At 40.5% G+C, this 144,179-nt stretch overlaps 6 protein-coding genes across 6 annotated transcripts in view; 4 read left to right on the top strand and 2 right to left on the bottom strand.

The window, feature by feature from the left end:
* Positions 1-6,889, bottom strand: part of txndc16 (thioredoxin domain containing 16) — a 12,901-nt gene extending 6,012 nt beyond the window's left edge. The window contains exons 1-14 of the mRNA XM_062414417.1: positions 6,755-6,889; positions 6,266-6,432; positions 5,073-5,155; positions 4,827-4,900; positions 4,651-4,725; positions 3,551-3,672; positions 3,236-3,326; positions 2,983-3,151; positions 1,976-2,145; positions 1,778-1,838; positions 1,546-1,684; positions 1,306-1,452; positions 1,051-1,110; positions 658-862 (exon numbers count right to left, since the gene is read on the bottom strand). Of these exons, the coding sequence (XP_062270401.1) occupies positions 658-862; positions 1,051-1,110; positions 1,306-1,452; positions 1,546-1,684; positions 1,778-1,838; positions 1,976-2,145; positions 2,983-3,151; positions 3,236-3,326; positions 3,551-3,672; positions 4,651-4,725; positions 4,827-4,900; positions 5,073-5,155; positions 6,266-6,419 (1,550 nt within the window). The 5' untranslated portion in view covers positions 6,420-6,432; positions 6,755-6,889. The remainder of the gene's footprint in view (positions 1-657; positions 863-1,050; positions 1,111-1,305; positions 1,453-1,545; positions 1,685-1,777; positions 1,839-1,975; positions 2,146-2,982; positions 3,152-3,235; positions 3,327-3,550; positions 3,673-4,650; positions 4,726-4,826; positions 4,901-5,072; positions 5,156-6,265; positions 6,433-6,754) is intronic.
* A 1,302-nt stretch (positions 6,890-8,191) lies between these two features.
* On the top strand, positions 8,192-20,504 carry gpr137c (G protein-coupled receptor 137c). Its single transcript, XM_062414416.1, has 8 exons — positions 8,192-8,844; positions 13,922-13,971; positions 14,116-14,223; positions 14,403-14,541; positions 15,469-15,618; positions 16,641-16,766; positions 16,871-16,995; positions 17,629-20,504. The coding sequence occupies exons 1-8, from the start codon at positions 8,467-8,469 to the stop codon at positions 17,909-17,911; spliced, it is 1,359 nt and encodes a 452-aa protein (XP_062270400.1). The 5' UTR covers positions 8,192-8,466; the 3' UTR covers positions 17,912-20,504.
* A 1,244-nt stretch (positions 20,505-21,748) lies between these two features.
* acp2 (acid phosphatase 2, lysosomal) lies at positions 21,749-30,637 on the bottom strand. The gene is made up of 13 exons (XM_062414725.1): positions 30,499-30,637; positions 27,762-27,857; positions 27,074-27,160; positions 26,744-26,804; positions 26,549-26,640; positions 26,363-26,461; positions 26,169-26,258; positions 25,160-25,243; positions 25,009-25,057; positions 23,995-24,083; positions 23,796-23,902; positions 23,408-23,583; positions 21,749-23,268 (listed from the first exon to the last, which is right to left on the bottom strand). The coding sequence occupies exons 1-13, from the start codon at positions 30,586-30,588 to the stop codon at positions 23,123-23,125; spliced, it is 1,266 nt and encodes a 421-aa protein (XP_062270709.1). The 5' UTR covers positions 30,589-30,637; the 3' UTR covers positions 21,749-23,122.
* Positions 30,638-36,404: 5,767 nt separating this feature from the next.
* Positions 36,405-49,070, top strand: LOC133976549 (insulin receptor substrate 2-like). The gene is made up of 3 exons (XM_062414767.1): positions 36,405-39,283; positions 39,762-40,261; positions 47,869-49,070. Exons 1-3 carry the CDS (start codon positions 36,615-36,617, stop codon positions 47,871-47,873), a joined length of 3,174 nt encoding a protein of 1,057 aa, XP_062270751.1. The 5' UTR covers positions 36,405-36,614; the 3' UTR covers positions 47,874-49,070.
* A 24,098-nt stretch (positions 49,071-73,168) lies between these two features.
* On the top strand, positions 73,169-78,184 carry lig4 (ligase IV, DNA, ATP-dependent). Its single transcript, XM_062414507.1, has 3 exons — positions 73,169-73,181; positions 74,154-76,225; positions 76,393-78,184. Exons 2-3 carry the CDS (start codon positions 74,163-74,165, stop codon positions 77,060-77,062), a joined length of 2,733 nt encoding a protein of 910 aa, XP_062270491.1. The 5' UTR covers positions 73,169-73,181; positions 74,154-74,162; the 3' UTR covers positions 77,063-78,184.
* A 4,768-nt stretch (positions 78,185-82,952) lies between these two features.
* On the top strand, positions 82,953-113,449 carry LOC133976534 (NALCN channel auxiliary factor 1-like). Its single transcript, XM_062414754.1, has 3 exons — positions 82,953-83,648; positions 110,952-111,123; positions 113,151-113,449. Exons 1-3 carry the CDS (start codon positions 82,953-82,955, stop codon positions 113,447-113,449), a joined length of 1,167 nt encoding a protein of 388 aa, XP_062270738.1.
* Positions 113,450-144,179: the final 30,730 nt, after the last annotated feature.

Genomic DNA, 144,179 nt, shown 5'->3' with positions numbered 1-144,179 from the left:
CTGTGTGTGTTTGTTTGTAGCAGTGTGTAAATACCAGATTATTTATGGCTATAATGAGGTCAAACGGACAAGAAGTGATAAGGCGGCCCTCGTTGGCACACTTCTCATTGAATACTTCCTTTAATCTCATTTTTAATCCTATTTACAAACATGTCTTTAGCCAGTTTTATGTCCTTGGTACAGATTGCAATGATGTCCAAGACAAACATCCGTGCATTTAAGTTAATTTTGGCTTTCCTTGACTTTCTTTATCGTATCTGGGGATTTCAGTAGCACCACAGTATTTCATACATTATTAGATGCAGTGCGCTTTGGTGGTAGTTTGCTTGCATGCTGATGACAATCAAGTATTTTGTTTGTTTTAGGGCTGCAGTCTTTGTAATCGCCTGGTTGAACATTTGAATGATTGTAATCCAGCAACAGAAGATGTAGAGATACTGACTTTTATATGCTGGTATGGATCAAAATCACTGGATACTACATTTCCCATCATGGTTTCCGCTATGTACTAATTTTGTCGGGGCGGGCCCCCAACATTTTTTTGATGGATATTGATAAGATATTGTAATTCCTGAATTGTCATATCTTCTAAATTAACTCACAATTGAGACACATTCAAATCTAGAGAAACATTCAAGTCTCAAGCAAACGTCTCACATCATGATGAAGCGATGCAACGCCTCACTACCCAGCATTCCTCTGTAATGCTGGGCTGACTCCTGGGGTCGGAGCAGCAGGACGCTGGGGAAGGCTGTGATTGGCTGGAAAGGGATCGGGAGGGAACCGCCCGTCTGAGCGGCGCAGAGGTCGGTCCACTCGCCACAGTCGACGGCGCACATCTGAACGTCGTCGACTTCAGACTCTGAAGAGATCAAGTGTTTCATTAATATCTAAATGACACATTCTTACAACTGTGTTACAATTACGAGGAATGAATAACAAGATAATTATAATGAATCATCTCCTACATCACAAAAGGCAAAATTCAAATTTTTCATGAACACATCATCATCATCATGGGTTCAGTTCATATTTTGTTCTCCTGTTTACCTGAAAGTCTCTCTGCAACGTCAACGAAGGAGCTGAGAAAAGCCATAGAAACAGCATCCCCTGGTGGTAGAAAATACAAACTACATTTAATACCATCCACATTTAATGTCACTTTAAATTTCATACCAGTTTGCTTACCCTTGCTCAACAGAACAGTGATTTTTTTTTACAGTGTGATTAATTGAAAAATAAAGGAAGAGCACATTTCAAGCAGTGATAACACATTAATGTCACCCAGTGTGGAGACTGTCTTACATTTGAGGTAGAAGAGCACCACTGTCAGGCTGCTTTCTGCTGCTGCAGTGTGGAAGTCCTCAGCGGTCAGTTGGGTGATTGAGTCCATGTCAGGCAGGTGTCCTCTGTTTTCATAGACGATATCTGCAATTTCATCGTCTAAACTGCCTGAAGTCAAACACAGAAACACATAAATATACACATCTCATCCTCCTTTTCTAGTTTGATTTCTATCATCTTTTTTAACGTGAAACACTTTACCCAAATGTGAATATTCCTCCTCATCTTCCTCCTCCTCTACCTCTTCCTCCTCCTCCCCGTCTGCCTCTTTCTCTTGATGAATAAAGAGCTCCATGACCTCATCGAGATCATGTAAGGTCAAATACTTCACCTCTGAACCCTGGAAGTTTAACATTGAACACACACGAAAAGGTAAAACATACATGGGTAAAAATAAAAAGTAGTTATGTTTGTATGAATGTCATCATCATACCATCTCAGGCAGCCTGTAAGCAGCATTATACTCGTCAGGGGTTTTCACAGCAGGACTCTCTCTGATAACACACACACACACACAGAGAGAGAGAGAGAGAGAGAGAGAGATAAAGGTAAATTTAGATTGTTGTGATGTGTTCAATACAAAACGTTCAACTGCACAGAAAAACTACTACTATACTGATGATGTATGCACCTGTGTACGAGCAACAGCAGGGCCAGGCCACGAAGCCTCCAGGCCAGAGTGGTGGCCGTGTCCAGGTCAAGGTGTTCGGTAGCAGGACGAGAGAATAGAAAGACCTGGGGGGTCTGCTGGTAGGGGAACTGGGGGGGCTGGACTACAGAAGGGTCATCGTATACTTCAGACTGGTAGTGGAGGATGCAGAAACATATTTAATTATTTTACATGATTTTCACCTTTAACTTAACATTTTAACTGAATTCTTCATACGACAAAATGAATTTTAGATTAATTCATTTATTTATTTTTTCTGAAGAGCCACAAACTGATTTTCATTGTGTTTTCACAGTAAAAATAAACTTCTTTCCATCTGAAATGATCAGCTGATTAATCAACTGAAGACTATTTTATTTATTATTCATCTCAATTATTTTTTAATCAAACATGACAAACATTTGCTTGTTCCAGCTTCTAAAATATGAGGATTTGCTGCTATTCTTTGACATTAGTGCCGGTAAACTGAATATCACTGAGTTTTGGACTGTTGGTTGAATTAAACAAGACATTTTAAGATGTCATTGTGGGCTCTGTTGAATTATTGTGGCTGTTTTTCACTTTTCATTTTATAGACCAAACAATCGTTGAAATTAACTAATGTAAAGGACAAACCCTCTGCAAATAAAAGTTATTCATCATCAAGTCCTCTGCAGATCTTTGTCTTGATTCATTGGTTAATCATTCAGCCTTCAAAACATGACAAACTAGTGAGAAAAATGTTGTATGTTGTAATGATGTAATCAAACCACTTGTTTTGAAATTCCTGAAAAATGAAGAAATTCAGTTTTTGCTCACATTCTAGAAGCTGGAACTGAACTAAGTCATGTTTGGCATCTTTGCTTGAAACATTACATTTAATTGGTTATATAAATAACTAAAACTAAGTGATTCACACACTAATTGTTTCAGCTGTAGAAAAATCTTCCAATACTAATAAATCTATGCTGAAAGATCATCCACTTTACCACAAGCGGAGCCTCCATGAGCTGCAGGAAGGAGTGCAGGCTGAGTGTGGAGAGGGGTTTCCTCATACGGGTCAAAGGGCAGCGCTCAGAAGTCATTGGAGTCATGAACCCTGTGTGAGCCCGGCAGTGGAGGAACCACACCAGAGACGACGGAGAGGATTCATTCACACTGGAAGAGAAGATGGAGAGGGAGACACACAATGAATAAAAGGAAATAAATAGAAAAGAAAGAGGATGAGAGAAAAAAACATACCCCAAGTGTTTTAAGACAGGACCTCCGGTTATGAGGATGAACTGGTATTTGGATCCGTACACGTAAGCTGTCTCCATCATCGATCTGTGCTCTGAAGTAATACGATCAACAGAAACAAAACCATTACTTTGATGAGTCAATGAAGTCAATTAATGAATCAGTTTCCTTCAGGAGTTGCCTGCCAGTTCTTATCCATTACTGTGCTGAGACCAAGACGAATATCATAAATCTGACTCGGATATTTATAATGATTCAGACACTTTATTTCCTCTCATCTTTTCCTCTCTACATCATCCCTCTCCCTGCTCCCCACACCTTGTGTCCCCAGACTGCTGACGTAACCCAGCACAATATCCTTCTTCCCTCTGGCTGTCTTCTCCATGGCCAGCAGGTCTGCATCTGAATGGACGTACTTGACCTCATCGCGTAGGATGGCACTGGAGGAGAGAGAGAGACGGACAGACAATAAGTGCGTTTTCATCCACCTGTCATGTTAAAGGATAAGTCTTGGGTTATCTTATATTATTCCTATTGTTAGTAAATGCCAAGAAAAGACTAGAATGTATAGTTTCTCCTTTTTAAAAATGCTGAGTAATGCCCTTAAGCAGCTGGGCATTGTAGTTTTTAGCTAAGCATACTCAAACAGGAGGAAACTGTCCATTTTTGGGGGACTATTTTCAGCTGTGGATTAACACACATCCACTGTGAGAGAGAGCATTTACACTCATATTTCCTGCTGTCTGAAGATGAAGAAAAGGCAGTACAACCACACCATAAACTACATGTCATCATGTGATTTATATGTCGAGGTTGTGGTGGATAATAGCCACTTATTTACTATCTACAATCATATTACAAGAGTAATCTGTTGACTGTGTGTCTGGTTACGTTATGGTTATTTATTCCACTAAAGTGCTTCTGTCACATTGTGTCGTCCAATCTTTGCCCTGAGACACACAGAGACAGAGAGGGATGGACAGGAGCAAAGAGTTGCTGTTAATATGAGTCATTTCCTCATTACACACTATGATGACAGCTTCATTTAGTTTTGATTAGTGTATGAAAAGCACAAAGTACTGCATGAGAATACATATAAAACTGACTGATGTTAAATAAATAAGAAATGCTAAAATATTACATTATATTTATTCTATGTATACATATGTATATGTGTGTATTTATATGTGTAGATATATATTTTTGTACATGAATACGTGTATATATGCATATATATATATAGAAACATATATTTAGTGTGTGTGTGTGTGTGTGTGTGTGTGTGTGTGTGTGTGTGTGTGTGTGTGTGTGTGTTATCTTGCCTATGTAAAGCATTTTGTGACTAATGCCTATGAAAAGCACAATATACTATACTTATTTAAAACTGTCTGATAAGTGAGGGAGTGTTGCTTACTCACAAAAGGACTTCGGAGACGATGGAGTTGACGTCAAACACGGTGTCCAAGTCAAAACTCAAGAACTCTTTCCCGCCCCTGACAGAGAAAATGACAGTAAAGAGTTCGAAAGAGATTCTAACACAATAGCACAATAATACTGTGTGTTTACTAGAAAGTGTAGTATAGCATAAACCTACCTGAAGAGAAAAGCTGTATGCAGTACTCTCTCATTCATACAGTATGAGGGAAGCAGCTCTTTATTGCAGTTGACCTAGACAGAAAGAACAAAGGATTTATTCTCAGCATGAAGGCTGAAAAATCACATAATCCTCCAACCATAAATCCAGTCCACACACAGCAAGAGACTTTCAATATTTGTCATGATTTACTACGCTCAAATGTTGAAATGAATAAAATATGAGTCGCTCAAGTCCTACAGTTACCTTGCCCACCAGTATCCCATAATCCCGCAGAACCTCAGCAGACTTCTCCAACTCCACCAAGAAGAGAGAGATGGTTGGAGAGACTGGGAACAAAGGAGAGCAGAGAGATATACGGTTAAAAGAGTCAGATATATTGCAGCTTTCACACGAGTCATAATCTGGATGTTGATTTTAAACTGACTCAGCAGAAAGTTCATATTTGGTGAATTAAAATCCAACCAATCAGAATACGACATGAAATGACACTAAACAGCTTGGCTACATTAAAGAGCTAATGTAAAGCTGCTTCTATAGAACATATTTACCATAAAATCTGCATTTCATGTTGCTTTTTCCCCTATATTTCAACTCTTGCCCTCTTGTGGCCATAACCAGGTCCACACTCAATTAAGTCTACTTTATTAATATATTAATGGGGCATTTTACACCTTTATTAGAAGAGAGGGGAGAGAAAGACGGGGAATCACATGCAGCAAAAACAGAGCGGTGCATATAGTCGTTAACATGTATCTGCTACTTTTTAAATGTATGTGGCAGCACTGTGATGTATGAGGCATTCACCGTATCATATGACATACCTCGTGACTGATATGCAGCATTCTGACACAGATTGCGATGAAGACTTAATTAGACACATTTCTCACAGAGTGAAGATTGTTGGTGAGCAGTCTATAGATGCACTCGGGCCCTCCTCGATTAATTAACACCCACACCTTTTGAACGTCAGACCTCTAGTTTGTAACAAGGACTTTATGTTCTAAATTTCAGCTCATTTACAGTCATGAAGACATTAAATAACTATTTTCACACACTTGGCAGTCCTCCCTATGAGAAACACTCCAACATTTGTGTGTAAATACGAGGAATACTCCTTTAAAAGGCTTTAAATTCTCATGATGTGGATCCAAATCTATGAATTCCATATCTGCTGTGCTGCACCTTGACAAGTGTCTGGATTAATGCTGACACAACAGCAATATTTTAACTTTGAGTGTGGCCAATTTAAATGCAAGTCCATCAAAATCGGCCGTTTTTTTCACCTCATCAAGCATTGTGCCTTAGTAGCTAAATGCTTCTGACATCCTCTGCTGGGAAGGACAATTTGTGAAGTGTGTGACAGCTCTGACAAATGTGTTGCACACCGAGGAGATTGAGTTGTTTACTTGCACTTGACAGTAATAGAGCAGTCCTACCTTGATGCTCAAAATAGATAAACATCATTTTGGCGGAGTGCAATTTGTCATAGAAGTCGGCCGCAGTGTATTCTACGAGGTCTGACGTGTTGGCCTTGTCCGTGCATCCTCCTGACCTCGTCCACAGCAGGAGAACAGCGACACACACCCACATGGTGGAGGACGGGCTGAGGGGGAGAAATGTGGAGAAACTGGGAATGTAAATGTCATATAGGTATAGGGGAAAAAACATAAGAAAACATGAAAAAGAACTAGCTTGGCATTGTTAGCACTGCCCCTTTACTTATATATATACAGCCTAGCAATGGAGTTCAGCTTTACTTATTTAATGTGGTAGTACAAAAGGTCATGGATACAAAACAAACCAAAGAAGAGTAATATGAACACTCACTGTTATTACACATAAGCTACACTGTTATATGTCATTTCATCTTTTATGACTAAGCTGTAATTAAAGGAGCAAGCAATGTCAACAAAGCTGAAACCTACCTGAGAAAGTTGAGGTAAAGTTAAGGTTTAACTTTGCTCTTTCCCAGTGGTAAAAAACGTTAGAAACCACAGTTAAAACCGTGGTGAAGAAAATATAACTACATTATATCTCTAATGTCTAACAGCAGCTTCTCCTCAAAGAGTTAAACCCCTTATAAAAGTCCAAACATGTCAGGAATGTAGGCAATGCTACTTCATTAGCTACCGTTAGCCGTGTTAGCTGCAGCCTACTGATGCTCATTCATGACTTTATAGAGAAAGCTAACAGTAACAGCATTACATGTTGAATATAGTAGTGTCATATGTCCGTGTGAGATGCAGGTCGCAGACATAGCTAGTTTGTAAGGTTATTGTTCGTGAAGCTTGAAAAACATCTCATCATAACAGAGTGATGATGGTGATGATTTTCCATCTTTTCGCGAAACAGTGTCAAGCCGACAGAGTTAAAACAATACTTCCGGTTATCGATTTAAAATAAAAGACTTATTTTTTGTGTCGTGTGTGGCGACGTTTTTCAGTCTCTCGAACTAAAATGTGTTGGAGGAGTCTGTACTTAATGCAAATACAGCTGTGTTAGCTGTTGTCCTGATTTCTAAAGGGTTGCTGCTCTGTGCATATGCATATGCTCTTATTTTTTAATTCCATTGATTACTTATATAGCTGTATTGAAATAAAAATAAATAATAGGGCAGGATAGCTTTGGTATTTAAGGTCCTTGGTATGTGTCTGAGAAGTAAAATAATCAAAAACAAATACATATTAATACAATAATTAAACTTGTATTATTGCTAACTTGAATGCAGTGCAGTTTAATTATACACTGCTGTTTACTCCTGATCAATATTCTATTTAAAATTTACACATGTAGCAGCTCTTCTCACTTACATGGATATGGATCATGGATCCTTCACTTGTTGTTTATCTTACTTTAAATTATGCTTTTATTTTGAATACAATCCCTCACTATCTCTCACTAACTTCATTGTTTTTATGCTTCTCCGTCTGTGAGAAACGCCCTCAACTTTAGAGCCAATCAGATCTGGCAACAGTTTTGACTTGAACACATGACCAACCAGCAGCGCGCAGAGGGCGGGCACCTCCACAGCTGACATCATCATAAACCAGTTAGTTGGGTCAATTGTGGAGGCTGGGCGGCTGGATTAACCAATGAGACGGCGTACTGGTGGAGAGGGCGTGGTCATGTCGTTTACTGGGGAGGTTTAGCACTGAAACTGGCTGCTATGTGTGGCTCTGGAGTCAGCTGTTTCGCACTGAAACGAGCCGGGAGTTGAGCCAAGATGGCGTCCTTCGAAGAGCCAGTTTCCGTTTCAATTGAGAGCAAGGGGGGCGGGTCTAAAACTGCATCACAGCTGATCTGGAGGTTTGTCCCCCCTCAAGTTGTTTTTTGCAGAGAGCTGCTTTGCAGAGATTCACAGGGGGACCTCTCTCTTGTTATTTTTAACCTTGCGCCTCTTTTAAAAACTACACCCCTATTTTTCCCTCAACGCACCATCAGATTTGAACCCCCGCGCAGTTTCATTATGCCACTTCTCTTCAGTATAAACTGCTTTTATCGCAATTTTTCCCTGGAATACCCTCGTCTTTTTGTCATCCATGGTGAATTGAACCCAGGTCTGACCCAGTTTTAGTGTGTGTGTGTTTTTTCCCCCCTCTCCAGCATCCCATGTGTTAGTGCGAGCCTTCCAGTGGAGATGTTTTCGGCAGGAGAGGAGGAGGTTAATTCCCATTTGTTTACCTCACTGAAGGAGTCCCCAGGAGCTGCAATTTCCCCAACACTGGAGCTCAGTCTGACAACCATCTACACCGTCCTCTACTCTTTCCTGTTTGTTTTCGTCTACCTGCAGCTCTGGCTCATTTTGCACTACGGACACAAGCGCTTCAGCTACCAGAGCGTGTTTTTGTTCCTGTGTTTGCTGTGGGCAGCGCTGAGGACGACCCTCTTCTCTTTTTACTTTAAAAATGTGGTGCAGGCCAACCAGCTGCAGCCTTTGGCCTACTGGCTGCTCTACTGCTGCCCCGTCTGCCTGCAGTTCTTCACCCTGTGTCTGCTCAACCTTTACTTCACACAGGTAAGGACCCCCTGTGTGTGTCTGTGTCTGTGTGTGTGTGTGTGTCAGAGAAAGATAGAAAGAAGGAGATTATGTGTGTGTGTGTGTGACCTGATTTCATAAAAGAGCTGACACTGCAATTTTCTGCCCATTGTAATGATTTGATTTTACATTAAAAACACACTTTAACTCTCTTACAAGCAAACTGAATTGTTAATCGACTCTATTCTGCTCTATATTGCTTGTAATTCAAGGCCCTCCTTTGTCACTGTGGGTCAAATCACTCAGTGGACCCAAAGTCCACTTAAAAAAGCATCAATTTTAACAATGAATCTTTATCATATGGCTGTAAACAAACATCAAGTGTCATTATGGCAAAGACTACAGCTCCCATGAGGCTTCAGCTGCGCCTCTGTGGCTTAGAGACGGATATGTTGGGATGAAATTAGAGCTGAAACAATCAGCTGGTAAATTGATTAGTTTATCAACTAAAAAAGAATCATTTTTAAGGCAAATATGGCAAATATACAGCATGATGGTTACAGCTTCTCCTAGGAAACTGAGTCTCTTTGTGTTTTTGACTGTTCATCAGCAAAAAAAAAAAAAAGAAAGGTGAAGACGTCATTCAGTGCTCTTGGAAACCGGGTTGGACATTTTTCACTCCTTCCTGCTGATGAAACCATTCACTGAGAATAATAATCAGCAAATGAATCGATGATACTCTCTTAAAAGATCCTTTTTATTCTCTCCTGTGACTTAAGCTGCTGCCAGAAATGCAGAAATGTAACAGATTTGAGCATCCTTTAGGAACAATGAAACAGAGCTGATATTAGTTAGTTGCAGCCCTATATTAAGTTTTAAAAATTGCATAGTCTGTAGCTTTAAGATGATTAATCACTTAAAAAATTAAAAGTACCAAAGTCAAATATTCCTCAGTTCCAACCTGTCAATCATAAGATGCTTTTATTTGTCTTATGTGATAATTAAACTGATCTGAAATCTGAAAATAAACCTTCCGTCTGTGTCAAATAAGACATGCAGTTAAGTGAAGAAACATTAAACCGGAGTTTTTGCTTGCTCAGCTTTTGTAATGCCCTGCAAAATGTATTCGTGGGCAACGTTTCTTCCTCCTCAAACGGGGAAATGTGGCAACTGTGGTCGCCGGCGGCCTACATGTTCCATGGCAGAGAAGGTTCGACTGACTGACTTCAAGCACGCTCTGCAAATGGACTCAGCTCATGTCCAGCGGTGAGATACGTCAAGATCTCCCACTAAAAAAGCTACCTCCACTTATATGTCCTCTTCAATAAATGGACGAGCAAATGTCCCCATCGGCAACATGTTATCAGAAAGTGTGTGTGTGTGTGTGACTGAAAGAGACAGTTGGTCAGTCACAGCTGCTAACTTCAAATGTCAATAGATCGCTTTGAAGTGCCTTAACACACTTTGAGTCAATAGTTTTAAATACTATTCTCAATCCCATACAGGAGTGTGAATAAAGAAAGCTCATCTAACCGGCTGTGTGGAGATTAGGTAACAAAGCCAATGGTGTCATATGACTGCTGAATCAACGTTGAACTCCGTCAGCTGATCTGAGGCCAATCAAAGCATATAAGCGAGCCTCTCTTTGCATTTTGTGTCACTCTTTGCATTTACGATTCAGCAACAAAAAACTGATCTTCTTCCCTATATCTGCTAAAGCTGTCATTACAGATTTAAAAATATGCACCTCCATCCATGTCGGGAATACTGCGTTGTCTCGCCAGCTCCGTGAACAAACTTTTCCTGCTTGTGGTTTGACGTCTGGCTCAGGTCAGACCTGGGGGAATATATCAGATTCGTATTTTCTCCCACAGTAGGAAACCAAGCAAGCCGAAAGCACTTTTTTCATCTTGACTGTGACCCTTCTGGTGAACGGTGCGTTACAATGTCAGCGCATGAGTGGTCCAACAGCCTTGCTTTTACAGACTCGGTGATACTATTAAAGTTAGCTATTAAAAGATCCCCCTTTTGTGCTTTCTGTGTAAGTAACGGGGGCCGCAAATGCATTTAAAAGTCGACGTGAAGCTTACATGAGGCTTCAGCAGTCTGAGTTAGTCATATCAAGTGATATCTGACACATTTACAGTCTTTTTAGCATCAAATTCCCTCTTTGTGTTGTATGTATAGTAATAAAAAGAGGGACTTTGGCACTAAAAAAGCTGTATTCGAAAGATATCTACTTGATTTGACTCCTTTGAAGCTTCATATTAGCTTCAGATCAACTTTTAAATACATTTTTGCACAGAAGGAGGACTGCGGATGTATTATTATGGCATAAAAACTCTATTTCATTGTTCATTTGGGAGCTCCTGACTGTTGTTTTTTTTAAAAGACAGACTTGTGAAATTGTGAAGCCTCCGTGACACGCTGGTGCTGCTGCTGCTGCCATCTCACACAGTCACACATGTGTGGAAATACTTTGGTTTGTGATGAGTCAGGCATGAGTGGTGACCTGTGATTTACTTCCCCTTATTACATTTCAGCTGTTGTGTCCCCTACAGAAAACAATTGTGACATTTGGACAGACAAAAACACTGTTGCACATGTATCACTGCTCTGTAGTCCAAAGAAAAGAAGATGATTTTATGAAGATTTTTTTAAAGATTTTTTTTTTTACGGTGCACACACGCACACATACACATAAAGTATATAATCCAGCAGTGCTCTGTTGGTAGGTTGCTTCATTTCTAGGTTACAAATTACCACTTTCTGACCTACATTCGCACACAAGAGGCTGAGTGTTCATGTATGCGTGTATGTGTGTGTGTGTGTGTCTAAACTCAATGTTGACAAGATTGAGCAATTTTCAAGACCATTGAGGTCATTGCATTGGGTCATTGGTCATATAATATTAAAGATTAATCATTGTCATCCTTAATCTGAACACTTGAAGAGTCTGAAAGACAGGAGTGATCAGATACTGTCTCTGTCTTCATATCTGTCTCATTGTCTGAAACATCCAACATTTTGGTCAATATTTTTCAAAAAAAAAAAAAAAAGAATTCCAGGAAATGAGTGATCTGGATCAGTGGAGGCCAGCGTCCCAGCTTGTGTACACTTAAACTGGGCTCGTGCGTTAGTTCGGTTGTTTTTTGAGGTCGCTGCTGATAACATTTTTGGCATGTATGTATTTTTTTGTTTGTCCAGTCATTGCCATTTGCTCAATCATTCATTTTTTCAAGAGGAATGGATACACAGCGTTTTTACTACTGCGTCTTTGGGGTTTTTTTAGATTGGGATTGAGATTAGATTTTCTTTCCTTGATCTGATTGGCTGAAGCTCCTCATTATAACTTCCACTTCTTCAATTCAGTGCTCAAAACTGAGTTGGTTGACAATGATGGTGAACATTTTTCACTATTTTCTGACATTTCTTAGACGAAACAATTAATTAAAAAATATAATCAATAGTAATGAGTTGCAGCCCTACATACATTTATGCTACACAAACCAAAAGTCAGTAAGTGCATCACTCTGAGGGTTTTTTCCTTAGAACAGCCAATGAACAGGATAGTTTGAATCATCATTGTGGTACACACGTTATTAATAGAAAGACGCAAACAAAGCCATTCATTTATAAAAGAAAATGTGAATGTCACATGTATGGAAGCTGTGACACATCAGTTAGTTGTTTTTTTATTGTTACTGGACTATAGCCTGTCACAATAATCATCGACTTATCGTACAATAACGTAATTATGGACATCATCATCTATATATATCGCTTTATTGTCTATATATTGACTTATCGTATGATACATGGACATGACCATGATCTTTTGTTTTTACCTCAATATTGCCACACATCACATTACTAGATCTGCTCTTTAAATGACATGGAGGGAATGGAGGGAGAGACAACAGCTGTCAGCGAGCCATTGGTTCTTTTTTGTTGACCATTTACATGTAGCCAAACATTTAGATTGAGACTGTATTTGCATAAAGCGGTTACGTGAGACACACAAAAAAACTACACAGATTAATCCAAACCTCATTGTTGTCATCTTGACATCACCAAAATAGAGTTAGAAAGGGTTTAGACTCTAATTGTAGAGTTATAAAAGCAATCCTATAGATAATAATTCAAAGTATTTATATCTTAGCTTTTGCAAATAGTTCAAACTGATTTTACATCTATGTACAGTTTATGAGTTATATACTATAATGCCTTTGAGCCTACTGCAGAAGTGTTTTAAAGGTTACATTCACTCTATCTGCAGCTATAACTAATTTATTCAGGCCAGTTAGTTTTAATATCATTATGAAGTCATTAAAAATTTAATCATCATAATTGCACACAGTAATAATATGCATTTTCTACAGGAAAGGCCTGTGCATGAAATAAAATTACATGACCATGATCGTATGTTTTATCCATATTTCATGAACACACACAGTATCTAGGCTAAAAGTGTGCTAGTAACACATATTTTCAGCCTAGATTGTGAATTAGCCGTAACACTGACCATTTTAAAGACTCACCTGCACATGTTGCAGTCAGTTGATGTTGAGCGGTTCGGTCCTTTTTCTTCAGTACCACTGCTGACAAAAGTTGACTGTTGCTGGTTTAACTGTCAGTCAAACACGCCGGCCCACCGCCTCACAGGCCCCCGAGGCTGAAAGAGCAGTTGTGGTGGAATCGTCCAGTCTTTCTTCAAATTAACAGCCCGTTTATTTCAAATATCCTCTTGACATAGAAAGGGACAACTTTAGTCTGGTCAGTTAGACTTCAACTGGCTAAACAGTTTTACATGCATAACGTGTGTACAGACACTTGTTTTTCCTGTATTGTGTGTGTGTGTGTGTGTGTTTGTGTGTGTCTATCAAATTCACACACAAAAAAACTCCACCCCTCTTTGCGCTCTCCTTCATTCTATCTGATCTCTTTTACTCATCGTACTCGATCTGTTTTTGAGGATTTACCAAATGTTCCCTACTAAATCTTGAAAATCGGTCTCTGGATGAACCACAATGAAAAAATAAAAAGAATACCCTGTTGAGATGATGTGATGATGAACTGTATTATTAAAACAGGCTGTTTTGTCTTTTTTTTTTAGGTGATGTTTAAGGCTAAAGCCAAGTATTCTCCAGAGCTCACCAAATACAAGTAAGTCTGATGTTTTGGTACCTTTTGCCAGATGTTTTTCAGCTTCTATAAAATGAATTTCAATTAGATTTTGGACAGTATATGAATACATTTATATATATAGATATATATATCTTATGCCATCCTCTATATCTCTCTCTCCAGGGTTCCTCTGCGTTTGTTCTTCTTCTGTCTCAGTATATTTTTCCTGGTGGTGAATTTAACTTGTGCGTTGGTGGTGCAAGCAGCTCTGGAGCGCTCTGAATCCCCGAGGTAAACCAAACACCATCATTACAACGTTCTGCTTGCATAACATATGTACACACACACACACACACACACACACACACACACACACACACACACACACACACACAGTCAAAACCAGCACCATTTTAATTGAGTGTGTACTTAATTATCTCACGTTAAGTTAATAACCTTTCTGTCTCCAGCGATGGGGATATCAGGCATGCGGTCCTGGCCCGGGTCCTGATCAACGACAGCCTGTTTGTCCTGTGTGCCATCTCTCTGGCCGTGTGCATCTTCAAGATCGCAAAGATGTCCTCGGCCAATGTTTACCTTGAATCAAAGGTAGTGAAAAAAAAACCCATAAACGCATCATTTTGCTGTTTCAGACTGTATTTTATAATCAGGCGACGTCCTCACACAGCTGTTTTGCATTGAGACAAATTGAAACACTGCGATTGTATTAAAACCATATTGATATTCTTCAAAGGTAGGTGTTGAAAAATATATAATTTTTATATATGGACATATATGATAACTTAGATATTGTATGGTGAGGTTTTTTCCATATGAGCCAGGTAGAAAATATGTAGCTACAATGTCTAACAGCTTATAAATGGACATTTTTCCCATTAAGATGTGAAGCAGCTTGGTGGAAACATGATAAATAAAATCACTTAGGGGTACATTTGTATGCAAGACTCATTTCGAAACACATTAGTACTATTAGTGGAACTTCCTCTGAAATATGCCAGACGCTAGATACATACCAGATGTGCAAAACCATCATATGAGTATCTGTCTAAAACTGTCTTATTAAAAATGCTGACATTCCACACATGATTTTTGTGAATCTTGCAGTTTTTTTTTTTAAAGCACAGAAGCACTTTTCATATATTTCCTCATAAGCTCGCAGTCATTCTCGTTGACCTCGACTCGCTCTGACCTTGCTCGTAAAGCGTGGATAATTAAAAAAAAACGATACTCATAAAGATAACCTTTCATCGCTGTCGTTTTCAAAGACGTAAGCACTAAATGGTGGCGCATGATTCGCACTATTATCTACACATGTACAGATGTCCTGTCCCTCAAAACTCAATTTCTGTGCCTACAGTGTGCGGTTTGGTGTCATGGAGAGGTCCTCTGTCATATTGCCGGGTCACATCTGTTGGCTCTTATCTGATTTTCAATTAAAGGCCTGTAGCCGACTGATATATGAGAGCAAGCCTGTAATAAGCACAATAACTCCCTCTCTCTCTCTCTCTTTTCTAGGGTACGTCAGTGTGCCAAGCTACAGCTATAGGAGCTGTGGTGATTCTCCTCTATACCTCCAGAGCCTGTTATAACATGGTGGTGGTGGCGCTGTCACCACAGGACAGATCCAGTCCCTTCAACTATGGCTGGTACAGTGTGTCTGATCAGGTAATATACCATGAGTTTTCATTTAAAGATGGAAAATAAGCTTTTTTTTATGTTTTGGTCCAAGTTAGTGTTTATGTGTGTTTGTGTGTGTGGACAATTCATCTGAGGAGCTTTAGGAAAGCAATGCTTAGTGGGGTAAAGGGCTTTGTTTGGCTATAAATAACCCTGTGTGTGCGTGTGTGTGTGTGTGTGTGTGCATGCGTGCGTGCGTGTGTGTGTGTGTGTGTCTGTTTGTCTGTGTGTCCTGACCTACATCAGTGCTCAAGCCTTGAGACGGGCAGCCCATTTTAAGGGGTTTCATTGTGTGTGTGTGTGTGTGTGTGTGTGTGTGTGTGTGTGTGTGTGTGTGTGTGTGTGTGTGTGTGTGTGTGTGTGTGTGTGTGTGTGTGTGTGTGTGTGTGTGTGTGTGTGTGTGTGTGTGTGTGTGTGTGGCCCACGCACATCTGCTGTGTGTGGGCATTATCTGACATTACAAATGATTCCTTTAATCTGTCTGTATACCAGCTGTCAGTCCGACATCTCAGCATTATTCTACCCCTTTCTTGTGTGTGTGTGTGTGTGTGTGTATGTATTGTGTGTACCAAGCTTTTTACACCTATTTATATTAGTTTTCCATCACAGTAAGAAGTATCAAACCTCTAATGTTGTATTGAATGTTTGCATCATTCAATGTTTGTCTGAAAATATTGATTTTATCTCTTTGTGGAGGCCAGAATATAACATTAAAGTATATTTGAAGGTGTTCAATAAAACTGCAGCTCTAGCTTGTGCACTGACTCCCTAGACTGACATTAGTGTAGTCACAGATGTTGGATAACTAATAACTCCGAGAAGAAAAAGCTGATTGTTAGAGAGTTAAAGGAACAGTTGCTTATTTGCTTTCTTGCCAAGAGATAGACAAAAAGATTGATACTTCTCTTACTCTCAGCAAAAAGATGAATAGCACCCTCCCAAACGGTATTGTTCCTGTAAGTATCTGTATATCATATTGTGTTTGTGTTGTTTTTGTGTGTGTTTCGCAGGCTGACGTGCAGGAGATCAGCGGTGAAACTTACATTGTGTTCGGGATCATTTTGTTCTTCTGGGAGCTGCTGCCAACCAGCTTAGTGGTGGTTTTCTTCAGAGTCCAGAAACCCAACCAAAACCTGGTAAAAAATAGCATGATAAAAAAAAGTGAAAATGCAAGCTGTGATGTGTCGGACAGAGCTGTGAACCTTCTAAAATGACTCTTGAATATCTGGATATGTCTCAGGCTCCAGGAGGGATGATCAACAGCCACAGTTTCAGCTCCAGAGCGTATTTCTTTGATAACCCTCGACGGTACGATAGTGATGACGACCTGTCTAGAAGCATTAACAATAGGGCTGATCGAGCCAGGTGGGCACACACACACACACACACACACACACACACACAAGCACTAATATTCTCTCAATATCTGTTTTTCAGTATCAGCAACAAATCTATGGGCAAAAATATTTGTCACTAGAAACTGAATTAAAAAAATTAACAGAAGCCCACTCAGGCCAAGTTGTTACCATGGAAACAGATCAGATGCAAAACTCAAATAAAGAAATGTTGTGTATCGGCGAACTGAAATTTAATTGTGAGGAATGAATGTGAAAGTGTACAGTGAGGATCACATACAATTTTATTTCAAATGAATTCAATTTCATAATATTACATTAATTTTCAAGTTTATTGGAATTCAGTTCCAAACTAACAAATTTAATCATGCTGGTCAGATTCAGTTTTTTAATGCAATTATTCAAGTTAAACAATACAAATTCAAATAATGTGACTGAAATTCAATTATTCAAGTTGAGAATTTCCAATTAAAATATAACTGATTCAAATTGAGTTTCTAGTGACATATTTCTGTCCATACAAATCAGTTGAAATGAATGTCAATTTGGGTGCAAAATCAATAGTAAATTACTTTTTGATTGATTTTCTCTATCTTTTGCTTGCCCTCTTCAACACCTCTTCTCAATCCTCTTCATCTCTCAGCCTCCTCTCCCCGACCCCCCAGTTGGGTACGTCGAGCTGGTACGGCTCCATCCAGCGCAACGGAACCCTGACGGCAGGCGTGGTGCCCGCCCAGCAGCCGCCGTCTTCCACAGCCCCCCTCCTGTTCGCCTACGGGAACGTCCAAAACCACAATCACCACCACCACAACTACTACTCCACCCCGCAGAACAACCACCACCATCATCATCACAGTAACTACTATTCCACGCCACAGAATTATTACTGCGGGTCACAAACGTACTTCTGCACACCGCAGAACTGAGCGCGTTTCCACCGTGCTGCAGATTGACTAATAACTTCCCGCGTTTTTCGTCACCATCTTGCTTCCCCAGCAACATCAGAGCAGATGCTTTTGAGTGATATTCGGAAGACCAAGTTGGGCGTAAAAATTGGGTTCAGCTAATTATTCTGGTAGGAAGTGGTGGCATCAGCTACTGTGCCATGACTTTTTGAGGACATCAAGGTTTAAATGGCCGGTACAGACCATGATGGACACTGCAGGACCAGAGTTTTAGAACTTATGTGGTTGATAAACCTATAAGACCAGATGTTTTGGTCAGATTGCCATTTGTGAGGCAGGAATCATCAGGGACCAGATAATCATTGTTCTCATCCGCCTTTCTCCCTTTCCTTGATAATTTGCCTTCTATGTAAAGAACCCTTCTGTTCTGTTATATTCAGTCAGCATTGGTCAAACTGTGAAAAAAATTGCTCGAAAATGGCGAGTGTTTTTATGAACTGGAAAAGAACAGTAGAGGGTGCTGCCTAGCTGGCTTGGTCCACCATAAAAAGGCTTTTATGACGATGAAAACCAAATGATATGCCTCCTTTGAGGGCATTTTCACGGTGTGTTTTCATGTTAGGTTCGGTTATGGATGACAGGAGTTAGCTGTTGCTAATTTGCCGTTAGCTTTCGGAGCAGTGGGAGCTAGCTTAGACCCAATCCTAACAGCAAGCTTCAACTAATCTTCAACTAATGTCTCAGAAGTGACTCAGCAAAGCCAAAATACTTAATAATATTGTTTGTCAGTGGGAAACCATTCTTTTTGTAACAGTTATTGTTCATTTTGGTGCCGCACAGATGCTGTTAGCAAGTTAGCAAGACTATTTTTGTAAAGCTAATACAGTCCTACTTTACTCACATTGATTTTTGTACAGTTTGACTTATTTTTGCAATGTTCATAACTGACTTAAAGGTTCATTTTATTTCAGTGTTCGCATATATCAGCCATGTAAACTGCTTAGCCCCCAAAGTATATGTGAAATGTGTATGTAGCTGCCGTAAAGGTGTAACTGTCAATCTCAGTAAGCTAACATAAGTTTAGTAAAATAAACGTGCATTCAAATTAAACTATTCATACAACACAATATCAACAGTAACATACTTCAATGACAAATCTGCACAGTTACTAGAGCATGGCACTGCTGTGGGGTATAAATATTTTCATAATTGAGTAAGTTTTGGAGGTTTTTCCAAGCAAACATGGCCAAAAAATGACTGGTTGTGGCTTCTCAAATTTGACTATGTTTTGGTTTTCAAACTGATTTATGACAGTCAAGTGAATAAATGTGTGTTTTGGACTGTAATAAGTAATAATATGTAACCAACATTCAACGTTGGAAGTCAGGAGTAGGCTTGTCTGTTAACTGGGTGAAAGGAAACATATTTGACCAAAAACTCTTCATGTAATCTGATCCTTTGTTAGCTGCGAGGCTACAGTTTTGCACTTAGAAGTTCACCTTCAGAGAAAAAGGCTATTTTTTTTTAGCCTGAATGTAGGATCTCCTACCTTGTTTTACATGTTTTCCTCTGTAATCCTCTGTATTATATATGTTACTATTTATCCTTTGAGAAAGGAAATATCGATGTGCCATCACATGACATCATATCTAATAGTTTCATTCCATATGGAAAATATTTTTGCACAAGAAGTGTGTGTCGACTGATGTGTGTGTGTGTTTATAATTGTCCAAGTTAATCGATTTCTAATCCAAGTGTGACGTTTTGACTCAGTATGTGTGTGTGTGTGATCTAGTATGATAGAACGCTTTTATACTTTTTGTTTTTTTCATTTTACATTGATTTCTACTGTCTAACAGATTTTATAGTTTATTTTTTTCACTTTCTTTATCTTTCAACATCATAAACAATCTTTTTTTTTCTGCATCTCATGACAGACTGCAGTCTGTAAGCAATATTTCACTTTGAGGGAACATTTTCATTGATGACCACGCTCTCAGACAACGATTAGTGTATCTGTTCAAACCCAGATTGTCTGGACTGATAGAAAGAAAGAAAAAAGCTGCCTGTGTGTTAGAAAAACTTCAGCTATCATTAAGCTCAATCTGTAAATGACCATGTAAACTTCTGACCTCATACAAGAAAACAAAAAAAAGCAACATTGCAGCGAAAAGTAACCGGTAACCATATACAAGCAGGGACTGGGAAGCCTGGTTCTGTTTCTTTGAAGACAGATAAAATCATGTACCGCTGCTTTTTCCCCTTATATCCCATCAAGAAGTCACACAGGACGCATTTAAACACAATGTAGGAAGTGAAGTTCTCATTGTTGGATCCAGCTGTTTCACCTATTTCAGAAAAATGAACATCTGCAGTGCATGCTTCTGCATCAGAGTGCAACAACTTCAGTGTCATATCTTTTTTTTTTTTTCTCCAAGGTGATATTTATGTAAAAGTGTTGATCTATCTGCTCTAAGACAATGATAATTGTTTTATGTTCTGATTGTTTTATCCGTGGCCATACTGAATGTAACCTATCGTGCGAAAGATCACTAAAGATGTATGCAAGAAAAGCACTACCGTGTTTAAATAAAGGCCTACTGCACTGTTTTTAAAACTATAAAGCAAACCAGAGTCTCTCAATAATTTAAGCTGGATATTTGTTACTATTATTTTAAGAAGTTCAGTAAATTGATGTCTATGGATTTGTTACATTTTGTTTAAGAAAAGCCACTTTACAGCTTATTAATTAAACACTGGTGTTGGATCAATACTTGATATTGGTTTTGGGACTGAAAAAGCTGGATAGTACATCTCTTCCCTAGTGTTCACAAATTGTTGCATCACAACAGATGTTATCATTTGGCTCAGGTGTTCCATTAAAAAAAAGGAAGACACACCATTTCATCATTAACAAAAGATATTTATTTAAACACATTTAACCAAATTAAAAGGATGTAACTGAATGATTTAAGCATGAGGTGTGGGATCAGTGGTGTATGTGTGCATGAAAGCAAAATAAGCTGTATAACTAAAACAAAAAAAAGAAAAACAAGGTGAAGGGAGATAAAGGAGAGAGCAACCAACAGTAAAGGGGAGAGAGAAGCTGCTATAGCTGCTTTATCAGCTGGGATCACTGGGCGCCAGGTGTTCCCAGTTAGACTAACAAGCCACCTGTTAGAGCAGAGCGGACAGGCAGGTGAGTAAACAGCAAAGACAACAGGGGTCTTTATACAGGTAAGCAGAATATTTGCTTATAGTTACTCAGCAACATGGCACTGTAAAGAAGCTATAAATATTCATCTATAAAACCTAACATTTAAAATAGTTCACTGCCCTGATGTACAGTATCAAAAAAAAAAAAAAAAAAATCAACCAGCAGATGTAGACCGAGCCCAGAGATGAACTCTGAATGTCCTTATTGTGTTTGCTGCCGTGAGTCTGACCGACTTTAACTTTCCCACCAATTTCTCGCTGCGGGTCATGTGGCCGTATTTACCAGTTAACAAGTTTATGAGGAACATTGGAGTTAAGTGAAGACGACAGCTGGCCCAAGCTCGCCAGCTTGCAAGACATGACCGAGTTTTGCTGCTGTTCTCTGAGATGTTCACATATCTTCGAGAGCTAATTAATGAAATCACTGCACGGAAACATGCAGAGTCACTTGTTTTGAGACACTAATTTGAAGCAAGGGGAAGTATTTGTAGTATTTAGAAGCATGATTTCTTTTTTTTGTTTTTTTTTACTGTAGATTGATGACAAATATACAAACTGAAAACTTGCATAAATTAAGCATGTTAAGCATAAACACACATACATAGAGATGCCATTCTTTTTCCATATTATCTACAAACAATATTCACAATAATAGATCATTTTATTCTTCCAAAACAACATATACAAACAATTTATCAAATCTGATCATTTCGTTCAGCATGAAAGAAAAAGACATGACAATTTTGAGTGGGGCCACACAACATCGACACATGTTGAATACTACAAGTCTGGCAGTTGTTGTTAATTTCGGTATTGTCTTATTGCGATATTAGAAATATGAGATTCATATTCGTCTGAATTAGGCAGCAGATGTTGTGGTTAAGACTGTGTAAGATGAAGTTTAGGTGTACAGTTTTTTGTTTTTTTTCCATTACACTCAAGTAAAACTATAAAGTAGCTGTTCTGCATTTAAAAAGATACTTAGTTCAAAGACAAACATTTTAAAAAATGCAAAGATTTTCAGTTTTCCAGCTATTTACAATGAAAACTTAATTACTAAAATTATATCTACCTGTAAGCACTTGATTTGTGCGTCTGGCTCGGCTAAGCCACAGTTAAGCTGGTGTTTTAGTGTCTTAAAGGAAAGTTGAAGGTGGATGTTTGCTACACCACCCTGCTGCTGCTGCTGCTGCTGCTGCTGTAGAACATGTAATCCTACAAGAAAAGCATTTTAAGCCTTACATTAAAGCAGAAAACTAACAAAATAAAAGCATCCTGTTATTACGAATATTTAAGGCATCATGGTCATTAGGCCTCTGAGTAAACACACACACACACCCTAACAAGCAGAATGCAAATTCATGAGTATAGCTGTGCACGTAAACATGAACACATGGACATACACATGAATTTGCAATTATACACACACATTCAAGATAAAAGTAATCTCGCTTGTTAAAAAATGATCTGAAGAAACAGATCAGTTGTGGACAAATGCTGGACTTTGAGTTGAAATAACTTAAATCTTAATTAGGTCGTCAATTTAGGTCTTTTGTCATAGGGTAACAGTTACTTTGATTTATCAAATATTTGCATTGAAAAGACTCAACACATTTTCTGAACGGACTTTTTAAACTTTTCTGCAGCTGTTTCAGTCCCAAAATATACAGTTTAAAAAAAAATACAGAGTGGACTATGAAGTTAAAATCATTAACTTCAGACCACGTCTGCAGGTGCTTTAACTGTCAAAAACTGTTAAAAAGACAAAACATGTCTTCCCTGCTGCGTTTTCTTGATGTAGAAATCAGTCTCACATCCGTAAGTGTTTCATTCTTCCCTCAAAAATAGTCATGGACCCACTATGGATGGAATCTCACGTAAAAAATATCATTTTGGGTCCCGAGCCAGAGCTGATGAAGTCATCAAGAAGTGTGTCAGAGTTCAGAGTTCATCATCGTCGCTGCTGTCCCATGACACGAGGTTTGTACCTCTGCGAGGGAGGAGCTTGTGCTTCTGTCAGGACTCCTCTCCCACCTCCCGGTTGGTCACGTGGTGGTAACCCCGGTTACTCACTGGCTCCTTCTGCCAGCAAATGACACCAAGGAGGAGGGTAATGAGGAAGAGGAGCAGACAGCCGGACACCGCTAAACTGATAATGACTTCTAAACGTGGGGGAAAAAAGCACAGGATGGATGTGGATAGAGGAGAGGAAGGAGGGATGAAGAAAAGGAAATTAACATGGGCAAAGTTTATCAGCTTATTTTCATGAGCTTGAGTTTTTTTTGTGTTAATATATCTCACCTTTATCTCTCCCTTCTGATGGCAGCTGACACTCTTTGTTCCTGTCATCTGAAATTGAGAGCTTTGTAATTTTCACAAAGTCCTCCAGGGGGCAGTCGAGGGCGCAGCCTGGTAACTGCAGCTGGTAGGCGTCTGCTTTGCTTTCGTTCCGGTAGAACATGGAAACAGAGGCAGAACTGGACGGACACAAAGACAGAAACACGTGTAAGGTGTCACTTTTATAGTCTGTGGGTCTCTATACAAATACAGTCTCATCCATTTAATTCCACTCAGCATATATTTGCCTTTCTTTCTGGTACATCAACATCAAATGAAGTATTGTGTGTAATAGTATTATAGTTAAGTGAGTGTCAACAGTTTATTCTTTGTGTGTGTGTGTGTATTTTACCCGTTGTCATCTTTGTACAGCTCAATTATCTGACAGGAGGCGTAAGGTGGCTGTCTTCCATTGAACACATTCAAGCTAGCCTGAAGAGCAGCTACAGTGGTGTCATGCTGTTGAACACACACAAACACACGTCAAATATAAAACATATAAATCAAAGTACAGTAGCACCTACAATTACTATTCTTATTAACTATCTCACCGCTGACAGCATCATGAATTTCAGTTGCTTTTTTGACTCTGGGTCGGCCATCGTGGAAAGATTCTTCACTATTTCACCCAGCAGAATACCTGAAAGACAGATACAGATGCTTACTTTCTTCGTTCATTTTAAATACTGGTTGGTGATATTATGTATTTTTCTTCCCGTCAACAAATCCCATCAAAAAGCCTTCATCAGCCTTTAAAGCCTGATATATCTTATCCAAAAACACATCATTAAGACACACTAGGTACTGGGTGACATGTTCCTACATCACCATGAACACACACACTGTAGTTGATTTTGACTCAATCCCACACACACACTGTCCTGCTGGGAGAAATACCCAATAGACCACAAAATGTGTATTAATCCGCCACTGAAAATAGTCCCCACCAAATGCACTATTTCCTCACGTTTGAGAAGCATTTACTAAAAAACTACAAGTCTCAGCTGGTTTAGGAAATTACAAATGTGTGACCCGTTTTAAAGCTAGTAGGAACCAGTGAGGTTGGGGCATGTGACACACAGTTTAGGGAAGTTAAAAAGTACTGAGATGAACTAACACATTCTCAGTTTTGCTGTTACGGCTACAGTGACCTGACAAAAGCACTAAGCAGCTGCTATACTGGTACTAATTAATGTATCACCTTTGTGTAGCATGTCGGTTAATAATTAACATTCTCAAACGTCCATATACCCGCACCAAAGTGTGTTTGTTTGTACACCATCAGGTCCATCCACAGTGTAGATGCTAATCCACACACACTTCATATCAATGTATAACTTGCATGCAAACAAACAAATAGCTCAGTGGTATGCTACACCTGCTCTGTGATTACTGCTTCATCTATCTCTACTTTCCCTATACTCCTGTACTGTCTATATACAAAATATATAGAATATTGCTACACTAAGATCCTAAAGTAGACTATTGTACAAATCTGATACCTCAAACATACCTAACACAGTTCAAATGAAACCAGGATCATTTTAGTCTATTTTAACACGTACCTCCCTGCAGCCGGCTCTTCTCCTGTTGTTTGTAGGCCCCAAATATGACCTGTGTGGAAATTAGACATTAAATAAATATCATTACATAACAGTAATTCTTCCGTCCAAAAATTCCCAAAATGACACAGCAATAAATGACGACTGCTTTTACCTGGAATCCAAAGTCTTTGAGTATTCTGAGTTTCTCCATAACTTCAGGGGTGACCCAGTCCGGAGCTGACATGTTGTGACGGGACTGAATACACACAAACACACACACACACATCATAAGACGTCAAATTCACAAGCTCCAAGAGTTTTAATTAAGCAGTAATTAAGCTGACTGCTGTCTTTTTGTTGTTGGTAAGACTTTGGCAGCAGTCCTGCAACCATCTCGCACATTGTTGCCAAGTCCTTCTGCGGCTGCTCTCAGTGACCCTGCTGACCCTCGTTTCATATTCAGCTCATACTTTATCTTGTGTATATTTCACTCGCGATAATGTCCCTTAAAACACAGTAACGCACACATAGACCTTTGTGAACAAGATAAAGCAAGAACAAAATACAGAGATGTGAAAGTGAATGAAACTATTTTCACTGAGCACTTCCTCAAACAGCTTTCTTGCCAAAGTGTCGTAGTGTTCCTGGAAACTGGTGAAACCGAGATTTGGTCAGTTACACCTTCCACATGTGTACACAAAAAAAGTGTTGATAATTATTTTATGATGTGTATTTTGCTGCCTCGTGATGAAAAGTGCTCTATAAAAAGGATTCAATGATTTTTATTGTCATTCCAACCATGTAGATACATGAAAGAACTAAATACTGTACTCAGGTCACATGATTGTAGTAAAATAAATAAATAAAATAAAATAAAGAACATCTACACAATTGGCTTAATGAACCAATTTATATAAAACTTTAAGTAAAATATGCTTTTTACTTATGATGCAAGTACATGTCATGCATTGTAATGTTCAAATGACTCATTCTTATTATGCTACTGTTGTCTGGCTGCTTTCCAACATTCATCTAAAGGTCTTCCTGCCTTTGTCACTTTTTCAAGGTTGGGCTTTCACACAGTACACGTGACACAAATGTTATTAAAAAACCACACAAACCGACACAATGTGTGTACTGTGTTATAGCTGGTTTCACTTCTTGCGTGCGTACATTCTCACCTCACAGAAGAGAGTGTCATACACGCTCCACACCGACTCCACGGTCGTCTTATTCAGTCCCGTTTTATCCCTCACCAGATCTATGATGTCCTGAGGAGAAGAACACCCTACTTAACTACTTCATAATGCTTTAATTATAATACATTTGTGGTTGATTTCTACTGTACGCTCTCAGAGAAAAGCAGAGGCTGTACCTTGTATGTCTTGGTGACATTCAGAAACTGTTCTGTGTGTTCAGTTTCGTTCATCAGCTGTTTGTAGCGAGGACAGTCGCCCAAAGGAAACGAGAGAAGCTAAAAAAAAAAAAAAAAAGACACAGGAAGTTCAGATGAAGTGCATTGAATCACTTAGAGCAAGGAGCACTATGAATGTTAACTTACCCTCTCTTCACTCTGAGGCACTGTGTGCACAGGTATCGGCTGCCACGGCATGTTTGGATTGAAGACCTGCCGACCACTGGGGGGGTAGAGACCTAGATGACGAGGCGAGAGATGGAATATACACACTGTTTAGGTGAGGAGGAACGCTAGAGAGAGAGAGATGATGTGGGGAGGATTTAGAGGAGTGTTTCAGACCTGCGAGGTTGGACTCAGCGCTCATCAGGGTGCGATCGTAGTCCGTACTGCGAACTGAGATCTGATGGCGAAAGAGTGAAGGATTGAATTCATTAAAAAACTATCATTAAATCCTTAAACAGGCAGTATTAAATGTGTTTAGTGGAGAGTTTTAGGAGAAGAGCAAAGAGCAGACTCAGGTCAGGTCATTTGTCAAACTTCCATCGTGTTCCAGGAATTCTAGCACCAGTGGGAACCTTGTATTAACACCAGTATGGCATATTAATATGAATCATCGTCTGTCTGCGAGGTGTCATGTGATCTGAAAGCGGAGAGGGAGAATCCATGTACCTCGTGTCGGTCATAGGATTCGTTGAGAAATCCTTTGTATCTGTTTCTCAGAAACTGTCCGAGTTCAAAGTGCTGCCTCATCCCCTCCTGAAAACACACACACACAGACATTAGTCTGCTGATGAGGTCATTGGGTACAGCTAACCTTTGAACAGAAGTATAACAGCACAATAACAACAAAATAGCATGTTACAATTAAGTTTCTTCCCTAATATCAAGAAAGCAATTATAACCATTAATCTGTAATTCTGCTACTTCCCTGATATAACTCTTATATTTGTTAACTTTATCCCCAGGTATAATCATTTCAAAACATGATTTTATATTGCATTAACTGCTAATTTTCATTCACAATAAATACATTAAAATCATCAACAGAATGTGAAAAAAGTCTATTTATAGAACAGATTTATATGTTATACAAATTACAATAAAAAAGGCATAAATAAAAGGACAAAAAATGATACAATGATAAATTGTTTTTTTTTAAATCTGTTGTAATTCTAATTAATTTTTATATTTCAGGAAATACTATAGAACATAGTGAGGTATCAATGGAGTTTTTTTCCCATCACTTGTATGAATTGAAGTGATAAGGGTAGAAGTTCAGTTACTTACTGTTATCACATAAAGTTTGTGTATGTGCTGTTGGTTGAATATTTAAAACAGTAAGAAATCTTCATTATACCTGTGATAGCTGCCCGAAGCCTTGTGGCCAGTCGTTCTCCTGATGTGGGTCGGTCGGATAAGCTTTGACAGGCGATCTGTCACCATGTCGAAACAGCTGCGGGGAAGAGAGAGGACAGATATCAGCTAACGCCTCAACCAACGCCTGACACACCCTTTCTGATACTGTGTGCAGCATGTTTTAGTTACACACAGGTAAAACAAGTACACACTGTAGACATTTACACAGCAGCTCATCCTTCAGCTTTTATTCAGTGACACAAAGGAGAGTGTTTCTGTGTAACATTTGTGTGAAAAGCCGAACCCTTTGCCCTAGTTTTATCTGTGTCACTAGCAGTTACAGAATCCAGTCAGCAGACACCCAGGATCTTTGCAAGTGTTTGTCAGACACTTCTATGTCAATTCACAAGCAGTCATGAAGATTCCAAACATGTCGGCCCTTTAAAATAATGAAGGGCAAGTATACTGTAAAAGCATGTTTTCAGGAACTGTGTTGATGAACTGGACCCTCATACTTGAAACTGCAGCGTTGGTACTAAATAAGGAAGTCTAAGCCCTAACATTGGTGTAGATTGAAAGTAGCATCTGATTCTGTGCCAAATCAACCAGGCACTGTTACTAGATGGCAACTCATCACCTGCCTATTCAAGCAGAATGGTTTCAACTTTCAGTCCTCTAACCACTACAGAGAAGTCTGGGTTTCGGGTTTCCTGGTGTTCAGAGCAACCATGCGTGCATGACTGAGCTATTCAAAATAGCTGAAAAAAAGTGTGCAAACTCTATATAAGGGAGGATTATCCTTTTAAAAAGGCCTAATCTTATCTGCCGCACGATCTATGAACGGCTGTCTTTCAGGAAACTGCTTTCTAAGAAAAGACGGAGTCCAATTAGAAAACAAAACATTGCTCTTGCTCAATATAGCTGCAACAACAGTCAAGAAAACAGCTTTCATATGAATAGAATACAGTGTTGAACATCTCAAGTTGATTGATGATCAGCTGCAACATTGTACCACCTGACCTGCCCCTAACGCCTCATATATTAACACGGCGACATGTGAGATACTTGCTGTCATGGCTTTAACATGGTAAAACATGACTGTGGCCGGCGCTATTTCAATTCTCACGTCCCCGATAGATCCATGTCTGTAAGGATTAGGAAGGAAAAGAAGAGTGCAGGGAAAAGAAGTGAAATATCCTTAAACCAGAGCAGATTTACATAAGTATGAGCTTATAATAAACATGAGAATATCCCCCATTAACATTTTGATTTTAAACATGTCATATTTAATGTTAATAATGTGTCTCAAAGCATTTTTAGTGACTTCTTAGACAGGGACATGACCTGGAGTGAACTCAGAGCTGCAGAAACAATATATCTGCTTTTAGGGATTCTTTACATTCAATACTTACAGACTACATAATTAAAGAGGGACCATGAGACAAACTCATTCCTGTAATTTCAGCAAAAAGTCAGAGAAGTAGAATATTATCACGACATAAGAAGGAAGGCAAACATACTGAATGCATAAATGCCATGTCAATAATTATGCGCTCTGAGCACTGACATTAAGCCTGAAGCCTGACATTTGCTTCCTCCTCCAGTCTGAACTCTGCTCGCTCGTGTCCCATTTGCATAACTGTATTTGCTTTAATTATCTGGCTCTGCTGTCGGTGGATATGGCTCATTTGTGCCCTGGTAAGACAATGACTTCTGTATCCTTGACTACACCGGCGCTGCGCTCTCCTGCCTGATGCCTGAGGCCAGCTGGGATTCCTGGTGAGCTGCGAGCAGGTCCACTGGGCAGGGCAGGTGCTGCATCTGCAAATACTTGAGCAAGAGTGCGTTTCGAAATATGTGGATTATATATTTTTTGCTTGTACGCAGCCAAAAACTCCAGAAGAGATAACAAGAAGACATCCGTCATGACCCAAATCATTATCAAGTAGAGCAGCACAGCCTCAGATATTAGATATGAGCCAGAGAGTATTAACTTTGGCGTAATATATAACATTAAGCTTGCTCATCCTTCTTCAAAGTGAGGTTTGGTGTTTTGTTATTACAGCTGACAAGTCACATGACAGGATGAGTTAATTACAGTGAGGTCAAATGAAGTGGTGGTTGTTGCTATAGCTGTATTCATCCATTTTACTGATAATCTGGTGAAACAGGCAGGTCAGACAGGTAGGGCTGGCACATATTTGTGAGGGATAACGTTGACCTGAGAGCTCAGTAGACTTCAGGTGATTTATTTCCTGTGTCAGCTTGAGTTCCTGTAATGTTCTTCATGGGAAAGCTGTCCTTTTGTCGTTTTGTAATGTCTTACACAGCTGCATTTATAACTTAAAAAATACGTTTTAAATTAAATTACATTCACTTAAAATAGAACTCTGCTATTTTTTCAAGAAACCTACTTTTGAAGCGGCTCGGAAAGGAAAGCATACATTACCAGCAAGCGGTGGAAACTAAACACAAAAATGCCTCTTAATATAAAGAATGTGTGTTAGTGGTTGATAAACATGCCGAATACACTAAAAGACCCCAAGTCATTCAACCAGACTAAATTCATTATTAGGTAGATATTAATATTTACAGATAAACAATGACAACATAAAACTTGCTGTATTTTGACTAGAGTTCCGTTCGCTTCTCTCCAAACCCAACTATAAGTGAATGGCTGCGAAGCTCAACGCATCTCCCACAGCGTTAAGTTATACCACAGGTTTAAAAATACTCACCACAGTCACATAGACTAGTTTTCTTTCTGCTGCAGCTTTTCCACAGACAGACAACACCGTCAAAAGAAGGAGCACCGTACCGGAGACCATGGTTCCTTCTGCCTAGGTCTTAATGATTTCCTCGGTCTTCTAACCTGCTTCTGTCTCTTCTTTGTCGTCTTGTTAAATGTATTTCCGGCACACTAGTTTGTTTTCGGCTCATTGCTGCCCCCCGCAGGTCGGGATTAGGTTGCAGCCCAATTCAATGCTTTGTTTTTGACGCTTTCAGGAACAATATTGCCAAAGTATTGAAGTAGGCTACAATTTGGACAGATATTTGGACAGTAAATATTAAAACTAAAATTATTACAGAGTTTAGATTGACACATATTAACTGTAATGTTACATACAGTATCCTATGGCTGGTGGAACTTTAGTCACTTTAATGGATACACACCAGATTTAAAACCAGTCTGATATGTTGCCGTCCCTGTGAAAAGAGAGGCTCCTTCAAAAAATCCTTCATCCCCACCACAATTGCACAGCTCAACAACACCTAAGACTGAGCCAGCATGATGAAGACACACTAATTCCTAATGGCCACAGACAATAGGCGAGGTTGTCTGTTCCCACTGTGCCATCTAATATCATTATCCATGATGACTGTTTCCACAGAGATCTGTAAATAAATGAGGATGACATTGCTAGAGCTGCCAGGGTTCCTTTTCCTCAAGTAAAATTAAGACTTTTAATAGTTTAAATGAATTAAATTGAAATATAACTCCTAAATGAACTTCAATAAACAGACTTAATGGATAACCTTGGCTTTTTCCTCCCACTGTGTTTTTGTAAGATTATGACTGTTGTGAAATTAATGTCATGGGTTGCTGACTCTCAGAACTGTTGTAGGCCACATTCATATCTGGAAATAAGTCTGTTATGAATCAAATATCCTCTTCAGACATGGGATAGGGAAAATTGACATCCATGTCTGGCAGGAAAGGAAAAGAATTATGATAGGTTATGCATGGTACTATTTCATAAGCTTGACCAACTATTCTGACTTTGCATCTCATAATTTTAACTTAGTGTGTCAAAAGGTTTGATTTGAATATTTTCATTCTTATCATGACTAACTTTTCATGCATTTTCCAACCTATTCTGGGGACAAAATACATGAAAATATCCGCCAAAACACGGAAATCAGTATATTGGGCATAGCTTGCAGTTTTTCTCCTTATCCACTAGATGTCAGTGTTGTGATGGCTAACGAGGTTCACCCAGATATCTGTGCAGTCTCTTGAATATGCTGCTGATTATCAGTCAGTGTAATCCTGTCATTGTAGTGTCAGTATAAATGTGTGGCAAACAAGTATTCAGTTACCATATACAAATAACATAAAATACAGCATTAGATCATATGAGACTCTTTTCACATTTTATAGACAAAACAATTGAAAAATATGAACAAAAGATGATAATTGCTCTGAAGTGAACTCCAATATTGCAGTAGTTTGTACATATTGAACTAAAGCGACCCTCAAGTCCTTATGTGAACCTAAGAAAACGTGTGTGTATGTGTGTGTGTTTGTGTGTGTGTGTGTGTGTTTGTGCATGTGGGTATTTACCATTTACCAGACCTTTCATCTATATCTGGCTTATGTATACCACAAAGCGCTGAGTCATAATCATGCTTGTTTTAAGTGAGCAACAATCATAGAGGTGTGAAAGGTTTGCAGTGTGAAAGGGCCTTTCTGTGCTTCAGAGCAGCTAACATTTGATTCTGAGCTGACCCTTCTCGCATGACCCTCTGGAATGCTGATCTGTATTTGTTGACAGAGTGAAAAGCAGCTTTGTTGTGTGTGGGAATCTGGCAACCTGGAAGCACTAAGCCTGGAAGACTTTATACTCCGACCGACTCTGATCCTAAGAAACATTGCGAACCCCACACCACCAGTTAAGGTCACCAGCAAAGATCCCAGTGGGAATCTGACCTCCCTCTTCCCCTTGATCACCACTATTCAATTGCTCTGTGATTACATTGTAAAAACTTAATTTCCTGTGCTCTTGTAATTGTTTTTTCCAAACAAACAGATTGAGTAAACCCTAAGGGAACATAGTTTCCACAAGTGTTTTGGTGCTCTTTCCTCTCTGCCAATGTCTCCTTACCAACACTTTTGTTTTTAACTCTGTATCTCGACATCATTGCAAAGGAGGGTATCCTCAGTGATTCTCAAAGCTTAAATAAAGGTTTGAATGAATGAATGAACATTCTTTAACTCCTTCCAGCTTGGATAGTGCCATAAATTCAAGATTAGGGGCTGAATATCTTTTATTTTATGCATTTTTATTTATGAAATGTAGCCTCTGATTGTCCGATGTATGTGGCTACATACTGTTTGTATATGAAGTAGAAGCAAAAAGTGACTCTTCACCTGCCAAATGCTGGATATTGTATTGTCAGTGCTGCTGCAGCCATTATTAGATAGATAGATAGATAGATAGATAGATAGATAGATAGATAGATAGATAGATAGATAGATAGATAGATAGATAGATAGATAGATAGATAGATAGATAGAACCACACCTAAGACAGCCACATGTAACATCACATAGAAACACATCTCTAACTATCCAATGGACAAAACAAAAAACGTATTACTAAAAATACCCAAAAGTCGTACTAATAAATCAAATATATGTATATATTTATTAAATAACAGGAAAATACTCTGTGTGCAAAAAGTGACAGTAAAAGTGTACTGCAGTATCTAACAATATATCTAAAAGACACCTAAATTGTATTTTTTTTTTTTTTTTTTTAAATACCACTATCATTACTACTTTTCCACTGCTGTCATACTTATTATTGGTACTATAGCTACCACTGTTAAATTTATTCAAGGGGGAGAAAAAAAATGCTATAATTAAAGGGTTAGTCTGTCAACTTTGTATTGTATTACCATAAAGTTGGGGGAGCTACAATAGAGATATTTGAAAAAAAATGACAATTGAAGCTAAATTACCTTAGCTTTTCAGTCTCTAGCTCATAAAATGCTTGCACATTACACATAATGGAACTCATTAGACTCTCTCAGTTTACTAAATGCCCACTTTCAAACACAACATCTCTTAAGCACAAGCTGAGATAACCATGATGACTCCATCAAGAAAGTTTCCTACAGAGCCATAGAAGACATTATCCAACAGTTTTTACAGGCTGAGTAGTACTAAACCTTTTTTTTCTCTAAGTTTGTGTTGTTTTTGGTTTGTTATCACCTGGTTCTTCACGTAATCCTATATGTGGTGACATGTGGGTGACAGAGTGTGTCTGCTGATTGTGTTTTTGTACCCATACAAAACATGATCTGTTGTCACTGGCATGTCGATGCTTGAACGCTGCTGCTGGATGGAGTTCTTATTTATGTGGACTGGGTAGGTTGTAGAACTGAATTGCCCATCTGTAAATAAAGTTGCCTGGATCTGAATCTAAACTGAACTCCATGTGTAAAATCAGTGGAATGTCCATATAATGTAACTACCTGCCATTCCATATTGCTCCTATTTCATCCACCTCTACTACTGGCACTTTACCAGATGTAGGAGAAGTCAATGTTTTGCAAGTCTCAAGTCACTAGTCAAGTACAAGTCATACATCTCAGGCTTAAAGTCCTAAATAAGTTCTAATGTTTCACAAAATGTAATGCCATTTCAGAGTACAACACATCAACAGCAGTCTGTTGCTTCTCTGCTTTTAAAGTATGCCAGTCAAAGGGGTGGGGGGGGGGGGGGGTTTCTTGGTTTTTTTCTTCTTGGTACTACGGCTCAAACTCAAGCCGCTCCAGAGAATCATCTGGAAAGACGACAAAGCGAGAGATTTTCTGGGAATACGAGTACAAGCGCCTATCCTCAGAACTATTCACAGTGGGGTAGTAGAATGTGGCAGCGGCGCGCAGTTGAAAATTAACCAGTGGTGGAAAGAATCCCAAAATATCCCGCTGAGCTGGAGGAGCTCCTAATTCACTGATGTTTTACTTTGACTACTATCAAAAATCTGCTTGCATAAAAGGAAAGAATGCTTTAAAGCTGTAGATGCTTTTTTGAAAATAAGTTGTAGCACACTTGGAAGTGAACACAGATAAAAGCATCCCTGGTGTTTTGCTCACAGAGGCACAAAAACACCTAGATTATAGTTGAAATAAACCCTGTGTGGGAACGTATCTGTATGCAACATCCCATGAACCGCCTGCAAAACAACAATATTCAGCATTCAGCAATATTCCCTCAGTATTGCCGCCAGTCTTTGTATGTCTTTCCCCGTTTATTGTCAACAATAATCTCTTTGTTCCTCTTGTTTTTGCCTCAAGCTGTTTATAACTGCCGTCAAATGCAATGTGTTACTAAACCCTGGTGGAGGTGTTTATGTTTTTGCTCATATCTCAGATTATATGTTGGGGGGCTCATGTTGAAAACACATGCTTGGGCCTTGAGCTTAACCCCGATAAATTACCACTTGGGCAGAAAAAACAGAAAAATAGGCGACAGCCAAATGTCACCGGGATCACACACACACACACACACACACACACACACACAGTCACACAGGGGGCATCAAACATAATAATGAGAACAATAGTGATTAGAGATGGGAGGGATTACCCTTAATCTGCAGTATGTGTTTGTTTAGAGGGGTAGATATGCTCATTATAAAGGGGTTTAAGAGGGGTACCCCTGCATCATCTACACAATCTAATTCATACTGACACCTCAGTCAAAGAGGTGTAATCTGCTTGCTGAGAGATTATGAAAAGCAATCCAAGTGTGTGTGTTTGTGGGTATGGGTGTGTGTGTGTGTGTGTGTGGGAGGTGGGGGTATCACAGGGGTCTGCTCTGCACGGACATGACTAATGATCATGAAGATCACAGGGAGAATTACTAACATAATTACCGAGATGATCTGATGAACAGATGTCTGAGAGCTTCCTCATGTCATCTGACAGTTTGGCTGCTCTTGTTATTAATGGCTGCCTTTGTTGAGGCCTGTTTGTCTCAGATTGTGATCTTCACTGAAGGGAAGAAACAATTTTTTCTTGTCAGAATCACATGTGGGAAGAGGACGCACCGATGAGCGAACACGTAGCAGCCAGGCGATGGCAGCATTCCCCGCAGCTTGTGGAAAGCACTGAAGCCTCTGACGCATTTGCTTTAGTCATTCCTCCTGTGAGATGGCTGTTTTTCATTCAACATGAACATTCTGTAAATACGCAGCAAAGTGCAGCATAAGCATAACGGAATATCATCTCACAGGCAAAAACAAGCTTGCCTCTCCTTGCTTGATTGGATTCTTTTACATCACACACTGTAAAGATAACATTTTAAATCAGAATTATTACCAAACACAGTTAGAGGGTTACATGTGAGGTGTTGAAATAGGAAACGCATGGTTCCTGTTAGAGAGGAATACCCACAGGTTTAAAAATAGGCCACAACACCTCTTATATAACAAATGGGACGTCAGGGTTGTTTACAGTGTTACTGCCTGATAAATGAATGGCTACAACCCAGCATTATGTTCAATCCTCATTAATCCCAGTCAATCACAGTTATGTTTTTTTAAAAACATATTTTATAATGGACGTATCATTTTGTTCAGATGCGTAATAAAGTGTGTAAATGTGTGTTTTTAGAGTCACTTTCATTACACAGTATAATTTACAGTCATTTCTATAATTCAATGGGCTTCTGATCATTTTCTGTTTCTATATGAGAGAGAGCTGCTGGAAACGAGGGGGCGGGGTCTGCGCGGCTTGAATTATTAAAGCAGCCAATCGTCAGCGCCGTAGCCTCGTGATGGACAGGCACGGCCCCTGCAAGGACGCACCGCCCAGCTATGACTCTGTGTTTTGGTCTGTTTTTAGAGCAGCAGCGTCACATGTTGTTTTTCTCCAGGATCAGATCAGTCCCCGGTCTGCTCCCTCTGCACTGTTGCTTCAACCGTTGCAGACAGCGGACACATCTCTCCGTGTCTGCTATGTATGTATAAGAAAACGGGTTTAAATTTTTATTTTTTTTCCCACCGCGATTAATCCGTAATAGGAATCGGCTTATCTGGGATTTGAAAAGAAGAAGAGAGAAATGGCAAGTCCTCCGATGACGGGAGGACACCTGTTATCAAACGGGACGAACGGTGTGAAGAAGTGCGGTTACCTGAGGAAACAGAAACACGGACACAGACGCTTTTTCGTGCTCAGAGAGCCGACCGATCGCTGCCCTGCCCGCCTGGAGTATTATGAAAGTGAGAAGAAATGGAGAAACAAGTCCGCGGCGAAACGGATCATAACTTTGGACACCTGTCTGTGCGTAAACAAACGAGCCGACGCCAAACACAAGCACCTCATCGCCCTCTACACCAAGGACGAGTATTTTGCCGTGGCTGCAGACAACGAACAGGAGCAAGAGAGCTGGTTCGAGGTTTTGACCGATCTCATAGCAGAAGGGAAAGTGTACGACAGCCCCGCTTCCACCTCCTCTCTAGTTGGCTTTGAGGAATCCAGCTACGGGCTTATTACTCCTGCAACAGCTGTCTATAAGGAGGTATGGCAGGTCAACCTGAAAGCCAAAGGTTTGGGTCAGATCAAGAACCTCACAGGTGTGTACAGGCTGTGTTTGTCCAGCAGAACCATCAGCTTTGTCAAACTGAACTCTGAAACAGCTGCTGTCAGTTTACAGCTCATGAACATCAGGAGATGCGGCCACTCAGACAGCTTTTTCTTCATTGAAGTGGGCAGGTCAGCGGTCACAGGGCCCGGGGAGTTTTGGATGCAGGCAGAGGACTCAGTGGTGGCGCAAAACATCCATGAGACCATCCTAGAGGCGATGAAGGCTATGAAGGAGCTTTCTGAGTTCAGGCCGAGGAGCAAAAGCCAGTCTGCCAGCACCAACCCCATCTCTGTGCCCACACGACGCAACCTCAACAACCTCCCCCCTAGTCAGACGGGTTTGGTGAGGCGATCCAGGACAGATAGCATAGCGGCTACATCACCGGGGAGAAAGTTCACCTCCTGTCGGATAAGGACGGCCAGCGAGGGAGATGGAAGCGTGACCCGGCCCGTGTCCATGTCCATATCTGTGAACGGGAGTCCCACCAGTCCGAACTCTGCGAATCACCTCAGCAGGTCCCATACACTCAGCAGTGGGCGCACCTGTAGAATGCTCGAGTCCTCCTCCAACCTGCATCACAGCCGGTCCATGCCAGTGTCCAACTCCCCTCCGGTTGCCTCCAGCCCCATCAGCATGTCTCCCAGAGGGGGGGCTTGTATCTCCACTCCTGACAAAGCCAGGCGGCCCTTCAGCTGCAGTGCCTCCATCTCTGGCTCCCTCAGCGACACCGGTTTCATGCTGTGTGACGATTACAGCTCAAGCCCAAGTGAACCCAAGTTCCTCCCCTTGACCCGCAGCGACACCCCCGACTCCCTTTCCAGCACACCTCCATCCCGTGACATCAGCGACCCTTGTGGCTACATGTTAATGGAGGGGGCCAATGGCAGCAGGTCTGGCGGCGAGGGTTTGGCGTACAGGAAGCGAACACATTCCCTCACCACACCGCGTCAACAGAGGGTGGTGGCACCGCTGTCCTCGGCCTCCCTGGACGACTACACCCTCATGAGGATGGCGCACGGACAGAACTCTCACTCCGCCTCACCTAAAGTGTGTTACCCCGAGGACTATGGAGACATAGAAATCGGTTCATCCAGGAGCTCCAGCAGTAACCTTGCCGATGAAGGTTACATGCCCATGACACCAGGTGTAGCGCAGCAATCCGGCAAGGCAGACAACTACGTGGCCATGAGCCCCATGTGCGTCTCGGCACCGAAACAGATCGTGAACCCAAGGGTGCATCCTCAGGCGGCTGCCGGCGGGGGCTACAAGACCAATTCCCCCTGCAGCAGCTCTCTGGAGGACAGCGGTTACATGAGGATGTGGTGCAGCTCCAAATCCTCCATGGAGAGCCCAGACAGGAATGGTGAATACATGAACATGTCACCTGGAAACCCACCTCCACTCCAGACCCCCCCTGACTACTACTTGGGCCTGCTGGCTGGGGAATCGTCGTCAGTGAGGTCAGCGTACCAGGCCGGCTCCCTCACCCTCCCTGCTAAACTTCAGGCCTCCAAGAATGAAGATAACAGCCAGTATGTGTTGATGAGCCCTCAGAGTTTGAGGCAAAGGGCAGCGGACTCTGACTACTATTCAGTGATGCAGCCCAGCGCGACTCAGACCTCACCACTGAGCCCCTCAGTACCCTCCCCAGTCAGGCATGGCCGGGCGGACACCATTCCATACAGAGGGAGGCTAGGCAGGCCTAACAGGCTATCCCTGGACACCCTGAGGACCCTGCCCAGCATGAATGAACACCCCCTGCCTGGAGAGCCCCGGAGTCCTGGTGAGTACATCAACATCGACTTCAGCGGCCCCAGATTCTCCCCGCCCTCCATCGAGTCCACAGACAGCCAGTCTTCATCTCTGGCTCCTAGCGGCGGGGGCCAGAGGAGATCCTGTCTGACAGACTACATCAACCTGGAGCTGGTCTCACACTCACCCAAGCAGGCTGACACTCCCGTTGAGCGTTTGGACACACTCCCAGAGCTATCCATGTGCCCCTGCTCGGGGGAGGACGGAGTGTACCATCTGGGTGGTGAGAAAGGGTCTCAGGGCCTGAATGACGATGGCAACGACGACTACACTGAGATGACGTTTGGGATGACCAGCTCGCCTCCACAGCTCGTTCCTCACAATACAACAAGGTATGTGTGTCTGTGCTGGGTTACCATCAGTCATTTCAACAGTCGGGGTGTGTGATTGATCACAGGGAAAGCCAAAAATAGTGATTCAGTCATTAACAGCAGCTGAGGGCAGTTTTTAATTTTAGATTTGTACCATGTGCTGAAACAGACATTTAATTACTTTGAAGGTACATTTTTACTCAATGAATACATGTTCAATCTGTTAGTTAGTGATAGTCAACATTATGTTATGCACACTGATAATATGAATGATCCTTGATTGATTTCCTTTATTAGATCAATACCGATCACAAATGTCTGTAACAAGAAGCAGATTTGTTCATTTTTAAGCTTCAGTGCAGTTAGAAAAGAGGTTTTGACTCAATATCAAACAAATGTCCTTAATATTTTAGTCATTTAGTTACATTTTTGATGTTTAGCTGTGTCTTTTTGAAGATAAAGCTTCTTGCTAACTAGTAATATCATGTTTTAAATGTAGCAGCCTGAGCAGCAGAGAGAGGACGCTCTCTCTGGAGGACCAGGGAGTACCAGAAAGCATCGGGGTCTTCCTGCTCGGGGCCGCCTCAGCCTCCACGGTCGACCCCGACTGCTCCGCCAAGGTGATCCGAGCCAACCCTCAAGGACGTCGGCGCCACAGCTCCGAGACCTTCTCCTCCACCGCCACCGTAACCCCCGTGTTCCCCTCCTTCGCCCGCGGAGACGGCATCAAGAGGCACAGCTCGGTGGAGAACATCTCATCCCGGAGCAGCGAGGGCTCAGACGAGGAGTACGGCAGCCCCGTGAACCGGCAGAGTTCGGCCGGCTACCCCAACGGACTGAACTACATTGCGTTGAACCTGCTGGACAACAGAGGGGTGGAGAAATGCGAGGACTTGGTTGGCTTCAAACCCACCAGCAGCTGCAAAGGGGGTATCAATGGATTACACAGCACACCATATGTCTGTTTGGGATTCAAGGAGGCTGCAACCACTGCCAAAGGTGAGTACGGCCGATGTCAGATGTGTCACTGCTAAATAATTCATCTCAACTTTCATCTTCAACTCCTGGAGGTCTTAAAATGTTTATAATGTGAAAGGTAACTGATGAGCAGATGGTGGCCAAATAGGGGAGAAGAACCAAGGTTGAGGTCACACTTGCATTTCCTTTTAATTCAAATTCAAACTTGCTCTGTTGATTTCATAGTACAAAAGTAGGTGGTGCTGATGCTGCCTTCAGGTGCTCCTCTTATAAGCTACTACTTACATATACTAAGTGATTCTGTAACAGGGTTTTTGTGGCTAGAGTGCCAAAACAAAAAAAAAGGAGAGATGAATGATTTGAATGGCAATAACTCTTCTAATCTAAACAGTTATTTTTGGAGTCATTCCTATGTGGCAATCCCCGGTGTTTCCCACAGTACTTTAAGGCAGCACGAGGCTTGCTATGAAACGTGACCGGGCTGAGAGCTCTGAAGTAAACAAGCAGCATGATAGAGCAGGACGCTGCCTCTGCTGCTGCTGTCGTGGGCCGCGGATACCAAAAATATACGACCGGACTTCAGGAATCCACTGACGCTGATTGTGAATGAAAAGTTTCATAAAATAAATGCATTTTAAATCTTCAGACACAATTGCACAGTTAATTTAGAAGTCAGAGGAATTAGGTAGTTCCTTATGAAGTTCATAAAACTGATTTACAGTGGGTTGTTATTAGCGGTTATGCCAAAAAAACGCCTCTAAGCTGTTAGTTAGGGAGGCCTGTCAGTTGTAATGTCACACTGAGCCCTGGGCATTTCCGGCTGTTGTTTTTCAGTTGGGTAGGCATTAGGATGTGTTGCACATCAATGTGACCTCCATAGACCCCTTATTCCCACCACCCCCGTGATCAATACCCTGTCCCAGAATATCCCAATGAACAAAATAGAACCCCGGCGTTGGAATAGGAGACGGTGTAAACAAAAGAGCAAAAAAAAAGAGCAAAAAAAAAGAAGAAGGGGGGGACAGCGGAGCGTTGACATTAAAGCCCCCGTTTGACCCTCTGTCCCCCGCGCTGCTTATTAGACGCGACGAGAGAGAGAGAAAGAGGGAGAGAGAGAGAGAGAGAGAGAGAGAGCTCACATGTGTTCGCGAGTACGTGGAGGTGGGTGGGGGTTTGAAACGCTGACATGTGAGGCCCAGCACAAGTGGGTGTGTGTGTGTGTGTGTGTGTGTGTGTGTGTGTGTGCGTGTGTGTGCGCGTCCTTGTAGGCAGAGGAGAGGAAAACAACAAAGTGGGCGAGTTGCTATGCGGCCATCAGGTAACTGGATGTCACGGTCCCGCATTCCTGGCTGAGCGGGTTTAAAAAGTTGCTGTGAGAGAGAGAGAGGGAGAGAGAAAGAGAGGGAGGTGGGTGGGTGGGGGGGGGGCTGTTTTTGTCTGGGCTTCAGGTCATTTGAATAGAAAGTGGCTTTTATTTTCACCACAAGGCCCCCCTATTTGTGGGAGAGAGAGAGGGGGCACGAAAGAGAAGCCGTAGTATGTTATATTTCTGAACATGCTGTGCTTTAAAAACTCCTATTGGTACAGTCGGTGACGCAGCAGTAAATAAAACGGAATGTACCAATAACAAGCAACCCCCCCCCACACCTCCACATAGTATGGAAAAATCAGTTCCCAAAGGAGCCTTGATTTACGCTCTCTTGTCACAACTGTGTGACATCCCTGACAGTCATATGGACATGATTGAAGTCAAATGGCTCGCCTGCGGTTAAATAAGCAGTAAAGTGAGTTAATGATGGTTATCTGCGCCCCCCCCCCCCTCCCTTCTTCCCCCCTCGTCCCCTTCTTGCACAAATTGGATTTACAGAAGAAGAAGAAGGAGGAAGAGAAGAAAACGTCGACTAACATGCTCTCGCTCGATTGTTTGTTTTTATCTGTTCTCTATTGGTTGGCACGTGTGTACTCATGTTTTTGATGGCGTACTATTATTTTTATGGTACTAATAAAGCTGGTTGAATGTAATTGACAAGAGGTGGGAGGAGAGGAGAAGAAGGGAGGAGAAGGGGGGGAAGGAGGGAGGGAGGAGAGTCAAGCACATACATGTGGACTCTTGCACGTACACACGTCAAGTAGTCAGGGGGGTATTTTTCTCTTCTTTTTTTCTTTTTTTCCCCCCTTTTTCTTTTTCCAGTGTCGTAGCCTGTATCTGTGAACACTTGGCAGGGATGTGCAGAGCAGAGCAAAAAGAGAGAGAAAGAGAGAGAGAGAAAAAAAAGAAAAGAGAGAGTCGTCTGCTTTGTTTTTCCAGCGCTGCTTGCCTGACTGTTTGTGGGAGAGAGCGGAATGAATGCGTGCATAATGGGGCAGGATGGCACGTGCAGTCCGCTGCCCTTCTGCCTCATTAGGCTGTTCACTTAGCAGAAGTAAGACAAGCAGAGGAGGGAGGAGGAGGAGGAGGAGGAGGAGGAGGAGGAGGAGGAGGAGGAGATGGAGCACAGCCTTGTATGCTCAGTAGAGAGCAGGAGAGGAGGAGTTTGAGCTTTTTAAAGCAACAAACAAACTCATTGGCGAGCCCTCGCTCCTTCACCCCCCCCCCCCCCCCTCCCGCCTTTTCGAGCAAGGTGCATTCTGGGAGCGCGCAGGAGCCCGATCGCTTGTTTACCGAACACTCCGTCCTACCGCTGCGTGGCCGAGGCGGGGTGAAGGAGGTCAAAGTGCGCTACAGGGTTTCTGGCGTCGGGCCCCGCAGGCCTGACTGCTTTGATTCCGTGTTTATCAGGGCGTCACGCTGCGTCCCCCCTCTTCCTCCCCCTTCCCTTTCCCCCCCCCACCATGTGCCACCCTGACCCAAAAGTCTGCAGGTTTTCATTCCAGCCAAACACCTTTTTTTTTTTTTTTCTTTTCCTGTGCTGATTAGTGAAAGAGCCGGAATGAAAACCTGCTGTCCTCTTCGCTTTAGTCAGGGGGGGGGTAACATCTGGAAAGAGAGAGAGAGAGTGTGCACCACCCCTCTCTCTCTTTTAGAGGAAGATGTGGCTATGTCGTTAAACCGAGTTCACCCAAGTTGTGCCAAACAAGTTATACAAACTAACCCCGTGGAATTTAACCCCCCCACCCCACCCCCCCCTCATACCCATGCGACACGGACCCCTCGGTGTGAAACGTGACCGCTTCCAGTCAACAAAACAGCGCAGCGACCCGCGGTCACAACGCTTTTGACAGCTGGATCCACCCTAAGAGTTGGATGTCTTATCGCCTGGCATGAGGGGAACGAGGTGAGGTGTTTGTTTACCTCAGCGGGGGGGGGCGGCCCATGTGACTGGGAGGCGGTGTGTTTACCTCTTGCCTTACCAAAGCTGCCCCCGTCTTCCTACCTCCTAGCCACCAGCTCAGCCAGGTGGATGTTCTGTACCAGACCCAGATTAGCCAAGTCAGCCGTCTCTGTTCCACCTCGTCTTCGTCCGGCTAATACCTTCATCTGACGGCGGCCCGAGATGCTTGATTAGCACAGCGAGGTGATTTTTACCACATTAGGCTGGCGTGGCGGGTTCGCCGGTGTATTGATTTGATTGCCTTTTTACTAGGAATGTGCACGCATTGGGAGGATTAGTAGCTTTGATGAATTATTTCAGCGTCAGACATCAGGGAGATAGTAGATGGAGGGATGAAGGGAGGGTGGAGAAAAAAGGTGGTGAGGGGGTTTCAAAACTGGACAGGACAGGACAGGACAGGAGGAGCCCCTACTGTGACCTGAGTGCTAGTAGCAGATGGCCACTCTCCAGAGGCCAAGTGTATGAGAGTGTGTGTGTGTGTGTGTTTGGAAGGTGGGGGGTCGGATGGGGGTAGGGGGTAGGGGGTAAACACCTGCCTCCTCTTCCCTACCTTCACACACACACACACACTCTCATTACACCCCATTGCCTCGCCCATGCACCAATCACACGTAAACATATACACTATACGTTCCCTCTTTTCATCGCTACCTACTCACTATCCCTCCGCTAATGACAGCCCCGCCATCTGCCGCACCCACGGGCTGCAGAGACCATCAGCTTTGTGTGTGTGTGTGTGTGTGTGTGTGTGTGTGTGTGTGTGTGTGTGTGTGTGTGTGTGTGTGTGTGTGTGTGTGTGTGTAATTCGTCCGCCAGATTAGAGGCATTCGTGTCCATCTACTCTCAAATCCCGCTTCCCCTTTAACGTCATTCAGTCAGTCACTAGTATTGCCGGTGATGTCATCCCAGAGATCCTGGGTTAAGGATGATGCAGTGAGTGTGCGTGTATGCGTGTGTGGATGGGGAGTGGGGGGGTGGGGGTAGACTTCGAACGCACTCGTCGACTGCGTGTTACATATATCTGTGCCGCACGCATTTCCGGTGATGTTCTCAATGGTGTAGAAAGAGGGAGGGAAAAAAAAAAGGGCAGTGAGCGGAAAAGAGGTCTAGTTGCACAGCCATGCATCTCTAACGTGCTCTGAGCGACTCTGAGCGTGCTCTCAAGATGCAGCCCACCCTCCCCCTTCCCCCCATATTCCCCCATTCAGACTTTTTTTCTTCCTCATCAGCATCCTTCTTTCTTCTGTTTTTGCTACGTTTACACACTGAGACCGAAGGCTGCACTGATTGGCCTGCACTGATCGCTACTTATCTTTTATTTTCATCACATTTTCTATTGGAATTTTGGGAATTATTCGGAAAGGCGACACCTGATTTTAACCATCGGCCTGATTATCCGATCCGTCACACGCACACATACACGGCGCACATGAACACAAGCTGTTTAATAGCTCATTTGCATCCTCGTCAGAACTGCATTAAAGGCGCCGTCTTGCAAACATTACGACGTAATGCAAACAGCCGAGCCAGGAAATTCAGAAATGCCATGTTACTTGATATATAGAGAACAAACATGAACACGTAACACCGCGGGCTCTTGTGTCAGAGTTTCCAGGCAGCGTGTATGTGTGTGTGTGTGTGTGTGTGTGGGTTCATGGCACAGGGAGGAGGGGGGCTAAAGTAGGCCGGGATGTTCCAGACAGAAGCGCTAGCTGCTAGATAACTGCGTGGCCAGCGTTCCCCACATTTAGCCAGCCACGGCTCTCCAGATGAGATTACAGCCTCTGCAGGCGAGATTAGACGACCAGGGGGGGTAGATCACAGCGAGAGAGGCGGCGGCGGGCCCCGGGCCACTAGGTGCACAGCAGTTCGGGTAATACTTAACGCAAGGTGTGGGCATTCGGTAGCTGCAGCTCGGTCACATTTGAGTTAGTTATTGAGCAAGAATCAACAGAAATGTGTGATTTAGGCAAATTCTTAAGAGTTTTTTCATCAGATGTTGCTCCAATTTGCCCTCAGAAATTAAGTCAGCGTGTACAAGTGGATGTTTTAACAGTAAATTACATAAGATACAGGGACTTATCTCAGGATGTAGTGGCTTGACCTCAACTACCCCTCCACCCTTCTTTATTTTATAGTGTTAAAACATCTAAACATTAGCTACTATAAAGGGGAATGTCATATAGAGAGAGAGAAGATGGCAACTTTTCAGGAACTAGAGAAAACAAGCCTCTCTCTCAACCCGACCGCGATGCATTACTGAGGTTATTCGACGTCTTTTCATCAGCCCCAGAGAGCGATAGAAGTTTTCCAAGCACCCCCCCCCCCCCCCCCCCCCCCCCCCCCCCCCGTGTAATCCGTGTGCGGTTTATGTGACACATGACCGCAGCGAGGATACCGTCAGGAGTGTCGCTTCCCTCCTTTTTTTCCCCACACACACATACATTGAGCTCCTCCTCAGCCTATAAGTAAATCACCGCTGGACTCTGAGTGGAAGCTTCCAGTTGACCCAGTGGCCGCCTCCTCCTCCGTCCTCCCCTCCCCCCACGACCACCGCCCTCACTTCAAAATGAATCTGTGCTTCTTTCTGCATGCAGCGCTCCCAACCCTTCACACACACACACGATAAAAGACCACACAGCAGTATATAATTATGCACATTTATCACAAAATAACCACATGTATGCATTACATGTGTGATCTACTGTATGTATAATATCAGACGTGCATCAGCTGCTGTAGTGCTCGCTGCCACTGTTGCTTCGATGGTCCTCCTCTGCTCAGCGTGTGTCCATGGCAACGCGAAAGAGCGACAGGAGACCCCCCCCCCCCCAACCCCCATCACTCTACATCCCAGATTATGTAATTACGACCGTTTGCAACCGCCTCTCTCGATCCCAGCCTTCACCCCCCCCTAACCCCCCCACCAACACACACACACACCATCTTTCAAGCGCTTCCCGGGCAAAACGGTTGGAGTGTGCAGAATCAAACACACGCACACACACTATTTAAACACACATGAAAGGCTGTCCTGCTACTGCTAATACGCCATGGTAGACAGCCATTAAAACAACTAACCTGCATCCAGACTTTAAAACAAATAAGGGTTTTATCGAGGTAAAATAATTAATTCAAAATATGCCAAATCCCTTCCTCGTCTACCTCGTGTGTGCAGCACTCACTGTTCTTGTTATTCAACCTGTTTTTTTCCCCCCCCAGTCTGCACTTGTTGTTGTGGCACAAAAACACTAATCTGAGACTGCGAATGAGTTCACACTGTACAGTATAAGACTCTCAAATGTCTGCTGTCTCAACAGTCTGCATTGTTGGCACCTGTGTTTTTTTGTGGGGAGAAAAAAAAAGAGACTACAAATTAGGGTTTACTTACTTTTTTTTTTTAAACAACCAAACAGAACCAACCATCTGCGAACCACCTGTTTCCTCTCATGTGCAAGGATTGTTTCCAAGCCAGCGCAAGTTTTATTAGATTATGTTGTATTTGTGATTTTATTCAAATAAAATTAACCTTAGTAGCACAAAAAACATTGGTAAAGAAAGCATGTGTTGAATATTTAAAGAAAATGTTTCGGTGTCATTGGACATTCGGAAACATTAAAGGTACCATATAAGTTTTGGACCACTAGCAGTGCTATGAAGTGATGTTTTAATAAGAGTGACAATGTTTTGTTTCAGTATACAAAGTCCTACTGCTGATTTGGTGTTATTTAGCTAATTAACAGTTGGTTAACATGCAGAGAAGTGTTGCAATATGCCCACAAAGGCAAGGAAGTAAGGAAAAAGGAAGACTGCTAGCTAGCAAACACGGATATAAACAATGCAGGATTTAAATATTCCAAAAAATTGGCTTTGTAGATGTTTTATGAGGAAGGAAATGTTCTCAATATAGTTTTTTGGATGTACTAAATGTGTTTTTGTCATAAATACTGACTATAAAAAGAACTTTTGTTGACATGAAAATTTCACAGTGTACCTTTAACCCTCCGTACATACTGTAATTCACCATTGTTGCCTTAAGCGGATTCATCTGTATTTATTCACTCCCACTCAGCTGATGCGAGTCCGCCGCATTTGTATTTCTTACATGTCCAAAATTTGAGTAAAATTTGCTTGACAGTTGAATGCAAATGGCTTCACAGGCTCTTCCTACAGAACTTAATAGTATGAGGTATTGTTGTGGATTAAGTGTTGTATTAAAAAATGCTGCCTACCTGAGAGTTAAAGTTATTAGATATTTCCACTAACCTCCCCTTTGTCTCTTTTTGTTTCTTTCAGACTGAAGGACTCCTCTTGTCCTCTGACTTGGCGTCTTCACTGACCTGCTGCTCGAAAAAAAGAAAAAAGATTTGCCCTTCCACTGGCCTCTGTGGCCCTAAAAGACTGTCTGGACTATCAACACAATACACACAAACACATATACACACACACACACACACACATACACACGCGAAAGAAACAAACAGGTCACCATCTATGCATGTCATGAATTAGCTGGAGGCAGGACAGGTGTTTGTGCGAGAGTGTGTTTGTGTGTGTGTGTGTGTGTTGCTGGATGTGTGTATCGGTGTGTCTCATGTTCCCCGCGCTTTCAGAGGCCATTTCTCCTGTGACCTAAATTACAGCGCAAGCACAGAAGCAAAGATAGTCAGACAATAACAAAACTCTAATGGTACCCAGATTCTATTTATTTACTTGAGGGCAGTTTTATGACTGCTGTGCGTGCGTGTGTGTGTTTTTGAGACAAAGTACGACCAACTGGTATGTCAGTTAACACTTTAACAATGAAACCTACTAACTATAGAAATGGCCCAGGGAGCGAGGATACCAAGCCTGAGAGGTACACTGAGTAAATAACTATATTTAGAATAGATATTTTATTTATTTTTGAAAGATGAATGTCTGACAAGACCGACCCAATGCCTTAATGTCTATACAGTCCTTATGTTTTCTATGAAATAAGAGATAAATATTATATTGCAGTATGTCTATTTGGACCTACATCTCTATATTGTTATTCTCTTGTGGAAAAAGTTAGTTTACCATTAAAATATATAATTTCAGAAATGTACAGTAAAGTGGGGCTGCTTCAAATCTGATTTATCGTATTGATATTAAAGTATTTTCTTAATTACTAATTTCTTATTTATTCTAACCTAGTTTATTTTTTGTCCAATCAAAGCGCTGGACTTAAAGAAATATATTTCTAATTGTCTTTTAAGAGTTATGCATGTCTTTATAACTCAGCTCAGACCCTACAACATCAGGCATCTGAATGCACTGTACCTCCCACAGTTCCTCAGTCACTTGAGCCTGAAAACCTCACACACTCCTACCTTCAAACCTACGGCCTGAGTGTTTAGCTCGACGCGGGCCGCCCTGCTGTGATATCATTTGACGGCACAACTGTCTAGTCGAGGTCAGGATGGAGAGGGGTGGGTGGAGCCGGTGAAATATGGCGGGGGTTTGGAGGCACAGTGGAGGGCAGTAAAGAGGGGGAAAAGTGGGACCGCCGGTCTCAGCAGTGCTGTACAAGCACTTGGATGGCGGGGGAGGGGGAGGGGGAGGGGGGGGGCTCTGTAACATAGAAAAAAGGAGACGAGGCCAACAGCCACATCTGGCGCCATCATGGAGGCTCACTGCAGAATCAGCTGTCTGGAAAATCTAACTAGCTGGCAGAAGAGAATTATGTAATATTACAAGTTAAAGCGACGCTATGTGACTTTATTATGTGACAATTATATAACAACTGAGGAATAATGTTAAATGCTGAAAGAGTGGAACAGTAACAGCAGCACAAGCAGAGATGAATCATACAGCTATTATACAGCAATATCTAAAGTTTGCTAACGTTAGCCACCATTAGCTACTGGTTAAATATTGAATTAAGTAAAGGTTGGTGTTTATTACTTATGAATTCATGTTTGCATTTGTTCTAAGAATGATTCATTTCCTCTTTTAAAAGTCTCTTAAAAGGCAAAACTGTAAGCCTTAAGTGGCATTTATAGGCTAATGCTAAATGCTAAACTGTACTATAAAAGTTGTACAAGTTGAGAAGCTAACAGTCACATAGCAGTATCTATGTAAAGTAGTACCATAAGTTATTGGTCACGCTAGACCAAGTATGACTTTGGCTGGAAAACCACAAAGTGTACTGAAGCAAAGGTGCATTTTATTGCTGATAAATACAATGTTTCCTTTGTTAGAAAGAAGAACGTTTTATTTGTTCTTTCAAACGACGCTGTGAACCTCCATAATGGCCGCCGGAGGTTTCGTTAGCTCTTTTACGATAGCCCTCTACGGACAATCCTCGACTGTGTGGTCTTTGTGTCCGACCGCTGTGCCCGACTCCCAACTGGCTCACAACCCTTTTAGTGTACAGTAGATTGTAAAACTTCTGAACCATGTCTGAATGTATCACTGAGCTGGTGGGAACACCGCACAAACAGAACGTGGGAAAAAAAAACGGTTTTGACAGAGTTGAATAATATTAGAGCTGTACCACGCTACGTTGTGGTATATATTTATCTTCAGAGTCTTGAATGTGTATATTGTGTACATAGAAAGAGTTTAACTAAAAAAAAAATCTATTGAAAATACAGAGTACTTAGATTTTACCTATGTTGCAACGATATTCCTGTGTAAAGACTTTGGCTACCGATTTTTAAGAAGGGGATGGGGTTTTTGCTTTGGGGTTGTACAGTGTATTGTATGCTTTTCTCCCTCACAGTCTCTGTGACTATATGAAAAAAACTGTCTATTTTATTATAGAGATCTCTTTGCCTTGTTGACACACTTTACCTAATGGCATATGCAATAGTGACATGAATACAATCTAGTTTACAACCGTGGAACCAAATGTAACATTGCATTGATGATTTCTTTTCTTTTTTTTTCTTTCTTTTTTTTTTTTGTGATGAGCAAAAGCTGTTTTTGCTCCTTGTACATTTCTCTTTCTGCCAAGTGTTTTGTCTTTTGTTGCTGGGAACTTCGTTCTTGACACGTCTCAAAGCGCTTTTCCCCCCCATACGTCTGCATCCATGGACAGATTCTCTTGTTTTACAGATTGATCTCAGATTGACTGGGTTTGAATGTGTCGTCGTCTTCCATTGTACATAATTCAATATACTGTTTATTGTGATGCTCACGAGAGATGATTATAATGATGATTTATAAATTCTGGTAGTCAAGTATTGCTTTTGTCTGTATTGATTATGGATAGCAACCTACAGAAATAAATGAATTTATTTAAAGAGATGCAACTTTGTCTTCATTATTCTGTCTATTTCCACAAAAACCTTAAAGACATGGCCCGGATCTATGGGCAATCTGAACAAGTGCCCAGGGGCCCTTGAGCAGAAAGGGGCCCTCAATAATGGGAGGAAAAAAAAGTGCTTTCTTTATTATTTTTCTTTATTTATTTTTATAATTATGGCCACTGTCAGAAACCTAGTATGTCAAAAGCAAAATATGTGACTTTAATGTGAGTTAAAATATGAGTCACAAGGTTATGATGTCACTCGACAGCAGTGTTATCCAATCAGGATAAAATAAATATTGTTGAGGGGACATGAGCTGTAGTGCCCAGGGGCCCCTTGGGGTACTCATGCAGCCTTGCTTAGTGACAATAATATTAACACCCTGTAATAATAATAATTTTCCATATGGAATTTCCTCTTTGTACCACTATGATATATAAAAATAGATACTTTTAAAATGTAAGTGTCATGTTTTTTTTGTCAGAAGCTTGATTTAGATTAATACCAAGCAACTATGATGTTAACTAACAATTCAAATAGCCAAAAAAATCTCACAAGACTCTAAATCCCATCATGCCCTTCTACTTCTCTCTCTTCCATTGGAATATCATGCTGTTGGCAGAGAGACAAATAGCTTCCTGAATGTGTCCTGAAAGAGGAGGATATCCCACGTCCATCCTGTTGAGACTGAAGAGCTGAACTCTCCGACCGACACTTTTTCTCTCTGTTGGTGTTTTTATTTCAGACGGAGGCCGAGGCAGGAAGCTCATACCGAGCCAATGACTTCCTGCCAAGCCACGCGTCTCCAGAAAAGACTGAGTAGTCACAGCAGGGAGGTCAGGAGGTTCAAAACATGAAGTAAACAACTCATTTCACCTGTCTCTATCTCACAAACGCACATGCACGCACACACACACAAACACACACACACACACACACACACACACATGCATCTGTCATGCAACAACCATGTGTTTTTTACCATGCAGTTATCTTTTTCCACATTATCACTCTAAGATACAGGAATGTTCTGCACCGATGGTTACATTTCTTATCATAAGCTGCTTATTATTGGTTAAAACAGCACATAGGGTTAAAGGGTCAGTTCACCTAAATCCCAAACAACATATTTCTTTCACTTTGGTATTTAGTCATGCAACTAATTTTAGATTTATTTGCCAAGGTTTTGAGATTTTTGGTGTCTTTGAAACTACTTATCACTGAAGAAATAGGACCAATTTAAGCTGTTGACCGCACACATTTTTCCTTTCTCATTAGGAATATTTCACTGTATTTCCCATTAATAATTTAAATGTAATTCCTCAATAATTCTCCTCACTTATAGCAGCATTTTTTCTTATCATGGTAATATACTTTTATCATTTTGGGTTTTCCCCCCTTTCTGACTGCCATCCTCATCACTAGCATGTTTATTGGTTGGTCCAGACTGAAATATCTAAAAAAACTATTAAATGGATTTCCGTGACATTTTTCACAGATATTTATGATCCCCAAAGGATGAATACTTATGACTTTAGTGTGTGCAAAGGAAGGAAAAAGTGAGTAGCGTTCAGGCTACTACTCCTATTCAACATATACATATTATTTGAATTAGTGGCCCAGGGTTTCACCCAATGTCACCCAATGTTTCCACACTCACAATGTGATAATAATGCAGCTGTGACACTTTAATATTCTTTATGGGCATCACTTCACCAACTTTCCATTCTCAAGTACAGGAACAGAATGTACACACACACACACACACACACACACACACACACACACACACACACACACACACATATATAGAAGCAGTTATTAAGGGCACACCTCTAGCTGGTGTGTATTAATTAGCAGTATGACACTGTCAGTGGGGCTTTGCTCTGCTGCCAGGCAGAAACCAGCCTTACATAAGAACCCACCACCAAGCCACCAGGAGGGACACAGTGTTCCCAGCCCCTCTCTGCACTCTGACTGTCTGGAAGAAAAAAGGAAAAAAAAACAACTCCTCCTCCTTTAACGAAATCTGTATAGGCACATTTCTGCCCTGAAGGCAAACCACAGGAGAAGGACACAATAAAAACCCAGAAGTCTTTGTTATAACGTTGCTTTTGTTATTGCTGTTTGTCTTCCTCAACGAAAGGACAGCTAGCTAAATAAAGTGTGTCAGGGATGTGAATCTCTCAGGCTGGTGCAACAACTGTTAAAGCCTCCTTAAAATACAGTTTTATGGGATGCTCCTTTGAAGTAATGGTGCATGTGTGTCTATCTGGTCTTTTCCTGGATGCCCTCAATTATTCCCAAATTTAGAATCACATTCAGGATCACATGCTTGTATACACACACACACACACACATGCACGTACACACACACACACATACACAGAAACAAGCAAGAAAATATTCATCATGACTGTGATTCCATGAAATCTGTGCTTCTTTTCTCTGCGTCATCTTCACACAAATTCCTCAAACTTGTGACATATTCTTATGCCTAGAAGTCTTTGAAGATCAGGAAACTTCTAATTTCGAGTGGCCTAAATGAATCTCTAAGCAGGCTCATGTCAAGGCAGTTACAAACATGTTAACTATGCTAACTAAATAAGCAGCAGAAAGTGGATTTGTTAATTTTATTACCCGCAAGAACTCTCCTAACTGCCCTAACATGAGCATGTGACATCTGATAATTATTGCACATTTATCTCATGTTTCCACTATATTAATAGGTGTTCCTGCACGATTTGATTGATGATTATGTGAGGAAGACTCGTAAGAGACCAGCTGTGAATATTTATAGGATAACAGCCATGAATTTTGAAATCTGTCATTCATGGGAAATTGGTTTATAAACAGGTCATCATGTACACCGCATGAGTAGCCCCCTGGAAATTAAATCCGTAACCCTGCCTTGTTAGTGCCTTGATCTGCAGAAGGCGGCCAAACTGGAAATAATCATGTGAAACTGAACTGAACTCCCCTTTATGTGTATGGACTCGATGCACCCGCCGTACCGTAGAACAGCATGTGTGGTATGCGCCGTAGATTACAAGCATGTGAGAGGGTCTTATAGAATGGAATAGCTGCTCCTTTGGCAACCTCACCCACGCTGTGCCTCACTGGGGCCTCCCCCTTGCCAGCTTGCCGCCGTGCTGCGCTTGCCGCTCTTGAGGGGATTGGGTAGACGCTGGCCCCATTATTTCTCCCTGAATCAGCCTAAGGAGGGTTTCAGCCGAGCTCATTGAACTCGGCCGCAGCAGTAGCAGTAGCAGCAGCAGCAGCAGCAACAGGGCAGAGCTGTGACCCACTTACAGCAGCCAGCTCTGGTTCTTTACGGAGGAGACGACAGAGGCACAGAGCACTCATGATCCCACATGAAAACATAACATACTGACATATATTTGTATAAATACCACACAAAATCTACTACTGATTTGATTAGATTGATCATACTGATCGACATACCGTGGATACATGTGGATTTACCGTCTATCCAAAAGACGAAGCACATGCCCCACAGCACATGCCACACAAGAATCTATGGAATCCTGTCTCATAACTCATAAATACAGCTGTTCACGATTTTGATCTGTATTTTCTCTCAACATTGTGGACAATACTACCCCAATTTTATGGGTTTGTGGCTATAGTCCAAGTTGGTGGACATCGCCAACATGTATCAGCTCCTGGTGCATCCTGGTTAGAAAGATCATGACTCCAAAACACGCTAAACATCTTCTTGTGATGATGAGTGTGCTCTTCCAGTTATTGGAACATAAATGCTTTATTCAGCTGGTCATGGATAGACTAACAAAAGACTGGATTGTTTTCTTAGAGAGGTACAGAAGCTGAAGACCAGCTTGGAATTCACCCAAGATACATTTGACATACATACAATGAGAAGGTGATACAAGGAGACTGAAACAAAGCTAAAGTTGAAAACAACATGGATTCTGAGCAGGCTAACGGAAGGAATATTTACCAAATTGAGCTACACTGAAAATCAGTGCAGAAGAACATTTGAATTGATGGGATTGCAGATGAGAAAGGAGAGGACTGGAGTGAATCAGAGAAGAAGGTTCAAACAACCTAGACTAGGGACTAGATGGCGGAGACTGAGCATGCCCAAAGAATCGGTCAGGAGTACCAAGAAGGGGGAAGGTTGTTCAGGAAAGTGGAAAAATGTCGTAAAACTTTGGTGGTTTAAAGACAGACAGAGTATCTGTTGTTCTGCCAAGAAATTAAAGGGTACATACGTCTATATAAATGAAGACTTCTCAGAAGCTGTTGAACTGAAGAGGAAAGAGCTGAAGATGAAAGCTGCTGAGAAGCTGCCCAGGGGTGGACGATCTCAATCATCGGATCAAAGCCCTTTAAGGTTTGCCCAGGGGTGGTCTTTTATGCTGTTTTTGTGTGTTTTATGCGTCCAAATAACCAAACAACATCTTTGTTATAAGTTCAACATGGAAGGGATTGGTATGAGCTTTCTTAAAAAATATGTAGCCTCAAGAACAAGGTTTATGAGATAACCAGGATCTGCTCCTCAAACAATATTCATGTTTAGCACTATCAGAAACACACAGGGACACTACTTTCGATGATTCTGAGCTTGCTCTTGAAGGATATAGGTTAAATAGAAGAGACAGGGACAAATATGGTGTTGGAACTGTATTTATTTTCGGAAACACATTTGTGCTACAGAAAGGTATTACAAGTTCTGACAATGAAGTAATATGGCTACAGATTCACCTCTAATACTGTATGCCTATTCTACTTGGTTGTTGTTATAGGCTGCCCAGTTCTAATGTGAAGTATCGTAATAGAATAAGAAAATCTAGATAAAGTAACAGATGAAAGAAAGGATATTATCCTTCTTGATGATCTGAATATTGATTGGTTTTCTAAAAATTGTCCAGTATGTAAGACGCTGGCAGATGATTGCAAGCTTACTCAGGTTGTGACTCAACCCTTCGGTAATATCTACACTCATTCATGGTGTTAATAATTTAACCTATAACAATAATAATGATAATTGCATTAATATACATGAGTTGTGTTATCAGGCAGTATCGGGGCAATGGGATACAGTGACCATGATTTGATTGCTTTAATAAGAAAGATTAGAATGCCCAAGTCTGGGGTTATCATTGTTTACCATCATATAAAATATTTAATGCACTTTGGTTGGTGGATGAGCATGCTCCACTTAGAAAGAGGTCTGTGAATGGAAGTAATGAACCATGGATTGAGGATAAATTGAGATGTTTAATGATTCAAATGGACAAAAGTCAAGGTAGCTTTTGATAAATTAGGGTGTTTAGTTTAGTTTTTGTGTTTTGTAAGCTGGGAAATAAGGTTACCATGGTAAATTACATAAAAAAGAAAGAATGTTTCAAATGAGAGTAACAAATTAAGGAAAACTTTGAATTAAATTATGTGTCAAGTCATTTCACTTGTTTTTTAAGCTTTATATTTGGCTTGTTTTGCCTTTTTTGTTTTATTGATACAATCTGATTTTTTCAGTTTGTTTTTAATGTTGTTTTTGTGTGGATCCTCGGATGACTTTGTGGAAGCTAATGGGGATCCAGATAAAGAATAAAGAATATTGAATTTGTTATGCAAAATACCAAAGTTCAAGCATCATGTGGTCCACCATGGAGTGAAAAAATGCTACCATGTCAGTCTTGTTAAACTTAAAATATGGAGTAAACAGTGTGATGCAGACTCTGACCCTGTGGGTGTGGCTAATTGTTCTCCCCCTTGCAGGTGAAAGATATGAGGCTGATTGCAGTAACTCAGGGCACCTGGGCTAGCTGCCCTGTAGCTTATTTGAGACTCCTCTGTCTCATTCATTGTGAGCTCTGACCTCCCTGCTGATGGTCTCCCCTGTACTTCCTCCATTGGGCACCATCCTTGGTTTGGTTTCAAACATGTTGCTTCAGTTACAGTGATTTTGCTCTCTGCATCTCACGTTCACCCACCAATCATCCTCCAAACTATTCCATAAAGGTCCATGTGCCTGCAGATTGTTGGTTCAATCAATCAAAAGCACACGATTCGATCAATCAACTGTCTAAAGACTGAGATCAGTTGATTAAATGAGTCAAGCCTGGTGTGCACCTGCTTGGTTGGAATGAAAACCTGCAGCTACATGAACATTTATGGAATAGTTTGGACACTTCTCACGTAAGCTAACCCAACATATTCACAAAGACAATGCTAACATGACATTTTTTAGCAGGTATACTCACTGCCGTAGCGTTAGCACTAAACCACTTAAGTCTGATGGGAATGTCATTAGTTTTTTGCAGGTTTTAAGTCATAAACACATTTAAATTTTGAACTGGTGATGGTGCTAGATGAAAAGTCAGAGGAACACCAAAGTCATTGTAATTAATCTTGAGGAAAACATGAATGTCTGTCCAGAACAAAGTGGTGGACTGACCAACCAAGAGTTAAACAATGGCATAGTAGTAAAAGAACAGAATAGAAATATCCCAATTGGTAAAATACATTAAAAAATACAAGGAAGACCCTCAGAATCGCAAGGTTCCTAACAGTTGTAGGAAGCAACAGGTTGTGCTTTGTTGAGTTCTTGCAGTGGATGAAGGCATCTTCCATTCCTGCTGTTCTTTTCTTTTCTTTTTTTTTTTCTTCTAGTTTGCCTAAAAGAGAACTGTAGGAACTCAGAAGTGAGTGCTCAGGAGGTTGTTGACAATATTTATGTCCTTCAAAAAAAGCCTACCCTCTCTTTAAGACTTTCACCTGGTGTAACAAAAGCACTTTTATTACATGAAGATCAACAGGTCAATAAGCCTTTTTGCATTCATGTCTTCTGTCTGACTTTTGTTGGCATTTTATCAGTCGTCACTTCTGCATGCTTGCTCAGACAGACGGCCGCCACAAGGCAAAAAAACAAAACAGAGCTGAATGCTTGGCTTAATACCTGAAGATCACACATTTTTCATTTGATCTGTCACTTTTGTTTACAGCATTCTTGTTGAAATTCCAGTCAAGGTTTTCTGGATTCATCTTTTGGCTTTTGGAAAATGTTTGTATAGCCTTACTGACATGTTGTCTTGGAGATGTGCTCGCAGTTGGACTCAAACCAAGGTGTTTTAAGTTAGTGGAGAAGGCATTTCATAACTGGTGCTCTCTTAGGATTGTTTGATTTGATTTACTTTCCAACCTGTAATTTTAAAAGTCTTAGCACTGTCCTTATCTACCTGAAAAGAAATCCTTCTTTTGGCAGAGAAAAAACACATTGCATATTGTTTGTCAGTGGGGGAGCCTGTACATGCATGTGAGTTTGTTTGAATGGAAAGCGTATCTCTCGGCTCGTGGCATTCAGAGTGTGAACTACTCCACGTGTTTGGACAGCATGTGGAGCCCAGGTCCCGCCCCCAATCGCTCACAAACACTCCTGCTGCTGTTTACCACGCTGGCAGTGGAGTGGAAGACTCCAAGCCTGCCGGTCCACATGCCATCTTATCAGCAGACACTCACTCTAAGGCTCGTCAACATGTTTTTGCAAAAGGAAATCTTTGGGGAAAACACTGTTGTAAAAGAGCCAAACATACGTCGGCTCGTATTTGTGTGTCTCTGATCAGCTGGTGTGATATCTAGCAGGCTGGAAGCAAGTAATGGAGGAAGAAATATACTCAGTTTACTATTTTGGAATCAGATAAAACAGATTTCCAGTCTGTGACTAGCCTGCAGGGTGGTTTCTTCCTTGCTCCCCTGCTTCTGTTCACTGCAAAACATCACCTATACAAAATAACATCATTCTGACACAAATGCAATATCCCATATGTATTAGATATAGTACACCCCTGCTACTATATGCACAATTGTCTTTAATTATCCTGTCTCATACTTTTTGGTGTTAAAAGTTCAAAACATTCCTCCAGTATCAGCTCATCTCAGAGTCTATTTTCTGTTTCTGTGTTTACGTTCTTAGGAGGAGAAACACTCATGCTGAGTAAAGCATGGGCCCTTTGAGTTTACATGAGTCACCGCAGGGCCTCAGGCTGAGCATGTGAACACACATCGGTCTCGGAGGCAAAGTGAACGCTCGCTAATAGCTAATATGCAAATACACGCTTTGACGTTGGCATTGTCAGCTCTGCTTTGCTTTGCTTTGCGTGCGTAAAAGTTTGCACAACCTTAAAATAGGGAATGAGGTGTTCTCCCTCAGGCTGTGAAGGAATCCTGATGGATATCCAGAAAATAAGAAAAATACGTAAAAGGTCTGAGTCTTGAGTCCAAATTTATTCCAAAACATAAATTTGCTGATTTCTTGATAGAAGTTTTTATGTCCCATGAAAATGAATTTCTTGTTATTGTGCCCAGCTGTGTTTTCATGGTGTTCTTGATCGATGTTTGGATGGAAATAGCAGATACAGATTACTGATATTTATGGATATATACAGTCACTGTCCACTTCATTAGACAGGTCTTACATACAAATCTACTTTAGTAACTTTGAAGTTTATACATTGTCAGTTTTTGTTAACATTGTCAAAAAAGTGATAATTCTACTTTATGTTTATTACTGAGGTCGTACTAAGTGGTAGTGGTGTACTGGGCTGCATTATATTGAGTGCTATTCCTAATATTTTGCCCCCCCCCCCCCCCCCTCATGTATGTTAATGGAGTGGACAAAATAAATCAATATTATACACCCTAATACACCACCATCACCCACTATGACCTCAATAATAAACAAAGCAGAATTATATTTATTTGTTTAAAAAATGCAGTTTTTCTTGCCCTGGATTCATTGGGTCACATTATATTTCATATTTCATGTAATTCATTATTTACCATGAAAAGCAGCTTTCTTGCTTCACATCCTGTATTTATGCGAAGCTTTTTCCAATTCATGGAAAAGCAGCATAAAAACGCAAAATCCATCACACACACACTTTTGCCCTCTAACACTTAATCCACATGTGTTCGGACACACAGCCGATGCATGACATCTGAGTTTTAAGCACGACATTCTCCGTCACAATCAGAAACCAAAACACGCAAATCGAGATTAGGAGTTATGGTGACTTCGATGCACGCATACAGTCATGAGCATAAACCCCAGTGGGTTTATCCATGATTCCATCTGTGCGTGTCTGACCTTTACCGTCTGATAGCAAACAAAATTAAAGACACACAGAGCTTTGTTCTTGAAGAGTATTTCCTCTGATAATCACTAAAGACACCTTTTTTTTAATCTGTGATCACAGTTTACTCAGTGTTCATTTGGCTTCACCCTCTCCACTTACAGGCCTTTTGAATAAAAGTCAGATTTATAAAGCCATGCATTTCTGGTTATTTTCTGCACGTCTGTGAGCTTGAGAGCCACTTGTATTACAGCTCATGTTCTCAAGTGGAGAAGAAACTCAGGACTTTAAACAAACCACACCAAACATGCTTGATGACACACCCTTAAGAGGCTGTAGTAATCTAGAAAATGTCAAAACAAACGCTCTGTAGTGGAGTAGCATTTGAGGCTCTAGTCTCGCATAGCCAGACCTGAGACACTGATGCTAATGAGGCATTAGTTTAAGCCTATAATGCGGAGCATGGCAGTTTAACATTGAGGACGGCCCTCAGCACACAACCAATCTGACTGACTGGATTTGGGATGATACTGCTGGTGACCTAAAAGCTACAAAACACACATTTACACACGCAAAGATTCCTCATGTAACATTTTGATTGGTTTTAGTATCACGCATAATTCAATTGTTAGTATCACTTACACATGGGTCATGATCATAATTGAATTCCATGATTTGACTTTTTTGGGCATGAAAATGGTCAAATTCAGACATTGTGAATAAAAGAAGATACACAAACAAAAATACATACAAATATCGTAAGGACAAGCAAGTATAAAGCCCACTTCTAAGATTTGATCATTTATACGCTTCCATGGTGAATGTACAATTTGTCCTGTGCTTTGTTACATCAGTGATCAGATTATTGGAATTAGCTTCACCCAAAGAAACTCGTGCAGCATGTAAAGACCATATAGTACTGTCCCCTTCAGTTTTGGCTTTGGTCCACATCTTGTTTTCCTCCCTATACATTCCTCTAATCTCATCTCTGTAAATCTATTAGTGAGGGGCGAACTGTGAAACCACTCTGAACCTATTCTCAGCCTGTACATTAAACGACCACAAAAAGGGATCTGTGACAGTGTCCATTAAGGCTTTAACAACCTGTGTAATGTTTAAATGTTGTTATCTGCATAATCACCATCTGTTAATTTAACATGTAATTAGCTTGTTCTGTTGTAATGTAACCTGTCGGTCTACTACCTCTTTTGATGGTTCTTTAACTGCAGCAGCATTGAGTCAGAGCCAAGTTTCCCCTCAGGGTACAATAAAGTTTATCTTACCTTATCTTTCCATTAGTCTAAGTGTATAGCCTATGACTGAATGAAGACAGGCAATTATTTCATGCTCTCTCCTGTTAGACTAGAGGCTTTTTGCACATTTTTCAAATTCATCTGAAAATCCATCCAAATTCATCTTTAAACCCAGCCTTTTATTAACTAGGGTTAATATACCTTTTGGTATTTATTGCATTGTCAAATGAGGGGGACCATCTAAATCAATCTACTTTACAGCTAATAACAACTCCTGGCATTTACTAGCTACTGTTTAGTAGCGTACTAGCTACTGCTACAGATATACAGGACATTAGAAGTATGTAGAACTTTCACAAGCTGCTTCAAAAGAATTACATGGATATTATGGTTTTATGTGTATTTATGGATTAGGCTTTCATTTGTTCAGTCATTGTGGTCAAAAAGAACATTCTGTTGTAAAATAAATAAATAAATAAAAATAATCCAGGTATGGAGGACAGAGCCTAAAGCTACAGCTAATTAGCTAATTCTGCACTTATTTTATGTATTATGTAGTGTGGCTTAGTATAGACAGAAAGCATGTTACATACTTTACCACGTTATATCTTGTTTGTTTATTTCATACAAAAATGGATGTGCAAAAACAAGCTTAGGTATAACAGGTATTACAGGTTGTTGTGAACTTTGAAGGTGTTGCTTTTCAAACTTTGGAATGAGCCAGGCTAGCTAATAACCCCCTGCTTCCAGTCTTTATGCTAAGCTAAGCTAATTGCACCCTGGCTTTAGCTCCATATTTAATGTACTGACATGATAGTATCCAGCCCAGTCTCACAGTAGTCATTTTCATGACACTCAGCAAGACTTTCAAACCAATGTATGTGAATTGGAAGTAACTTTTGTGTCCTCACCGTGTTTGACTGACACACACCATCTATGACGTCTGTGTAATGTACAAAGTCAGTGTTTGGAGGAGGTGGGCTTGGTTGGATGGTCAGATAGATAAAAAGTGGACTTTGCTGCACGAGACCGCTGTCGGCTCCACTTTCCAACCGCAAGTGCCATGTTTCAAACCAGAGGTTGGGGCATTTTTTTAACGTGGTGTATATGTTGCCGTGACGACAAGTGTCGCCTAACTTAGGAATGAACATAATCATTTAAGTGATAGTTTTAACCCAACCCATAATCTTTCCCTAACCCTAACCAGAACTTAACCACAACGTTTTCACACCATAAAACATTATTTACTTTAACAGTGATGTGTAACGCTTTCCAAATTCCGACTGACAGAAAAAAGGTAGTACAGCCGTGAAAGATGGTTACAATTGAAATACATTAATTTGAAAGCCATGCTTAATGTCACGAAAAGAATGGAAATGTTGTGTCCTTTCACGTGTTTTTATAGATTTTTGACTACTTCACAAACTGCCATGAGACTCTGTTGCAGTGCCATAGACCTTCTCAAACTCTTAGCAAGAGGATGCTAGCACTATAAAGAACAAATAAAAAATGACATGAAAATGTGATAAATGTATTGGTAAATTAAACTATTTATTTCCAGTCATTATGGTCAAAACAGAGCATCCTTTTGGAAAAACTATCATCACTGTCATTTGTTTTAATTAAGGGATGTTGGTGTTAAAACCTATCATAGGATCACAAAAATATATTTTGTTAATTAAGCTGCACAATAATAACTATTTTTCTTGAATGCTGTTTATATAATATTTAATGTTGCACATATATTTCCTGTATTTACTCGTTTTACAGCCTCAAAAATCATCACTAAACCAATGTGGGGAGTAAAAAAAAAAAAGTTTAATAAGATTTTTTTTTCTGTCAAGTTGTAGATACTGTACAGATGATCTGAAACGCCTCCTTTACTATTTCTACTATAACTATGCAGCAGTTCTTCTTCCTGGCTCCAGTATTTCCTTACATAAATCCATTTTTGCAGCATATTTCAGTCTTCAAAACATTCCTCGACCCACAGTGGAGACTATCACTGTGCTACAGTGGCAATTAACTGACTACCCAAATGGATGCTTACAGTTCTTGTTGATTACTGAGCTTTCTAAGCCATACAGATTTTAATGACCACTTGAGTTTGTAAGCATGTGGGTCACTGAGGCTCGACTGTGTTTCAGCCTCCAGCGTCTGGCTCCATAGTTGAGCCGGTGTCTCGCTGTTTTTGACCTTAGTCCCGGTGCTTGTTTACCTGCTGAGTGGAATGTGGAGTTATGTAAGGCTTAATCTATGAGAAAGTACATGTCCCTCTGTTACCTGGACCACAGTGCAGTGCAGACACACACACACGCAAATACACAGATGTCCACACTGACTCACACGCAGACAAACAGCTTAATGATATGGGCTTCCTGGTGTCGCACACTGTATATCCAAAGCTCAAACTGTGCTCAAATAGAGAAACATAACCTTGTGTACACACTGCTAAGCTTTAAAACACACACACACACGCACATGCATCCAGTTCTTACAGCCTGCCTGAGTTCACCGTGCCATGGTGCGTACACATTTATGACCAATAACCGGGCTTTTACGGTCACACAACAAAGATAAAGCCCCACTCAGCTTATACATGCTGAACACACACACACACCTCAGGCATTGTTAACCAGTCTGGGTGTGTTGCCATTATAGAGTCGGCTTCATCTCTCCTCTTGTCGTTCGGTGGAAATTTCCTCCTCGTGTTTGCTGAAAACACACCGCTGACGTATTTCTGTCATATGTTGTGTGTGTTATTGACGCGGAGACAAGGTCAATATTTCTTTCCGAAGGTTTCTATTCATGGCGCCCATCCGCTTCTAATTGTGTGCTGCCCCCATGCATCTCCTCTGTGTCCTCACCAGAGTGGGACTGGGTCAAATTGTTCATAAACACCCTCAGAGACTGTCATAGTCTGATATCGCATGGTGGTTTGAAGCTCGAGCTGTTTTCTACACTTCCAGGGAAGTTTACAGTAACAAATGTGACTTTTTTTGTGACCACAACAATAAAAACGTTCTGTTTATATAGTCGGGTTAGAACTTGAGTAACCTTCTTCATGCAAATTGGGATAAGTTAGATTCTTTGCACCATGAGAAAGCTGCAGCTTTATTCCACCAATGCTTCACATATGCCCCCCATGTGAACTTTCTAACAATAGCTATCTGCAGGAGTTTGAAACTTGGCCCAATCCTATTAGTGGGAGTGGGTTAGTGCCTATAGGAATCTTACTCAGCAGCGCACCAGCACCCACAAAAAAGCAAGGTCACATCGAGGGCATGTTTGCGTGCACTGCAGCCGAGTAAATCATCCGTCAAACATGCCAGCCAGGAGGCTAAAGCTTACAGAACAGGACAGAATCAAGGGAGATACACATTCAGAGGGGCTTAATGGAGGGAGGTGGCACGCAAAGATACCGAAAAACCTTGACTGAATCAAAACAGCAAAACAGCTTTTTTAACAGAAAGAGACCTTTATACACTCTGTTCTGTCTCCAAACAAACAAGTGAATCCAAGAACAAAGATTCAAACACACCTGAAATCAACAGCAGGTGCAGATAACTAGTACTGGTTGGTTGTAAAACAACTCTATATCTAGGTGTAACCCAGACGTCCAACAAACAAAAGAGGCAAGATTATCCTGGTATTAATGGCAAGTGAGCTGTAAACAGAGAGTGACCTTTCATTCATGCCTCATGCTTACACAACTAACCAAGACACGCCTGCCTGTGTTCTAAGTCTGTTGTTCAGATAACTTTGAAAGTTCTATTTTTCAAACAAAACCTGGGACTTGTTTGTGTCTATACTAAGGACAGTCAGAGCCAGTAGGCGAAAAAGGGTTTGGGACAGCTTATAATTAGCCAAACAGCTAACTGTAGCTTTGCTCCAATGAGCACCCTGCCTTCCAATACAGAGAAATTGCAGTATAAAATTGTTTTATAAATGTATTCACAACCAGAACAATCCTCACATGTGACATTTGATCCATTCAATTGTGGTTGATAAAGCAATATTTGATATAAAACAGGAAACTGACACCTTCAATAGCTGAAAACATGACTGATTGTAAAAAAAAAAAAAAGAAAAAAAAAAAAGAAAAGGATCAGGGGAAACCAAATTTACTTCAATAGTCAGTCATTTTAACACTTTCAATGTGTTTAACTGTTTTTTTTTTAAAGATTATGGCACTTAAATTAAACCTTAGATCAATTATATTTAGGATAGACGCCTGTTAATTCCTTGTGTTGAATAATGCTGTGTTCCATTTAACTCCGAAGTCGGAGCTGGGAATGATGTCACAACCGAGTTTGTTTTATTCCAGTTTAGAAGTCAGAAAACCAGTTCTCATTTTTATCTCCATTTTTGGTCTCCACCAACTCATTAAGATCTTTAGCTTCTAGATATGTCTAAATATGTTCACCAGTAGACACTACTAGTCACTAACTTCGTTTATGTCTGTTTTGATAATCTTCCTTCTATGGGCTAAAATGATGCACATGAAAGCTGTGAGGGAAAACAGTAAAGTCACAGGCCAATAAAACAAAAAAATGAGCTTAAAGACGTTAAAATGCTCCGTATAGAGCTGAGAGTGTTTTCTCTCACTCGGTCTGAGGTTTTTTTTGCTCCAGTTGCTAATTGGATTACAGAGAGTGCCAAGTGTCTCAGATTTGCACCACACACTGAGGGCTGCAGTCCCAGCCTGAAGTAAACAAAAACATGCCGATAACATTGAGCAATAAACAACGTAAAAAGGAGCATATACATGATTTATTGATGGCCCCAGTGTGCACGTTAAATGCTTTGTTTAAGAAATCAATCCGGGCCGATCGTTAAAATTTCAAAGGAGCATAAATTATCTGAATTGATGCCTTTGTGGTGAAACAGCAGTGGGGTTAGTATATTTGGCTCCTAGAACATCAGGTCCACTGTGAGAGGATTAAAGACAATAAATGGATTAATTAACGTAAAAGACCTGGCTGGAATGTTACTACAACCTCCAATGAACCACTCAGATCAAAGCTCATGTCCCATTTAACTGTATTTACTGTAAGGTCAAACTTCACAGCTTACCGTCTTGGCACCACTTCCTGTTTTGATTCAAAGCCTGACCCCTGTGTGTACAAGATGTCACAATCTATTAGAACATTGCTATGTCATTATTTTTCGATCTTATGTAATGAGTTGTTTTTGAAGCAGAGTTGTGTATCTTGAGATGGGACTGGTGATAGCATACGGTCGTATAAGACGCATCAGAGACTGTGTGTTCTCTATGGTTTTTCTGATAGGTGTTAAGCTTCTGATGTCACAATGTTACCGGTAAGTGAAGGTGATCCATTATGTTTAGGCTAAAGGTTAGGATGGCAGCGGTTGGCAGCAGTAATCTCTCACAAAAGGTTCTATCACTGACTGTATTCAAAGACAACTGGATAATGAGACTACAACGGATACAAATTACAGCAGTCACAGGGTTCAAAACACTGTATGATCAATAATACGACCTTACTGAAAGAGAAACCTGGCACTATAAATGCCAACATGGTATGTACACGTTTCAGAGAGCCTTTATATGAGAACACAGGGGACACTGAAAGGTGCAGTGTGTAGGATTGAGTGGCATCTAGTGAAACTGACTTGGCAAAAATGGAATATAATATACATAAGAACTTTTTAGTTAGTGTATAATCACCTGAAATTAAGACATGTTGTGTTTTCATTACCTTAGAATGAGCCCTTTATATCTACATAGGGAGCGGGTCCTCTTTCATGAAGGCCACCATGTTGCACTGCCATGTTTCTACGGTAGCCCAGAATGTACAAACCAAACACTGGATCTAGAGAGGGCCTTTCGTGCTTTTCATAAGTTTCACGGCGGGAGGTAAATTTAGTGTACTGTATAGTTGCAAATATTTCGAAAATTGTGATGGATGGATTGACTCCTAGAAAAGAAAATGCTTTAAACTGTACAACACATATAGAGCCTTGCACACATGATAATAATTCTAATCCCAGTAAGTCTGTCCAAGACATTACCTACAGCTGTGCCAAAAAAGAGGCCCAGCCCACCATACAGCAGACACATCATGTTATGACTATTACTATGTGCACATACTGTCCTGACAACATAATTTACTTACCCAATCAAACATATGTTGTTTCCCCAGAAAGATATTTATCTGTAACATATCTAAATCTGTATAATATTGAATTATGTCTTTATCCTATCAAAATTTATATCAGATTAAGCCTACTGAAGAGTGAGACCACTACTTGGGTTTGTATAAGAAGTCTGATTCACAGCATTTTATTGTTTATTTTCTTTCATTCCAATCTATTCTAAAAAGAAAGAAAAAAAGGCTGAAGTTTATTTAACAGAATTATTTATGACGTCCTTCCTGCTTCAGCCACTCTCACCACAAACATACAAGCTTATGAATGTAAAAGCCCATTCAGATAACAGTATGTACAGTAGTAGTTTGAATAGTAGCACTCTATGTTTATTTAGAAGACAGGTAAGTCTAGTTTGTACATGACGGATTTCACAAAGACTTTTTCGAAGTTTCAGGTGACTGTAGATGATGACAACTTTAAACAGAGTTGTGAATAGTTCGGACCATGAAGGCGAAGTGGAATGTGTTTTAGGTGGAGTAAAAATGTCAAATTTCAAAATATTTCTTGGATGGAGTAACGTTTGGTTTGGCCCCTTTGTGACCTCGCTCCTGAGTTTTAATCTAGCCGTAATCTGATGGATTAGTGATATTTCACAATCTTAAGTGACAGAACTGCATTCATTTTCTAACATAATCACCACATTTGAGTTGAAAGCTGCTTTATTGATGCCATAAAAAATATAAAATTAAAATTTTGTATTATCTACATACAAATACTAATAAATTATGTGAATTATGAGGCCCAAGGGGAGCGTTCAACCAAAATATGAGAGGATTGTGAACTGTGCCTTGAGGTGCACCATATATCAAAGCCTAAGAAGAAATATAGTCCCCAATGAAGACTACAAATTTCCTACGTGACAAGTAATTGGAGCACCAGTGAAGAGCCCAGGGTTTTAACTAATATATCATGATGATATTATCAGTGGTGTCAAAAGCAGCCCTTAAATGTAACACCATTAATATCGGCATCTGCCAATCTAGAAAGGCTTGGGTGTCAGTGGAAAGAAGCGTGGGCATGAATATGGCATAAAGCCAACACATCACTTCCTGCACAAATCCGCTAAAGGTATGCTGATAATGGACCCTACTGTGTTTACAGTTTTCCATGGTTTAAGTTATCACCACCCAAGCCTTTCTAGACCTGAACTTAATTAACTAGGTGTAGTGATATCAGAAGATGAGGAATATTTCAACTTTCCGGCATAATAAGATCCACAGGTAAAGGAGATTTCAGAGGATTTCTGGTTCATGACAAACAAATGGATGATTCTTTTCTAAAATGTCGCCATGGTCAGCAAATAATAATAATAACAGGCTATTTCCAGTTTTAAATAAATAGCAGTTATCAGCAACCTCATTGGTTCAACCTACCTACAGTGCTCTTTTGCTTTTTTTTATTTATTAGATGTTCATAATCTCATCCTGACCTTCTTTGTGAGTCCATCTGCTTCACTTTATAGCTGCAGAGGCTTTTGTCTCATGGTTTTATGCCAGACCAAGACAGAGCCGGGGTTACCGCAAGGCTGCCACGACGACCTCTTGACCCCGCTGCTGTTATGCCACATGATGTAACTAAAGCAGGACTACTGCACAGGTCAGCCGGCCGCTCTGAAACCCCCCCCCCCCCCCCACAGAGAATAGTCAGGGATTTTTATCTGAAATTCAATTTCATAACAACAGAGAGGGGTGATAGTGAGAGCTGTTATGACACAGCGAGTTATGACAGAGACTGGAGGGAAGAGAGAGAGAGAGACAGACAGACAGCTATTAAACAGGTAGAGAAAAAAAACAGCACAGATCGCAGCATGGGATGGCAGTGATGTGTGAAGCTGATCTAATTTTAGGAGAAGGTCAGTGGGTACTGTCTGGCTCGCCCCGCCAGCTGAAAGAAAGCCCAGCACAATATTTTGTGTTCTGCAATTTACGTGAACAGGATCTCCCTGTCCTCATCTCTCCTGACATTTGTGTAAGATTATGTGGTGAGAAGTTCAATCGTGCCTTGAGGCGGTGGTAAATCAAAAGCGGCTTTGGCAAGTGTGTGTTTTTTTTTTTAACTCTGTTTATAAAACAACTGCTTGGAACCCACATCAGGCACCATGTGAGTGGGTACATACTGTACTGAAAAACACACTCTCATACGCATGCTGTATTTGTGCGCGTCTGTAATGTATGTCAGGTTTAGCCTCCAAGCCACCTTTGGCAGCTGGTGCCTGATTCCAAAAATTCATGCTGTACTTCATTTAACAGTATTCTGTATGCTGAAATAATCAGGACATGATACAGAGCTACATTCCTCAGTCATGTGAACGCTTAAAGGAACATTCCAGCAATTTTAGCATTCCACTTATATAAAGTTGGAGGACTCGCAAAAAAAAAAAAAGGGTCAAAATTGAAGCAGCTGAGATTCTTTAACTTTCTTTAAGTCTCACGTAAGAGTCAGGCTCCAAAAACGCTAGCTCCTACAATTCCCCTAATGAAACTCCATAGTGTCTCTTAATTAGACCCTTTCTGCCCACATCTTTTAAAGTCCAAGGCCCACAAAAAATGTGAGGTTTCAAGCCCCATCTGAAGTTTTTCTCAGACTTTAAAAAAGCTGCTTTAAGAGCCGTAGAAGCACACGCAAAGGTTTTCACGGACTGAGACTGATCTATCGCGTGTATCATCTGCAGAGCGCTCCTGTAAAAGTCCCTCATGACTCACATCTACAAGGGAAGACCAAAATATTCCAGGTAGCCATTAGATTTGTTATCAGATTTGCTGTAATGTAGCGTAGGCCTATGTGTACAGATTGGTGATACTAAATTGGGACTGAAATGGAAGGAACACAGGAGGATCTGATCATGGTGACAACTGTGTATTTTCTCCCCTTATATTATATATTGATGACAGTCCGTATTGGCATTTACTTGGATTCACCCTATTGGTGTCCTACAGGATACACTTGTACAGTCTGTTTACAATCAATGAGAGGCTTTTTGGCAAATTTCACAATGTGTCAGCAGCAGCCAGCAGGGAACAGGAAGTGTTTACGACCATCTCAGAATGCACACACGCTCTGAATGAGGACGCTGACACACTGCTTAATCATCGGCCATGTCGATGGGGATTTTAGCTCTATTACTCTGCTCAATTCTCTCTCTATCCCCGCATGCCTCCATGCCAAAATCTCACTCAGTCCTACACCGACTGCACTATAAACACCCCCCCCCCTCTCCTCCTCCCCCCTCTCCCCCTCCCTCTCAGTCCCACTGCGAGCTGATGCATGCCACGGAAGCAGTGACGTCAGTTGTTTACTGTCTTGTAGGTTGCCGCTCGTTGCAGTGCAGCAGCACATCCTGCAGGGTTTATGTAACTCCCCTGCCTGCTGCATGACAGCATCAGGCCGTTTAATGCGTAAGTGGGGGGGATTGGGATTTGGGGTTGGGGGTCGTGCGTGTGCTGAGGCCTGCACAGCATCACCACAGTTGCACACATAAGCACAGGTGCATGCACGTACTGTACGCAGACATACAGTGTAAATAGCTAGTCAGCCAGCTTTCCTCTCCACTGCACTGCATTGCGTGAGTGTGTGTGTGTGAGTGTGTAAAGTGAAAACACAGCGGGTTCAATGCCGGAGCACATAGTAGCTCCACACATCCCAGGATCCTCCACTGCAGCAGCAGCAGCAGCAGCAGAGAAGTAAACAACCCTGGCTGGACTGTGACTCAGGGCTCAGTGCTGCTCAGTTCAGGCTGCACAGACAGGTGTCGCCCCCTGTTGGCAAAAGGAAGCAATGAACAACACCAAATTTGGGCTGCTGATAAAGCAAAAAAAAAAGAAAAAGAAGAGCAGTCTAGTTTGTTTTTTAGGACAAAATGTCAAAATGAAGTCTTCATATTTTCCAGAATCTTTAAGCTTCTTAAAAATGCTGCTTCTTTTTTCCGGAGGCTTTCAAATAAATAACACAAGTGACACACACACACACACACACACACAAACACACACAGGTCAGAGGTTAAGGTCATTGACTGAGCAGCACCTCTGGCCTACAAGGGCTCAAAGACACCGAAGCTGCCATCCAAATATATGATTTATACGACACAAAAAGCTTTTAAATAGTCTAACAAACATGCAGGCTGACTCCTGAGTCTATCCTATATATGAAAAACAAGTATCAGGAACTATGGCCCTGCGTGGGTGAGGTGGAATGTTTAATGGAATCTCCGTCGGTACGAGCCTCAGATACTTTCAATCTGGAATGAGGCGCCTGTGCAATGATTTCACATGGCTTTATGAGTAATGGAGTACTTGGAGTCACACCAGCTACCGGCTAATGGTGCGAGTGTCAAAACAAGTTTGTAATGGAAACAAAGCCACAAGGTTAAAATTCATGACTCTGTTATGCCAATATGAGCCAGGAACAAATTGCTCCTGTAGCCTTAAATGACAGAATCAGCCCGACATCAACATAGTGTAATACCTACTATGTTCAGGTGAAATATGTCAGTGTGTGAAAATCATGCAAATTCAGAATATATGTATAGAATTAATGCACTGAAACCAGTTTGAGTAAGTAAGTATGCATCAAGGAGTCTCCTGTAGTAAAATCTGGTTTTACTGGCAGTGAAGCGTGATGGTGTAAGAGGTCATTGACTTATGTATTAAATACTCTCTGCTGTGCCCAAATACATATTTTTCTACTTAAGTTTTGGTTGATTTTAATGATTTGTTTGATATGCAGAAGCCAGATTTTGCCACACAAATGACATTTTTTTGCTTTCTCAGGGTTACAGACCATATTTCATAGCACTATATAAGTCAAACTACACATGAAACTAAATAATTTGGCAGTTTAGAGTCTCCTACACACATGTGCTGCATATGTAAAGAAACTGGAGGAAACCCATGTGAAGAAAGAAAGACCATACAAGCTCCAGACAGAGAAATGAGACTAGAAACCAGGCCTGTTTACTCCCTAAAATAATAAGAGAGAATATACAGTATGATTTTTTTTTAATCCTACAGTATTTGCTTGTTAGAAATAGATAAAATCCTTTGAAATATCTTCAAAATCTTCCCACTCCCATCTTGCTTATCATCATAATCATCACTGTCATAATAACTGTCAGTAAGTGTTGCTACTAACTGAAACCACAGGACTCTGATCCAAATGCATAATCATTGTAGTGAAGAGAAACACATTTTTTTTGCGGTCAGCAAGTATGCATTCCTGTCTTTTACTACCAGTTTACTACTGACTCACTGGCTTCAGGCCCATGATGGTAAACAAACTCACATGTAGACTGCAGGTCCTCAGCTCTGCAGCGACTCAGCATCTCCCTCTGCTGGTCAATTCAAGAACAAACATATTATGTCTTTTGGATTGTAATCTGACATTAAATCATAATTATCTGCCTTTTTGATACATTATATTAGACATTTAAAGCACAAAGATATTTAAGAAATGCAACACAATGGGTATTAAACGCTGTGCACTTATAACATAGCAAAGTTCTTACGTTAAATTAGTTTAAATAAAACATTTCAAATGAAATATAAAGACAAATAATGTTTTTAGAGTGTTAAATTCGAGCTTTGTAAGATTTCAGTTAGGTAGTGCATGTTAAAGTTTTATAACATAACTCAACACTGTTGTGGAACAAAGGTTCCGCTCTTGTTTCCAGGGGAAGGTTTTCCATAGAGGCACCTATTTGGTATACAAGGAAGTATTGAACATGAAGCTTTTTGTGAGACCTCTTGACATTTTTAGCTGATCTTTGGAGGATAAAGACGTCAAAGTGAAAGGTAAATGTTTTGGATTTCATTATTCTGCTAACGTGTCGCTGCTGCTCCTCAAACAGCTAGTTGAAATCACTTCCGGCTTCAAAATAAACGCACAGACGTTAGACGATTTGTTTTTGCAGACTGTCAAAATATCTTATCAAACTGTTATTAAGATTTTAAAAAGAAATGTAAATATTATTCTGTCTGAAGGAAATATTCTACTTTCTACTCCACTACATTTGACAGCTTTAGTTACTTTTTAGATGAAGATTTTACTCAATGATTAATATAACAAGGCTTTAAAATAAAACACATTGATAAAGATGAAACCAGTAGTTTTCTTACAAAAAGCAGTGTGTAGTCAGGCTCACATTTTAGATGTCTATGAGTTGTTAACAGCTCCACCAAATACTGATTTTTCACTTATTGTTGTATTTGACCAAAAATCAAAGATTAGAGGAAAAAGTCCAAAAAGTGAAAACAGACTTCTATACCCTCCCTTCCTTCCACACATGAGACATGTCAAAACATGTTGAAGTTTGCTGTTGACCAGTAATCTAAACATTATAAACATTTTATAATGCTCGTTAATTCGTAAATGAGCTACTGTAGTGTAAAATATCAGGCTATCATGCACTAGTACAACATTTGAAATGAAAGCATTTTATTTTACTCCTTACTTCCATTGGGGTTTAAAATATGCATTTCCAAACATTTCAATAATTTATTAATAATTTAATCCAAAAAATATCGTAAAGTAAAAGAAAATGTCCATCACAATTTCCCAGACTCCCAAGTAATGTTTTCTAATATTGTTCTGTTAATGTTTGTTCTGTCCAGCCAACAGTTCAAAACCCAAATAAAATAAAGAAAGACCCAAAGAAGATAAAGAAATGGAAAGAAAGCAAAATGTCACATTGGGGAAGTTTTAATTAGGGAATATTTGTTGATTTGTTTCTTCAATGATAACATTTTGATGCATTGTGATTACAGATTTTTACCATGGAGGGAACTTCTAAAAGTGATCCTGGTGTTCAGCTGTCTGTTGCTACTCAGGTTCCTTTCCTTCACCTGTGTGTCACTTTAGAGAAAATCCAGAAGGCGAAAGTCCGTCCAGAGAAATCCAAGACCCTTCGTGATTTCATTGAATCATGGAGGAAGTTTCATTCTGCCCTTCACAAAGATAAGCCCAAAACAACGGACTCTTTCTATCCAGCTATGCGCCTCATAGTTCCCTCTTTTGAACGAGAGCGGATGGCATATGGCATCAAAGAGAGCATGTTGGCTAAACTCTACATTGATGTGTTAGGTCTCCCAAAGAATGGCCCAGAAGCCAATAAACTCTTGAACTATCGAGCTCCAACCACATCTCAGGGAGAAGCTGGCGACTTTGCCGGCATGGCGTACTTTGTGCTGAAGAAACGTTGCACCAGCCAGGGAAACCTCAGCATCAAAGAAGTCAATGACTTTCTGGATACAGTGGCCATCAACAACGCTGGCAAGCAGAAGGACCTTGTGAAAAAGAGTCTTCTGCATATCATCACACAGAGCACGGCTCTCGAGCAAAAGTGGCTCATCCGAATGATTCTGAAGGACATGAAGCTTGGGATCAGCAAAGAAATTGTTCTCCAAGTCTTCCATCCGGATGCTGCTGAGCTCTACAACGTAAACACAGACTTAAACAAGGTCTGCCAACAGCTCCACAACCCCTCGGTGTCATTGAGCGATGTCTCTATTGGACTCTTCTCTGCTTTTAAACCCATGTTGGCAGCTGTTGCTAACATCCGCAATGTAGAGAAACAGATGGGAAACAGCCCTTTTTACATTGAAACCAAGCTGGATGGGGAGCGAATACAACTACATAAAGATGGAGATGTGTACAAGTACTATAGCCGAAATGCTTTTGAATACACACAGCAATTTGGAGGATCCCCACTGGCGGGTTCTCTCACACCTTACATCCACAACGTTTTTAAAAGCCATGTCGTGAACTGTATCCTCGACGGAGAGATGATGGCGTACAACCCGACCGCTGAGACATTCATGCAGAAAGGGAGCAAATTTGACATCAAGAGGCTAATGGATGACTCTGAGTTACAAACATGCTTCTGCGTGTTTGACGTGCTGTTAGTCAATGGCCAAAAGCTTGGAAAGGATACATTGAAGAAACGCTACGAAACCCTGCAGACAGTTTTCACCCCAGTCAAGGGAAGGATGCACCTGGTGCCAAAGACGGACGGCAGAACCATGCAGGAGGTGGTGAATGCCCTCAATGACGCCATAGACAACAGAGAGGAGGGGATCATGGTGAAGGATCCTTTATCCATCTACAAACCTGACAAGCGTGGGGAGGGATGGCTGAAAATAAAGCCAGAATATATGGATGGCTTGATGGATGAGCTTGACCTGCTGATTGTCGGTGGCTACTGGGGGAAAGGGAGACGGGGTGGTATGATGTCCCATTTCTTATGTGCCATTGCCGAAGCTCCAAAGCATGGTGAGAAACCTTCGGTTTTCCACTCATTCTGCCGCATCGGCTCTGGCTACACCATGAAGGAGTTGTATGACCTTGGTTTAAAACTAGCCAAGCACTGGAAGGTCTACCGCAAAAATGACCCACCAGCTTCCATCCTGTGTGGAACAGAGAAACCAGAAGTCTACATCGAACCCTGCAACTCGGTCATCATCCAGGTCAAGGCGGCCGAGATAGTCGGAAGTGACATGTATAAAACCAACTGCACCCTCCGTTTCCCCAGAATTGAGAGGATCCGCGACGACAAGGAGTGGCACCAGTGCATGACTCTGGCAGAGCTGGATCAGTTTCGCAGCAAGGCGTCGGGAAAACTCGCCTCGCGGCATCTTCGCATCGACAACGACGAACCACAAAAGAAGAAGCGCAAGGTGGTAGCCAAACCCAAGAAGGTGGTCGGGCTCATCGACCACTTTAAGTCCCAAGACCTCTCCGGGATTAAAAAAGAGACAGATATGTTTGAGGATGTGGAGTTTTGCATCTTGAATGGGACTGAAGATCACCCAAAAGCTGAGCTGGAAAAGGGTGTGGCCAAGTAAGTCTGAGACTGTATCAAAGCAGTATTGTTATGAGCCGTAAAACCAAAACAGTAAAGTTGCTAAACTGCTCTGTGGAACTGAGTTGAACTGCAAAGTTTGTAGAGTTATTGTTAAGAACATATCCTATCACAAATAACTGATACTGATGTCATCTTTATTTCAGGTGTGGAGGTATCGTGGTACAAAATCCTGGACGGGACACCTACTGCGTGATCGCCGGCGTGGAGAACATGCGTGTGAAAAACCTGATTTCGTCCAACCAGCATGACGTGGTGTGGGCCGCCTGGCTGCTGGAGTGCCTGGACCAGAAGCAAGTGGTACCATGGCAACCCTGCCACATGATCCACATGTCGCCATCCACCAGGGAACACTTCGCCAAAGAGTACGACAGCTACGGCGACAGCTACTTTGTGGACACGGACGAGCAGCAGCTACAGGAAGTGTTCAACCGCATTGGAGGTGCGGACACACCGGCGGCCGTGAACGTTGGCCAGGTGGAGCAGCGATACGGTTGGGATGACCTTCTCACCAGCATGTTCAGACCCTTCAAGGCTTACATGGACAGTTACGCTGACATAGGAGACCCTAAAAGTGCTATACCCACCACCTATTTGAACATCAGGGCGCTGGAGTTTCGTTACCATGGAGGCACGGTGGTGAAGAAGTTGGAGGAAGGAGTGTCCCATGTTGTTATCGCAGAGGAAGCAAGACTTCTAGATTTGAGGACTCTGAGGCGCAGCTTTAGGAAGAAGTTTAAGATTGTAAGAGACTCATGGGTGACCGATTCAATCAGTGAAGGATATCTGATGAATGACAACGACTACTTAGTTTGAGTCTTCCGGTTATTTTCTCAGGATTTCGGTTTAAAACGGGAGAAAAATCTTCGTTTAACTTGGATTTTAATTGATTCGTAAAAGTTGAAGAATAAATAATAAATAAATAAATAGTGAAATCACCACTTAGGGTGAGAAAAGAGGTCTGATGGAAGCTATATTGCACTGTACAGAGGATGTTACTTCTCAGGGGCAAACTTTATTAATTTTATATTGTTGTGTTCTTATTAAATGATTAGGGCTGCTTGTTATTAGTTTTAAATGAATAGACCAATGTAAGGGACGAAAGTGAACACTCCATGATAATACTCTATTATAGTGATCTAAATTAGGCCCATTCTTAATTTTTCATTTTAAAGGGTATTCAATATTGCACTTAAAAATTTGGGAAACTTAAAAAAAACACTAAATTCTTCATTTCCCATAATTCAACTGGAACTGAACAGTCTTTCATTAGACCTTCATTTCCTCCTAAATAGCGACTGCTTTTAAACTCAATACATTTTTTAGAGATGATTAATCTTAATCCTTATCCAAAATAACCCTGATGACATCATTTTGAAGGGGTTTTTGTTTTTTCAAACTGCAGCATTCTTCCTAGAGACACTGAAGACAATATGACGACTCAGGCTGAGTACTTCTTCCAAAGAGTGAAATAATTATGTGTGAAATTGGTGGAGTGCCCCTTTTTAATTTAAGCAAATAATGTGAGCGGTTCGATGAATCATCAATCTCTTTTTGTGATCTGTGCCTTTGTGCTTTTAGGCTTTTTTTTAACTACTTATTAAAGGACTGCTGGGTAGGATTTAGTGGCATTTAGCGGCATTTTAAAGAACCTATCTAGAGCCAGTGTTTGGTTTGTCCATTCTAGGCTACTGTAGTCCCCATGTAGATATAAAGGTCTTGTTCTAAGGTAAGAAAAACACAATAATTCTTATTTTCATGGGATTATACACTAATTAAAACATGAATATTATATTCCATTTCTGCCAAGTCTGTTTGGCTAGATGCCACTAAATCTTACACGCTGGTCTATTAAGTACAACTCTACTAAGTATGTGGGATTGGTTTAAAATGCAAGAATGACTGTTGTCCAAATGTGTTTTTATGATTGTTAATTAAAGCTGGAGAAACAAATACACTGTTGAAATGTGCTTATGTCACCGTAACCGACTCTATCACTACTGTTGCAGCTGTAAAGCGGTGGATGAATTGTTTTGAGCTTCACACAACCGCCACTAAATGATCCATTCGGTAACATTTGGAAAGTCTAGAAGTGCCACTGTGTGAACTCATTTGGCAAGGGGCTTAAATTTAATAGACCTTCATTTATATGTACGACTTCTACACTGCGGGTTTAACTTAAAGTGAGTATGGGAATGAAGTGATGGCCTTTGCCTGAGCTTTTTAGCGTGTACTCAGAGAGAGATCGAGGGACACCACAGGCATACGTTTAATCCGGTTCAGCTCAAGGCCTTCCAACAAAGATGTCGACATGTTTTCCTGTCTTGAAAAATGTCACTGATGTGTCTTGGGACTCATTGATATGTTATAACCTTCATTACCATCGCCTCTAGGGTGCAGGTAGCTGCCTGTGGTGTCCTGGGCTTTGTTGAGCTTAAATGCCGCATGAATACATTTTCAAAGCAAAAGTGATGAGGCACCTGTTTCTAATCATATACAGTGAATAATAGCTCTCATTGACATGTTGCGGAGTTCCCTGTGGACTTTGTGGGTTTAGGTAAAATTCTACCTTTAATATATTCTTGGCATTGTTTCAGATGACAAGAGTTCTATCACTTTTGTCAAAAACAACACAAAAGTGTCACGTTGTTGAGAGAAAACTGGTCTTTGTTGCTGGTTAAAAAACTATATTGTGCATCAGTAAGCACTCTGCAGTCCCTCGCCCACTCTGGACTATTTCCAGGTGATGCAAAGTGAGTGTTTGACTGACAGGCTCTAATTAGAGGTACTCAACCAGTGCTTATTCCTGTGTGGCTTTGTGCGTTGTGTCACTGCAGCACAACAAACCGTAGGTCTTGAAATGTCCAAACGCCGGTCCTCGGAAATGAATCCACGGCCGAGAAATAGACAGGAGCAGATTATCAGCCCGTGCAGGCGGCCCGCTGAAAGTTACCATGTCCTAATGGGATAAATGCTCTAATTAGGCTGACCATAGCTGTTGGAGACGTGGTGAAACACGCTGGACATAAGCAGAGACAAATTGTTTGAAAATGGCTCCTTGACAGTATATCCCATCCTCGCCCCAACTCTAACGCTTATCTAGCTCTCAATTCACAGCGTCAGGTACATTTTCAAAAAGCCTCCACTTTCCTCACAGCAAAAAACACTTTAAAGAGGAAGTCAGATTGCCCTTTCGGAGACTTCTTTTCATGTCGGAGGACGGGGGGGCCACCGCTGACAGCTGAGACTATCCGAGTGAATGAAGTAGACGCAGTTAATGCAAACTCTGATACCTGGAATAAAAAACTAGAAGCACTACATAACAAGTGGTTTGAGTAGTAACACCAGCAGGCTATACATAAAAACAGGGATTAGAGGTTAAGACCATGTTGAATGCTTGTGACCCCTAAAAGAAATGATTGAAGTGATTTTCTTTCTTTATTCAGTTTCTAATGATGTGAAGTGGTTAAATAATCCAATGATTGACCAGAAAAATTGCAAAAATGTAGAGAAATGTGAAACAATAGACAGGACTTGAGCAAAATATGTTATGTTTGGTTGATCTCCTGTTAAACTTCTTGCGACCCCTTGTGGGGTTCTCAAGCCTTAGGTTGGGAACCCTTGGTTTAATGTGACCAAAGAACTAATTCTTGAAACTGTCTGCACACTAAACTTCTCTCCCGATTAAATACAAATGCTTTAGTTTCACTGTAAAGTCGCAGATAAACAACAGATTCATTACCCTCATTACAAAAGCCACAAATACAATTTTACTTAAAGGAGCTATACGTCTGTTTTTGCACATTTTATCCAATTAGAGATTAACTTGCAGGCTTGCTTGAATAAAGTAATCCATCATGATAAACTCCATGTCTGCTTTAATTGTTTTCGGAGTTCCATTTCAGTGGTAATGAAGTTGTAGGCACTGAACGTTTCTATGCAACAATACCAATACAACAATACTTATATAACACCACCAAAGCAGGAAAATCACCCTGAAAATGAAGGATTAACTATCTCAAGCAAGTGGAAATCTAAGCAGTTTGATTTTTCATCATGTATAAAGAAAGAAATGGGAACCACCTGGGATTAAAACATAACAGCTGCCTGCGCCTTTAAAAATCAGTGTGGTAGTTACATGAAGAATACTTGATTTGAAATAGGTTTAAAAATGCAGTAGCACTGGTATTGTCCTTTAAAGAGGACACAAGCTCATTTCTTTTGATGGGAGCATCATGCCTGAGGCTGAAACCAGGTGAGTACCTGAGTCCACCATCAAGGTAACAACAATGTAAAATAAGTCTACTGGTGGAACCTTCAAAATAAAATTCTTGTCACAAACTTTTCTTGAGACAGTGTGCATTTTTTCTTTGTCCAGTCGATATTATACAGCTACATGCTTTTACATTAAATGTTTTTTTTAATTTAATTCTTGATTTTGATGCACACATTCTTGAAATAGCATTTATTTTTAATATTGAGGTTGTTTATTATGAAATCCCCGGCATTAGGCTGACTGGGTTTGACTTGATGCATCTGAGTGAACTGAGGGATGCGGCATAACGTCAGAGATGGAGAAGTTTGGTCAAGTGAGCAACAAGAGAGCAGTACAATACCGGAAGTTGGTCAATTTGAGCTTCAAAATTAAATACATGTTTTTTTCCCCTTCATAACACGTTCATTTCAACAGATTTGACATGAAATTTCATCCTTTTCTATTTTATAATTTTGCTGCTGTTCTGTTTTATCAAGACAAAAAGCTCCGATTTAACAAATAGGAAGTGAAAAACAGCCGTGCTTGCACATATTATTTTTTAAATGCCGTTATCTCGTGATCAGAAGTTAATTATTTCCTTATCTCGAGAAAACAAGCATTGTTATCTCGAGATGACAAGATATTCAACCTATTATCATGAGAAAACAAGAGCTTGTTTCCTCCTATTACTTAAAATGTTAATCAGAGATCAGGAGTGCAAGCGTGCACAGATGGCATTTTGACAACTGATTTAAGCTGAAAACGTCAGATGAAGGAGTCACAGCGTCTTTATTAATGACATCTGTGTCACAGCTAAATGGCAGATTGATTAACTCCTTGTCATAATATGATGGGATGTTTCATGTAGGTGAAGTACTAAACCTAATACTGTTCAAGCATTTCCATTTCATTTGACTTAATGAGGGAAAGGAAGGTGTGGTGGAAAGAGTGAATCAGAACCAACATATGACAGATTTGAAGGCTTCTTGTGCTTCATCTAAATAGTTGAGTTATGCATGTGAGGGAGAAGACAGGAATGAACAAATGAGAATGAGCTCCACCTGTGATAAATGTTGTGATAAATCATCGTTATCTTAAGAAATCAGCCTTTGGTTTTCTCCAGATGAATTAAGTAGTGATCTCAAGATAACAGAATTACAATTTTTTTTGCTAGAACAGCTGTGCTCAGCTTCTAAGGGACCCTAACAGTATTGCCAAAATAACTTGCTCCTACCTGGGGGTCCGGATCCCCTGAGGGGTCACATGATGAATATGAAGGGTAATAATAGAGCTTACATACATGTTTATTTTTATTGACTTTTGCTGTAGTTTCCTGCTGTGAACTACTGCTTACTTTCACCACCTTAGAGTTATGTACTTCAAATGAAATGATCACACTGAATACATGTAAATCTGTGATGAGATGAAATAGTCACTTCTTCATTTGAATGCATCACACACCAAAAAGGAAGCACTGGCCTAGATTCAGGTTCCTAAACGTTTTCCACATCAAGAACCCCCAAATTGCCACAAATTAGACCACAGACTCACATTTATAAGATTTTTGCTTTTAGATGTTTTATTACAGAGAGTGTATGAAACACAATACCAAAAATATTCACATTTTCTATCAGTGTTATTATATTTACTGAATGTCTTTTATTTATTTATATTATTAATATTATTGTATTTTTCTGTAAATCGCTTGCTTGTATTAAAAGTGCTCTATAAATAAAGTTTATTATTATTATTGTGTTCATTATGGATGGAATTATAGTGAACCCCAAAATCTCCTCAAGGACCCCTGGAGGTCCCCGAACCACACTTTGAGAACCAGTGGCCTGAATAACAGAACACACGCACGAGAGAAAAACAAGCTTTTCAAATCACAGTGTGTGTTTCTTTTATTTTGTACTCTACAACCGGAAATACCGTATGTTATTGTTGTGAGCTTGACGCAGCTTCCTGCATACACACACCGTCTCTCGGTGAACATGGCGGCAACTTGACAACGGCAGCGACATGAAGACGGTGAGGGCTTGAAAAAGAGAAGAGGTCTGTTACAGGCTGTAGGCCCCCATCCCCCGACACAAAGACACACACAAGCTTCGCCATGTTGGAAGAAGATAGAGTCTTTGTCCCTGCACGACCCAGGCCGGGGGAAAACGTAAAACGCGTCGGTGAGTGTTTCTAAAAAAAAAAAAACGGGAGTCGAGGCTACGGGGCGGACGGGGAGGACAGCGGCTTCACCGGTCAGCCATGGAGGATGCGGCCCGTGGTCACCAGCGTCTAATTTCCCACCCGGCCCACGCTCATTTGAATGGGAATTACCGCTAATAGCAAAGGCACGCCGGTGACAACCCACCACCCGATACTTGAGGGGAGGAAAACGCGATCAATGACTGTTGCGGCAGAGGAGCCCCCACGGTGGAGTCGGCCGGTTCCCAAAATATGACCAGGGGTGCTGGGACGTGTTGGCAGCAAGAAGATGACGACGGCTTCCAAATCTGGCTAGAGCCCCCCCGCGACAACCAAAAGCCATTCACCGACTCAGAGAGGGCGCAGAGATGGCGACTGTCCTTGGCATCCCTCTTGTTCTTAACCATCCTCCTCTCTGATCACCTGTGGTTCTGCGCCGAGGCCACACTGGCCCGGACCCGGGATAAGTTCGCATCCTCCTCCCAACACCACCCCCTCTCACCCCAGACCCACTCAGCACACAGCAGCCTCAGTGGAAAACCAGATGCTATTTTTATAGGAAACTCTACCCAACATTTGTGGCAGCTTGAAACTTGCCACCAGGATAGTTTATCTAAGAACTGCTTTACTTACGCAAATGCCGAGCATTTGTGCAAGGGCCTTTCCAACAAAGAGGGGACGCGGGCTGTAAATATGAGCGATTTGTACCTTTCCTTTTGTAACTCCCACTCTCTGCTGGATTTGTTTAACGGGTCGACGAGTCCGGACAATTTGAACTGCAGCCTCGACGTGCTCGGCGATGGCGACGAGACCAGATGCGTCTACTGCGTCCAGGCGTACCAGCGCTACGACCTGCACGCCCAGGAGAAATACGAGGACTTTGAGCTCCTCACACAGAAATATGAGCCGGGGGCATATTCAGTGAGGACGTGCATGGAGCAGTGCAAGGTAGGGGCTGCATTTGAGTAGAAAAAAAGGGGGGGGTGGAGTGGGTTAAAAAGGGGGGTGGGATAGTGTTTTAGGGGGGTGATGGTGAAGTGGTGGCCATCTGTTGATTTGGGCTTGGATACATGCCAGTTTTTTGGTCCTCCTCCTCCTTCTTCTCATCCTCCTCCTCTTCCACCACCACCTCCTCCTCCTCCTCCTCCTCCTGTCGTCATGGAGACGGATGACAGATTCAAGGAGACTCCCGGCTCCAGGCCTCATGTTCATTCATCTCTCTCATTGTGTTTTTAGGCCCCATGCTAATGTGCAGATGGAGGCCCTGCTACTGTTTTTTATGCTTTCTTTCAGCATCCACATCTGCTTCTGGGCCCCCCCTCTTATCCCCTCACCCCCTCCCACACCTGTACAGTTCACACTCTTATTCTTTGACATTGAGGACATGCCTGGTTCCTCTTCAGGTCACAATCTACCTGATTAGAGCTGTTAGGATTGCGCTACAGCCTCAGTTTGTGCCTTTATAACATTATAACAGGCTTTAAGGAGGATGTCAGCATATGCAACCCCCCCCTGGGAGCCTATGTGTGTCCTATGTGTGCTGTCGCAGTCACGCCAGGTGTTCATCATGGCTGCACCACTCCATATCGAGAGCCTTTCAATAAAGTCAAGAGGTAGTTTCCTTGCCTAATGTGGCGGAAGGCGTGTTTGCCCTTGTTTGATTGCTACGCACTGTTTACCAGCTCATGATAGTCAAAGGTGGGGTCATAGCAGGGTTGTAATGGGTGTCTGGGAAACATGAAGGCCTTGGTTAGTGTGGTGTGTGTGTGTGTGTGAGAGAAAGGCACGCTGAGCCATCAAAAAAGCAGCGTTCAGCACCACGGAGAGCTCCACACGGCAGCTCGGAGCTGTCCATGGTGCTGAATGGCAGATCCAGCTCTCTCTCTCTCTCACTCTCTCTCCCCTTCTCCATCCCTGCTCCATTCACAGAAGCCCCGGCCAATCCCAGATGGCCTCCATTCACCCAGCCAGTGGCAGAGCGACGAGCACAGGCGTCAAAAGCGCGAATCTAATCAGGCCATCTGCTTGTTTTAGACAGAATCCAATGCATTTTAGATTTACATTGCTCATGAGCCGGGCCTAGTTTGCAAAGCTAGATTACATTTAGAGATGGGAAACACACATAAAAAACAAATCCCCTTTCTCTCTGTGTGTGTGTGTGTGTGTGTGTTCTTTTATATCCTCTTCCTTTTGTCTTTGCTGTTGGGTGTCTTAATCCCGGCAGAGACAACACTGACTTTTTTAGGCAGGATAATACTAGCACTCATATGGTTGTAGACCTTTACTCTCACTTATGTAAACACAAATACACACACATGCTCACACACACTGGAGACAGCTGTATTTTAATTTATATCACAGACAGTAACTAGTTACATGTAGTTTAATTACAAAATAATCTGTTACAGTGACAGTAAAAAATGCGTCATTTAATTACAGTGACTTATGAAAATGTTGATTAAATGCCTTTATTTTATATTCCAAAATCTACATGAACTAATGAATACATTTGGGTTGCTTATTTTAAAAAAACTTAAGACCATCTGCTCTCTGGATATTTGACATGAATCCTCTTTTTGTTGAACGTTTTATATCCCATCTAAATACACTCTGCATATCAGTATTGTGAGTTGGTAAAGCTTGCCCTAAGCTACTTTTAAGTACTTACTTCTAGGTTAGATCAGTTGGTGGGTTTAAAATATGCACAGATGCTACACAAGTTATTTTAGTTTTGTTTATAAGGATCCCCATTAGCTATTGTGCTGGGCAACAGCTACTCTTCCTGGGGTGCACAATTAACACAGAAAAAAACAATACAGTTATATAAACCCACAATATTATACAAAAATACAATCCAACAAAAAAGATGAAAGAAAAAAAGAAAGCATGCAAGAAAGTAGCAATATATGTTCAAATATAGGGGGGACAACACACTAGAAAGATGAAGAAGAAATATAAAACCACACAAATTTAGACAAGATTGTAAAAGAAAAGTAAAGAAAAGAAAATAATGTCATCCCCCCATTAGTTCAGTATGACATGCATGGTACTGTAGTCTCTTGGTACATTATACCACCCTATAATAATCCAAAGTATACAGCTAATCAACAATACTAACCATTAATCAGAAATTTACATCAACTCCTAAACCATACTAGAGAAAGAAAAGACAGGCCCATATCCGTACATACACACACATCTACATCAATACATGTGAGCTTCTATACAGTCACACACAAGTAAAGAAAAAGCGATGGCAGCTACACGAAACTCTCTATACGTGCACCATTCCTCCCGTCTTATCTCCCGTTGCTCTCAAGTTGAGCCTCGCCGCAGTTTCCACGTCCTCCAGGCTCGCCTCTTGGCATTTCTAGGGAAAACAGTCATTTAGTCAACCTGCTAATTTCTTTTAACAATGACCCCCTCTTCGTCACCTTCATGATTACAGGTTTGCTCGAGTCTTGTGTACGGGCGTTTACGCGGCGTTACGGAAAAGAGCAAGAGTGACTCAAACACTAATGTCAAGCTCTTGTTGAGTTAATGGCTACCTGCCTTAGGGCGATGCTCGTGAGTGGATGTGGTGCGCCGGCTCAGACAGATGCATATGTAATCTGTGTAAATATGTCTTGTTATACGCCGAGCTAAAAAAGAAATTTAACAAACACTGCCTCATTGTCTCTTTTAACAGTGTAGCAGGCGTATAGAGAGAGAGAGAGAGAGAGAGCGCGTTTGGTTCCTCACAGCCGGAGGAAGATCTCTGACATTTCAAGTGAGGGTGTTTGACACGGAGAGAGGAGCGTTTTTTGTTGTTGTTGTTGTGCAGGAGTGGCTTCTGTGGTCTGCAGGTGGTGCTTTGATTCCTGTAGCCTGAGGTGAAACATCACACGGCGGACACGGCCGGTGTGCTGTTCCTTCACAATGGGATCCTCCATCATCTGACTCCTCTGAAAAGCCCGCCATTCATCTTGACAGCGGGGCCCGCCGCTTTCCCAACATTTAAACCTGAGCCTGAAAAGCAGTGTTTTCCAAGTTTTTTTTGGTTTGTTTTTTTTTGAATCCAGAGTGTGAACCAAAATCTCTCTAGTGGTGTCACAGTAGCACTATAGTCGCCTTATGTAATGTTTCCTATCTGTGAGGCCAAAAGTCTGCAGTGCATTAACTTACTTATTCAGGTCTTTTCACATTGAAACATTTCTGAGCAAACAAAGGTAGAATTTCTAATGCAGGTGCACTACAGGTAAACTCCTTACTATGCTTCATTCATGATAATTATAAACTCTCAATGTCTTCAAATTTGACTCCTTCTCACTTCAGAGCGCTCAAGTAGGCGACATGGGATCTAAATTTAGGGGCTTTTAGTCATGAGTAACCAAGAAACAAATATGATGCCCATGCTAAAAGGCTACAGTGCAGTTTTTATGTTATATAGTTCATCTCTGAAAAACTACTCCAGGATGACCTTAACCCCTTTATCGGGCAAATAACTATATTTGGTAACTTCTGTAAACATCCTAAAATAGCCTCCTGATGCCTCTCTGTGAGGTTGTAGAGCCATGTGGAGGTTTTATATATAGACTTTATGGAAAATGTTTTACCCTAGACCGGCAAGGAACCATATAAAATTCCAATCACAACTTCCCCAGATTCCAGTGTGATGTCTTCACATTGTTTATTTTATCCAAACAACAAAAAAACAACACAAATATTCAGTTTATGATCATAAAAATTGAAACAAAACAGCAAATCTTCACATTTAAATCAGTTGGACCCATTTTAGATTAAAAGACGGATACCTTGAAAACAAACCTGCTAATGATAAAATAATTAGAGCTGCAACCAAATTTTCATTATCAACTCATCTGTTAATTAGAATCTAAAAAGATGTCGTGAAATAGTGTAAAAAAATGCTCATCAGAATTCAATAAAGCTCAGTTGACAATTATCCTCATTTACTATAATAGTCGGAGAAAAGACGCGAATCCATTATGAGAAGCTGGAACGAGTGAATTTTGAAAACACGACTATGAAGATGAATTATCACAGTTGTTGATTCATTTCCTGCCAATCAGCTGATAGATTAACTGACTAATTGTTTCCAAATGATGCCATGTTGCTTTTTTTTTTTTTTTTTTTTTTTACCAACTGGGCATCCCTCTTCTTGGCCTCTAAACTGAAATGTCATGTAGCAATTAGTTTGTGGTAATTTGATTATTTACTCATTAGTTTCTTACTTCTGTATGCACTATTGAACCACCAATATGAGCTGAAATGATAGGCAGCACATGCATTTTTACATAATCTTGAAGTTCCGTGTTGTTTAAAGGCTTGTACTTTACCACGGATAATTAGTTTTTTTCTTCCAATCAATCGAGAGCACGCACGATTTGACCAATCGGCTGTCTGGAAACTGAGATCGGTTGATTAAATGAGTCGAGCCTGGTGTTCTCTTGCTTGGTTGGAATGAATCTCCCACCTCATTTGTACATTCCTGGATTAGACGGATCATTCCCACTCAGAAGCTGAAACGTCCCCATCTGATATGACCGCGGCATGAGATAGAAAAACAGAACATATCATCTTTCTCACACTGAAAAGTACCGAATTGACTGCACAGCTGTCTCACCTCGGTTCCTCCCTGGTAATTTCACTCATTTGCGAATCCGAAAGACGGAACTCGCAGCACCTGGCCCGAGTAATTACTGAGTTTTCTGGAAGTGGACAGCTCTAATTGCGTCTACCACTACTTTAATTATTACTTCTCTTTCTTCTAACACTGTAAACTCCCTCTGCTGTTACCGATCCTGTTTCTGCTGCTCGTACGACTACTCTACATCACTGCTATGATGTCAAATAACTCGCGCCGAGAGCTCTGTGCACACAAGCGTCTCCTCCTCCTCGTCACCCTCCACTCCCCCACCGTTCAGGTCCAATTGAATGTCTAATCTTAGCCGGCGTTGTGCGCAAGTGGAAAGGAGGACAGCGTCCACAGCGTTCCTCCCTCTTTAGATCCTTGTCAACCGCACACATCTGCATTGATCTGAGCTCTTTCGGGGGCCTTGGGGGACGAGGTGGCAGAGATACCAAGAGGCTGATCCCTATTGATTCGCCACCCCGAGCCCTCCACGTTTACTCGTCCTTCATTTGATAGTGGGCAGATCCTTCAGCCGAAATAGGGCAGAGCTCGGTGAAGACATCATCATGTTATTTGAACCCCTTGTCTTGATTGCGCCTTGAGACCCCAGGAGTAAGAGTGTGATATTTAGAAGGAGGGGATGCTCTCTCTTCATCTGTTATCTCTCTACATACAGTACGGACGATTATGCAATTCTGCAGTAAATGGTGTGTAAATGACAAGGATATCAGTTCTCAGGGTGGGGGAGAGGAGAGGAGGGGGCCCGGAAACAAACTCTAAACACAGATGGAGTCTTGTGAAGAAATGTGTTTCCTCTGAGGGTTTGGAAGAGGCTTCGGCTCCACATTGGGGAAAAAATAAATCTGGCGTTTTAACAAAATCTTACTTTAAATAACTGCGTCCTAATGTTTGTCAGATAAATCTATACATCATGAAAATACTGTCTAAACCAGCATGATTAGTTTCATTATCCATAACTATCACTCTTTCAGTTATTTGTATGATTAATCTGATTAGTTGTGCCTTCAAGTAGTCAGACCATAATATAAAATGTCCATCACAAATTTCCTAGAGTACAACCTGACATCGTCTAATAACTTATATCGTCCAACCAAGAGTTCAAAACTCAAAGATAATCAGTTTACAGTCATATAAAATAGTGAAAGTTATAGCAGTTATACCTATCAGCTGTTATCTCAACAAACGTATTCATTCTTACAAATTCTTTAACTGTTGAAAGTGGAGAAAGTCTGTATTGAGAAGCCTAAGTCACATTTTCTAATATATATATGTATAAGTCCACCATAGTGTTTGTACCTTGGTAGTTATTCCTTAAAGTTGCTATCAATATTTTTTTTGGTAATTGAATATTTGATTGAGTTTTACTTGTATATAATCAAACAGCAGAAATATCAAAGAACATATGACGACAACAACAGACAGCATCGTATTTACATCACATCATGGATCAGCACATACAGACAGGATATTCTGGAATGGGATGGGGGCAAGACTTAAGCACCTTGAGGGTTACATAGGGGGCTCCAGACTAGAGCATGATGCCCTGTTTGTATGATACCTGAGGTACTGAGTGGGATATAGTCTATAAAAAGTCCAGAGTCTATAAAAAGAAACATTCATTGTCCTTCAAGACTGCACTCAGTCTCTCCATGGGTATAACTTTGAATATCTCCCCATGCCATTGATTCACAGTAGGAAGCCTGGGCTTGATCCACTGAAATAAAATACATCTCCTTGCTAAAAGTAGAAGTTTGAACAAAAGTTTTACCTGCATATGTGGCATAGACAAATCCCCCAGGCCTGTCACAATATCGTATGATACATGGACATGACCTTGATCTTTTTTTTTTACCGCAATATTTCCACACATCACATTAGCAGCTAAGAGGCTATTCATGTCACATTGGCTAAGTGAGTAGTGTCCTCCATTCCTCACTGTGTACGTCCTGAGTGGAGACTGTAGAAGAATTAAAGGTAAATGACTCTGTCCCCAACCATAATGGCACTCTCCAATCCCCCACCCCCCATGCATTATTATACTATTATATTATCATTATATCAGTGGTATAAAATTATCTTCAAATGACAATAATATCGTTTATCGCGATTATTTCTGAGACAATATATCGTCCAATAAAAGTAGATATCGTTACAGGTCTAGTTGCAGTTCGCAGGTTCTTCTCAGTTCTATCAAGTGTTTTAGTGTCTTTCAGCTCATTTAATGTTTTGATTGGTTGTTCTAAGTAATAACAGTGAAAAAGCTCTAAAACCTCCCCTCTGGATGCTACCTGCTCAGCTCCATACAGCACATAGACCCAGTTAACAACTAGCCTGTGAACATAGTGAAGCATTTAGGAGTTTTTAATTATTTTTGTATCAATGTGATGATGTACTTTTAAGCCATGTCATGCCTCTTAGAGATTTCCATTATTTCCCGATATATATCCACAGTACATGTCAGTATTGAGACATAATTACATATACACAGTGATAGAGGATTTTTCTCCATATCTTCCGATCCTATTCATTCTTCTAATTTGACCATTTCCATTCAAATAACAGTCAGAGATTCAAGTTTTTATCCTTCAAATTTGAGCAATGATGAGCCGCCACCACATTGTCCCATTGAAATGAACACCGCTATTAATAAGACTGGTAATAATATATCCAGGCATGCTGATCCAATTAGGATGAATCTGATAATGAAAAAAAAGATTTTTAAGTCAATTTAGCTTTTCAAAGACAGCCCGTATCTCTTGGTATCGACCGGCTCCGAAACTAAATATGCAATCAATCAAACTGCAACGTATCTATCACATCAGAGGGATAAGACCTGTTATCCTCTCATCAGTCGAGGGCTGGTATTGGCATGCAGATACATCATTGTGTATCGGCTCGGCGGGGTGGGTTCGGTTCTGATTTCGAGACGTCTTCTTTATGTTTCAGTGTTTTTTTTGTCTGCGTGCATCAGGAAACCAGCAGTGATTATGATGGCTGACTGGGTGGAAGTGGCTCACATACGGGTACCTCTGTAGCTTTGATTTGCTCTCTCGCTCATCCCACAGTGCCTCCTACTTGACGACGAGACATAGATACACACACACACACGCTCTGTCATCCCTAAAAATCTGTCAGTTATTTCAGAGTCTTAATGTGGGTTATCTCATCGGTGTGGACGTCCTGTGATCACACCTACTTTTTAAAAAAAAGGCTGCTTTTGTGAGGCTTTTAGTCATATCAGCCGATCCTCTATGTGTGTGTGTGTGTGTGTATGCGTGTGTGTGTGTGTCTCGGAGCCTTGTGTGCATTAATGACGACAGATTGTTGCAGCGCATTGCATTGTTCAACCCGTCTAGGTTGCACGGGAAGCCGCACACGGAAGCGCCTCTCGTGTGATTTCCGCCATTGTGCCTTCCTGCGGCGCTCTCGAACGCTGACCTTGGAGAGGTTTTTTTTTTTGTCCCTTTCCAGATGCCTGGCCCACTCCACGACAGCCCTTTTATGAATGGGCAGATCCCTGAGCTGCATGCTAATGAGGCAGGAAGAGGAGAGAGAGAGAGAGAGAGATAGAGACAGAGAGGAGGTTAGCTGCTGCAGTGCACGGCGGCGCTTCCATATTGTTGGAAACGGAGAAACCGCCGTAGATCAGATCACAGGAGATAACGGCGATGCTGAGGCGAGAGGGAGGCGAAAAGGGGTTAAAGTGGGTTACCCAATTAATAGGCCTCATTTAACCTCTGTGGCGTTTCCATTATAGGTGACTACGTGGAGTCATTTATCTGACATACAGTAATGTTGTCAATCAGAGGTGAAGATTGTAATTGCACATCACCTCTGCTTATATTCCATTAGGGAAACTAAATTTTCTTTTATGGTTTAGTTACACTGTTACATATCAAATTCCACACAACACTAATCATGAAGAAAATTTAAAACAATATCCTAAAGGACACACACACACACAAATCCTCTCTTGAGATGAGTTGCATTTAGTTGCCAAGCTGTTCTCCTGTTTCTCCAATCATGAAACAACCAAAATGTAATTATAGTAAAACCATTCATTACTTTACTTTCATTATTGTGAGGAAATGAAGATGTTGCAAGCAGGATGTTTTTTTGTTTTTTCCCCCCTATGAAACACCTAAGGGTCAGACTAATACCTCCATTCACTTATGGGCACGGCATCAATTAGTCTAACAGTCCTATTGTCTGCATAGGTATTCAAATGGATTATATTTTTACAGGGACTGATATAAGCCTGAATGCATATCCCAGCCTTTCTGTGCCATATTGCATTATAGTATTTAACTAATGTAGAAAAAAATGCCTTTTTGGAGCAGGGTGGATGTTTTGTGCCGTAATGTCCACAGCTGCTGGTGTCAGATATGAGAAGTGATGACGACGCGGCCCCAAATCTTGTGCGTTGCCTTCAGATGATCGCATCTAAATTCCCCACCACTTGGCACTAATGGGATTATCTGTGTCTGCCTTATTCCTCCACTAAGGTACCTCTCTTCACATGCCCTTTTAAAAAAAAGCTTTTCAAAACCAGGTCCGCATGTATACAGTAGACTAGGGAAAAGGTTACGTTTGAATCTCTGTTAAGCTCCGTGTGGCCCATTAGGATGATTGAGGATGATGTTTGTCCCGTTAAATGAATTGTCAGTTACTGGACATGAGTTTTGTTTATGTGAGCGCAGTGTGATGGTTTGCCAAAATAGCAAAAAAAAAAAAGAAAAGAAAAAAGAAGCCACTCTACACTGACAGTTTCTTCCAAATTGATGAGTGTGTGATGTATGCTGCTGTCTTATGCAATAAGTTGATGTAAGACTACGAGAGAGTCTACTGCACTGCGAACCTAAGATTGATAGGACTGTATGATGTTTTCAGTAAAGAACACACACCACCTCAGGATACTGTAAAAATAAATTAAACTGTAAAATTGTGTACTATCAGCAGCAATATAGTACATGAGGATTGAGGAAATCAACAGCTTTTTCAGACAGAATATCCAGTTAAATCCAGAAATGTATCCTGCTTGATATGAGGTGACAGAAAGGAACTAGTAGAGGCAGAAAAATAAGAACAGAAAGTCAGAGAGAATAGTCAACTATAGTTAACTTTATTCAGTTAAGAGACGGTCACGCCAGGAAGTATCACAGCTAATGTCATCCGGGTGAGGTTTAGGGACATCAGGACTATGTAGGGTGAGTTGGTGAGCTACTGTAGCAGGTGAGGTAATGGCTAACAATCACATCTGCTCTATTCTATAATAACGTTACCTGATTTCTTTCTTTTCTTCACTCACATACACTACGACCACTAGAGGGCTTCTGTCGCTTTAATATAGTTGTTACACTTGTTAAAATTACTGAGTTGGTTTTTCTTGAATTTTTTTCCCCTAACCTTAACTATACCATGCAGGGTTGGGCAATATATTACTATATAACGATATCATGATATGAGTCTAGATATCGTGTTATATTTTAGATATTGTAAGATCGTGATACGGCACAAGTGTTGTCTTTTCCTGGTTTTAAAGGAAAGTTATATCCATATTACTGATGATTATTTGTCGAAAATCTCATTGTGAAAGTTGAAATAAATATATTGTGAAAAGCACTAATAGTCATGTCTACAATATTGTCACAATATCGATATTGAGGTATTTGGTCAAGAATGTCGTGATGGGTATAATTACGATACCAGTACCAATCCAAGTAACCTTAAAGTGATACTTATACCAATTAAGTACTTCTTTCGATACCCATCATGTGAATAGAAGCATTAATTTGTGACTTCACCACCACAGACGGGTTGTAGTTGCTGTGGTAGTGGGCCAATCACATGTCGCATTAAATCGAAGAACGCTTGCGTTGATTGGCTGTGAGCAAGTCCATACAAATAGTCATAATTTCTAGCTCTGGGTGCAAAAAGGATTGATTGCAGGTATCGTTTGATGGGAGACGTTTCGATACTACTTGGCATCAATTTATTTCGGTCGAGAAAAGAAACCATTGGCATTGACTGCATTCTGAGTTTTACAGAATCGTTCGATATCGAGGTCTGGTGATAGGGTTCTATGTCGGCAGTGATCTGTCCGGCAAAGCTGCTCTATCTAGTGTGAATTGAGAAAAGATGGAGGAGATTAATTAGGAGAGCCACCTGGTACACCCACACTCCCGATGTTGCTCCTCAATGACCTCCCCTCCAAATTCTCACATCTGATCTGCCAAGTGGCCACCTGAGTTGAGAGCTGTTGCGCTTTGAGGAGCTGCAGTGCTGTCTCAACGAGAGCCCCGTTCCCATCCCTGTTAAAACAGTAGATGTTAAATGGAAACACTCCATATCTCATTTCTAATAGATGCTCTTTCACACTCAACAACAGCCCAGTATGTTCCAAAGATGTCAGCACATTTATTTCACAGTGATGTGATGTGTTGAGTGCAGAAATGGCAGGAAGAAGGGGACGTATGATTGCAGGGGCTTGTGTTTGGCTCCTGGCGTGGGCGCAATTGGAGGCCTTTTGGTTGTTTAACTTCCATTATGTTGTTGTTTATCAAGGCTTTTGTGATTCTGAAGTATACTATACAATACCAGAGCTGGACTTAGAAAACATGTTTTATTCCAAACTTACAGCCAATGCATTGCTTTAATTCCTGTTCTATTGTTTTTAGACTCCTATTGTAGTTATCTTTACTAATATATAAAAAAATTTTCACACTAATTTCATTTCTGCTGCTTGTATTCCCAACAATAGTGACGGTTTCATTCACTAGAGCCACACGTTAGCAGCATGACTCTAGCGATGGTAATGTTGGTCAGTCTGCTCCATGAATTTGGTCCAAACTAACCAGATGCACCAGATGGTTTGTTACACTGAACCATCTGAGAAGACGTCCTTAGAAACTGTTTGGATAAAGGCCGGCACTTTCAAAAAAATATTTGGCTGGTGATTGGATGAACCATCTGTCTATCACCGTCTTACCTTGCAAGGAAGCTGGATCCATGCCTTGCAAGGTAAGATCCAAATTAAAATAGCTCAGCAAATATCAGATGGATTGTCACGAGATCTTATACAGACATTCATCTTCTAGCACCACCTGGTGGTCATACTTTTCATTTATCCAGGGACATATTTCTACATCCTAATTGAAACTTGAGGACCTGGGACACATTTGACCACGTAAATGTAAAATGCTAATGTAAATGCTAATGCCTCCTGATTTGTCCTCAACAAAAATGTAACAGCAAAATATGTTCATCAGTATAGGATGTGGTGGTTGTTTTGGTGAGAGCATGCCAACGCCAATTGACCCGCCAGTCTAAACAGTTTGAATAGTCCGTACATGTACATTAGTTCTTGAAACATTTTCATTTTCTTGGCTAACCATTGCAAAACAAGTCAGACACTTGTCTTGCAACAAACTGACGTAAAAGCTGTGCTTGGGGCTCTTGGTCCTTCTACTGGAAGTGACGTAGTATTTGACAAAATCTGAATACAAGTGGTCAGCTGGACACCTTGGAGACGTACGATAGACACAGGTTTTAACAGCGATGTGTCCCTGCTGTTCACATGTGTTAGGATCACAGAGACGCCTTTTAAAACCAAGTCTAGACATCCTTTTAAGAGATATCAATCTAGATTCAATCCAATTCAATTTTCTTAGATATGTTTCCTGTACAGTAATTTTACCTTAATCCTGTGTCCTGGAAAGACCTCTATAAATGACGATGACATCTTCACTTTTTCTTGGGCACTGCCTGAGGTAAATGTTCACACTGACGGTGTTACATAAGGATCACAGTCTTGACCAGAGTTATCTGGCCTCAATCACTCACACAGTGACCTTTCACATTTTCAGTCCCTTTTGGGCCAATAAATCTATATGCTGATTGCCCCCCCCTTCCCCCACCACCCTCGGGCCAATCATTACCCATCCCTTCCCCGCTGTCATTACTGCCAACACTTGGATGATAATGATTTTCATTTACAGTATTTACCTTGAGAAGTGGTCATAAGTGACGTCATTCGCCTTGCGTGTTATTTAGTCCGCATACTGAATGAACTGAAAGAATGTGCTTTTTGATATTATTTCTCATATTTTTCTGAGATGATTTGATGTCAACATTTAGTTCACAATAGATATTAGTCAGCATATTGGTGGCAATATTAGAAACAAGTATTAGAAACAGTTCCAATCATTCTGTTATCACAAAAAGTCAAATACAAAGTCAAAGATTTACATTTAATCTTCGAATTTCTGCTCCATATGTCTTCACAAGTGATTTTCTTCATGTAAGTCATTCAGTTGTAAACTAAAGCTGATCTGCATCCAATCTGTTGTTATTAATCTCCAACAAGTTCAATTAAAGCTGCATTATGCTACCGGTATCGTCTGTGAATATTAATGTTTCAACGTGCCTGATGATAGGCCTGTTTGATCTACATTTGAATTTTCAGTGTCTCCGAATTAAAAGCAAGCGCTTATCTTAAAGTGAGACAGTGAAGCTTTTGCTGAACAGCAGCAACAAGCTGCAACTTGAGACCAGACCAAGTAAGACCTCTATCAGACAGAGTGCTTTTTGGCAGCATGGGACGGCTTTTTGTAATTGTTTTAAATGAGAGTAAGGCTTTGTGATTGCTGTTTTTGCATTGCTGAGCGTCTCTCGTTTTTCCGCTCAATGTGCCTCTCGTTTTTGAAGGAGTGCTTCGAAGTGTCCCCAATGTCATTTACATGTTTTCCCATTGTCCAATCAGATGAGAGGCGGGTCTTCTGTGGTGTTAACAACAACATTGTAGATAATTGTCATTTGGTGGCTGTTGGATACCTGCACCTATATAACTTGACTAACTGCAGTTAACATGATCTGAACAGGCTTAGATCAATTTAACTTCAAAGCAACCTAAAAGTTAGGCTAAGGACAAGTGATTCGGTGGTTGCCTAGCAACATTTTGGTGGGAAAAAAGACACAGCAAGGTGCTCTTTTTAAAAAATCCAGCAAAAGCATCAACAAAAAAGGCAGTATGGTTTCAAAAGGCACTCTGATCAGTCCAAGGCTGTAGCAGGTGTACTGAATAGACAATTGTGTTATATAGCTGTGTCACAATGCTAATAAGAAGCAATAAGTAGAGAATGTAGTTTCAGGGATAATTAGAATAGATAATAAATAAGAATGATAAGTATAATAAGGATGATAAAGATGTCATTTGTCCAATAAAGCTAACAGAAGAGTCAGGGAATCAATCTGTGATGTCTTATTAAGGTCAATCAGCAGTGTCACACTTTGATCGACGTTCGATGTCGCATGTATAATTTCCTGCTAGTATAATACAATTAAAAATGTAGATTTAATGCACACTAAAACAGCCATACTACATAGATTAGTGCGTACTGTTTTCAGTCAGTCAGTATGTGGTATGGAATTGTCTCACACAGATTTGCTTAATATGGTCACGCCTCAGCATGAGCACAAAAGAGAGCTTAAAATCTGTCAGCGCCTGTTCAGGTAACAGCAGCCCGGGTGGCATGCAGTTAAGCACATCTACTCAAGCACTGTACTTATGCACTTACAAATTTGAGGCACTTGTCCTTTACTTGACACTCAACTTTCTACTTGAACTCCGCCACAATTAAGAGGCAAATATTAAACTCCACTGTGTTTATTTGACAGTTTTACAGATTAAGATTTTACCAATATGACAAGCTTTTACAATGCGATGCACTGTTATGACTACAAACAGTCATCTACCGCATATAAAATAGTTAAATATCTCCGACTTGACCGGCTAGAGCAGTAAAAAGCTGCTTGCAAATGAATGCATCCATAATGATAATAACAGTATACTCACAGGAGCCACTTTTCTGTATTATGAGGACTATTTCTTTAAGTGCATTTTTCTATAACGCTTACCTCTACTCAACCCAAGTAACATTTTCATGCTATTTCTTGTAATACAGAGTGTTTTTTTTATTGCCATATTAGCACCTGGTGACAAGGATCTGAGATCAACACCTGCTATGGAGCAGCCACATGTGTAATGTCATTAACAAACATGTTGCTAGATGTCAGACGTGTGTTTTTTCATATTTCATAGTTGTATTTGTGTTGGCCTGATCAGCTCACTAAATATCTACCCATGAAGGTTGCTGGTGAAACATGATTGAATGCAGGTCTACTACGTGCACTGATTCCTATCTGTGGCTATAGGTAGAGGCTAAGTAACCCTGATTAGAGGAGGGTAAACATCTACCTACATATATGGCGCCACTATACCTAAGGGCTGCTTTGATTCAGGTTGTAAAGGTTTACGTCAGTGTAAACATGCTAAACAAGCTTACAGTCAAGCCCTTAAGAAGCAGTGTTGAGTTGAGGATGAATGGGTGCTGATAGCTATTGCCCAGTCGAGCCATCCATCTGAGCTCAGTCCAGTTTGGTTCCCGTGTGTCAAAACCTCCACTCAGCATTTATCTGCCTGTGTTTACTGTGGAGTGACAAGGACGAAGGTGGAGGGGGTGGGTGGGGATCAGTCAATATGTCCCAGGCTTAGATCGAGCCTCCCACAGTCAGCAGGCTCTGCGTCGATAGAGAAAAGAAGAGCCACACTGACCTATTCAGCTGTCTCCCAGAGGTCTGATCCAGCTGAAAAAATGAATTCTTTAAACCTTTGGAGAAGAGAGCTGCAGAGCTGGAGCTGAGCCAAATGGGATCTTTGCAACCAGAGCGAGTCTTAATCTACTCAGTGTGAGAGCAAACCTGGGAAAGGACTTTAGTATCTACTGGGTGCTGGCCTGGGTTTGTTTCCCACGCCGGACAGTGTATTTTTTACAGCCACAGCGGCGACAGTGGAAAGCAGATTCTTCAATTGACCTGCTTTGTAAATCAAACAGCTTCATCGCCGGGCTGCTGCGCCTGCGTGCTGAACCAGGCTGAAAACAAATCCTGCCATACACATTCATGACCATGTTTTCTCAGAACTGATCTACAAAACATGGTTCAGGGAAACGGATGCAATCTCCGTGCTCACGTCCAACATGGACATGAAGGCTTTGGAGCCACTTTTCAGGAGCTAACGCGGTAGACCAGGGTCATAAAATCTCTTAGATCATGTCAATCTGATCTCTCATACATCCCATAATGCCGTGCGCTCTATATGGCAGTTCCAGTTAGCAGGTGCAGGGTTTCTAGAAGCCTCCGTAAACCCGTCAATAAGATTGATGGATCTCTAATTGTGGCCCGTGTGTACAGTTTTCACCTTTTAAACATGGTTCTTTCAGACGTGTTTACTACTGAGACATTGACATGCCCGATAGCAGTTTTTCTGGTTCTCTCTGCACCGAGATCATTATGAGCGTCTGTTTGTAACACTTTGCACAAATATAGAAATTGGGAACTGTATTCGTAACCTGCAGTTTGAGACAATATGTTGACTAACTGGGACAAACAGTGTGGGGTTGCACAGATACTGGGCTACAGTAATCTGGATCCAGGGGTGCATGTGTTTCATAATCGCTGCCAACAAAACAAAAGATGAGTGATTTCAGAGCTTGTGAAAGGTACATATTTTCTATTTAATGAGAATTACACAATTTTAGTGTTAATTTTCATGTATGGAAAATATATAGAATTCTTGGTACCACTTTATAATAAGTCTACCCTAATAAGCTGTTATCACTCATTGGCAAAAAAGGGTAACAGTGATGAGTTGCTTGCCAAATAGTGATCACTGTTGCTAAATCTCAGATTGGATTCATCAGGCAGCATCGTTGGTTTCCATTGTTTCCATGTTTTTTTTGTAGCATCCAATTTGAGCATTGATTTATGAGTTACAAACAATATCAACACTAAAAGGGAGCCTTGTTGTAAAGTGTGTTAAAGACATCACCATTTACTAATGAATTATTAACATATGTTTTATGGCAAGAAACATCAAGATAGATGGGGGAAGAATCTGCTGACTGACAAAGCAGATAGCAATATCAGATTTAACCCAGATGGATAAAAATGCAGTACCTACCTACCTTCATCTTGCCAAATAGTGACCCTGCATTAATGTATGGGTAATTAGGGTTATAACTCATTTACAACTGTAAATGAATTGTTTATGAAGTGTTTACAATCTAATGAATAACTCATTTACGACCATTTATAAATCCTTTTTAAGGGTAGTCTTATTGTAGAGTGGTCCCAAATTGGTATATATATTTAATGCTGCTTGTTAGTGAGAACAATTTTGGTTGTGGGGCAAAGAACTACTTATTGTTTTTTTGTACATATCCAGGAGTCTAATAATTTTTCAACATAGGTTTTTTTTTTTTGCATTTTTGACATATTTTCCAGTCGGGTAGTATTAGATTGAGAATAGTAGAAAGCATGTGTAGCACCATCATTTACATGTCTTTAAATCCTGTTTTTATTTGTGGATGATGAAACACACATTTCTTACTATTATTTGCTCTTCATACAGATTGAATATTTTCTATTGATTCTGAGCATCGTGTAACCTTTGCAGAGGCTTTTTTAGTTAAACCTGTATTACACTAACATGCTCGTTTGCATAGCTTAAGCAAGTCAAATCAGCTTTTTATTATATACAGAAGACTAATTTCACAATTTTGTCTCTGAGGGCGTTAGAATCTGGAAAAATTGCCCCTCTGTGTTGATGCTCTCCTGACTCTTTGTGTGACTGCATCTCTCTCAAATGCCACCTGATCTATGTGGCTGTTTGTGAGGCTCTGATCCTTTTTTTTCACTGTGTGGACTCTCAGCCGGCCTGCCTGTGTCAAAGGCATCATTCATCTTAGCGAGAGCTTGGACTGAGTTTCTCTCCCAGTTTCAAACCCTCAGGTCTTTATTCAAGAGCATATTATTCAGAAACGAAATGTACAGAACCAAAAAGTTTGCTTTTGATTTGGTTAAACGATGAGTTGAACCGACTTTTCTTACACTTTTTAAGCTCAGATTTTGTACTGTACTCCTCCACCACGTTCCTTTTTTGACCCTGTTTTATTGAGGGATCTCTCGTCGGTAGAAGATGGCACGGCAAACCTACAAACACGAGGAAATTGGAAACCATCTAAGATGATGAGGACGCTCTGCTTCAGAGTGTCATTTTCCAGAAGTACACAGCACCTGGATACGTTACATCACCGGGGAATAGGATGTAATAAGTAAGGAAATCAATGCAGGAGGACGAACCTTCTATGCATCCCTGTCCTTGCTGTATTATCCAAGGATTGCGTCAGTGATGCAAGGCGGACACTGAGATTTGATGACTGTCAACAGCATTTTATCTGATCTCTTTTATGTGTGTGTAGTATATAGAAACGCAGTCTTTCCGTGAAACAAACCACGTGATTTTATTTTGATTTCTGACTCTTAAGATGTCCCAATTTGAGTGTCTCTCCTATCAAGAATCTGGGTGTAACATTTTGCACAGTCAGTACATTACAGTGTCAAAAAATCTCTCCTCAAACAAAGAAACGCGTCTGAAAATAGCCGAGGTAGTGTGAGAGCCGCTTCCTGTTCTGCGGCAACCGTGATCTGTTCGAGTGGTAATGATCTGTGTCATTCAAATTCTAACTGAGATCTCACTCTGCAGCTGACTCATATGCTTTTTATAGCCGTCACTGTCATTCCACTTTATAGCTACCGTTGCCACCGCGCGTGTGAAAGTGTGTGTGTGTGTGTGTGTGTGTGTGCGTGAAAACGCCGTCATGCTGGGGAGAAAAGAGGGAGTTGATACTTCTCAGAGTTAAAGTTTCAACATACCCGGGAGCTTAGAACAACATGAGTACAGTTCACTCGCAGCTTGATTTATGAAGTCAGGGAGCAATTTCACAGTTTCACGACTTCTGCTTACATCGCTATACACACAACATAATTATAAATGTTTCCTAAAGCAGCAAGGCAGTGTAGTTTCTAGCAAACGTTACTCAAACAGGAACAACAGTGCATTTTGTGGGGACTATTTACATGTGTGGATTAATACACATTTTGTATGTTTTTAAGTATTTCTAAGAGCAGGACCGAGACTAAATAAACTACAGTGTGTGCATTTGAACATGTCACCCAGTGCAACAGTGAGGCACAGAATAATAAGATTAATTTATTAACAATACTTGTTGGTTTTGGTATTATATATGTTTTAAAGGTGCAGTGCGTAAGATTTTATGCCCTCTAGTGGTCAAGTTGCAGGTTTTAACCCACAGAAAACCCCCTCACCTTCCTCTTCCAATCATGTAGGAAAACCTATGGTAGCCTCTCTATTATAAACTCAAAAAATGTGAAAGTCCCTCTCTAGAGCCACTGCTTGGTTTGTTTGTTCTGAGCTACTGTAAAAACTTGGTGGAACAACATGGTGGGCTTCATAGAAGAGAGCCTGCTCACTCTGTGGATATAAGGGCTCATTCTAAGGCAACAAACACACAACAATTCTTATTTTCATGCAATTATACATTAATTTAAACATACCTTTCTATTACTGTCATGTCTGGGGCGGCTGTGGCTCAGGAGGTAGAGCGGACGTTCGATTCCCGGCTCCTCCAGTCCATATGTTGTTGTTTCCTTGGGCAAGACACTTAACCCCAAATTGCTCCCGTTGCTGTGCCGACGGTGTATGAATGTGTATGAATGGCTAGTTTCCCTTTGATGAGCAGGTTGGCACCCTGCGTGGTAGCCCCTGTCATCAGTGTATGAATGTGTGTGAATGGGTGAATGAGATGTAATGTAAAAGTGCTTTGAGTGGTCATAATGACTAGAAAAGTATATATAAGTACAGTCCTTTTACCATTCAGTCCATGTCCGTCCCGCTAGATACCACCAAATTCTACACACTGCACCTTTAAAAAGAAAACAATACAGGATAAAGAGCATAGAATACGACCAGAATTATCCTGTAAGGCTGCTACCAGTTTTTCATATTTAAGTTATAGCCAGTATTTAATCGTGGAATATACACATTCATGTCAAACAATGAAGATACATTTTTTTTTCTATGGCATTTTATTCCTGTCACAATGGAAAATTCTGAAATCAACCATTAAAGGTGCAGTGTGTAGAATTTAGTGGCATCTGACTGGGCAGACCTGGCAGAAATGGAATATAATATCCATAAGTATGTTTTAATCATGAATGAGCCCTTTACATAGGGAGTGGGTCCTTTTCCGCTAAGGCTGCCATGTTTCTACAGTAGCCCGGAACAGACAAACCAAACACTGGCTGAGGTCCTTTCATGTTCTGCTGTATGCTTGGAAGGGGCAGGTTGAGGGTTTTTAATTCATTATTTAGTTGCAATCTGCGACCTCACCACTAGATGCCACTAAGTTCTACAAACTGGTCCTTTAAAAGAAAGAGAAACTTATTTAAAGTAGTACATAAATGCACCTGTGGTCAGAGTACATCTATTTTAAATTACAGCAGATAACTGTAGGAGATAATGTCCAATGAGCTGATACCAATTAATAGAAATTCAGTGATGACCTTTGGAAAGTTCTGCTTGTTACTGAATGTTTTTGTCAGTGATTTTATGTTGCAGTGCTGCTTAGAATTAATTCTAGTTTTGCTTTCTAATCTTGCTCCGCATCCACTTCCACCTGTGCATCAAGGTCCAGGTTCTTTTACACCATCAATGTCAACAACAGCCAGAATTCTTAACAATGTTTAACACATTTACTCGAGGAAACATTTGGCTAAACCGTGCTGTTACTTGACATCTGACTTTTCCTCATAGTGGTGTTTTTCTTTTTTCTTTTTTCTCTCGCGCTGCCGCTACTGAATGAATATTGAGCGTGAGTGTTTATATTTCTCCGCAGCTCAGTGATTCCTCTTCGTCTTCAGGCAATCTCTCCCACAGCCCCTCTCTTCCGTCCGCTGACAGGCATGTGAATGGGGAGCGGCGAGGGGGAAGCCCTGCGCCGGGGCCAAGCCGAATGGAGGAAGAGCCGCTTTTTGCATGTCAGATTTACAGGAGCTGTCAGCCTCAGATCGTCGCTTTCTGTGAACTGCTGGACGCTCGTCGAATGACCAAATCTGACCCGGTTTTTACAATACTAAAAAAATCACAGGAGTGTGTGTGTGTGTGTAATCCATCTGAGCCGAGCCGTGGATCCCCCCTGAAGCCAAGCACAGAGAAAGTCTTTGTAGTATTAAACGAGGGGTCATCTCATTACATCATAATATATGTCATATTCCTCTCTACGGTTGCTAGTTTATATTATATCTAGCACCATAATCGCTCTTTTAACATGCTGGGTGCAACATCAGACAATATGACATAGCGCAACCACTTTACTCCACACACACATACACACACACACACACACGCTCTACTATTTGATTTGTGAATGTTTTTCGCTCTGGGATTGATTGATGCTACATGACAGCACGCAGGCAGAAAACCCCCCCTGAAGGCATCAGATGCACATTTTCCAACCTGCCAATTATTTCCCGCGCCGAGCAGAAAACACAAACCAAGAGCATTAAAGCCGAACCGAAATTAAAATGAATGCTTGGTAAGAAAATCAGCACGCGTTTCCTCGTTGTTTGTTTTGACTCGTGTGTGTGTGTGTGTGTGTGTTTCGAAAAAAGTAATTATCAAAAAGAAGAGTTTTATTCATTTTTGTGCAGTGACAGAACCTCTTGAGACTGTCAGTAGTGTGATTTTATTGGTGCAGTGTCTGAATGGGCTGACACTAATGTTGTCAGCCACTGTGATTTGAGCACGCAGTAAGTTACTCTGTGACTCTGTGTGTTACTTTTTTGTCATGATACGAATCCCATGTGATTTGAGGAGTGTTTTTCTACCACTACATCTTGACCTATGAAAAAAGACAGTATGTGGGCTTATTGTGGGGGGAAAAAAACAGTCTTATATCAGCGTTCACAGGCTGTACAAAGCTGTGCTGCACTCCATACAGTAGTGCACCACAGTAACTGCCTCCCCACCCAGAGGCTCCTTTAAATTAATTAACTATTTTCCAAAAAGCTGCTGCAGTATCGTCATTGTTTTGTTTTGTTTTTGAGCAGAATTCAAATATCACCTTAATGCATCTGCTGCGGATCAGACTGGAGTGAAGGGGTTTGGAGTGGGAGGGGTTTCTGGATCTGCTTCTGTGCAAAAAGCTCTGCCTGATTTGAAGTTACTTAACAGAATATGGAAAGAGAAGTACAAAAAAATAAGAGTGCACGATAAGTCCTTTATCTATTTAACTAAAGTTCTGCACAGTGTGTTCTTGCTGGTGTAGCAGTTGGCCCCAGAAGAAGTACGAGGACTGCGTTCAACAGAGAATAAGACGCAGTCCACGACTTGTTCTACAGTCTGCCTCTTATGTAATAGTAATCACTGTGGTGAAATTCAGATGCCAGTGCTGCTGACACTTATCTGCCAGAGCGTCAGTGTTTGAATCTTAATTTTTGTTATTTTTAGGCTTCAAACGATTTGCATATAAGCAGCGGGAGAGATATTGGCGTATTTTGCATCTCTGTGTTGTGCTCATGCGAATGTCCGAAACATCAGGACCAGCATTTCCTTGAATTGAAGATTTTAATCATTGACCGATGTAACACCTAAAGGGGTTTAGTAGGGAGGGAGGGAGGGTGAAGGGAGGAGTGTGTGCAAATAATCAGGCTGGGGTTGGAATCAGCTGCGTGCATGAAAGTCCTCGTGAAAACAGTTGCCAGTTTGGTATCTTTCCTGGTTGCATCTCTGGGCTTCGGTATATTGTTTGAAGCAGACTAAGCTGCATGGTGACAGAGGCTTTTTGAGTGCCAGGTTCCCATTCACACTGATCACACATTAGACTGATCAAATCAGACTCCAGGCCTGCTTCCTGACTAACTCAATTTGCACTCATACGCTTCCCTTTTCACGCTGAGCACACGGACACACACACACACAGAACAGGATGCACGCTTAAACATGTACACACACACACACACACAATGAGAGAACCAACAGAGAGTGGGGCAGTACCCATTGAGCTGTAATGAAAAGCAGAAAAAGCCGTTACCTTGGCAACTGCCAGCATACATCTTCAGGAGGACCCAGATTTCCTGTCTGACTGTGATCGTATTGTTTTGGTTCTCTTTTGATAGCCGCGGCATCCCTAGACGGATTATCTCACCGCTGGCAAGAATTTATGCTAAATCATCGCGAATGAAACAAACAGCCATTTGTACTGACAGGAAGCCGCCACGCTGAAAATCCTCAGTCACGGATTTAACACCTCCGACTCCGACAGAATACCCCCAAATTCTTAAAACACAAATGTAATCAATGATCTGTGTGATTTAAAAAAAAAAAATCTCAGCCTCGAGCCAGTTTCTCCTCTTTTACACATTCAGCCCCTCGGTCTTCCTCCATGGCGAGGACTCTGCTGTGTGTCTGCTTGATTTATCCAAATTACCCTGCAACATACAAAGAGGTGTAGTCACCACGGTTTGAACGAACATGTTTATTATGACAGAATATCAGAATCTATCTAGTCACTTTTTGAGGGATGTGTGTATTTCCTGGAAAGCAGGTGGGAGGATTTAACCCCTACAGTGCAGTCTATTCCAGAAAGTATCAACATGAAGTCATACGTGTCTTGAATATATTTGATTTTAGAGAGCATGCAGGTCCACACTGTTCTCATCATTATCACCCTCATCAACCAGCACCATAATCAGATTATTATAATTGCCTTTGCAGTGTTTGTTATCTTTGGATGTCAATCTAAGCAGGAAACACATCAGGCCCCTGTGTGGTTTCCCAGTATTTGAAAATGTATGGGAGATTTACCTTTTTAGAAATCCCAAGTGTGAATTAACCAAACAGAATGTCTCCTATTATCACGTTTATGACCCTAAGAATCTATTTTCTCTAACATCTTCTGACTATGAGTAACACGGTCGTACGTAACCATAAAATGATCATTGAAGTGGGTGGGATTCAGATGGAAAACGGTGATGTCATGCGCTTCGGTGCATCAATCAGAGGTTTGAATCACAACATGATGACAGTTAATGGGTTGTTTGGTCATACTAATCTGATCAAATGACATCCACACAGACAGAACAGGCAGATTAACTGCATTTCTGACTGTTATGAATTATTACTATTATTATACTTTTAATTGATGCAATACCTGGAATATATGGTCATGTTTATTGTAAAATACTACCTTTCAATGTGTTAATGCTTAACCTTTTATTATTCACCCTCTTGCTAATAAGGTGATTGTCGCTAATGGTTTGTTTTGTCTGTGATTCATGACTTGGAAAAGGCTGTTGTACCTCTATTGCATGAATGTGTCAGGTAGTCAAATGACTCTCCTAACACCTTTCATCGCTTAATAGCGGCACATTTCTTCCACGGTTTAATGGGCAGACCTTTCCCTTGCGCTCATTGACTGGCTTCTACAAGACAATAGGTGACATACTATATTGCCATCCGGTCACAGGAAACACAGTGGACTGATGGGAGCTGCTATGACGTAAGCAGTCCATGTTGAAGATGGTGACAATGGAAGAGTAACCTTGTGTGGGCTGCACATGATGATGCACTGTGCACATGCATTGACCTGCCATTGTTTGAGCACACAGTGTGACACGTGTTCACTCGTGGGTGAAAACTCTGGAAAGTCTTTTGCCTTGATGAAACAGAAGCTGTGATATCTAGCAGGTTATGGTATTTTTAAGTGTGATTGATAGGCGTGCTGAGCCGATATCAGCCAGATTCAGTTTATCACACATATGTTGGGATTGGCACGTATACATACATGTACTGTATGTTGGCCAATAGGTAAAAAGAAAGTGTGATACAGAAATGTCAAGTATATTTTTTGAGTTCAATCTGTTGAAATAATGGCTGGGAAATGCTTTCCTGTTGCTAACAGGCTTTTTAGCCATGCTAGCAGCAGCTCTATGTATTATCTCTCAGTCTAACCCTTCTCAACTGTACTTTGTGTTTAGTGCTAATTAGCAAATATTAGCATGCTAACATGCTAAATGGATATTGCAGCTAGCCACTAGCATTGCTAAAATGCATGTTCACTATTACTGTGCAAGCGACATAAAAGCGTTTGTCCAAAAAGTTGATTTATGACAAAATATGTTCAAAACTATTCCCATCAGCCTCAAATATACTTTGTGTTTAGTGCTAATTTGCAAATGTTAGCATGCTAACGTGCTAAATGGGTATGGCATACATTACAGTAGAACTGCTAAAGAGCTTGTTAGCCTTATTTATGTATCTATTTATTTTGTTTTTCCCTTTTGCTTGTCAGTAGTTCTGGTGGAGATAAGGACAAGGCACGGGGACATAAAATTGTTTGCTTTATTTGTACATGTGTGTTTGAGTTCGGTGACCAAAATAAACTAAATTAAATTAAATTACAATGTCATTGTGAGCATGTTAGCATGCTGACGTTAAGATTTAGCCAATTTAGCAGTGATGTATCTAATGCCCACCATACAAAGACTTTTAAAAAACTAAAGTCTGACTCACTTCTAAACACAATGTGTCATAACAAAGTCATTGAGTTTTTGGTCACAGACACAAAGACTGGGGATCTTCTGATGGAAATTTAAAAGAAGAAAAACTGCTGAAAAATGGAGCAGAAACAAAAGCAGCTTTTGGCCACAGCTGCCCTTGTATGTGCAATGATTTGTTCTGAAAAACCATAGACTGTATATATATAAAAAAAACCAGGGCTGCTGCAATTTCTGTTCACTTTTTTGCCTTTTGCACTCTATTGTGTTTTTTAAAAAAGTTGCTTGGTGTAAATACTGGCATAAGTACAGCCTCAAGGAGCCATTAGCATGACTCATTTAACTATTAAAAATCTAAGTACTATTCATAATGTTTGGTTGGTTCTACAATATATGCTGCATTTGATACAGTTGGGTCTATTTTTTCCTATCTTAACTTTATATTATTGTGTTTTTTTTAATAGTTGTCAAACATACACTCATTTCTAGTGCAGTTTACCCATTAAAAATGTATGAAGATAAACTTCAACATTAAATTATTCCTCCTATTCATATCTTTATCAATTGTTTAATAGCCAAATTGATGGGATCCTTATTAAAATTGTTGATGCTTATGATGAAAAACACATTTTTAAACTTTCAAATATCAATATCAGTATTGTACCCAATAAACTAAAAGGGGTCATGTATTCTTCTGTAGTTGCTCATAACTTTATTTTCTTGACTCAGTTGTTTTCATTTTTATTCACTTGTTCCCTCTTTTATTCAGTTTATTTAGAGACACAGTGCCAAGTGCATAGTCACATCAATTCACATGTTGTTTTTTGTTATTCAGAGTTCTAATGATCCTTCAGCCCGCCAGGTTGGAGATTTTGGGTGCAGAGGGGTGTCTAAACAAATTTGATTACAGTCTCTGTATGATGGATTGCCTCTGCGCTTTTGTTCTTTGTTGTAATTTCCCTTCTTCTGTGTTATACCCAGTAAAAAGCACATGAAGAAATAGCAGAAATGAGAGTGAATCCAGTCTGTGGTTTGCCCTTGGTTCATTTTGTTTTGCTAAGCTCTCCAAGCCGGAGGCTTCAGCTATTAGAAATCACCATCTGTCTCCTTATGCACATAAGTCTGTGCATTTTATTTGACATTCTGACTCCCAGTGAATAACAACAAATTTAACTTGGTAGAAATTTGAATTTGGTGAGATTATATGGTGACACTTATAGATTTGGATAGCTTTGTTCTCACCTGGCCAAAAATACTAAAGTCAATTAAAAAATGCTTTAATAAACCACTCCACAGCTGTGTGGTGTAGAGCTGAAACGATTAGACAATTAAAGGCATAGTCGATGAAAATGAATCAACAAAAATCTTGATAATTGATTAGTTGTTTTCATGAAATAATGCAAACAATTCTCAGCTTTCATATGTGGGGATTAGACGCTTTTCTTAAATGTCTTTGGGTTATGGACTAGATATCACCTTGGAAATGGGAACTTTAATCAATGCTGGCTGTGTGGCTCGAGGGATGGCAGTACAGTATATTTACAATACAACTATTTGAGGGATTGTCATGAATTTTGGCACAGTCCTTCAAGTCTCCCTCAGGATCAATTGCAATAACTTTCCCTGATTTTTGATATAGTGCCATCATCAGATTTACAATTCGTCCAATACCTTGGTTTATGATCAATACCTGTTATTGATAAGAAAGATAATTGTTTGTTGGAGCCATAGTGTGGTGTTGATCTGGGTTATAATATCTATGTATCTGCTGCAGCAGCTTCTCATATTTCATATCCCATAAATAAGCAAATCATCACACTGTATTTGGCATGGATTGCTTTCTGTTAGCTAATGCTCTGGCAGACTAGCCTTGGTTAAAATCTCCTGAGCCTTTACTCATACATGAGCATACTATTTTGGAAAAGCTCAGTGGTTTAAATATACAGGGAATTACTTTTTAGGATGACAAATGGACACATTGGCTCTTGTACAAACCTAATATTTACAGAGGGAGAGCCTAAATTCCAACAGAGCCAAAAACAACTTTCGACAAACTTTAACAGGATCATGAATCAGAATGTATGTATGTAATTTTCTTTCCTTTTCTTCTTCTTCCTCCTCAGACGGCCTATAAGCCGTGGCTCTGTGCTCAGTTTTTCCCCACCACCCAGCAGTCCTGTCAGAAGAAGATACCATGCTACCAGTACTGCCTGGAGGTCCAGCAGAGCTGTCCGTTCATCCTGCCCGATAACGACGACCTGATCCACGGCGGCAGCCCCAGCTTCATCTGCACAGGTTAATATTTCCTGTTTACAACAGCAGCAGAGATGTGCCAGCTGTGTGTTTGCATGTGGTGGTGTTTGTGTGGCCTTGTGTTGTCTGCTCCTTCAGAGAAAACCTCCTGATTTAATTTATGTTAGTGAAAAGGGTGCACAATATTAATTCATCCAAAATGTGCATCTCCATATTGAGTGGATGGTATTCCTCCAAGAATACAGTGAGCTGTTTCTAAAGGCTTTCTGATGACATCTAGTGGTGTGTTTGGGTACAGCCAAGCTCAGGCAAGGACATTTTAACAATGCATTGATGAATTGAATTTGGCCTGTCTGTCAATATTTACTGCAGTTTATACTATAGTAATCACCAAGAGCTCCACTTCAGAAGACCAGACGATGGCCATATGCCAGCAAACTAGTTATGTTGAAGAGCTGGAGCTTCATAACAGCATCATCTGAGAATTACTTTTCAGGGATTTTAGATCAGTCAATGACGTCAATGCTTTGTTTTTGCCAAAGACATATTTATTCTTTCCATTGTTGAAAGCTAATGTCTTTAAAAAAAGAGTTTGGTTCGTTTTCAAGTCCTTTTTAGTCTAGAACTAAGCTTTATCCATGAGAGATAATTTGTCCTAGATCTGCTCTCACCAATCTCAGCAGTCTAGTGTCCCCTGTGCAGATGAGCACAGTGACAGCTCCCTTTACACATGGGCAAGTAAGTCTTCCAGGGTCAGCAAGTGATGCAGTAGTGCGTCATTGTCTGTGTGGTCGTGGACTTTAATTTGGGTTCAGCCGAGGGTCACTGTGTCTGTTCCGTCCCTCTGTGTCATGATTAGAGCTACACACTGAAGTCCAGCACTGAAGGATGTCCAACACGAGGGCCACCATCGATGCGATAACCATCACTGAACTGCCATCAAACAATTCTGGGCTAATTAGATTGATTGTTATTAACAGATGGTGTTTTCCACTTAACTTGAACTGTTTTCAGGCTTTATTGAGATGCCCTACTTCCATTTAATTCTGTCATTTCTCCTGAAAAATGGCTATATTAGATTAAGCTTGTACTGTATCAGTGTAGTAATTCATCAGGGTGATATTAGCCTTTCAATAGAACTAAAGCAACACATTAGTAAGGTTGATGTGATGATTTATAAAATGAGGCAATCTAGATCTGTGGTTCATCCAATATTTGACTATACAGTTTATACAATGGTACTCATCCCTTTTAATATCTCCATAGTGGGTAGTGTTCCAATAAATAAACTGTTTTATGTTAATACTGGATTTATTAAAAAATGTGGTATTTCATTTGCCGGATTAGCCAAAAACAGACCCACTCCCATTTGGTTTCATTGTATGGCTAACTTTGAAAAATGTAGAAATTACATTTTTATAATGCTAATTTGCAAAAGTAAATACGTTTTGAGAGAAATAATAATGCCACCCGAAGTACGCTAAGAAGTTTTTAATGAGCGTATAAGACAAGATGGAAAATGTTCACCGATAAACCCATTTTAATGCTTTTTTCTACAATATCAGCTCTTGCAATACATTATCGGCTCACAGCTGTTAAATGTTGAAAAAGTCAATAGTGATGAACCCTAACGCCTAACTCTATGTTTACTTGATTACTGTCACATTCAACCAAAACTTTAACCAAAGTGCTTTTGTTGCCTAAACCTAACCACACACAGAGTAACATTACAGAAAAGTCATGAAGTCAGTAAACTCGAGACAAGGTAAGGCTGTAGCAGTTTAAACTGAGCAATGATAAGTTGCAAATGAATTCAACTCACTAATCTACAGTATCTGATCTAAAGGCTGAATCAAATGCTTTCCTGCTCTATAGAAATATATATATGGAAACTGAAAGATAGTTAAAGCTACAGGATTCAAGTATCAATAGTTTTTTATTACCAGCTTCATGCAGAAAGTATTTTTGATTTATTTGTTACACGTCAGCCAAAAAACTGAATTACCTTGACCCTTTTTTTAATAAATGGATAAATACAGTTTTTGACCCCTGTGTTATCTCTTTCTCAGGGCTGTTGAGAGATCATCCATCAGACAGTGAGGCGGAGTGTTGTGACGTCCGATGGGACTCCAAAATGGACAACCCCTCAGGCGGGACGCTAAAAAGGACTGCTTCTTCCTGCCAGCCCGAGGGGGCCTCGGTCACCTCCGCTGCCACCCCGAGACTGTGCAGCGGGCGACTGAAGATCTGCCTGCTGGCCCTCGTCCTCCTACACACTGTCATCATCATTTCAGCCTCCCATAATTCTACGTTGGTGGGCGTGGCTGCCATTTTCTCGCCAGAGGAGAGCGCTTCTAACGAGGAGTGAACCTTGGGGTTGAATCAAGGCTGGAGCTTGTAAAGAAGGATGTCGCTTTTACAAAGAGGATTATGGCTTTTACAATGTCATGGATGCCAGGGACACATCTGGCCTTGACATGCTGGAAATGCCTCTACAATCTGCCGCAGATGAACCATCAACCACAGGAAGTGGGAGGGCTTTTAACTGGAGCTAAGGGTGCTGGGATTGGACATCAACCGAACCGAGATGTTTGAGAACCACCCCTCTAAAGAACTGACCTCTTGCCACTTGAAACCTGCTCATTGTTTCTATTCCATCCAAATGTTTTCTAGCATATTGTCCCTCCTCTCCTCTCCTCTCCTCTCCTCTCCTCTCCTCTCCTCTCCTCTCCTCTCCTCTCCTCTCCTCTCCTCTCCTCTCCTCTCTCCCTCCTATCCCTCCACCCTCTCCCCTCCCTTCCTGACGTTTTCGGTGTGTGTATGGATGGCACATCAGAGGAAAAATGGACATCGATGGAGTGTGGGCTCTCAGTCATCATTACCTAGATTTTTGCTGCATTTTTTTCAGGTGCCAGAATGTTTTGACATATCAACTGTACTCCACTTCCTACTCTCCATCACCTTAGAGGCATCTTCTTATTACCTTGTATGTGATGTTGCTCAAGGGGCCTGCCGGGACTAACTCATCCATCACTCATGTGGGTCTTGTTTCTCCGAAAACAAAATGTATGTGATTCTTCTATATTCTAATGTTCAGCTTGTATTTCGTCACACTAGACCTTTTATCCACCCCTTACGACGGTACATGCCTACACATTTTAGGACCTTAAGTGCTCTGAGACTGGCTCGCTTTCTCTTCTAACTTGCTGGGCCATTGAGCAAGTTAGGAGTGATGAAGTTGCAAAGGTAGTGGTGGTTCTGCTTATTATCGCAGGATGTTGCAGGAGTTGATGCTGAGCTTACAGTTTAGCTGTCTTGAGGGATGAGATGCCAGAATAAGAAGTGATGTTCTCTGAAGTGTTAAGATTACCTCATATGGTAGTGTTGGTGTTGCAGACAGGCAGCTCATGTGCTCGTCTTAATGCCACAGTTAGTATTTAGAGTTGTTGCTCATGAGACTGCAGGGACAACCCAGGGAAACTAGTTGCGCTTGCTACCTACTGAACAGAGGACAGCTGCATGAAGCCAAAACACCAGGGGCCTCATTTATCAACCGTGCGTGTGCAAAGTTTCATGATTAGATCGTGCGTATGCTTGATGATGTGAGTACATTTAGAACCACTTCTGGCCATGGGTGCCAACAAAACCCAAAGTGGTTCACAGGTGTAATCCACACAAAACAACTCTACTGTCAAGCATGTAAATGTAACTAAAACTAAACTATCATTCTTGAAATCTGTGCTGTCAGTAAAATTGTGTCAATAATGTTACTATTATACGTTTCTTCAGTGATGCATTGCTGAGCTCCTTTGGGTCTGTATGATCCAGAGGATCTGTCAGTGACATTCAATCAAAATCAGTCTGCATTAATAAAGAACTGTTATGTTTCGGTACCATTCATTTTTACTAGATTTCTTTTGGTATGCAACAATTCAAGCAAATTCATAATCTATGAATTACATGGAAGTGGTACAGTTTCCAATATCTATTTTGTATCTATATTTATTTATCTTTGGATAAGCCACATGCGGCAATGTCAATTAAGAGTTTTAGTTGACCATGTATGGCATTATGGGGTGTTTCTGTATGTAAATGAGCCTGTACATGCACGAGCAGATCAGGTGAGATTTATCATTGTTCATTTTCTTGTTTGTGCGGACCGTTACCGATACACAAACATTTCAAACTTGTTCTACATCCGGTTTGATAAATGAGGCCCCAGATCTTTGAGTGCCTCTCTGCTGCATTAGCCCACTGAGGCAGATACTGGCAATGGAGCAATATAGAAAAAAAAACAAAGCCAGTGTTAGTGTCCTACTTTGTGGCATCTTCACTGCTGTCGGCTCGGCTTTTCGGTATCGTAGAGTGGGTGCAAGTGAGCAGCCAGCCAGTCAGTCGATCAATCAATCAATCAATCCGTCGACTCTCAAATCACCCTTAGACGAGCTGATCAACCGCTATCTTTCACAGACTAGCAAAGGGCTGTGTTAGTGTCAGCGTGCAAGGAGTGTGAGGAGTTTTCAAGGGCTGATCCATCCGATTTTGTTGTTTTTTGCTGTTTGCTGCTAGTAAAGCGCACATTGACACATGATCATGCAGGGATTAAAGGACCAGTGTGTATGATTTAGTGACATCAAATGGTGAGGTTGCAGATTGCAAACAACTGATTACCCCTCCCCCTCCTCCTCCAAGCATGTAGGAGAACCTACGGTGGCCACAAAACTCCCAAAAGGCCTTCTCTAGAGCCAGTGTTTGGTTTGTCCATTCTGGGCTACCGTAGAAACATGGCACTGCAACATGAGAGAGGATCCACTCCCAATGTACATGTAAAAGGCTCATTCTGAGCTAACGAAAACACAACTATTTTTATTTTCAGGTGATTATACACTGATTAAAACATACGTATGAATATTATATTACATTTCTGCCAAGTCCACTCTGCTACATGCCACTAAATTCTACACACTGCACCTTCAAGAGGAGTTTAACTCCTATTTTTTTCGCGAGGAATGCACTGAAATTGGACAAAAAAAGATAATATTTATCCAATACTAAAATCTGATACCAAGAGCAACTAGTGACATACCAAAAATAAAGGCAAATCACATCACAGAAGGATGCTAAATCTCTGCACTGAAGCAGAACCCTAGCCTAGGCTAGTTGCCTGTAATGATCAGTTGAAGACAGATTGGACTTTTAACTTCAGCACTTGTTTTCACCTCCAAATTGCTGTGAAAACATGGTATCAGTGTCCCCCCTCCCATTAACAACGTGACCTTACCTCGCCTCACATGACGTAATGACTATTGATTTGCTGTTCACACACACATCAGAGTGGGATGGAAGTCAAGTCTACGCTTGCCTCTGGATTTCCAAGATGCAGTTCATAGACTTTAGCCCCCCCCTCTCTCTCCCTGGCCTTCCCAACCCCCAGTTTACTCTCTGATCCCTTTTGCTTGATATTCTCGTGAGATGTATTGTTTTGTTCGTTTGTTCCCCTCAATGAGAACAGAACTACATTCCTTGAAGACAGCAGCGGATGTAATAGGCCCACACTTGTATTCCGTCCTTTCGATCTCTAGCTGTTCATGATCTGAGTCCTGTGGATCTATGCAGACGCCGCCCTTGTCCTTTCTGTTGTAAATATGTCCTGAGGATGTGGGATCCCAAGATGCCCCTGCCCGCCTATCCCTGCCTACCCTCCTACCTCCCCCGGCCCCCCCACTGTTGGAATCTCACTGTGTTTTCTGTTTGCCTCCTTGGTTTTTGTCTGTTTTTTGAGATTTTTGCCGCATTTTTCTGTTGTCTAAAGCAGTGGTGTGAGTTGATGAGTAGGACTAAGTTGGATGTTAAAAAGATGAGATAAAGAGGTCTTGAGAAAAATATACAAAAAAATGAAGCTTGAATTGAGAAAAGGGTTCAAATATAGAGAAAAAATTATGATAAAGTTGTCATATTGTCATACTAGAGATGCTTTAGTTTGCTAATTTACTTTCTTTTTTTTCTACAAAAGACTTGGATGAAATTATTTATAAAATGCGTCCTACGAGTCATGATCTTTTTTGGACGTAAAACAAATACATTTATTAACATTTTGTTCAAAAGAAAATAAATATAAATTATGTTAAACATTATTGGTGTTTGTCTTTTTTTCCACTGAGTGTCTTTCACATTGATGCAGTGATGTTGAAGTATTTGCAGACCAGTTATTCTTATTGACCACCAGAGGGCAGTAGAGCACCATAATCAGAACACAATCAATCCCCTCATGTAGTACATTTTATCAACAGCTATCTCACTGTGTGGCTTGTCTATGGAGGTTTCAGGGGCTGAAAGTAAATAAATACATAATTATATCATAAAATGCTTAAATAAATTCATAGATACTTATTTAATGTAATGCTTAATTGCAACCATTGTGAAAGAAAACCACTCAAGTCCTTGCTCAAAGTTAGCTGTGATGATGGTGTTTATTGATAGCCTGGGTTATTGGTGAGTGGACTGACACAGTGTGGGTCTGAGACATTAGACTGACCCAGAGCAAATGAAATGGAAGCATTTCATACAGTAACACCAAGGCAGTGATCAGCAAAAGAAAAGAAACAAAAGGCAGGAAGGGAGGGCATTTGCATTCAGACCTTACAGTGTGACATATACAGGCAAGATTGAGGCTCAGCTAAAAAGGGGGAGGTGGTTCTTAGGTGGCCAGTTGAAAATGTCAACTGCAAAGAGTGAAAACAGGAGGAGGTTCTACATTCAAACAAAAGCCATAGATGAAATCATCAGGGGGCAGTAATGATCAACGGGCTGTTTCCAGACATCACTAGATTATATCACTAAAAGATGAGAGATGCCTGTAATTTTCATCATAGGTACACTTCAACTATGAGAGACAGAATGGGGGGAAAGAATCCAGGAAATCACATTGTAGGATTTTTAATGAATTAATTGGTACATTTTTGGTAAAATAAGTATTTGGTCACCTACGAAAACAAGCAAGATTTCTGGCTCTCACAGACCTGTAACATATTCTTTAAGAGGCTCCTCTGTCCTCCACTCGTTACCTGTATTAATGGCACCTGTTTGAACTCGTTATCAGTATAATCGTCACCTGTCCACAACCTCAAACAGTCACACTCCAAACTCCACTATGGCCAAGACCAAAGAGCTGTCAAAGGACACCAGAAACAAAATTGTAGACCCGCACCAGGCTGGGAAGACTGAATCTGCAATAGGTAAGCAGCTTGGTGTGAAGAAATCAACTGTGGGAGCAATTATTAGAAAATGGAAGACATACAAGACCACTGATAATCTCCCTCGATCTGGGGCTCCACACAAGATCTCACCCCGTGGGGTCAAAATGATCACAAGAACGGTGAACAAAAATCCCAGTATCACACGGGGGGACCTAGTGAATGACCTGCAGAGAGCTGGGACCAAAGTAACAAAGGCTACCATCAGTAACACACTACTCCGCCAGGGACTCAAATCCTGCAGTGCCAGACGTGTCCCCCTGCTTAAGCCAGTACATGTCCAGGCCCGTCTGAAGTTTGCTAGAGAGCATTTGGATGATCCAGAAGAGGATTGGGAGAATGTCAGATGACAGAGGTTTGACCTCTGTCATCTGACAGCCAACAAAGGGTATATAAGTATTGAGATGAACTTTTGTTATTGACCAAATATATTTTCCACCATAATTTGCAAATAAATTCTTTAAAAATCCGACAATGTGATTTTCTGGATTTTTTTTTTTCTCATTTTGTCTCTCATAGTTGAGGTATACCTATGATGAAAATTACAGGCCTCTCATCTTTTTAAGTGGGAGAACTTGCACAATTGGTGGCTGACTAAATACTTTTTTTTTTGCCCCACTGTGTGTGTATATATATATATATATTTATATAAATATATGCATATATGCTCGGCAACTGCTAAAGAAGGGAGTGGTTCCGACATTGTTTGACTGGAACAATTTCTCCACTTCAGTTTCCAAACTAGTGGATTGTGAGAGGATAGGCCAGCTGGCGGAGGGTGATACACTGGACCCAAAGGTTGATCCTTCGGGAACACGACTACGCTTCGGCTCTTGACCTCTTGACCCTGCAGTTGCAGACTTAGTTGACTCAGTTCTAGATCAAAACACGGCCCTCAGAGAGGAGGTCTTCCAGCTAAGAAATCAAATTGAGACGCTTATTATGAAGCAGCGGTTTGGCATTCACCAATTTGCAGGCTCAGATAGTGACATTCAGTTTTTCACAAGGTAAGAAGTCCAGTACGCTCAGATTAGACGTAGATGCACTAAAATGTGTTATGCGTATATACACATGTACATGTAAATGTTATTAGCTAATTAAAGAAACTAGAACTGTGTTTATTATGGGGGTTGAAGTACTTAGCTGTTGTCAGAATCCTTGTACTGGCAATATTTCATTATTGATTGTTGTGTACTTCTTGAGCAGTAGCAGTAGATATAGTAGTGTGTGTGTGTGTGTGTGTGTGAGATGAAGGCTAATGTAATCATATATCTGACGTACTTCCAAGCAGGTTTGATAGAAGTTTGAAATGGTAGCATCTTAATTGTGTTCTGTTAGGTTTGCATCCTATGATCTCATCATGCGCTTCTGGACTTTAATAGAGCCCACGCTGTCAGTTCTGGTCAGTGTGACACAAGCACAGAGAGGTGCTTTTACAGAGCCCAGTGCCACAACAGTAAGTATTCTTTATAATAATAATAATAATAATAATAATAGTTGGAGGTTGACAATATGTTCTTTTTTGGGCTGATACTGATGATTAGTAATCAATGACACCAATAACAGATATTAAGAACTGATTTAATGTTACATTTGCTGTAAAAATGATCCTCTTTAATTTTTCAGTTATTTAAATATAGTGATAGAAAGTAAGTAAGTGTATTTATTCAAGTACTGCATTAGAGTTAAGTTTTAAGGTACTTCCTCCACTACATTTATTTGACAGTTTTAGTTACTTTTCAATGAAGATTTGACACAACGTAACACAATGATGAGTTTGTAAATTAAAACACATTGTTAAGGATTAAATTGGTGGTTTTCATACATTTTGGCTTGTGGACCTTTCCAAAAAATCAGTGTTACCAAAGAGACATGTCCCCTCATATGGTTTAAGGTCCAAACAGGTTAAACTCTCCAATGAATCCATATTCATTTATATGTAGAACAGTTTTTTCTTCTTTCCTACCAAATCTATCATCTCAAAACCTGTCAGATTTTTCTCATGACCATCACAATGCAGTTTAAACTGGCTCCACCACGAGCAGCTACAACTATCAAATGCTTCGTATGCATTGACTTATCAATATCAATAAAGCAAAATTGATTTAATAACAGTCACAGCCCAATTAGCTGGTAATACTTACATATTTTTTTAAATGCAGGACTTTTACTTGTAATGAAGTATTTTCACATTGTGGTATTGATACTGAAGTAAAGGATCTGAGTACTTATTCCACCACTGTTTAGATGATATATATTAACATACAATAGCAGGAAAACTGTCATTTAAAAGTAGGTTACTTTAGTACTTATGATTACTAGCTGAATATTTACAATAGCAATAGAAGTGACAGTTAAACTCTAACAACTGTGCACCATCTGTGCAGTCTATGTATGGATTAACACAGGCCTAAGATGCAGATCCATTACATCTAAAGTCTCTAACAACAATACTACACCTCTCAAACAGTTACAGTGACTTAATTATGGGTTAACAAATGGACTTGTTAATGTTTACTATCGCATTCATTATCTACAAGACTCAACATTAGCATTACATCACTGCAGTAAAGTACATTATTGGGTCATTTTCAGTAGTGTAAATGGGAAACTGGGCATGCCGTCATCATAGAAATAGATCAGAAGATTGTGATGTTTTTAAAACTTCGGCATAGAAGATTGTGATGTTTATTGGAAATATCCGCTGCCTTACCTTTCCGAACACAGCTCCAGTGAAGTGCAGCTGTCAAATTTAAATTCAAATTCAAAGAAGCTTTATTGGCATGACAGATCAGAAATCTATGTTGACAAAGCAGTGCAGAAGATTACAAACATTGCCAGATGCTGACAAATACATATACAATATGCAAATATCAAAACATTACAACATGGAGCAGCTTCCTTTACACTGTGCCGGGGTCAGTGAGGATCTGGATACCACAGGAGAAGAGCCCCACTGTACTCTCAAAGGTTCTTTGACACTGAGATTCCAGTAGTTTCCAAGTAGTGCCTAAACACTAGGAGACACAATCCATCTCAGATGTTGATATTTATGTGTTTTTGAGATGCTGGGGTTTTTGGAAGTCCACAATATAAATGTATCATCAGTAGAGAACAACTGGCTACCACGATGTTTTTGGTTTCCCAGACTGTACAGTAGCTGTGGGATGTTGTTCGTACTCTCAAAGTCCTGATCAAACTGCCAGAAGCCACATCATTTATGAGTCAGTCTCTTATACACATTAGTGTGCCCCCCCCCCCCCTTCCATGTCCTGACTGACAGGTGGTGACTGGCCTACATACTGCACACAAACATTTCTGCTTATAAAGTAAAGTTTTGATTATAAAAACAACTTTTAAAAGCACGGCTGCTTTTTTTTAAGGAAGAAAATCAGTTCAAGGGCCAAAAAAAAACAAAATTTACTGACACTTAAAAACATGTCTACCGTTTCTTACCAAAAATAGCAGGAAACATGACACGACTGTCTGTGTCTGATAAGGAAGGAAAAGGGGATTTTTGTAGCATTGAGATGTTGTTTTGACCTTATTTGTTCTTCAAAAATAAAACCCAGGAGAGAAAGCTATTAGGCAAAACCTGTCCCAGTTATTACTCATAAAAGTGATTTATGATCTTGTTTGATTGTCAGATTCTAGGCGACATACTAGATAATATTCCACCCCTTATCCAGATAGTTGTGTTTGCAGAAAATAGACCTTTTGTACAGCAGATAAGTCAAGTTGTCATAGCAGGAAAAGCACAGGTGGAACTGATAACATTAACGATGGCTCAGTTCTGTTCAAGGAAGCCACACTAGTGAAGCAGGGTCATGCTTTGGGGATTAGGCCATTGTTAATGTTATTAATTGCAGCTGTGTGTTTCCTGCTTTGACATGTCAGAATGTCTGCTGTGAAAAAAAGGAAGGAAGCAGCAGATTTATTTTTATTTTGATGGTAGCTAGTTAAATGATTCAAAACCAAACTTTGGCCAAAAGACCACCAACAGTTTATCATAGTGAGACACCATGTTCAAGTACTCTGGGGCTTCTTTAGTTTTATTTTAACAGTTTGTAAAATACTGATCAAGATGCAGAGTGCCTTATAGGAATAATACCTGTTTGTAACTCTCAGTTGGAAAAAAAAATACATCAAAAATCCCACTGATGCTGAGTTAGCAACCTGTTGAAGGACATGAGACTAATCGAAGTGCTTTACAAGAACTAACTAGTACCGGGTTTTAGCCACAAGGTGGTGCCATAGGACCAGTTTAGATCCAAAAGATGCAGGGTTATGCAGACTATAAATGTCCCCTCTTTACAGTCAAGTACACTGGAAATAAAAAAATACAAACATTTTGATCTATTTTCAGAGTTTAAAGTCCCATTGCACTCAAAAATGTGTTTTTTTGATTGTAACTTCTCTTGGATGTTTTGGCTTCACTGTGTTATGATAAAATGATACACATTGTGTGGTATGTTGGCATTCGTCTGCTGACAGTTCAACGTTTCTCTGAGTTCACCTTTAATCTGAGTTTCAGACATGCACGTACAAGCATGATTCATGACATCATCTAGTCTGAAGCCAATCATGGTCCAGTATGTAACATGCAATTTGTTTCAACAAGTGTAATGTGGAAGAGGTGGTCGCCTACTGTGTGCTGTAGGTTGAATTTAAGTATAAAATATGTGAAAGACCTCCCAGTGCTGGCATTCATGTTGAAAGGACACAGTGTGTCCACATGATATATCTGTTGTAAGTACAGATGCTCCATAGAGATGTAAATATATTCACTGAAATATTGGGTGCACGATCGTGTCCTCATTCTTAAACTGGGTTGATATTCTGATGATTATCAAAAGTAACGCAGACTGAAAAACCTGTTTTTTCCACAGATCAACATGCTTTTCATTTTAAAATAATAAATAATAAATACATAGTCGCAGGTCTGGCTGTTAAAGTGGTTCATTGCAATTTCCTCCCTGTGCCTGTGCCATTCGATGAAGTCTCCCACAGCAGAGATCACACATCTCCCACTCATGGTTTTTTTTTTTTCTCTCGGAGCCACATATCAACTGGCCTGACATTTCCCATCTCATGGGCTCTATTTTACTGTTCAGGCAGTCCAAAATTTGCAGAGGAGATGGGAAAAGTGGAGAGACTTTTTTTTTGTATAAACTTCGAGGTCTTGTTATATCAAGAAATCAAACACAATCGTTTCTGGGTTTTGACGTTCATTTACTGTTTGATTTACGTTCTATGACTGACTAAAACACATGATTGGAAATGAATCATTTATCTTATTATTTTGTGTATTTTTCCCCCAAAGAGCAATGTTTTCAGCTGCAGTGCTCCATCATTTTCCAGTCATGTTCATGAATCATACTGGGTGAAAGCTCTTATAAGAGAAGCAGAGAGACCAGTTTTGCATGCACAGAAGCTTATGCTATGTTGTGTCTTCAATATGAGGTATTGGCTGTCACATGCTCCGAAACTCTATATACTGCAGCTGTATATGATATATGCCATACCATATAATGTACAGCTCAAACTAAATAAAGTGCAATTATACAGTTGTCATAGATTTTCAGATGCCAAATATAGTGCTATACTCTCTCCTTTGACCATATAGAAAAACCAATAGTGCTTTTTTAAAATGTATTTTCCTCTTTGGTATAAAAACCAATTGTCTGTATACTGCGGTAGGTCATCTGGTCCACACAGTCAAGTCCTTGATCATCTCTCGTCTACTCATTGGCTCCAGCTGGAAATAATAGCCAGGCAGGAGTTTTACCACTATCAGCTGTTGAGGTTTTGGAGGGAGCACACCTGAGGATGGTTACTAATTAGCCAGCGAGAAGCGACGACGGCTGGAGTGTGTTCTGACTCGCAAGTGATAAGTGCTTGTTAGTTTTGAGGATACTGTCGACACTGAGAAAACAGGAGGGAGTGGATTTTTGGCTGCCCCCTCACTCCTCTCTTTTTGCCTGCAGGGGAACCAACACTGCAACAGAGCACCCCTAAGAGAATACCCCTGTGTGGAAGGAATTTCAGTTCTTTCAACCCTTTTTCACCAAACCTCCCCATTTGTCAAAACAGCTATGTCACGTTTGAGCCTCCGTCTTGTGTCTGAGTAGTGATTCACTCGGTTTATAGCCCTTCCGATCACCACTTTGCCATGAGAAATATTGCTTAGTGCTCTCAAACAAATGATCTGGTGCATGTTTTAATAAAGGCACCAGCAGTGCAATAGTGTACAGACTATTGAAACGTAATAGGATTTTGTGCCAGTACTCCACAGGCTTTTGTTCCAGACTGGTTTTCCATGCTAACACTTTGTTCTATTGATACAGAATGGGGTTCTCATTCCCAGGGTTTACTTCTGTATCTATTGTAGACAACTAACTGGAAATGTTTTACCATCACATCAGGCATTTTAATGACATTAAATTGGACCACATTTTACAGTAACTAATGACTCTGAGAGGGAACTAATTTCTAACACTACATGCCAAATACTGGCTAGTGTCAAGTATTAAAGTGCCTGAAGACTTAAATTTAAATCTCAAGTAGTTCCAGCTCTGCAACATTAGATATTCATGATATAATATGACACAGCACACACACACACACACACACACACACACACACACACACACACACACACACACACACACACACACACACACACACACACACACACACACACACACACACACACACACACACACACACACACACACACATCAGACCATAGTCACTTTTGGGGACATTACATAGACATACATTAATTTCCTTTACTTATCCCAATCCTAACCATTACCACTACTTGCCTAAATGTAACCCATACATTTACCCTAACCTTAATTACTTACCCAAAAATCAGGATTTACTAACTGGGGACACAGCAATTGTACCCAAATTAACTGGTCCTAAGTCTGAATTCTATGACAGACCACCCATACACACAAAGAAACATAGAAATACAAACAAGCAGTAAAAGAAGGCTATGATTCTTCTTTCTTTCTCTTTTATCTCAAACACACAAAATAGAGATATGTACTACAGCACTTGTGTTTAAATTTAACAGCCCACCGCCAACCAAAAGTGAAAAGCTCAGTCTGTGTTCTTGCTGTCAAATGCTCTAAATGAATCGGAAATGCCAGCATCCCTCCCACATATCTTGCTACCCACTGTCTTTTTCCAGTCGGAGTTTATTTATTGAACAAACTGGCATCCAACTCGCCCCAAAATGCTTCACTGGCTTGACACGTCGGCTACCATCTCCCAACACACCATCCATCGGACGCCCGGGCTCGTCTGCATCAAAGGCCTTGCTCAGCCAGAGAGCTGCAGCAGCAAGTTGGAATGGTGACAAAAATCTCCTGGCAGGCTGCGTTTTTTGTTGCTGCTGCCTGAAGGGGTTCAGCTGTGGCTGCTACTGTACTTGAAGCTTTGAGGAGTTAGGCAGTTTGACATGAGAGTGAAGGAGAATAATGTGTTTACATGATTCTTTTTGTCCCAGGGAAGTATTGAAGGAAGGTGCCACATAACCTAATATACACACACACAAACACACACACACACACACACACACACACAGTGTCCTATGATTCTGCAGCCGTACATCTTGCCCCCTGGACGCCAGGATGTGTCACTTCCCATCTGTCTTGTGCTCTGTGTCGAACAAGCTCCCGGAGCCATTGTGTTTTCAATCCAGGCTTTAAAAAAACAGCAACCACATCTTGTAGAACCACATTAAATTTTAACACTACAAGACTTTTCTCATGTTTGTCATTGCACTTGAAAAAAAGGTTTTTGGTCATTTTTATTTTACAGGGATCAATTCTGTGGAAGCAAATAGGTGCCAAGATAATTAAAAGTCGTATCAGCAAGTCGGAAGTAAAAAAAAAAAAAAAAAAAAAAAAAAAGAGCTTTTAGAGCTTTTAAGATGAAAATTACAACCAATGATACTTTCCCATCTGAATTTCAGGACACCCAAAAATGTGACTTCCTGTGACTTCCTGGAGCCTTGACCAGTGTCCAATCAAGAAATAGTCACATAACCCCATGTTGTATGGATTGAGTCACAACCCATTTATTATGGTTCTTATTTACTTCCATGAATTAATATAGAAGTCCTGGTTATAACAGCTGCAATGTAAATAAGTACATCTAATTGGTTAATATTTATATTTTAATGATACAGTACTTAGTCAAATACAAAGTCAAAGTATGTTGACACAGTGGAAACATCCCTGAGGTACATGTGATGCCTTGGGCGGCTGCTGTTCCTGTTTGTTGTCATGCAAATCTCGACATAGTTGTAGTATTTAGAGGTCAGGTGTCACAAGGAGAAACACAGTGGAGGTGATGTTTTTAAAATATTTTTTCATCAATGTAGGTTCTCAGGTGGCTCAGGTTTCCCATAGTGTAAAGAATTGCAGCATATGATAGTTTAAAGTCATTATCTGCTTGAAGGGATAAAGGCTGTCAGTCAGTGTATGGTGTTTCTTTTTGTTTTCTTCTCTCACTGATTTTAATATCAACAGGTGACAAAGTTAAACCCTTTCTATGGGGTAAAAGCAGGAATTATGGTAAATGTAAGTTAAGTTTAATTGTCTGGAGGCACATTGTCCTCCATAGTAGTTAAAGAACAAAAACATGAATATACTGTATGGAGTCTACACACACTGTAAGTATTTTCTTTTGGTTGACATTGCAATAAACTGACACTATGGCCCTGTTCACACCTGGTATTAAAATGCATCTTGAGTGATCACATTTGGACAGCTCTAAGCACAGGTGTGAATACAACCAACGCGCATCGAGGATGTATTGAAATCTGATTGCTCTGACAATATTCAGAGATGGTCTACGCCACATATGGTCACAGTATTTTAGCACTCTATTCGTGAATGTGTTCTGGGCCACTTTGAAGGCAAAATAGATTCTCTTGGATGGAGTACACACAAAGCATGATGTCTGATTTCGCTTGCCTACCAAGGTCCTTGCAATCTTCTTCTTCTTCTTCTTCTACTTTTAATTTTACGGCTAGGCATGGGAAATGCACTGCTACCTCCCGCCAGTTAAAATCAACAACGAATTTTGGTCTTTTCTTACGGAGATTATGTAGGTGTTGATTTACATATAGAGCACAGAAGTTAGAATCGATTATAAATGGTCAATAGAGATGCATGTGGAGATGCATTCTAAAGCCCGGTGTGTACTGTACGTATTCAGAGCTGTCCACTTGTGATCGGATCACCCAAGAAGTATGTTAATGTGAACAGGGCCTACGAAAAATGAATATGTGTCCAAGAATCTGTAAAAAGTCACAATTGCCAGATGGCTTGTGAGACGCTACTGGCTACACCAGACACTGAGCAGATATCATTCTTTTCAAATATCATTTTCGAGATCCTTTATTGTCCTCGCCTCTGCATTACGTAAAGCTTTCCAATGCATGAATCATTCACAACAATGTAGCATATCTGTACTGACGGCATTGACATACAAAGTGTAAGAATTCTGCTTTGCTTTCAATCTCTTCTATTTTGTTCCTTTTGAAATGGCTCTGCAGTTAACATGGGTTACCTTAGAGACGAACGGGACAACCATTCTTCAGCTTGCACTAACGACAGTGAAGGATAGCAGCACACATCTGTAGCTGTTAATCAGTCTGATCTGCAGCACAGGATGACATCACATACACTTGAAAATACTGCGGTGTACAATTAATTAAACATGTTGCCATTTTGTTTAATTAAATCTGATATTATCATCATTCTGCTCCTACTTGAGGAAAGCAACTCTCAGCATTGTGAAAGTGGAAATAGCGTCATCATAATCAAGACACACGAGACAGGAAATCCATTATGAAAGGTCAGTCAGAATTAGATTGTCTAGCAGAACGAAATACCAAGGTGTGCTTCATTTTTTTCAGTTGACAATTTTGCAGTGTGACATTTAATTGAATTTGCAGCACGTAGGAAGCAGTGTTAGCTAGTTTTAAAAGCCCACTAACCTACCATTTACTACCAAAACATATTCATGACAATCGTCAGCAAATTATATCAATTTAAGTAATGTGAATTGGCTATGCTATTGCTTTGGACTGTGAATGAGCCTATAGCTACTTCAACATGCAGTGTTGCTTCTATTTTTACACAGTCCCAAAAACATGGAACTCTATCCACAGAAGTCACAGAAAAAATATATTAACTTACAAACAAATCTTCAACACCAAAACTAAATTAGTAGCTTTAAACGATTAGGGCGTGGCTTACTGGTGACTGAAATCATTGTTATGTAACTATAAAGCATGGGACTCTCTAATCTGATCAACTTTACACATAGCAGGTGTATACTGTAGCTTACAACCCAAGGAAGTGCATTGTTTAATTTGATGCAATTTGGACATGCAACACATTTAATATTAATAAATGCTGAATAAATAACTGAATAGCAAACCTCTCAGTTCTGTGTCTGAGCCATAGACTATAAAAATAATGGACATAGCCACCAAGACGTCACACATCGGTTTGTGGACACCCGTTTTGAAGCCTCGAGTTTGGCATTTTGACTGTGGCCATCTTGTTTTTTTGGAGCCAGAAGTGATGCCATGCCATTTCTCTGAATGTGGAAATGAATTTGAATTCGTATGAGTAGATTTTCTTAAGCTTCTTCTCACAGGCAGTTCAAAATCAGAATGTCTCATATAAGCACAAATCTTTTGAGCAAATAAACCCACTCACAGAAAATATACGATCTAAGAGCCAAATATGATCAATCCACTTCATTTTTTCAAAAGCTCTCTGTTATGTATTTTATTTTTTACTTGCAGCCCTTATTATACTTGATATAAGAAATGATTCACTATAACAGTACTTACCATCTGTGTATAATAGAATTTTAATTTCTTTTATATTACTGGTTTATATACTCATTCACATCTCACATCAACTACACGGTCGCCCATAAAGTTGGAATAACATTTTCACAATCATTTCATGAGAAGAGGTAAAAAATATTTTATTCCAACTTTATGGGCAACCATGTATATTCATTTTACTATGAGTTGAAGCACCAATAGCAGAGACCAAGTAATCAGTCTGTTCTGAACAGGCACTGCACTAATGTATATATAATAAATAATAAAACAGCAAAAGCCACAGAAACCATTATGTCATAACTGAGCTAACTGAGCTGGGCTGAGCTATTAACCTTATACAAAATGCTTGCATAGGTCTATTTCTACTGAACTGAATGTTTAAATCAGCAACTGACTGAATCTTCTACCTTTTATATGCCATATACTAACATACCTCTACCTACACATACACACACATGCACACTAGTACTAGTCTTATATTTGAGGCCAGAGCAACACGAAATGTATTCACGATACCCTTGTTTAAAGTCAGCTGTCTTTTTTGAAAAGTTCAGTGCCCAAAGGTTGTTTTTTTCTGTAAAGTCTGAAGCTCAGTCCTGTCACAGTCTTTGTATTTTATTCTGGTACATTCACACAAATGTTAGGCTTCTTAGGTGAAGCTGAGTCAAACGATGTGAGGAAGAGAAGGGAACTGAAACGATCGCCTGGAGGAGTCCTCATTAAGTAGCATTGATTTTAGACATAAAAATCTATTGAGTTTAAATTGGGGGTAATATCTTTCGTTTTAATGTTCACTTTCAGGCTGACACCAATCAAATGCCGACGAGTTAGTTGTCACCAAGTGGCAATTAAAGTTATAGTCACGCAGGTCCTCAGAGGCAGAAGGTATATCGAGAAAAAGAAGGAAAATATCTGCATGTGAAAAATGTCTCCAAAATAGAAAGATGTAAATGTCACAGATGTGCTATGAATATGTGATTTATGTGTTTCTGTGATAACGATCATGAAAAATGCACAACGGCACAAAAACACACACATTGACCAGTCGGATCAATGTGTCTCACCCACACAGAAAGTGTAACGGCATGTAGGACAAGTGTGGAGCTCCGGGGGAAAACGGAGGCAGTCAGCTACCCGATTACCTGAAGGGACAGAAGAAATGAGAGGGTGCAAACAAAAACCCACAACACCCACATGCATTGATTATAATCACGCTGAAGCGCTGAGAGCTGAGAGCTGAGGGAAGCGTTTGTTGTGGAGAGACAAGAAGAACAAAAGCCCAGGACTGAACATGAAAACAAAGCTTTTGTTCCTTTCCATGAGTCGAGGAGCTCTTGTGAAACAGCCTCTCTGGGTTTGAAAATGAAGCTTACTGTGCAGATTGGTTTAAATATGAATGTGTGTGAATTTACTTCAACTCCTCACCCTCTCTCCAACCATGGCTGGTGGTAAAATAAATAACCCATTAATCTTGAAATAATTTGAATTTCCCTGCTGGTGTTAAAATGAATTTGACTTCAAATCAATCATAAGCTCATTGACTTCATGGCAGATGGGGGATATTGGTTTAAAACTACAAAATAATCACTGCACCCTACTGTAGCGCTGTCAAACAGCTCTAGTTGTTCTTTAATAACGGGAGTAAAGCAAGAACATTAGGGTGTATTTTATAGTCATCACTCAAATTATTCAGTAATCATTTTGGGTTCCCAAGAAAATCTCTTAATGATGAGTTTTGACTCTTAGCAACTATTTGAAATTTCTATCTTTCCCTACAAAGCCCTTAAAGAAATAAACACTGGGTTTTGGGGAATGTGGTTATTTGATTTCTTGCAGAGTTAGATGGGAAGATTGGTACCATTCTCAGATGATATTGACTCTCACCAATAAAAGTAATTAAGTGCATTTTTCCCAAAAGTGCTGATCGTATTTAATGTCCTAGGGATGGAAAAGGCACCGATTTGCCGTAATGGCCCATAATCATCTACTTATGTCAACCATAAGAAACTGCTATTAAAGATTTTGGCTAGTGCAAGCGCTCAAACAATGGAAAAACCGAAAGAGTAAAACATAAATTAAAGAATCATTCAACACTTAATGACTTCTTGGTAAGAGTTAGACAAGATGATCAATATTATTTAAGAATGGCACCAATCTTCTCATCCAAATTACCACATTTCCCAAAACCCTGAATTCATTTTGATGCGTTCGTGTTCTAAAAGCCAAAGCTCATCATTATAAGAACCCCAAAATGATGAGTGATGACTATAATAATACTGCTATTAAAAAGAAACCAGAGCTATTTGACAGCTCCACAAAAGGAAGCAGTGATTATTTTGTAGTTTAAGACCAATATCCTCCATCTGCCTTGCGGTCAAGGAACCTGATTAATTCGAAGCTGAATTAATTTTAACACCGGCAGGAAATTCAAATTATTTTAAGATTAATGGGTAATTTACCAGCAGACATTATCTGGAAGAGATGCCATGGCTGGAGAGGTTTTAATTAAAGAGTGTCTGTATCTTGAAACATGAATATAAAAAAAGTATTGCACTTGTATTGAGTCATGAACCAGAATAGAATATACTCATCAAACTCTGCAAGAAACTGAATACAAGGTTTTCCAAAATGTCAAACTATTGCTTTGATGTAAATATACCAGATAGAAAGTTAACTTTTCAGGACGATGCTTAAAGAAAAAGTCTGGCTGTACAAATCTATATTGTTAAAAATATCTCTGGTTACGGTTCCAATGAATTTCAGGTACAAAGTAGAAGTGGCTCACTCAAGTCCAAAAGCTCTTGGTGGAGGATGTTCTCTTCACAGTCTGGTTGGTTTGGAGCATTCCTGCACTGAGCTAAGCACAGACTGAGAGAGGGTGAAAGAAATGAAGGGACAGTAACTGAGGCTGAAAGGCCTACTTGGGATTTTGTCAAACACCTCCTCAATATCAGCACACACACACACACACACACACACACACACCACACTTGCTTAACTTGGATTCATTTATCCCAGAAGCACCTTAGAATGATCTTATTTCTAATATTGTGATCAGTGGGAAGCTATTGGCAATGCTGCTGGCATTGCAGGCTCAGAAAGCTGCAGTATTCACTGTCATCTGAACTATGATTCTTTCCCAAGAAGCTCTCATAAATAAATCAGAGTCTGAAGGCACAAAAAGGAATGAGATTAAATCATCACTCAACAGTCCCACATCGGGAGTTATTATTTTTTTCTGAAGCCCTCTGTGAATAACTGAATTAAAAAAAGCTTTGAGGAACCTTTAAAGGGAATGGTAGAGAAAACAGGCAATAAAAACTAATTAACAAGCATGTAAAAAAAGTCAGTTTACAGCATGGATAAATAGTTGTAGTCTCCCCATGTGAACTAGAGAGGCTAATCAAAATGTTTTAGTGGAACATCTGTATTCTGTGTACCTTTAAAAAAAATAATGGAGCCTTACTTTGTTATCTACAGAAAAGTAAGAAGCCGGCAGTCGCCAGGCAGACTGACAGATAGAAAGACAATTGATAGTCATAAAGCTTAAGAAACTTGGAGTTGAAAGTATTTTCTCCTAGAGGAGTATAATTCATTCGACTTTCAGACCAGTCTTTCACGGTTAGGTGGAGTGATGGAAGAAAAAAAAAAAACCCTCAGCTCTTCCTCATTTCCATAAATGGGCTATTCTTTAGAGTCATGCGGTGTGAATACATATCTGACAAAGCAGTCTTAGCAAAGCCAATTCCTTCTTGAGCCATTGAACGTCTGTGTCAGTTCCGTAGTGTTGTAAATGATTTTGAAAACCTTGTCGAGGACCAAAGATATTTTACAACACGTGCTGAAACAAAAACCATCAGATATCTGTTAGAGAAAGCCTGATTCATCACTTTGGAAAGCATCCTGCCTCTTGGAAGACAAACATTTATACTAATAGATTGGACGTTTGAGATGAAGTGCTGCCTGACATAATGACCACTATCATGATGATGGTGCTGTCTGAAGACAATTAGCATTATGATAAAGTGAAAGCTCTTTGTTAACAAGTGTGTCAAGTTCAGAGGTGTAAGAAGAAAATATGCATCCCTCCTTTTCCATTTGTGGGTCTAAAGCATTAGAAGCACAACTTCAAGATAAATTGAACTTGATTTAAAGCAGCTATAATCAATCATTTAATATCAACAAAGAATCACATGACTACTTGCAGGCAAAATATTGGACTTTTTTAGGTGGACACATCTCCAAATGGATGATAATGGTTGGATAATGGTTTACTGTCTTAGCCAAAAAGGGAATGTTTAACTTTGGTGTGAAAACAAGAAGCTTGCATCCACCCACACACACTCACACACACACACACACTCATATATCATTCAAGATATAGGCACAATGTAGAATGGAAACTATAATATAAGAATAAATTAACATATATGACAATAGAACATAAAACATATTGGACAGTTACAAATCATACAATAATGCTTGTAGTCATAGTCACATAAAACAGATGGAGAAAGCATTTAATGTAATTAAACCTCATGTCCTGTTTGTACGCCTTTGTCACAGATGGTTAGAGATGGTTGGAGTTGGGTGTTAAAAGTCTGTTACAAACATCAAATAGGAAGCCCATGCTCTGTAGCCTATGCAATGTGTGGAATTTCACAGGTTGAAAGAAAAAAGTGAGTCTTCAGTTACTCTAGTGGCTTTGTGAGACTGTAATGTTCCTTTAGAAGAAGAGACGATTAGATAAGTTAGAGTCCACAATTTGTACTTCTTTTTGGACTTTTGTACTTCTTTTCCAAAGTTCCCTAAAGCTTGTAATGTGTGTGGTTGTCTCATTCTCCTCCTATTAAAGTTCTATCACTGAAATACTGCAGCAGAACTCATACAGCCCACAAATGATGTCAGCTGTCAGGATTTTGTTCCCATAAGAGAGGAAAAAGAAGAAGAATCAGAAAAACAGTATAAACAAAATCATTCCAAATTTGTATTTATTTCAAATGGGACTTCCTCCAGAAGCAATCAAAACCCCAGACTGGATTTCTGCTTTGTTTCAGCACACTGGGTGATTATATGCACGGAAAAAACAAGCCGAGCCGACAATGAAACGAGCAGAGAAAGAAAGCAGCAGAAGGCAGGAGCTGTAATTCGTGCTGAGGCTACCTTAACCAAGATTTGCAGAAAGAAGCATTCAAACTGTCTGTGGATGTTCATTTATGAGGCTGAGAGATGGCATATGCAGCCTGTTTATCCGTGGCAGACGTCCCTCTTTTCAGGAAAATTGTGTAAACATTTCAAACGGAGCCATTATCTTCTCTGTGAAATTTCAAAAAATGATCATATTTCTTTGAAGTTGGAATAAGAAATATATGCACATTGCCTGTAGCATGCATATATAAAGATTCACATTACAAAAATATTTTCTCCTACATGTATCTCAATATTTCTTACAGTTTATTTCAGTATTTTGTTATTTTGCACTGCCTGCACACAAACTATAAATGCCATTCATACAATGTTAATACTGCTATTTCCTCTTTTCTTCATATTCTATTTTTCTTTTCTATATTCCATTACTAAAAACCCAATTTACCCACAGGTGACATTATTCCTATATTTTTTTTTGTCACAGTACACAAACAAATGTTGCAATCCATATCTCATGCTTTGTTACTACTTGATTGATCGCCGTCTTTAGGAGGCCGGCCTGCATCTGAGAAGCCGTCAAAGTCAAAATGGATTTTTAAAGCATATTAAAAAAACAGGCACAGTTGACCAAAGTGCTGAACGGGCTTAAAATACCCAAATAAAAATATATATAAAGGTAAATAACACATATGAATAAAAGAACACAATAAACATAATAAAAAAAGAAGCGGCACAATAGGAGATGAAGTCAAGGGGTCAAGCTCAACCTGAATTGAATTGAATGCCAATGTGAGGAGATGGGACTTCAGCAGTGACTTAAAAGTTTCTAAGGTCTGAGGAGTTCTTATGTGACTAGATGAACTGTTGGAGAGATTAAAGACAGCCACTACAAAGGCTCAATCGCCTTTTTTTTTGTGCCTGGATATCAGAACATCCAAGAGCATCTGGTTCTTCAACCTGAATCCTGTATCTGGAGTATGAAGATTCAGGAGTTCTGCTAGATTAAATGGTGCAAATACCTTTGATGCCTCTGCACTGTTTGATACATGATAACATGATCCTGTGATCCACAGAGGGAGCAGTCAGGTCTGAAAGCACCACAATAACAGAGTTCCCTCAATCAACAGTTAAGGAGAAGATCATCAAAAACTCTTAAAAGAGGTGTTTCAGTACCAAGGCATGGTTTAAAACCAGACAGAATTTTTTCATAAATGCCATGATTATCTTAAAACTTTAATCAGAAAAGGTAAATTAAAAATTGGCCTAAAGTTAGAGAGTCCAGATGTTAAAGGCTGCAATACAGTGTGTTTAAAAGCTGCTGGAACACACTCTTAAATTAGGCTGTATTCAGACCCAATCAGGGATTGCACCACAGATTTGTGTGGCAGTGTGTTTGGATGTGGGTGTCTTTGTTCTCTAGAACGTAACCGCTGTGAAACAATCAGAAAATAACCTTTTATTGATCTGATTCACTGGCTTCTCATTACCTCTCACTCTCTTCATTTAGTCTCTAGCTTGCTTCACCACAGATTCTCTTTCTCTCTCGTCTGTTTTAAAATGAAGCCGACAGCAAAGTCTTACATTACAAAACCAGGAGAAATGGTAGTAACATCTTTGTACTCCTTCATGGAAGCTCTGATCATTCGGATTGCTGGCTTTGATTGGCGGGTTGCGTTTCAAACAAAAGTTGACTCTTGGTCTGTATGAGGCTTAAGAGAGGTGTCCATCAAGACAAGAATATTTCACCCAACAGTATTAAAAACTTTTTTTGACTACACGAGAAGGAATATTGCCAAGGGGGCAATTTGTATGCCACAGAAGCTGAACTACATCTGATAATAGGGGAAAAGATAGGCTCAAAATGATGAAAGGCAGCTGGGCACATATAAGGGTGCAAGGCAAAATAAGTGGGTGAAGACCTCCAGTAAGAGCAGAAATCTTGTTGATGAAAAATGTAAGATACTTTGGACAATACAAGCTGTATCAAAGGGGCGAGTTGAAAGCATTGAAACGAACCTGAGGCCAATGACTGTGACTGTAGATAAAGTTAGAAATAAACTCTGATTTATCCTTTTTAAATGGCTCTGGTATTTTGATAAGCGGCCCCCGTCAAATTTCTAAGAAGTGCGGATAGTAACATTCAGCCATGGCTCTTAAAATGGTTTTGTGTGTTTAGACCAGACATTCCTGAACTAATCCAAAAAAGGCCATGTGCCTGCAGGTTTTTGTTTCAACCAATCAAGAGCACACAATTTGACTAATCAACTGTCTGAAGACTGAGATCAGCTGATTACAATGAGTCAAACCTGGTGTGCTCCTGCTTTGTTGGAATAAAAACCTGCAGCCACATGGCCCTTTATGGAATAGTTTGGGCACCTCTGGTTTAGATCAAAAAGGAGCAACAATATCAGCAATATCTGTGCATGTGGAGTCAAAAAAGGGTGGTAAGCTCCTCAGCGATGAGATCACAACAGCTATCCAGGTCTATTGAAGCAATAGAAAACTGCAGCGTAATTAAAGGTTGATTGCATGCAGGAGCAGAAGTTGCTCATAGTTGCCATAAGTGCCAGAAAACAGGAAAGTAAGAACAGGGGGATGAGTCAAATCAAGTCAGATCAAAAGAGGTGAGGATCAGTCACACAAGAAGACATCGGGTAAGTCTTAAATCTCACCAATACACCTCCCTGCTTTCCCCGTCTTTTAAAACGTTTCTTACAGAGGATGGTATAAGGTCAGCGATACAGGGCATGCAGGTATATCTAGAGGGAAGGTTTGTAGTCTGGTCTCCCAAATCATGCTTTGACAACATCTCTTGCAACGCTCGTATATGAAGAAGTGTTTGGCGGTCATAAACGAGTAAAACAGAGACATCTCGACAACATAGACAAAAAACAATAAGCTGAACAGATGTGACAGGCAGCTCGCTGTACACACTGACACCATATTGGATTACTCTACAGGGCGAGCTAACCTCTTCTCTCCCTCCTGTCAGACCACAATTCATCCAAATCTCCTAAAAAGCTAATTATGAGGCCTGTGCTGATTTTAACTCTGACATTCATAGGAGACCTTTGGTGTAGCCCAAACATTTTAAAGTCAATTATATTCTGCACAAAGACATACTGCAGTTTGTTTGGACTTGGACAGAAACAAAAAAGAACAAGGGAACAGAGGAAGACAAACAGTATCCTGAATTAAGAAAAAAAAAACACACAGCACATAACATAGAGGAACAAATCTTTTAAGCAAACCAGGCTTATTGACTTAAGACATTTACATTTGACTTGTTCCATAATGAAGTGAAATGGTGGTAGGTTAATACCTCACCTTTAGAAAGTCATGAAAACATTTGCACAGTCAAATACTGTAGGAGCTCCAGCATGTGACAGATCAGGTGTTAAGTGCTAATAATGCTGAAGCAGATGTTGACCACAGAAAAACACTGAAAACCAGGCCAATTATTTTTGAATGACATTTTAAGAAATACACCCATTCACTTTTGTGTTAGATGAGAAAATCATACCACTTGTTATATCTGTTTGATATAAGGCTACAACCTGCAGCCCATCGACTTAACTACGTGTAAAAATGACAAATTAAGGTTTTTATGAGAGCTATATGCTGGATTCTTTCTTGTCCAGATTCACTTACAATCCTCTCGGTGTTGTCATCACAGTGAGGTTGCCAGGTAACCACTGGAGATTGAAAGAAGGACCTTCCCTTGAGACATACTGTGTTTCATTGCAAAGAACAAACAAGCAGCAGGGGAAAACCATTCAAAGTCCCCCCCCCCCAGTCAAAATGTGTTGTTTTTTTCCTTCAGTTGGATGTTTGAGCTTTGCTGTGCAGAGTGATGTATGGTGACACTAAAAGGCTGTTGGATGAGAAAAGTTTTTCAGTTCTCACCTTCAATCTAAGTTTAAGGTGGTTGCATATGAGCAGGATCCGTAGCATCATGACTAGTGAGAATGGACTTTACAGTAAATAAGGAGACCAGGAGTTGACCTTTTGAAATAACCAGTATTTGCAAATGTATAGATTCCTTAAGTATTATTCAGCTATGCTATTTCTTTTTGGATAACCTCAGAAGCCGGAGGGAGTGCTACACCTTCAGCCTCTCATTTATATGGATATCTCAGGTGCCATGACCCAACAAACCCTTAAGCTACGACTCATGAAACTCCTTCTAGCTTCCAGTCCCTTTGGGCCCTGTGGCTGTCAGATTGATTGACAGCATCCCACAAGGCAACTCAATACAAAACCTTACTGCTGGATCAGTCACCGAATGAAGTTTGTCCACGGATTAGTCAAATTACGTTTCATATTTCATCCGCCACGCTATGAAAAGTGCTAAAATTACTTCCTTGGGAAGACACATTGCCAAATTTCTGACATTTTACTTAAGCAGACATGAAAGCCAGTAAAAAATACTGAGGTACTTAAAAAGGCACTATCTCATCTTTTCCATGCAGAGAGGATGAGAACTGAATCATAACTAAAGTAGCACAAGCAATGTTTTCAACAAACAAACCTTATCAACTTCAGTATTTATAATAGGATTTCAACACAACATAAGTTTGTCCAAGTCAACATTGAAGTGTTCTCTGTATATCCAGAGCCTGATTCCTCTGGGCCATAGAGCTCCAGCTGTTGCAGGCCTTTACTGAGACATTATAGGTTTTAATGAATATGAATGAATGAGGGTCAGTGGATCTGTCTGCCAGCTGAGGAAGCAGCGGGACCATCAGGGTTGAAACAGTCCATGGAGGAGCTGCTGTGCTTGGCTGCACTGAGGGCAAACACCCTGGCTGATGGGATCTACTGAAATCTTCCTGTTCCTTTTTGGTTTATAATAGTGGTTAACACATTTATTCTTTCTTTATAATAAACTCAAAGAAAACTCTACTATTCGACACATTCATATATGGACTGTAGTTATATAACACTTTTCTACTATTTCGACCATTCAAACGCTCTTACACTACAATCACATTCACTCATTCATACACTGATGGCAGGAGGGCGGCCATGCAGGGTGCCAAACTACTCATCAGTGGGAAACTAACATTCATACACACACTCACACACCGTTGGCCCAACCATCGGGACAAATTTGGAGTTTAATATCTAGCCCAAGGACACATTGACATATGGACAGGAGGAGCCAGGAATCAAACAGCTGATTTTCCTATTAGTGGACGACCCGCTTTACCTCCTAATCCTCAGCTGAGCAATAATTGCATAAGTAGTCTATTCAAGCCAGGTGGATAAAATATGTACATATATCGGTATTGGCATCAGCAATTGGACAAAATTAGTAGATTTTTTGCTGATATCCGATATGCTGATATATTCCAATATCGTACATTCCTAGTAAATACACCATGTTTATTAAGATGTTTATCTGTGACATGGTCTAACGCACTGTAACAATAACAACAAGTAAAGAATAATGTCAAAAAAACTAATCAAATATCAATTAGACTGAAATATCTATGTAGGGTGTCCTAATGTCAGCTACCATAAGCTACTGGTCATACAGATCAAGCAATACTGAAGCAGCAAAATCCTTAAATGTGCTGAAGTGAGTAAGGGTTTGTTTTGTTGCTAATAGATTCAACATTTCATTTATAAGAGTAAGTTTGTCTTCTTTTAAAAGGAATACATTCTTACTTGAAGAACCTTTCCAAACAACATCCAAACAGCAAAAATCCAAAAATGGGTTTTTATCTATTAAGTCTGTGGCATCTGTGGAACTCTGGTGTGTTCAGAGCAAAGCCTTTTTTTTTTTTTTTTGTCGACTTTAATCACCATCTAATGCTGCTTTGATGCCGCACTGAAGGGCGCAGTCATCTCTGGAAAAAAAGTAAGCAATCTCGACCCAAGGATCTGCAGGCTTGATCTCAAAAAGCCTTCGGAAGCCGAGAGGCATGTTTGATATTTTCAACGTCTGTGCCTAAGAGCTGCCAGTGTGTCATCTCAGTCTGATTTATAGTTTCAAAGTATGGCAATTTTAAAAATAATCCTTTGTCTTTATTTCTGTCAACACACACATTTTCTCACATTACCAAGGCTCAAGCGGTATCCCCTGACTACCCCTGTTGGCTTGCGGATTCTCTAAGGGAGCTGAGCCAACGGCAGGCGGCCTCGCACCACCGTGTCATGCGGTACAGCCTCAGAGATCACCATTTTCATAATGAGGTGTCAACAAGGATGACGGATGAAGTCTCTCCTCTCTTCCTTGGTCAGGACTCCGAGGTGCAGACGCTTTGGCAAATGGAGGCAGGAGGAAATCACAGAGCAGAGGAAATGTGGGAGATGTGGGCAGCGTGACTGAGTCGAATGTTTTTCCATTTCTCCCATTAATAGAGACACCAGCTGTGACGCAAGCGCAGGGGAAGTGCCACCGTCGCAGATATTACTGCCAGGATCGGCCTGAACTGTTGATTCCTCAGGTCCTCATAATCTAATTCCCACTGAGTCACTGTTGTTGATTAAAACCTGATGAACACACTGGTATACTAACATGGTTACTTCTAGCGGTGGGCCAGTAAAATTATATTTACTGTCAATTGAAGTTGTAACTGTAGATTTGATCAGCTTGTATCATTGCTACTGCTGCACTGGTTTGCATTACTACAGGGTTTTTAAATGTCACCATGGTTCAGATCTCTGTTGAGAAAACAAGATCTTTCTTGAACTATGCAGTCCTACATAATGGAAACTCAGCAGATTATTAAGTTTAAGATTTATTACGTTTTCATATTATTTCAGTTGACACAGTAGATTCCCAATATGTGGTCAGTTCATCCAAATAACAGCCATGCAGATGTTGTCGGAGCAGCTTCCGACATCAGCTGGCCATTTCAGTTGTGTGATCCAATGAACTGCTCTGGGTTGCACCAATTGTTGATAGTTGCTTCTTAGAGTCATGTTGTAACTTATCTTACCGCTGGCTCTAATGTCTTCATAGCGTTTTTATATCTCGACAACGACAAACAGATTCGCTGTCAACAGTAAACTTTACGATATATTCAGTGAGTGATAATAGTGGTGGGGCGATGTGTTTTGAGGGGGATATGCTGCCCCCTATTGGTTTGGACCACATTGTTTTAAGGCACCTTTTAATGAAAATGAGTAACAAAAGTAAAGTTGCGTTCCCCTGCCACAAGGGGGTGGAGAGCCAGATATTGAAAGAATTTGATTGGAAGGTGAAGATGAGGTTCGTTAGGACTATGCTTGGTTTTTAAAAACAATTTGACAAACAAATGTTGGAGAAACTGTGGTATAGTTGGGATCATACTCATATTTTCTGGGCCTGCCCCATAATACAAACATTCTGGAAAGACATTGAGGAAGAACTGGACTGACATCCCCCTGGACCCATTACTTTTCTTATTGGAAAAAGCCCCTGCACCCTGGTTTATCATTAATCAGTACTATATAATGCATATTTTATTGATGATTGCGAGAACAATGATTACTATTAACTGGATGAAGCCTAACCCTCCTGCGATAGTGCAATGGGTACAAAAAATCACACATGTCTATGTGATGAAACATATGACAGCTAAAAATACCTATAGTTATAAGGAAATGGACACCTGTTATTTTCTACGTTGGTTAAGATCTCCATTCTCTATGTGATGTATGGACCTATGGTATCTATTTTTAACCATATGCAGTGTTAATTTATATATAGCCTACATATGTGTGGAATGAAGCCTAACCTCAAGGGGATTTTATCTTGTACAGTTAAAATTGCCTGTTAATGTTTATAAATGGTAATAAAGTTTTTTTTTAAACAGTAAAGTTGCAAGTATTGAAAATACCCTAGCTATTCAGTCATTAGTAACATATCTATGTATTTTATTTCATTGATTGCTACGTCATTTGAATTTTAAGATTGTATATTTGAAACATAACATCAGCTTGATGAGACTACCCAACATTATATAAGGTAATTACAACTAGCTACCAAATTAAAATGCTGCTTACAAATGAATGGATTAATAATAATTCAACAGTATAATATATGCTACAATACAATGTTGAAAATTAGTACAATTACTTTTGATTCTTTATCTACATTGCTCTGAATGCACTGCAGTCACTGTGAATCATAAGACATACATTACCACTACATGTCAATCAAAATCTAGAATAATGAAACCTGCAGCATTACACGGCCAGATACATTGAGACTGAATCCAGCTGTGCTCTGATGATGACTTTACTTACATTACGATAATCGAAACGAGGCGAGACTTAATCAAATTAACCAACCAATTATCAGTGTGAATGTAAACCTGAGGTGTTCCCAGTGTGAAGTGTGCAGGAGCTGCTGTTGTTTGATGCGTGGCGCTCACTCTTCTTCACCCTTTCAGGCAGACTTGTAATAGAGTTGGGTGTGCAGCTGCGTTCAGTAATTCGATATCCAGTCGGGTATTCCTAATTAGAAAACCGTTCTGATGTCGGGATGGAGAGGAAATGCAATGTAGATTCATGAATAACATTTAAAAGCTTTCTGAGAGCCACGTACATCACATTCCTACTTTACATACAGCATATACATATTCAGAAATTAAAGAGGAAATCACTGTATTGCTGAGGTTTTAATAATGATCATGTGAATGAATGCCGCACTTATCATCAGTTATTGGTAAAATCCCTTCATATGCTGCTGCTACCACGAGCTAACAGTCCATCTTGAGTATTGATTTATTTGTCAGAGGCCACAAATCTTTCCTTGTGGGCTCTTAATGTTGTAGCAAGAGACTTTTTACTGTTGTTTCATCTGTACAGGCTGAGCTTTGTTTGTCCCCAGTGGCTGTGGCTTGTATTAAAATTTAATTTGATCTAACTGACAGACATATTTCTTATGAATCAGTGTCAGATGAGATACAGTAGATAAAATCAGCTTTTGTGTGTGTGTGTATGTGTGTGTGTCAAGGCCTGGTACCCCAAGCAAGTGACAAAATTAAATTCATTCATTGTTTTTAGTGTTAGTCAGTCACAATAGATTTCCAGCTTCTTTCTATTCTCTCTGCAGTCCCCTTGACATTATGTTGTTAGGATTTTACATCATTCCATTCACTAAAGAGTTATTGAAGGGAGTAAAAGAGTCCCAAAGCTTGTTACCCAATGGGAAAATTTAACTCCAAACAGTTAACTTTAAAGACACATTTGTACCATCCTTCTGTACGACTGTCTTTTGTCTGTTTATACTCTGACAAACAAGGTTAAATATAAGTGGATAAACTATTGTAGTGCGTCTGCACTGTTGAGATAGTTGCTTTCCATCTCAAGTATGCCTCACAGTGCAGCACTTGAATCCATTTTTCCTCTCTCTAAAACTTTTAAGTCTTTTCATGGCTGTTTATGTGAAAGTTAGAAGGAGCTAAATGTTAATGAAATTAAAAAAAAAAAATCAGCTCTAAAAAACCATCAGATTAATAGCAGCAATTTTCACTGATGTTAATTTAAATTTTTATTGGGTTCCCATGCCTATTACTGCTTTTAAGACCCATGCACGAACCATCGATCACAGAAATAGATTTTCTCCAGAGGGCATCCCCCATCTGTTCAGCAGAGTCTCACTACGCTTGTGGTTAAAGTGAGATTCTCAAGGAAACATGTAACAGTGTAATGTTGAACTGTCTTTTGCTGGTCGGCTTGAAACGACCCCAACACATTAACATTAAGAACCAACACGGAACAGAAGAGAAAAAAACGCTCTCTGCCAAAGATGAGACCATAAACCTGCAATCCTGACACTACTTCACACTTCCCTCTGGTGCAGGAAATTA

The sequence above is a fragment of the Scomber scombrus genome, chromosome 24, assembly GCF_963691925.1.
Source record: "Scomber scombrus chromosome 24, fScoSco1.1, whole genome shotgun sequence".
NCBI classification, from domain to species: domain Eukaryota; kingdom Metazoa; phylum Chordata; class Actinopteri; order Scombriformes; family Scombridae; genus Scomber; species Scomber scombrus.
This window is presented reverse-complemented; position numbering and strand designations above follow the sequence as displayed.

Bases quoted from the DNA above. Each gene is read 5' to 3' on its own strand.
- gpr137c (XM_062414416.1), top strand. From the start codon at position 8,467: ATGTTTTCGGCAGGAGAGGAGGAGGTTAATTCCCATTTGTTTACCTCA. The intron at 14,224-14,402 runs GTAAACCAAACA...TTCTGTCTCCAG, and splicing joins GAGCGCTCTGAATCCCCGAG to CGATGGGGATATCAGGCATG. The intron at 15,619-16,640 runs GTAATATACCAT...TGTGTTTCGCAG, and splicing joins GGTACAGTGTGTCTGATCAG to GCTGACGTGCAGGAGATCAG.
- acp2 (XM_062414725.1), bottom strand. From the start codon at position 30,588: ATGGTCTCCGGTACGGTGCTCCTTCTTTTGACGGTGTTGTCTGTCTGT. The intron at 26,805-27,073 runs GTACATGGATTC...TTTCGCCATCAG, and splicing joins AATCCTATGACCGACACGAG to ATCTCAGTTCGCAGTACGGA. The intron at 24,084-25,008 runs GTACGTGTTAAA...TCTGTCTTTCAG, and splicing joins GAAGAGCCGGCTGCAGGGAG to GTATTCTGCTGGGTGAAATA.
- LOC133976549 (XM_062414767.1), top strand. From the start codon at position 36,615: ATGGCAAGTCCTCCGATGACGGGAGGACACCTGTTATCAAACGGGACG. The intron at 39,284-39,761 runs GTATGTGTGTCT...TTTTAAATGTAG, and splicing joins GTTCCTCACAATACAACAAG to CAGCCTGAGCAGCAGAGAGA.
- lig4 (XM_062414507.1), top strand. From the start codon at position 74,163: ATGGAGGGAACTTCTAAAAGTGATCCTGGTGTTCAGCTGTCTGTTGCT. The intron at 76,226-76,392 runs GTAAGTCTGAGA...TCTTTATTTCAG, and splicing joins CTGGAAAAGGGTGTGGCCAA to GTGTGGAGGTATCGTGGTAC.
- LOC133976534 (XM_062414754.1), top strand. From the start codon at position 82,953: ATGACCAGGGGTGCTGGGACGTGTTGGCAGCAAGAAGATGACGACGGC. The intron at 83,649-110,951 runs GTAGGGGCTGCA...CTTCCTCCTCAG, and splicing joins CGTGCATGGAGCAGTGCAAG to ACGGCCTATAAGCCGTGGCT. The intron at 111,124-113,150 runs GTTAATATTTCC...TCTCTTTCTCAG, and splicing joins CCCCAGCTTCATCTGCACAG to GGCTGTTGAGAGATCATCCA.